Raw genomic sequence first — 144,179 nt, forward strand, 5'->3', positions numbered from 1 at the left:
TGAGCATTTGGTGAGTCATTAGAGTAGTAAAGAAGGCCATGAGTTGCTGCTGGACTGCTGTTAATTATACATGCATTATTTAATACTCTACTCGCTGGTTCTTTTTTCCACTCTGTCCATATTAATAAGGCAGAAAACAAATAATTTATTTTGTGGTCTGTAATTAAATTAGCAGGAGATTTTGAATTGTGAGACTTTAAAACATCTTCATGTATAAATTGAACTAATTTGAATAGTATTTAAATAGTTATTTTACAGCTTATTAAAAACTGTGAATATTAAAGATGATCTGGATAAAAAAAACTGCACCTTTGAACCTGTAGCAGATCACACACATACAGATGAGGTTTATTAGGACAGAGATCAGACACACAATCCGTGTAATCCACATCTCTGATCCTGTACACAGCTCAGTATCTGGATGCTTAGACGAGGTGTCATGGTCTTCTGAAATACATAACGCATAGTGTCAAAGAAATCAGTACAGAGAGAAACCTGAGGAAAACCCTTACACTGTGTATGAGTTTAAAATCATAACTTTAATCCATTTTCTCTTTCGGTAGTTCACCTTCTGTTAGTTTCAAACACTCCTGTTTCCCGGCACTGCAGCTGATGTGACCTAATGCTAGATCCTCTGCTGAAACTACACGGGCTTGCAGTTTATTCTGATCATGCGGTGAGCGCGTACAGACAACTAAAATTTGCTCTTTTTTTCTAAAATGAGTAAAATCAATATCCCACACTATGATTCTCTAAATGGAATTGTGTGACAAATATAACTTGTTTAAAAGTAATAATATTTAGAATAAAATATTATTTACATAGATTATGTACACTGAATCAAAACCTAGTTTTGTGAGTAATAGTTTTAATCTTGCTCTCAGTTTTTAGGAAAATCACCTTTAATCATATACCATTTCATTAGGTTACCAAAATGAGGGTGCATATATATATATATATATATATATATATATATATATATATATATATATATATATATATATATATATATATATATATAATTCCTTTGTTTTGGAATTCCAACATGAAAATATGCATACTGGGACAGTGGTGTCAGAAAATCCATTCTAGAAAGAAATAGGAAACACAGCAAAAATGATAAAGTTCAGGATCCTCTTCAAGTGTCTCTAGTCTTGGACATCTGCGAAGTTACAGAATTATTCAATTCAAGAAACTACATATTTAAAATGGCATAAATATCACAGTGCAAGCATTGTGAATTTTTGATGCAGGGTACCAATACTTATGGGCTGACTGGTTTTGCAGAAATTCAATCTAATTAAAAATTTTCAGAATCAATTTATTTGTATAGCACTTTTAACAATTCCCATTGTCTCAAAGCAGGAAACAGAATAGAGGAAAAAATATAATAATAATAATAATAATAATAATAATAATAATAATAATAATAATAATAATAATAATAATAATAAGAAGAAGAAGAAGAAGAAGAAGAAGAAGAAGAAGAAGAAGAAGAAATAAAAATAAATTAATTAATACATTCAATAAAAGTTTAAAATTAATTTAAAACTAATAACTTTTAAAATATTATTATCCCAATCTCCTTGAACATTTTACTTTTAGTTGTTTGAATAAAACTGTTTGTCATAAAAGATGAATGCAAGTGTCACATTTTTAGAAAAAGATAAACTAAATCCCAACAATGTGTCACAGCTGTTGCCTTTTTATGGTTCTATTTAAGTACTGGCAAATCTTACACTAACTTTAAAGGTCACTGATATTTTTAAACATTTTTTTTCTGAACAATTACAACATACACGGTTCTGTAAAATCTAGTTTCATTCTAAAATCTTTATAATACTTCTTACAAAGGTTTAATACATTTGAAATGACCCATTAAAACAAAAATGGAAATGTTTTTTAACTATATGTTAAATTGTTAAGCTGAACGAATACACAAATATGCAGTAAGACAATATTAATATTCATAAATGAAGAAAATATTTTCACCAACCTGTAAAACTCAGTCTGATGGGTTTCTCAAACTGAATGTGTGTCTTATCCTTTCGACCTTCACAGTAATAAAATCCCAGGTTTGTCTGTCTAACGTCAATAATCACTAAACTGCATCTTTCTGTTATATCAAATTGACTCTCGTTCACATTATAAGTAGGAAGAAACTTTTTATTCAGCCTCCCCTGTTCAGCAGATATCAGCAGCTTCACCTCCTCAGATCCCAGTTGATACCACAGTATCTGAGTATAGTTAGTTGTAATAGATATGTTACAGTGCAGGGTGATGTTCTCTCCAGGATGGACAGATACGTGATCAGCTGAAGTGATCTGAAGGATACTTGGCCAAAAAACACCTGGAAGACCAACAACATGTTAACAGGATCATCATCACTCTACAAACCATTTAACCTGTAAATCAGTGTGAACATATCGATTATCTAATTCAGCTAACTCGTACATCACATCATTCGATTTTGAACGTTATTTGGCAAACTGTCTTTAGTTACATTTCTTGATTACCAAACATATCCTTATCAGGTCTAATGATTTTTCAAAAAGGTCCTGAATATCATCCAGTCTCTCAGATCTACACTGAAACAGTTCTTTATAATTCACATCGATGTGGTTTAGAACTCACCAAACAGCAGCGGTGGTGTAAACAGACTCAGGATTTGGGACATTTCTCCCTTAGATGTTCGGATGGTCTATAAACAAGTGATGCTTTTGGAGGTATGTAGTTAGGTCAGCATTTCTGTGTTCCTTTCTCTGTGTTTTAAGTTCCTGCTAGCCGATTTAGCCACAAGCCTCTACATCCTGTTTTTCTCAAGGTGTCCAATAAGCTGCTGACTAGTCCCATTTTATTTCTCAGAAAGCATGTACATACCCAGCCCTCTTATTGCACCTTCATTTGTGCTTCACAAGTGTTGGCCTGCATTCTCAGATTGGCCTGCATTTATTCATAAACTCACGCAGTTCAATCACATATACACAATTAATTAACAAGCACCAAGGAGAGACTTGATGTGGACAAATATTGGGCTGATAATCTCAGAGAAATGCAGTGAAATCAGTGTCAGCAGAGTCAGAATTTGTAATGCCTGAAAAAATATATATAAAAGAAATTCAGTAGATTCGTTTATCTGTCATCAGATCCAGATGATTACAGTATGGGTTTTGTACCGTAACCACCAGAGGGTTCATGGAAAGGCTGCTGCTGCTTGTCTGGCTCAGTGACTGTATGTATAAATGGTGCTGTTCTTTCCTGTTATGTGTTTTTGAAGATATTCTGGTAAACATGGTCATGGTGTCTGTTGTCTAGCACAGATGTCTTTATTCTTTTACAGATAATACTGTCATTAATCTGATCTCATTACCCAGATTAAGATAGATTTTCTTTTGTATCTGGTTCCTCTTCAGTCTGATACCTTTCATGTTGGAGCACCACTAATTAAGGCTTCACCACATTTCCATTTCAAACCGCAAAAGAGGGTGAAACTGCACACTGTGGCTGGAAACTATTTACCAAGGCAAGTGTTTCTTAGTAAACAAGGAAAATGTCTGGACTTATGACCTTACAATTTGTATTTATAGCTTTACATAGTTAGGCTTTGAAAAGCCACTGATGAAAGACAGGTTTTAATGAATAAATGAGAATTACTATCTTCTTCTATTAGCGGCTTTTCCCTTTACGGGTCACCACATATAGAAGATGAATATATACATAATAAAAACACATAAGAAAACATGTAAGATAATAGAGAAGAAAATAATACATAAATAGCAGTAAAGAATAATAAAATAAACAAAGTCAATATTTGGTATGACATCCCTTTAAAAAAATAATCAACAACATCTGCAGGTACGGTGGGTGTGAGACAGAAACACACTCTTGATGTGTCGCCTGCCTGCTGAGTGACTATGGCCACGTTCACATCTAGTGTCCGTCCTGAATACTCTGATCACATGTGGACATCCAGGAGTCATAGCCATTTACACCTTGGCGTTATGAACACTTATACCAGAGGATAAAAATATAATTTTTGCCTGTTTTGTTTGAGCCTTTATTGAGCCTTGGATTTATTTTGGATGTCACCCTCCACAGTGGTGGCTAATGGAGCATATTATTTAATTTACCTACATAATAAAATAAGTATTTTTTATATTTTAAATCTAAATCTAAATCCTACTAGATTTAAATATTATATAATGTTATTATGGCAATTTTATAATGTGATAATTAGATTTTCTTTCCATACCAGTGTTATTGTGGAGATATAAATGGTTTCAATTCAATACAATTCAAGTTTATTTGTATAGCGCTTTTTACAATAGACTTTGTCTCAAAGCAGCTTTACAGAACATAAACATAGAGCAGAAGGTAAACACAAGGAATAATAAAAGAAATAAGGAATAATAAAAGAAAAAGAATTAACAGAATAAGAATTCAAGATTACACACACACACACATATATATATATATATATGTATATATATATATATATATATATATATATATATATATATATATATATATATACATATATATATATATACACATACATATATATATATGTATGTGTATATATATATATATGTATATATATATATATATATATATATATATATATATATATATATATATATATATATATATATATATGTATATATACACATACATATATATATATATATTTCCTCAGCAGGGTTCTCCCATCCCTCCCTTTCTCACCATCCTGATCATCAGCACTAAACCGTGGTGTTCAGTCTTATCTGCAAAGGGCTCGTGTGGTTGCAGGTTTTCATTCCAATCAAGCAGAAGTCAAACCTGTTCTGTCTGGTGTGGCTTCTGCTTAATTGGAATGAAAACCTGCAACCACACCTGCTCTTCTGGAAGATCTAGACACCAATTATCTAAATATAGAGTCATGCAACTCTAAACACAGCAACCCAACAGTATCCTGACTAATCTTATAACAGAAAAAAATAATTCATTTATCTATACAGATTACCTGAGAAGTCCATTTACATTCCATGTCTATGCACTGTGAGAAAGTCTAGTTCATTTATACTGGAGGAACCTCATAAAAACCTTTATCACAATGTCTTTAAGGCCATAAAATGTATAATCCAGTGTGTCCAAACGTTTGACTGGTAGTGTATAATAAGTCATTGCAGCTTTGATCTTGTTCTGCAGGAACCCACAGCTGATGGCTTCCCCTCCTCACCTCTGGGTGTGTAACACTTGCTGCACAGTTGTTTGAGGTGTGCCACAGAAGGAGGTTAGCTGCTAGATATCTGAGATTTGAGGGAGACTACAGATGTGGGACTGAAAAATAGTCCAGGACAGAAAAGTTACACAATGGCGCTTGAATATATACAGTTATTGAAAGGTTCTGATTTATATTTACACTCTGGTGTCACCCAGATGAGGATGGGGTCTTGTTTAAATCTGGATCCTCTCAAGGTTTCTTCCTCATATTGTCTCAGGGGATTTTTTTTTTTTCAATGACAGGCAGTTTGAATTCTGGAATGAAAATTTGCACCTAGTCCGAGACCATGAGATTTTCCCTTCAGATGAGAGGAGAGTTTTTATTGTCTTGCGATGTTAAACATACAGTATATGTGGAAAAATATCATGAGCCTTACAAACAGACAGCGTTACAGTCAGTGTAGCGTAGTCATGTGGTCATGAGCTGTGGCTAGTGACTGAAGGAGGAATGAGGTGTCCAAATATCCTTCAAATTATTACCATATTCTCACCTCACTGATGCAACCAACATCAAGCTGGATTTCATTCTGAGATCCTTTTGTCCATTGAACTTTTCTCTATTTAATAGAATTATTACTATAACATCTCAGTCTGGGGTTTCGCTCTCAGCCACCAAAGGGAGGCACAGGACCAATCAGGAGTAACAAGCATCACCTGACTTCCTTTGTAACAGCACCTGCAGATTCTCAGGTGCTCAGTGTTTGTTTCAGAGTTCTGGCAAAACACTTGGCTGCTCGTTTCTGTTATATGAAAACTGGCACTATAGGAATTTTTATGAATCTGTTCCGATCGACACAAGCAGCCTGATTCTCTTAAACCTCACTCTAAACCTGTGAGTTTATAGACAAGACTCATGTAAGCATATATATGATCAAAATAAATAAATATCATTGTGGGAAGGTCAGATGTTACTGTAGAAGCTGATGGCATTAAGTTTACACGTTTAAAATCTATGGAATTTATCCTCTTTTCACTTTAAAATCAATAAAATGTGTTATTATTACCAAACTGAGACAAACTGAAGTATATTTTTAAACAGAACTGATGCATTTTGTCACTCAGAATATGTGACAGGGACGAAATTTACAGTTAATATATTATTTTGTATTTGACCGTGTCAGAGTGGACGTAAAGATGTTTTTGAAAAGTTCTATAGCTTATCGTTATTGTACTGTTTAAAAACTAGAAGATTTTTAGACATTCAGTTGCAAACATATTAGAAAAGGTATTATTTATTTACATTTGGTACTTAATTGTGCACATATATGTATATAAAGAGTGATTGGACATCACTGTCAATTCTGTAATTTAGAGTTTGTGTATTCAATCTTGAGATAAAAGTTTTAAAGGATCCTCACAGCTCCAGGATCTGATTTTCTTGCACCTTCTATTACTGATAATGTTAATTATAGAGATGATGATAACGAATTTAGAGTAAAACTCCATCACATTCAATTTCTTTAGTTACTGAGTGATGTTTGTGGTCACACCATTATGTACATGAACATCCCTTTACAGATTTATTCTCCACTGTTGTCATGATGGAGCAGGGTTTGTATCTCTGAGTTCTGGTCGAGGGACATTAATTCTACACACAGAGACGTTCTCTAGAATTGTTTCCAAACTTAGGGTTACATGATGATGGTCAGGTGTCCACATACTTTTGGCCAGACAGTGTATAAAGTCAGGATATAGTATTGTAGTTTTTGAATATAGTTTCTTTCACAGAAAAAGTATGAATATGTTATTTTATACTATACATTTAATTCCAGGTGGTGTTTAATAAAATCCTGGTCACATACTTGTGCACATTATCCCTTAATAATTGTCCAGAAAAATGCATTTATTATTCAATTTGTTTTTATTTGTAAAAAGCTTTGATCAATGCTCGTTGACTCACATATTAACATTTACATTTACAACATTTACATTACATTTACAACATACAGCAGATGTCCTTATTCAGAGCGACATACTAAAGTGCATTACATATACATGACACATAATATAAAAAAGTCCAATACCATTGCAATAGACACATACTGTATAGATATGTCCATCCTCTTGGTGTACTACACAGATTGTGTTAGAGCCACTGGTAAAATGCAGAAAGCTGTTTAGCATTTGTACAAACAGGACTGGGATCCAGCAGAACCAGGTGAAAATGTCAAAAACATGAAATGATTTTAAACTTTAGCCAGGACTAAATATCATATCTATTCTTTTTTTAAGAATTTAGATATTGTGTGTTATACTATATGTGCATGAAGGTCTGCAATAAGGCTGTTCACTTTTTCAACATTTTCATTTTAACTACATTTTCACGTATAAATTTAAGGTTCCTGACATCTTCATTATAGAAGAGTTTACGCTTTGTATGATTTTGGTATCATATAATGTAAGCCAGAAGTGCTATACAAATCATAACTACACAAAAATGTAGTCTACTCACTCACTCACAGCCTGTGCCTATCTCAGGCGTCATCAGGCATCAAGGCAGGATATAACCCGGGACGGATTGCCAACCCAGCACAGGGCACACACACACACTCTCATGCAATCACACACTACAATTTTCCAGAGATGCCAATCAACCTACCATGCATGTCTTTGGACCGGGGGAGGAAACTGGAGTACCCGGAGGAAACCCCCAAGGCACGGGGAGAACATTGAAACTCCGCACACACAAGGCGGAGGCGGGAATCGAACCCCGACCCTGGCGGTGTGAGGCGAACGTGCTAACCACTAAGCCACCGTGCCCCCCAATGTAGTCTATAAAAACACCAAATCTGTTTGTTACAACAATTTATACAGAGACATCAGCATACTAATATACTAATATAATACAGTATCAGTATACTAATGATTCATGGTTTATAATTTGGTGTTCCATCCGACTCCAAAATGACCCCTGGTGCTGCTTCCAGAAGGAGGTTCTGGGTGATTTACCCCACTCAGAGCACAGTTAGTCTTATTATAAAAGGGTACTGAGGGTACTCCCTGTTGTTGCGTGAACCAGACACGACTCTTCAGCACACAACGAATGTCAATTTTTAACAAATAAATTTTTTTTTTATATATATATATATAAAAAAAAAGTGCACTAAAAGGAATCAAACACGTGCCTTGATTGGTCAGCACCAGTGTTGCACTTTTGGGGCACAGTCACTAGATTTTACACCCCATAGGAGCTTTACTTTAAAAGGTCGAGACAACTCTATTCACTTTTTGACCAGATGGTGACAGCCATGCAGTTTTCTAGATCACATCAGAGCTACTGCTTTTAATGAATTTCCACAGTTCCTCTGGACCCCTCGAGAAATTATAGTGATATTGTGAATACCCTTCAGCATATATTTGCTTTTTAGTGGGCTTTTGAATACCACACACAATCGTGTGCACAAATCTAGCTCACACTCATGTTTCTTCAGACTAGTGGAAGAGAAAACAAAACAGGAGAGACAGGACCAGGACCAGTGAGTGAGGCCAGTTCATTCCTGCATCATCTGGAAAAAACACAATTTAATGGTTAATTCTGGTTTGGATCTTAAAGAGCAAGAACAGAATAAAAACACGACCCTTAACGTATTTAAATAACGGTTCTGTAATAAATTAAAACTGTTTTGAAGAAAGTTAATTATCCAAGTAATTACGTATTGACTGACCTGTGGGAACCAATATTTCAGGGAACGTCTTTTCAGCTGTTTTCTTTTCTGTAGATTGATGGAGTGAAATATTAATTTATTAACATAATCCTTTATCTTTTAACCATATAATAACTTACACAACATTTGAAAAGAAATAACACCATAAAATGTTGAATACCATTTAAACAGAAAGTGAGAAAAAAAAAAGAAATAAAGTAAATACACGTCTGAACAGCTCAGTGCAGGTCTGTGTGATCAGTGCAGTGGTCAAAGCTGGTGTGATATGGTACAATACTCTATCTGGAAGAAAAGGCCTACATAAATGTTTCAGCTTATTCCCATTTGAATTTTATATTCGTCATGTCCAGGATGGCAGCAAACATGGTTCATCTGGTTTTCTCTTTTTTCCATTGCACCATTTTGTTTTCTGAAAACATTGTTTAGTAAAGAACATGAAACATCTGGAGTTTATCTGTTTAGAAGAAGGTGGAGTTTGTATAAGGTTGTGGTTACTGGAAGCTATGTGGTGTTCAGTGCTGAAATACGTCCTTAGGTCTTTATACACTGCCAGGATTCTGTAAATCTCCTCTGTCCTCCATATTTACAGTAGTTCATCACAGTGGTGTATCTTCAGTACTATTGACTGACATGTGCTTAAAGATATTACTGTGGCTTCGTCTTTGTATGTTCTTGTTATGGTCTTCCTACTACAACTTCTGTACAGTTTTTAAATGTACTCCTTATTTTTATGACAGTCAGTTTGGAGGATGTGGTAGTGGGACAACATCTGCTGCAGCAACAACAATGAATCCTCGAACAACAAGAAAGTCTCTACCAACTTACCACAGCAACTTGTCATACAAGATGCTCCCCAGATCTGTAGGTAGTGTCCCTTCATGGAAAGATGTAGGATGGAGGAAGCCAGCCTGTGAGGAGAGTACGTTTGGTCAGGCTTCCTCAACAGAAGATGATCACTTGCGGTGAGAGACTGGAGACTCTGCTACTGAACTGCCTCGAGGACATCACTGCTCTTCCTCATAACCCTGATGTCGTTCCTACCCCTGACCCCACTGAAGGTATTGCTGCTCCACCACTTCTGCTGCCTCCTCCTCCATCTTTGCTGCTCCTTTTGTGCCTCCATTTCCCCCTGCCACATGTGGACATTATGACAAGTCCAGGACTCTCATCATGTCACGAATTACATCTTTCAGCTCACCTCATGGTTTCCAATGCAACAAACACCACTTAAATAGAAGATTTCTTGTATATTATCTAAGCCACATGTTTCTTCTTTAAAACAATTCATGCTCTATTCATATACATGTCTTTCTATCCATCCATCCATCCATCCATCCATGGTCCAGCACTGCTTGCAATAGATACACGTTGCGCTCAGCTGCTCGCACCACCCTCCTGTCCTGCTTGGCGCTGTTCCAAAACCATGCTGTGATGCTTCCCATCATGATGCTCTCAATGGTGCAGAAGCAGACGTTCCTTTGTACATTAGAGATCAGTTTAAAATTCCTTAAGTGTCTAAGGAGGTAAAGATGCTGAACAGTCTTCTTTCTTCACATTTTTTAAGTTCATGTTTCTAGATTCTCATGTAGATATTTTGTAACCTACATTTTGAATTCTGTATCTCACTTCATTTAGATGTTTAACACTTTGTACCCAGTGGGTTGAAACTTCATTGCTTTGAGCCTCGTTCATGCCGAGCACACATTCTGAATTAAACACTGTGCATGTATTTCCTTTAATTGTCTGCATAGTTTAGAACACAACTAAGTTTGTAAAAAACATTAAACTGGCATATACACAGATTTTCTTATACAGAAAGTGTATTAACTCTCCACACTTACTTATGTGTTCTATTGAGACAAACGCACTTACCGTTTACTGAGAGCTCAACGCTGTTGAGCAGCTCCCATTTCTCTTGCACAATAGCAGATCTTTTAAAGCGTCTCACTGCCTGGTAGCTCTTGTACACACCCATATCTGCAAGCGTCAGATTTTTTAACTTCAAGGAACAGTCCCCTTTAAGCAGCTGGTCCTCAGGAACGTCCACGCGACCCTCATATCCTTGACCCTGAAATGACTCCTTACCACTCCGCTCAAACACGTCCTTATCGGTGCTCCACCGTATATACGGTGTTTCACTCGCAACTCTCAGTTTACACGGCAGGATAACTGTAGACTTCTCGAGACCAGATACACTAACCAAAACTTCTGCATCGAGGACACCTAAGAAAGGGAAAAATTCTTATTTTTATTTTTACACCTTCCAGGCAACGCTTGTATGTTAGGAAACTTATTTTTCATTAAAAAATGAATCTGAGGTATTTACCGATACAGATGGCGATCCACACAATGCAAATGTAAAAAAAGGAGCTCATGATGCCTCTCTTATTGTCTTTACAGTGTGTGCAGGACACCTACAACATATAAATGGCAGGTTTTAACAGAGAAATTTATCAAATTAAATATAATAAAGTGTAATACAGTGAAACTTTACAGATTTTTTTTATCTATACATGCTCATAAACATTGACAATACTATGTAATTATATTAAAATTCAAACCACACTGTTTAATATACTAATACTAGATTAAACAACACAAATCCTTGCCTACAAAGAAAGCAACCAAAAAATTAAGCAAATCCAGAAGTTACAGTACCAGTGTTAATGTTTTCAAGTGTCAAATGAGTCCAAACATCCAGCCCTAATGTTTTCTAATCAAGCAGCTCTTTTCTTATCAAGAAAACCTTTAGCCTACGTGTTCGGTATTTAATTACCAGTTACCGTTCCTCCCAGTCTGCATTGTTCGCAATGAGGAACTCATCCGCATTCTTATGGTAATCTTTATCTAAAGTGCAGACTAAAGATAGTTCGATACGAAACATTACACGGTACAGAATCTTTGTTGTCTTATGTATGTTGAAATACAATTAAAATATACAGGCTTTTGGCTGTGACCTGTAATACACATGTATTTTGGTTAAGAAAATAAATAAATCAAAACAGATAAATGTAAACACTTTCTAAATAACTTATTTATTTAGATATTTATTATTTATTTATGTATTATCTACCTTTTTTATGTGGAAAACACAATCATGTCCAGTGTCAGAAAATTTTACAATGCCCTTGTAATTTTTATGTACCACGAGAATGCTGAGGGGCAGGAAAGACAAGACCAGTAGGAGGCGATCATGTTTCACTTGAACAAACCTGGCTTGCTCATAGATACAGAAGTTCTGTTGGGATATGTAATGTATACTGCAGATACCCTTTATCCAATTAAACGATGTCACTGAGTCGAATTCAAGTGTATTGTAAGACGCCCATAATGCGCTCATGGCCATAAAACATGAATGCATGTTGTAGACTATGTGAACAGAACAAACAGCTCGTCCTGACACACGTCCACTATCCCAGACCGGTCCACTACACAAACGTTAACGTGATCCAATGGCGCACAAAGCCGTGTGATATTCATACAGGTTACAACACGTTTGCTATAAGAGTAAACTTTATCCAGGTCTAAAGATCAACAGCAATTAACCGTCAGTACAAAGGAACTTTATTACCCTGTAGTTATTAAACTAAATTACACAACTGTAAGTTCTTCAAAAAGTTATGTTTAAGAAAAAAGATACAGGAAGGTTTAGTGTGTAAATTAGGCCCTAGTTTAGATTTGACTGAACAGAAAGGAGTTTCTTCAGGTCTGAACACTCAGGCCTTTGCTTCCTCTGAACAACACCTACTTCCTGTTTGTACAGTTTTTAGTGTATTATAAAAAACAACATAATTTTTATTTAATTATCTCTTTTCTACTGTGTACGTGTTGTCTTTCCATGCTGGTAGTTTAACTGTATTAGACTGTAGACAGTAGAAACAGGATTTAGGTTTTAAAAATAAACCCCACTGCTTTGTATGATTAAATAAACCACGTGACTCTCTGAAAATTTTCCACTTCAAATGACGCAGCAGTTAAAAACGCGGTTTAGTGATTAAATCTACAGACTTTAATACAGTACAGTCTCAAAAATAAAGGTGAAATTAAACACAGTATAAACTAAATACTTTATTATAGAGACTATAACAACTTTTCCTCAGGGAGGAGCCCAGTGTTTTTTTAAATAATAAAATAATAAAATAAATAAATAAATACACATCCAGAGTGTTAAAAACTATTAAACCACTAATTATTAAAACTAAAAAGATCACATTAACACAGCATATATATATATATATATATATATATATATATATATATATATATATATATATATATATATATATATATATATATATAATTAAAAGTCTAGAATAAAAAGCAGCACATATTTAAAGTGTACTAAATGATGTTGTATTGATATTATTATGATGTAGAAACAGACTCCTACCTCCATTAAGGCGGAATAAAGACCCGACGAAAATCCACGTCTCAGACGAACCGCACATAAAAACACGCAGGAACTGCTAACGTTCATAAGCTGAAACGAAACCTAATTTCTTCCAAACACTGCCACCTAGTGTTAGAATACACGTCCTTCCTGAAGCAATAACAGATCTTTAGTTCTTCCTCTTCCTGAAAAACACATCTACAAAAACACAATAATCAATGACTGGTTCAGTGATGTACCTTATTTATTTTACACTATATTTATATTTCCACATGTAAGATATTTAGTAGAAAGATGAACAGTTGGTGCTAAAATGCATCAAGTTTAATAATTTTATCACTAAAAAGTCTGGAGTTATATGTTGCTCTTTCAGCTGCTTCCTGCAGTGGATAATCCAATCTGGGTATTTGCTTAGACACATGCTTTAAACACATGTTTTAGACCACATGTTTTAGACACATGTTCCTGAAGCATCCTTCCAATGTTTATCCAGGTGTAAAGCTCATGGCTTTTCTGCAGTTGAAGATTACTGTAAATAAAAGACCTAGATTTACATGGATTTGTTTGTCAGATGCTTTTTATAATATAGAAATCACACCAAGGATCTTCTCTGATCTGGTCTGAGTCTTCAAACGATGTCTAAAGACCTTCAACTTCCAGAAGTACTCGTTAAAAATGTGCCATCTTTGTGTTTTTATTACTATATCACCTCCCAGTATTTTATTAGCTAGATGCTACTTTTACTCTGTGGCACAGATACACTATTTAATACTCTATATATACTCTATATAATACATTTACATTTACATTTACAGCATTTGGCAGACGCCCTTATCCAGAGCGACGTACATAAGTGCTTAAATCTCTAACATTGAATACATTAATGCTGGTTCACTAGGTTACATACTTAAGATACCATGAGTTTAAAACATTTGTTCAAAGTTACAATGAGAAAATGTCAAAGTTTTTTTTTTTTTGCAAAAGATAAGGAAATAAGTGCTAGTTGGAGTGTTTCCTGAATAAGTAGGTCTTCAATCGCCGCTTGAAAATAGCCAGTGACTGAGCTGTCCGGATCTCTAGGGGAAGTTCATTCCACCACCTTGGTGCCAGAACAGAGAAGAGTCTTGTAGTATACTTGCCTCTTACCCTGAGAGATGGTGGAACCAGTCGAGCAGTGCTGGTAGATCGAAGGTTACGGGGTGCAGTGCGAGGAATGATGAGGGCTAATACTCTATATACTCTATATACTCTATAATGTATATACTCTACAGTATATAATACTCTATATAACGCTCTATATACTCTATATAATCTATATAATACTCTATAATGTATATACTCTACAGTATATAATACTCTATATACTCTATACAGTATATCAAATCAAATTATATATTATATATTATAACACTCTATACACTCTATATAATATGCTATACACTCTATATAATACTCTATATACTCTATATAATACTCTACATACTCTATATAACACTCTATCACCTAATCGCTGCTTAAAGATCAAGTGAGGAGGGAATTTATGACCACGTTTCTGCATAAACGTTAAAATTAGGTCCACATAGCCACGATGTTCTCTGTCACAGTTTCGTGTCTTCTTCTTCTTCTTCCGCTTATCCGGGGCTGGGTCGCGGGGGCAGCAGTCTAAGCAGAGATGCATCCAGGAGGCATCCGAAACAGATGCCCGAGCCACCTTAGCTGACTCCTCTCGATGTGGAGGAGCAGCGGCTCTACTCTGAGCTCCTCCCGAGTGACCGAGCTCCTCCCGAGTGACCGAGCTCCTCACCCTTTCTCTAAGGGAGCGCCCAGCCACCCTGCGGAGGAAACTCATTTCGGCCGCCTGTATCCGGGATCTTGTCCTTTCGGTCATGACCCAAAGCTCATGACCATAGGTGAGGGTAGGAACGTAGATCGACCGGTAAATAGAGAGCTTCGCCTTGTGGCTCAGCTCTTTCTTCACCACAACAGATCGGTATATCGACCACATCACTGCAGAAGATACACCAATCCGCCTGTCGATCTCCCGCTCCATCCTTCCCTCACTCGTAAACGAGACCCCAAGATACTTAAACTCCTCCACTTGAGGCCGGAGCTCTCCACCAACCTGAAGGGGGCAAGCCACCCTTTTCCGACTGAGAACCATGGCCTCGGACTTGGAGGTGCTGATTCTCATCCCCGCCGCTTCACACTCGGCTGCAAACTGTCCCAGTGCATGCTGAAGGTCCTGGTTTGAGGAAGCCAGCAGGAGAACATCATCTGCAAAAAGCAGAGACGAAATCCTGTGGTCCCCAAACCGGACTCCCTCCGGCCCCATACTGCGCCTAGAAATCCTGTCCATATAAGTAATGAACCGGACCGGTGACAAAGGGCAGCCCTGCCGGAGTCCAACATGCACCGGGAACAAGTCTGACTTACTGCCGGCAATGCGATCCAAACTCCTGCTCCGGTCATATAGGGACCGGACCGCCCTTAACAGAGGGGCCCAGACCCCATACTCCCAGAGCACCCCCCACAGGTCACCACGAGGGACACAGTCGAAAGCCTTCTCCAAATCCACAAAACACATGTGAACTGGTTGGGCAAACTCCCATGAACCCTCCAGCAACCTTGCGAGGGTATAGAAATGGTCCAGTGTTCCACGACCAGGACGAAACCCGCATTGTTCCTCCTGAATCCGAGGTTCGACTATCGGCCAAATTCTCCTCTCCAGTACCCTGGCATAGACTTTTCAGGGGAGGCTGAGGAGTGTGATCCCTCTGTAGTTTGAACACACCCTCCAGTCACCTTTCTTAAACAGAGGGACCACCACCCCAGTCTGCCAGTCCAGAGGCACTGTCCCCAACCTCCATGCGATGTTGCAGAGGCGTGTCAACCAAGACAGCCCCACAACATCCAGAGACTTGAGGTACTCAGGGCGGATCTCATCCACCCCCGGTGCCTTGCCAATGAGGAGCTTCTCAACTACCTCATTGACCTCAGCTTGGGGAATCGACGAGTCCACAACTGAGCCCCCGCCCTCTGCTTCCTCAGTGGAAGACATGTCGGTGGGGTTGAGGAGAACCTCGAAGTATTCCTTCCACCGTCCGAGGATGTCCCCAGTCGAAGACAGCAGATTCCCACTCCCACTGTAAACAGTGTGAGCAGGGCACTGCTTCCCCCTCCTGAGACGCCGGAAGGTTTACCAGAATTTCTTCGAGGCCAACCAATAGTCCTTCTCCATGGCCTCACCGAACTCCTCCCAGACCCGAGTTTTTGCCTCCGTAACCACCCGGGCTGAAGCTCGCTTGGCCCTTCGGTACCTATCAGCTGCCTCCGGAGTCCCCCGAGCCAACCAGGCTCGATAGGACTCCTTCTTCAGCTTGACGGCATCCCTTACTTCCGGGGTCCACCACCGGGTTCGGGGATTGCCACCATGACAGGCACCGGAGACCTTACGGCCACAGCTCCGAGCGGCCGCGTCGACAATGAAGGTGGAGAACATGTTCCACTCTGACTCAATGTCTCCAACCTCCCTCGGGATCTGATTGAAGCTCTGCCGGAGGTGGGAGTTGAAGATTTCTCTGACCGGAGGCTCTGTCAAACGTTCCCAGCAGACCCTCACAGTACGTTTGGGTCTGCCAAGTCTGTCCAACTTCCTCCCCCGCCATCGGATCCAACTCACCACCAGGTGGTGATCAGTTGACAGCTCTGCCTCTCTCTTTACCCGAGTGTCCAAGACATACGGCCGGAGGTCAGATGAAGCAGCCACAAAGTCGATCATCGACTTCCGACCTAGGGTGTCTCGGTGCCATGTGTACTGATGGACACCCTTATGCTTGAACATGGTGTTCGTTATGGACAAACTGTGACTAGCACAGAAGTCCAATAACAGAACACCACTCAGGTTCAGGTCGGGGGGGGCCGTTCCTCCCAATCACGCCCCTCCAGGTGTCACTGTCACTGCCCACGTGAGCGTTGAAGTCCCCCAGTAGAACGACGGAGTCCCCAGCCGGAGCACTTTCCAGCACCCCTTCCAAACACGCCAAGAAGGTCGGGTGCTCTACACTGCCATTTGGCCCATAAGCACAAATAACCACAAATAAGAGACCTATCCCCGACCCGAAGGCGCAGGGAAACGACCCTCTCGTTCACCAGGGTGAACTCCAACACATGGTTGCTGAGCTGGGGGCTATGAGCAAGCCCACACCAGCCCGCCGCCTCTCACCATGGGCAACTCCAGAGTAGTAGAGAGTCCAGCCTCTCTCGAGGAGTTGGGTTCCAGAGCCCAAGCTGTGCGTGGAGGCGAGCCCAACTACCTCTAGTCGGTATCTCTCAACCTCCCGCACCAGCTCAGGCTCCTTCCCCCCCAGCGAGGTGACATTCCATGTCCCTAGTGCCAAATTCCGTGTCTGGGGATTGGGTCGCCGAGGCCCCCGCCTTCGACTGCCACCCAATCCACATTGCATCCTTACGGTTTCTCCTGCAGGTGGTGGGCCCACAGGAGATCAGCCCCATGTCGCTCTTTCGGGCTGAGCCCGGCCGGGCCCCGTGGGGCAAGACCCGGCCACCAGGTGCTCACATGCGAGCCCCAACCCCGGGCCTGGCTCCAGGGCGGGGCCCCGGTTGCGCCTTACCGGGCGACGTCACGGACCTTGATTTTAATTTACTCATAAGGGTTTTTTGAACCGCTCTTTGTCTGGTTGAAGATCAGTTTTGTGTCTTCATTTCTGAAAGTCCCCGTGTACTGGGTTTCTATTTTCATTTCATCTTGTTCAGAAATGTCTAATAATGAACAAGATATGATACATATATCTTGTATAATAATATATGATACAGGATAAAAAACTAATCTAGTTGATGTGCAATCCTGATCAAACACAACGTTGTGGCATAAACACTATAACTGCCAGAACATTAGATAGTGTTTCCTTTAACAATATATGATATATTCAGATATGATGTTATTAGGAACTTAACTGGGTTTGTGACTGATATAAAGGATTAAACATTTGTGAAAAATCCAGAGACAAAATCTTAAGCTAGCAGTTTGTTTGTCAGAGCAGATGAAACTGAAAGTATGATACAGTCCTATGAAAAAGTTTCGGAACCCCTGACAATTTCCATGATTTTCATTTATAAATATTTGGGTGTTTGGATCAGCAATTTCATTTTGATCTATCAAAAAATTGAAGGACTCAGTAATATTTCAGTAGTGAAATGAGGTTTATTGGATTAACAGAAAATGTGCAATTTGCATCAAAATGAAATTAGACAGGTGCATAAATTTGGGTACCCTTGCCATTTTGTTGATTTGAATACCTGTAACTACTTAGCACTGATTAATTGGCTCATTAAGCCTTGAACGTCATAGACAGGTGCATCTAATCATGAGAAAAGGTATTTAAGGTGGTTAATTGCAAGGTGCATTGTTAAGGTGTTGTTCTCTTTGACTCGCCACTGAAGAGTGACAACATGGAGGCTTCAAAACAACTCTCAAAAGACCTCAAAACAAAGATTATGGTTTAGGCGCTATCATAAGGCTACAAAAAGGGGAAGGCTACAAAAAGTTATGGCAGAGATATAAGCTATCAGTGTCCACTGTGAGGAACATAGTGAGGAAATGGAAGACCACGTAAAATATTGGAGAGGTGAAGGATGGTGAGAATGGTCAAAAACAGTCCACAGACCACCTCCTAAGACCTACAACATCAACTTGCTGCAGATGGTGTCACTGTGCATCGTTCAACAATTCAGCACACTTTACACATGGTGAAGCTGTATGGGAGAGCGATGCGGAAGAAGCCTTTTCTGCACACATGCCACAAACTGAGTCGCTTGAGGTCTGCAAACGCACATTTGGTCAAACCAGCTTCATTTTGGAATAAGGTGCTGTGGAGCGATGAAACAAAGATTGAGTTATTTGGTCGTAACAAGGGGCATTATGCATGGCGGCAAAAGAACACAGCATTCCAAGAAAAACACTTGCTACCCACAGTAAAAATATGGTGGAGGTTCCATCATGCTGTGGGGCTGTGTGGCCAGTGCCTGTAATGGAAATCTGGGTAAAGTTGAGGGTCGCATGGATTCCACTGTATATCAGCAGATTCTTGAGAATGTCACAAAGTTGAAGTTACACCAGGGCTGTATATTTCAACAAGACAATGACCCAAAACACTGCTCAAAATCTACTGGGGCATTTATGCAGAGGAACAAGTACAAAGTTCTGGAATGTTCTGCCATCCCAGTCCCCAGACCTGAATATCATTGAACATCCATGGGGTGATTTGAAGCAGGCTGTCCAGCTCTGCAACCATCAAACCTAACTAAACTGGAGATGTTCTGTAAGGAGGAACGGTCCAAAATACATTCATCCAGACTCTCATTACAGGCTATAGGAAGCGTCTAGAGGCTGTTATTTCTGTTAAAGTAGGCTCTAATAAATATTGATGTGATTCTTCTGTTGGGGTGCCCAAATTTATGGACCTGTCTAATTTAGTTTTGATGCATATTGTGCATTCTGTTAATCCAATAAACCTCATTTCACTACTGAAATATTACTTTAGTGTCCTTCAGTTATTTGATAAATCAAAATGAAATTGCTGACACCCAAATATTTGAAATTGTCAGGGGTTCCAAAACTTTTGCATACAACTGTATAAAGTTCCTACACATGACTTCAGCCATTGTACATACTGTGTCCACTGCTGCAATGTAAACACAACAAACAACATCAAAATAAAACAACAAAAAAATATAAATGTAAAAATTCCTGCCCTTCACAGTTCATTATTTAGTGTAACATCACGTGACCAAGACCAAGTCAGGTTAGATAGAAGAGTAACTGATGGTCCATGATGTGTGATCTGAGAGTTCTGCAGTAAATCAGAAGATCCTGACATGGTGATGAAGCTCCAGAGATGAACATCAGCTCAGTAGCTCAGGGATGAAGTTTAAGATGATCTGAAATCCATGATGAGATCAGGGCAGACCATCAGAGAGAGGAAAGTAGACGAGAAGGTGGTGAAATAAACAACTTTATACCATGTAAAAAATGCCAAAGTTCAAGAGAGATAAAAAAGAAAAGAAAAGAAATAAATAATTGGTTATTTATTTATTTATTTTGAATGTTTTTGTACCTGTTCAGTGGAGTTGGTGGCACGTCTGAGACCTGATGATGTGTGATGATTTTCCGTTTTCAGAAACATAAGATAAATATTTCAAAATTATAATTAGACAATAAACTTAGACACATGTTAAACACAATTACCACAAAATGTAAAAATAACAATTTTAACCAGTTTTACCTTTCACCTTGTAGTACACCGACACACAGATGATGATGATGATGATGATGATGATTACGATCATAACATATAAAATAATCCAGTTTTTCCGTCTAGTCTGGTGCGAGTCTGAATCATCTGATGAAGAACAAGTCTCATTAACAATGTCCTCTAAAACACACATTAAACCACACAGAGATATCAGTACAGTGCTGAGGAAAACGTGTCCTCAAAAAAAATCTATCAAACATCAGACTACATTTACTGATATTGTTCAGTGTTTTTCAGCCATACATGCAGATGATGTCATCACTGATCCTTAAATAATAATCAGTGTTGTGCTGCTATAATAATATGAAGTGTTTTATTAAAGTTTATCCAGGAACAATAAGAGATGTTTTGAACTGGAACTCACACCAGATTACGAAAAGCCCTGTACTTTAGACACACCCCCTTGTCATGTCATTAAAATCTAAAATTTTAAACTTTGTGTACTGATATGTGTCGTACTCAGTATCATCTGAGATTAATCCACTTACCAACAACTGACAGTTTAACCTTCTGGACCAAGACAGATTTCTGTGAGTCTGTAATTAACATGGAGCTGCTGTAGATTCCTGTATCACTAACACTGATGTTCTTCATCACCAGGGAACATTTTCCTTTAAGCAGCTCGTTCTCAGGAACGTCCACACGATCCTCATATCCTTCACCCTGATGTGAATTGTTACCCTTTCGCTCAAACACAGTCTTCTTATCGATAAACCACTTAACGTAAGGTGTTTTGATGAACAGATGACTCCAATCACATGGCAAGACAGCTGTGGAACCCACTGGAGCTGATATCTGAAGAGCTTCAGAGACAGAGAAAAACCTTTTAGGAAATGATCTGATGTTAGGAACTTATATAAGGGGTGAGCGATATAGCCTCAAAATTATACAGTACCCCACTTATCGACCGGCTCGGACATCGACCTTTTCGCTTAGTGAACAGTTTTTCGACCAAAATTTGTGAGGGGAAGGATCTTCCCAGTCTCGCCTCAGCCTTCGTGGAGAGAGCATCTATCGTAAATTAAACTTCGGTTTGTGAACAATAGTGTTTTTTATCGGTCAATATACAATTTAGTGTGTGTATATTGTATATACAATACTTTGTTTAAAGTGTAAAGTCCTTTTTTTTAACTAGTGTCACAACCAGAGGAGGAAGGAGGCGGACCCGTACACAGGATAGCTTCAAAGGAGTGGGGTTTAATAAATGATAGACAAATACAGTAAAATACAATGACGAGCACTAAACAATGACTAGACATGACGAAGGGTAAAACATAATTACTGAATCCGCGGTGCCATCGGCAACGCGGCTCACATTTATACACAGGACAATAATGACACAATGAGGAGCAGGGGTGGTGACAGGGAGGAGCAGACGAAGGCGGGGCAGACACGTGACGAGGAATGACAACAAACACATGTGGCCGAAAGTCCGTGCTGAACCCTGACAACGAGTAAGTACAGTACAATATTTTTTTTGTTTTGTTACTTTAATTCATACTTTTTACTGTATTATTGTCACGGTCGGCGCACCTGCTCCGCTCTCCAACCGGCAACATTAGTCGCTTCCGGACTACACCTCCCAGCATCCATCACAGGTGCGCCGACCGTGACAATTATATACAATATTATTTATGTACCTGTACTATTTTATGTATTATTTAGTATTAATACTGCTAAAAACGGGGCAAATATTGTTAATTATTGGGTATCGTTGGAGGTCGGGAAAGGATTAATTGGGTATCCATTATTTCTTATGGGATAATTACATTCGCTCTTCGACCTTTTCGCATTTCGACTGGTTTTAAGGAATGGATTAAAGTCGATAAGCGGGGTACCACTGTATCAGGATATTTCAAGAATATTTTCGATAATGATATTTATGACAGTATAGAAAAAATATGGAACAACATTTTATTGGCAATTGCAGCTGGCAGCATTTATTATTGCAAACAAAATAAAGGGCATATTCCATCCCATGAGCCGTCATTGATGACAGACTACCTCCACTGAAGTTTAAATCTAATAAAATGGCAGCATCAGCATTATAGTGTATTAGTGACAATCACAGAGCACAAATGTATCCTTGGTACGAGTTGGTAGTGTTTTCCCTGTGTAACATAACTCCTTAACACCAGTTTAACCCTAACTAAAGTAATTTATCCTTGTAATTTATCAGGAGCCTGCACAATATTGTCTCCTAATAAAATTGACCTAAAATTTTAAGTACAAATGTAAACAAACAGCAGCAATGCAAACAAACCTTCAAAATGTAAACTTCTTATAAAAAATAAAATAGAAATGCTATAAAAACTTAACTAACAGTTAAATTAAATGAGGTAAAATATCAGTGCTGACAGAATATCGGAATATTCAAGTGGTGAAACAAGTTTGTTGTGTTTCCACCTTTACAGACATCCCAACCTGCAAAATGTCATTTCCGGGGGGTATTCTGAACCCCACAGGAAAAAAAGGACTAGTTAATTAATAAAAATACAGCTATTTATGTGTTTATCATGGTACTTCACAGTGCATTAACTAATGTTAAAAGATTTGAATAATGTATTAGTAAATGTTCAAATTAACATTAACAAAGATAAATAAATGCTTTATAAGTGCAGTTCATTATTAGTTCATGTTAACTAACGTAGTAAACTAATGTTAACTAATGAACCTTATTGTAAAGTGTTACCCAATTATTTGTTAATTATATTAAAATATGTAGATCACTTTTACTATTTATATAAGCTGAAGCTGAAGATGAAATGAAACATGTTGAAGTCACGTCAACACGTTTTTTACAATCATTTACCCCGCCATGGGCAATGCTGAAGTCACTGTTACAAACTTTACAGCGTGCATCACTGTTTAACGCTTGTAAGACACGGTGACACTTTTACGTGCGGGATATGGCACGCTTGCCTGCCTTCAAAACTTGAAAGCCCTGAAAATGTGTCTTATACTATCCAGGCCAATCAGGATGCTCTCTGTCTTACTTGTGTTTAATGACGCTCACATGCGATGTCTCTCGCTCCCCCTCCCTCTCTGTCGCACATGTCGCGATCGCTCTAGATTCCGGGAGATTGTAACTAATTTGCGAGATCAAACAAAATATTGTCTGTGTCTTATTTATGTCTGTATTTGTGTATTTTCTAATGTGTATCTAACACATCATCTGTTAACTCTAAATAAAGTATTGATTCCTCTCTATAATAGATGTTGTTATTGTTCCTTATTTCCAGCTCTGTTATCTGAGACACTGTGACTTCTATAATTAGTCAATATTTTACACTGAACACTTTACTCACCATAGACTGAGAGTGTAACACTGTTAATTTCTTTTGCATCCGTAGTGTTATTAGTGTCCCCATGCACCATTATAAAGGATTTGTAGATTTGGTCATCAGTAAATCTGACGTTCCTCAACACCAGGGAACAGTTTCCTTTACGCAGCTCGTCCACAGGAACATCCACACGTCCTTTATATCCTGAACCTGAATATGTACCATTACTGCTTCTCTCAAACACAGTGTCTTTATTGAACTGCCACCTAATAACTGGTGTTTGTTTGAACTCTTCAGTCAGGTTACATGGCAGGATGACTGTGGAACCCACTTGAGCTGATACAGTAACCAGAGATTCTGCACTGTCTGTGGGAGAAACATTACAATCTACAGGATTTGTAACATTTGACAAAACATTGTTGTGATATTTGATTCAATAGAAGGACACTTCTGTCTTGTTGGTGTTGTAGAACCTGGTCACTCACCCACAAAGGCACAGACCCATAAGATGGAAATATAAAGGAGGGACATGATGTCTGGAAGACTCTTGTGGAGTTTTGGCAGATTTTCTGAAACAAACAAACAGAGACACGTTATAAATAAAAGTGACAGAACAGCTGACTGATTTCACACACAGCTCTTAATAAAACTGCTGAGGGAGAAAATTAAAAACTCAGATTTACCTCAGAGACAGAAGAACATTTCCTGTGATTCAGTGTGAATTAGATAAAGTTTATGAGGTTCTTTTGTCCCCGTCATTAACAGTGAATCTTTTACTTTCTTCTTCTCATTATTTTAGTAAAGACTGTTAGTCACAAACTACACAATAAACACCACAGTATATTTATCTCTCTTTTCTCTTTCTCTTTAAGTAAAGATTATAAAGTTATAATAGATTAAATCTGTTCTTTCGTTTTAAAACTGCATTTAATCCATATGTTCTTTACAGAAACACAGTTAAAGTATCAGGGTTTATATAGAGAGAAACAGGAGACTGTTTGGAGGTGGGGCGTAGGGGAGGCGGGAACCTGCCTCAATTGATGGCCTCATCACTGATTGTAGGAGCCAATGTTGTAAATGCGTTTTGGGCTATCACCAGGTGGGGGCAGTGTGTTACAATCTTTGGTGTGCGTAAAGCGTGCACGTTTTATCCAAGCCATCAGCAGCTATAGGAGCTGCTGGAACACTGATACACTGGGTCGATTCCAGCGTGTGACTGAACCATGTGACAGTCTGGAGGGGTGTATTATTATAAAGAGGGAGCAGTTTTGGAGAAGTGGAGAAAGAGGAAAGAAAAGCTTTCTTCACTTTTCTAATTGTTTTACTAAAACAAATTACTGAAAGATCAACACAGATCTATTACACACTTTATTCAATAATACGTGTTATTTAATACAGATGTTCTTTACAGAAACACAGTTAAAGTATCAGCGTGTTTATTTTAGATATAAAAATTAGGGAATAAAAACTGCATTAATAAATGAATGATACTGAAGTGCAGCTATTAAACATGTAGAAGCAGGTGATTACATTTGAGGGAGTTTTGAAGTTTTGTTTTTATGACTTATCTTAATATCTTAAAATAATTAGGAAGTTAATGGGTTTATGTTGGATGTTTGGTGTATCATTTCAGCATGGTCTTAGTTAAGATAAAGCAATTTTACTGTGGAAATTTATAATAATTCCTCATCAAAGCCACTGTATCTGGCCATATAATTACACTATAAATGCACATTTAATCCATTATAAAATAATCATTTTAAAATGATAATAATTGTACCGACCTGTGTGTCCCTTAGTGACAAATGTTCCTGTCCTGCCTAAACAAAGCTTCGACAGACACACTAAGGAGTGCATCCTACGTTTTGCACGAGTAAGCTGCTATCACAGCAGACAGTGTAGATCAAGCCTGGTTATACCTTAGAGTGGGTTGTCCTTCAAAGCCTCAGCTTCTTCAAAGGATCCACTTCGCACCCTGGACACAACCTCTTTCAGCTCCTCCCTTCTGTCAGGGGCTAAAGAACTTTGTTTACTAAAACTCCCAGACACAGGAACAGTTTCTTTCCCCAGACAATCTCCCTGATTAACAACTCACCATAATTATATTCACTGCTTCATATCTATAAGTGTTGCATTATCAGGACTGTCAGTCATCACATCATCTGTATATATTGCACACACTACTGCTGCTGTATATTGTACAAAAAGCATAATAATACACAATAATGTTATTTGCGCTACCATGTACTTCCCACAGTTTATGTACATAACTGATCAGTCATATATTCTGTATTCATATTTAATACTCATAATATCTATTGTATCAAATCTGCATTGTCTTGTATAGTCTGTATTATCTTGTATAGTATAGTGTTATTTATGTCTGTACTTTTGAGAGTCACAAACAGCTGGAACCGAATCCTTGTGTGTGTCAACACACTTGGCCAATAAACCTGATTCTGATTTAAGTTCTTCTACCTAGTCTATTGTTTAAAATTTAGACAAAGGAATCAGACTTAGACCTTCTTGTCTTTTAAGGGTCCTCACAATGGAGACCTTGTTTTTATTGAAAGCAATATAATGCAAGTGTATGTAATATATGTAAAGAAAATAAAATGAAATTACAAATTATATCTACTTCAAATAATCAAACAATTATAGCATAAGTAAAAGTAATTAAAATGCAAAGATAGTAACCAACCAAGAAACACTATCTAAGTGTTATCCTGCATTTGTTCTCTGATGTAAGTTTGCCTATAGTAGAATGCACACCTTTCCTAAAAGCAGGAAAGCTTATATACTCTTTTTTCAACAATTTCCAAGGCACAGCGCGGTACACACAATATAGTGGTTGACCTTTTTCCAACCGTTCAAGGCACGCTCTGTGATTTGTACCAGGAAGTCATATTCTAATAGTTTCAAAACATTGTGCATCAAGGAGCGTTAAATGAGTCATTTCTAAATTGCCCTTTAATTATACAGGGTGACATAACTATATAATCAAATATAATATAATAACATTCTTACTTCTAAAAATACATTTCATTATAGTAAAAAGATAGATATAAATGAAAATAAAAAAGCAATCAGAGTTCTCTTGAACTCTGATAAACTCGATCTGATAAATAAAACTTATCTTCGCATAAATCTTCTTTAGTCAGTTGGAGTCTTCTTCCAGCTGTGTAGGCGGGCCTTAATGGTTAGAGAGTCTGACTCGTAATCCTAAGGTTGTGGGTTCGAGTTTCGGGCTGGCCACGACTGAGGTGCCCTTGAGCAAGGCACCGAAGAAGAAGAAGAAGAAGAAGAAGAAGAAGAAGAAGAAGAAGAAGAAGAAGTTTTATTTATCTAGCGCCTTTCCATAGCTCAAGGTCGCTTTACATTTCACAAATACAGTACATACAGACACTTACATATACACCACACATAATACATATAATTGCATTATCCGAAATGCTTGTTAAATAGATATGATTTTAACTGGGACTTAAATGCACCCACAGATGTGATGTTTCGTAGTGTAGGAGGCAGCGAATTCCATAATTGAGGAGCATTTATACTAAATGACCTTCCACCAACAGTAGACAGACGGAAAGGAGGGATGGACAACAAACCAAGTTCAGCTGATCTAAGGGACCGGACAGGGCGGTAAGGGGAAAGTAGGTCAGCCAGATATTGGGGAGCAAGACCATTTAATGCTTTGAACGTTAGAAGCAATACCTTAAAGTGTATACGTGATGCTACAGGTAGCCAGTGAAGGTCATGAAGCAGTGGAGTAATGTGAGCAGAGCGCCTAGTTAAGGTGAGAACTCTTGCTGCTGAGTTTGGAACATACTGTAATCTTGCGAGACGTTTTTTTGGAAGACCAAGAAATAAGGCATTGCAATAGTCCAGACGTGAAGTGATTAGTGCATGAATTAAGGTTTCAGTATCAGCTATGGTGAGAGAAGATCGGAGACGAGCAATATTACGAAGATGGAAAAAAGAGTTTTTAACAAGAGAAGAAATGTGAGGGCCAAAAGATAGATTTGAATCGAATAAAACTCCAAGGTTTCGGATCGATGACGAAGGCTTAATGTGAGTTCCATGAACATCAAAAGACTGGTTCATCGTTTTGACTGTGGCAATAGAACCAATCAATAATATCTCAGTTTTTTTATCATTCAATTTAAAAAAATTCCGGGACATCCAATATTTAATGTCCCTGATACATGCTGTGAGTGAGTCAGGCAGAGATGGAGCATTGGAGCTGGTGGTGAGGTAGATTTGAATATCGTCTGCATAGCAGTGGAACTGAAGTCCATGCTTGCGTATGATGTCACCGAGTGGATATATGTAAATGATAAATAATAGTGGGCCAAGAACCGAACCTTGAGGAACACCCTGTGTGAGTGAAGCAGTAGCAGATCTAAACCCTTGTATAGTGATGTAATACTTTCTGTCACTAATGTAGGAAATGAGCCAAGAAAGTGCAGAGCCAGTGATGCCAATGTCAGAAAGCCTAGAGATCATTAAATCATGGCAGACTGTGTCAAAAGCAGCGCTTAAATCAAGAAGCAGTAAGATGTTTATCAGCCCAGCATCCATGGACCGAAGAATGTCATTAACCACCCGGAGAAGAGCCGTTTCAGTGCTGTGTGCTGGACGAAAACCAGACTGAAAAGGTTCAAAAAGGCCATTTTTATCCAAATATGACCGCAATTGCGAAGCAACAACCCTTTCAAGGACTTTGCTTATGAATGGTAAGTTGGATATTGGTCTGTAATTGTCCATGTTTAGGTGGTCTAGGCCTGATTTTTTAAGAATTGGCGTCACCACAGCCATTTTTAGATCTGCTGGAACAACGCCAGACGACAGACTACAGTTAATCATATGTGTTACAAAGGGTGCAACATCAGGGACACACAACTTAAGCAGAACAGTAGGTATAGGATCAAGTTGGCAGGATGTGGAATTTAACTTCGCAATTAAATCGCGTATGGCAATTGGAGTAGTTAAAGTGAAAGCAGAGAGAGAGTTTGTAGGATGAGCTGAATCAGCAAACATTAAATGAACATCTGAATCACGTACATGAGGAGTGTTTTTGGCAATGGATGCAGTGATTAACTGTAATTTGTCAGAGAAGAATTTTGAAAAGCTAATTGCAAGCCCCACAGAACCCGACATAGCAAGTTGTGGTGGATTTGTGAGTCTCACCGAACCCCCCAACTGCAGCATAAATGGGTGCCCACTGCTCCGGGTGTGTGTTCACTGCTGTGTGTGTGCACTTTGGATGGGTCAAATGCAGAGAACGAATTCTGAGTATGGGTCACCTTACTTAGCCGTATGTCACGTCACTTTCACTTTCACTTTCCAGATGTCTAGATGTCCCCGTCTGACCCACTGTTCAAGAGCGAACCTTGTAGCGCTCGCACACGGTTCTAACTGTGAATTTTTGTAAAATTTTTGTAAAATAACAACATAAAATTTTTGTACAGTGAAAAACAATTAAACTGTGTTCAATTTACAGTAATGGTTTGTGAATTTCTCAACCAAACAAAATAATACATTTTACAAAAAGTATGCATTAAAATAATATATATTTTGGGTAAAATTTACAGCTTTTTGTAAATTAAATAGAAAAAACTATTTTCAGTATTTCAGAAAGCGGTAGAATGCAGTTAAAACTACTAAATGACAGTGTTAAAATACTAAAATTATTACAGATAAAATAATGTTATATTTTTTATATGTTATATTTAGAGATAAAATAAGTACAACAAAATTCTAGTAATATAAATGTTTTAAAAAAAACATGTTACATGTCTGAACAATTTAACAATATATCAGTTTAGGCTTGTTTTAAAGTGTAAAAAAAATTATATATTTAAGATATATATATATATATATGAAGTAGTGGTGTAGTGGTGTATTGCATACATTTTATATTTGTCCATTTGTATTTGTCTTCCAAATAGTTATGCGTCATTTGTATCATAGCCTAGGTCTCATAGCATCATCAGTCTGCCATTTGTTATATTAAATTTCAAATAAAAAAAAGTATCTGTTGTTTTTCCATTTAGTAATATTTATAAAGTCTTAAGGCAATTTTATATGTAACGATAATCATTTCTCATATAAAAATTTACATTCCCGCATAAATTCACGTCTTGTGTAGGAATTTAAATTGATGAACTCTGCCTCGTCCAGTCAGCATTAGACCTGATTCCTGATCATGGCGGAAGCAGCCATCTTGAAGCAGTTAACAAGCCGTTAAGCACATGGAGTTCTGTCTGCACTGGCAAGAGAAAAGTTATTTTTCTTAGACCTTGAGAGACTTCACCATACAAACAACTGTTTGTGACAGAGGCCATATTTTGTCATCATAATAAATATGTTGACTTAGATTGTGGGTTTTATATGTAACGATAAAATCGTTCAATTTTTACCTTTAATGCTGAATAGTGGTGCCCCAGAGAAGTGTGGAAACTACTTTATTTTTTGTATGATTAAAAAATTGGATTTTGCAGCAAACTACTAGATACGTTGAGGGGTTATGTGCTGCATTGTAGAGTTCATAGGAACAAACCCCATTGTTTTTTTTAAGTGTGTTAGTGATGACTGTAAGCGGACATTTTGCACTTACGCGACTTTTAAAGCTCATTTCTATCGGCACCACAATGAGTCTGAACCCTCTGTTGCTCCCAGAACCTTTGTTTCAGATTTGAAATGTGCCATGTCGTTGTGTGACCATCAGTTTCACACAGTTTAAGAACTTGTACACCACTTAAAACAGCATATAGTGGAGTTGCGACCTGTGGTGTGTCCTGTAACAGGTTGTAAAAAAATGTAATAAATCATAGTTTCCTGCTAATATGTCCAGGAAACAGAGCATGTTCGAGTGGTAGCATAAGTGACATTTACAGGGAAGCTTTTTTCAGTCTTCCTCTGCCATTGCATGTGAAGATGCTTCCCAGAGCTCGAATGATGCAACACATGAAGCCAGTAAATTGCCACAGAATTTCAGTGAGTCCTTACTTAGGACTCTGTGTTTATTGTACCTAAAATTGCAAGGGTAGCTTCTGCTTCCGGCTTCAACGATACAGACAATTGTTGAAGAGATGCAGAATGTACACGAGTTGGGACAGGATTACATTTTAAGTAAACTACATTCACTTTTGAATGATAAAAATGTCTAACAGATGATATTGTTAGGAAAGTCTGTGAATGTGTAAAGAATTCAGACCTGTTCTCTTTCTGTCATCAGGGACCACTGAGAACAACATATTCAAGGGCTCAAACATTTAAAAAAAATGTTCCAATACATAGAGCCTAAGAAAGTGCCATTAGGTAATGATGAAAATATGACATAAAGGTTTGCATACTACATACCTGTGATACAAACTTTAAGCAATCTATTGAAATCAGAATTATGGAAGTATTCAGTGTCACAAACATCTTGTAAAACAGACTCAGATTATTTTGTGACATAAGTGATGGCAAAAACTTTAAGTGCAACCATTTCTTCCATGAAAATCCAAAATGCCTAAAAGTAATTCTTTACCAGGATGCTTTTGAAATTGTCAATCCACTTGGTTCTGCTAAGAAAAAGCACAAAGTAGTTGCATTGTATTATCTTTCAGTAGTTAATTTACCTCCTCATGTATGGTCCAATACTGATAACATGTCACTTGTCTTGTTATGTGCTGAGAATGATCTTAAACGGTTTGGAAGTGCGAAGGTTTTCTCAGAAAAACGGAATAACTGTATGCAGTGAAACGGTCAAAGGTGCTCTGTATTGTTTCGCTGGTGATAATTTGGGTTCACACAGCATTGGTGGGTTTACTGAAAATTTCAGTCACTCTCAATCCTTTTTCCGATACTGTGAAATCACACGACATGAATTTCAAAGTGATGACCCAAGTGTTTTTGGTCCACATCGCACCCCTGAAAGTTACGATTCTGCTGTATGTGATCAACAAACTATAGACTGTCAAGGAAGCAAAGGAATAAAGGTAAATTCTATTTTTAATACTCTGAAATCTTTTCATGTTTGCCAGCTTGGTCTCCCACCTTGTTTAGGCCATGACATTTTTGAGGGTGTCTTAGCCTATGACATTGCATTGTTCTTGAAGTATTTCATTAAAAATAGGCAGTGGCTTACATATCCAATTTTGAACAGACACATCAAGCAGTTTAAATACAAAGCCATGTGCTGTCAACTCAGAGGTGCCCAAGCTTTCCGGACAAGCTGTTCAGAATTGGAATTTCTTAAGGTTGCTTCCTGTTTTAATTGGTGACAAAGTGCAAAATCCAGATGATAATGTGTGGCTGCAAACTCTCCAGCTTAAAGATATTGTTGATTTGATTTGTGCACAAAAGATTTCATCAGCACAGGTAGCTTATCTTGACATTCTAATCCAAGAATACTTGGAATCAAGAAAGTCTTTATTTCCGGAGAGTCCACTAAAACCAAAACATCACTTTTTGATGCACTATCCAGCACTAATTTTTAAATTTGGCCTTTTGGTTAGATTGTGGACAATGCGATTCGAAAGCAAACACAGCTATTTCAAGAGATGTGCCAGGCATTTGAAAAACTTTAAAAACATCTGCCTATCTGAAAGACATCAGATGTTTCAAGCATATCTTTGAGCTGGGCTAGGATGCAGTCAGCTTCTGCATGTCAAAAACGGTTGCACTTTTTTCCCCCAACCTTTACAGTGAATCAATTAAACATGCAGTGCGAGAGTTTAGCTTTTCAGAAGTTAATACTTGTGTATCCACAGACATAATGTACAGAGGTATGTCATATAAAAAGGGTCTTTTCCTTGTGTTGAAAAATGGTGAGTCCACTGAGTTTGGAGAACTACTTATTATTTTAATTCAAAATGATGCAGCTGTGTATTTTGTGATGGAAATGCATAAAGCTGACTATCATTCTGAATACCACCTGTACTCTCGTATCAGGTAACATGGAGGGGAGTGACATCTGCTTCATGCAGACTCTCCACTGGCGTCCCACTGTGCTCAGTACTTGGTCCTCTTCTTTTCTCCCTGTATACTCACTCTCTTGGTGAAGTTATTTCATCACACGGGTTCTCTTACCACTGCTATGCTGATGATACACAACTTATCTTCTCTTTCCCACCCTCAGATGCCACAGCTTCTGACCGGATTTCAGCATGTCTGGCAGAAATTTCATCATGGATGACTGCTCATCAGTTAAAGCTCAATCCTAGCAAAACCGAACTGCTGTTCATCCCAGGTGATTCATCCCCAGGTCACGATCTTGCTATATCCTTGCACAAAGATCTGATCTCCCCTTCAGCCACAGCTCGCAACCTAGGGGTAACCATGGACAATCAACTGTCTTTTTCCTCTCATGTTGCTAATGTGACTCGCTCATGTCGGTTTCTTCTCTACAACATTAGAAGAATTCAGCCATTTTTGTCCACACAGACTGCTCAGGTAATTGTTCAGTCTCTTGTCATTTCTAGACTGGATTACTGCAATGCACTGCTGGCAGGTCTACCTATGAACGCAATCCATCCTCTGCAAATGATCCAAAATGCAGCTGCCCGGCTTGTTTTCAACCTGCCAAAGTTCTCGCATACCACCCCGTTGCTGCAATCCCTCCACTGGCTTCCGGTAGCTGCACGCATCCGATTCAAAACACTGATGCTGGCCTACAAAGCCAAGAATGGACCAGCTCCCTCTTACCTCAAAGCCCTCATTATTCCTCGCACTGCACCCCGTAACCTCCGATCTACCAGCACTGCTCGACTGGTTCCACCATCTCTCAGGGTAAGAGGCAAGTATACTACAAGACTCTTCTCTGTTCTGGCACCAAGGTGGTGGAATGAACTTCCCCTAGAGGTCCGGACAGCTGAGTCACTGGCTATTTTCAAGCGGCGGTTGAAGACCTACTTATTCAGGAAACACTTCAACTAGCACTTCTTTCCTTATCTTTTGCATTAAAAAAAAAAAACTTTCATTGTAACTTTGAACAAATGTTTTAAAGTCATGGTATCTTAAGTATGTAACCTAGTGAACCAGCATCAATGTATTCAATGTTAGAGATTTAAGCACTTATGTACGTCGCTCTGGATAAGGGCGTCTGCCAAATGCTGTAAATGTAAATGTACTCTGTGACAAAAAGTACCAGGGTGCAATGTCTTAGCAGTAATGACTTGGTGGATTTTTATCCATTATCATCATACATTGTTAATGGGTACCAATTCATTCCACTGAAACACAGTGTGCTGTTGGAATAAAAAATGTTTTGGGCGAAGTGGTAAAAAACAATACTAAAATGCTAATATATGCTTAATAAAATGTGAATGTATGCAGGACTGTGCAAAAGTCTTAGGCACCTTACTACTTTAACCTAACAAAAATGGTAGAACAGAAACAAAGAGTCTGGCATCAGGTGCTCCACAAAAAGATGTGAACTCGCCATCAGCTAGTTCATCTGCAATTATACGAAGAAACGGATAAAAACTGCTAACTGAAATATGCTTTAAGAAACCCACTTGCAAAACTCCCTGAAAATCAAGTGTCTGTGGGAGAACAGCTGTTTTGCTGCAAAAGGTGGACCCAGATATTGATTTTATTTAATTAATAGAAGTTCATTGATAAATAAAATCTATTTATTATATTCATTTTAAAGGCATCCTCACTTTACAGCATTTTTCACAAGTGCCTAAAAGTTCACCTGCTCCTCAGGTGCATTTCTACAAGCATCTTCCTGATTTTTGCCAAAATTTCTTCTGTATTTAGTATGTCTCTTTTTCTGTTTCTTCGTGCAATCGCAGATGGACTCAATTATGTACGATCACATCTCTTTGTGGAGCGTAAGATTCTGTGACTTTTTGTGCATACAAAAATCTTACTGGATTATTAATGTCAAAAGAAATGTTTGTAGTAAGTGTAGTATTACTTATCTCTTACATTCACTTCTAACTTGAATCCATAAATGACTGACTTGGAGAGAACATTTCTACACTCTGCCATCAATGAGGTCTTGCCTGACCTTCCAGAGGTGACTAAAGATATTTTAGAAGAGACTTTTTGCAAGGTAAAGTTTATAGAGGAAGTTGGAGATGTAAGCTGAGATGTAAGTTATGTTTTGCAGAACAGAATACTACTAGTGCCAAAACTTGCTTGCCTAAAACATTTAAAAGGTAATCAATATCGAAACATTTACATTGTGTTATTGATAATTCCTTTTTGTGTGTTTTTTGCGAAGCCAGACTCTTGAAACCAGCAGCTCATCTGTTGGTTCATCACCAGGACATCCCACAACCTTGCAGTCTTTTTCACCCAGTAGTTCACAATCATTCTCTTCTAGCAGCTCCCATAGCCCTGATATTGACTGGGTGGATACCTTTCTAATACCATGGGAGAAGTTCCCAGAGGAACTGATGCAGGTATTGGAGAGAGAAAAACGACCAAGTCCAAGATTGAGAAGAGAAATGGTCCGGATTGTGGTGACTGAGATGATGAGAAAAGGTTCTGCCCAAAGTAGAAGGCATTCTACTGAAGTTGCCAAAAAGATGGTGTCAAAATATCCTAAATCTCTGCAAGATGTAATACAGTAGATGGAGATGTGGTTGGGCCAGGTTACCATTCTTTAGTTAAGCAGTTGCAATATAGGATTGAAAATGTGAAGCGATCTACAACCCCTAAAATAAGAAAACGAAAGCATTGTGTTGATGAGTCATTGTGTTGATGAGATGAAATACCTCCAGAGCAGAGAGCAACAATACAGGATACTTACGGGTGCATTAACTGGGATGCAAAATTCATGCCCCTTGGAGAGACCCAGCAGGAAAAGAAAGAAAACCTGAAGATGATGTCTCAGCAACCTACTGTAAATCTACAAGACGTCAAACGTCTAATGAAACTGACTTTCTACACACAGCGTAAACAAGTCAACCGGGGCAAAATATAAAGTCTTTTGGAAGAGTGGCCGTTTTGGATTATGAACTTGGCATGGCAGTTCACTTCAAGGAACTTACTGGAATTGGTCTTCAAGAAACTTTCACACGGAATCTGGATTTGAAGGTAAAACGACTCTTAAACTACGTAAATACTGTTGGTGTGAAGAAAACCAAAAAGTTCTTACAGGCAGCAACAAAGTTTGAAGTGATGAGGGGAGAGCTAATTGGTTGCTCTGAAGATGTGAAACAAATGTTGCTGCTTTTGCTGTCTTACTTTAACAAGAAAGAAGATGCAATATTCTTCTACATGGAGGACACATGCCTGGCAGGGGAGGTTGAGATGAACCACATTTATCTGACTCCCACCATTGTTGTGTGTGGTACGTTATATTTTTTCACCCTTTCTTTCAGTTTATCTGGTATTTCTTTTTATCTGTCATTTATTTTTATAAGTTCATAAGGTCAGTCCTGCTTTTCTTCAAAGAGGTTTGTTGTGTGTGGATCGGAACATTGTACTTGAAAACATCACCACTTTCATCACTGCCTTCTGTACGATGCTTGGGAGCTATTATTGCTTTAATATTCATTACCCATCAGAACTGGCTCTGGAGTATTTGCAGACGTAGGTCTTTTTGGATAAAATTTTCACCTTATTGATTTGAAATCAATCTAAAGTACAGTAGCTGATGCAGTGGCTTGGAGGCTAGGGACCTTGTCAGTTTGACTTTTTTCCAATACAAACTTTCCTTTTTTTCACTAATTTCACTTTACAATACGATTTCGTTGGTAACATTAGTTAACTATGTTAGCATGAACTAACAATAATCCTTTTATAACATCTTAATACTTATTTCTAAATGTACTTATATTTCATAATGTTGTATCTGTTAACATTAGTCAATGCACTGTGAACTAAATTGAACAATGATCAATTGCATTTCTAATTCAATTGTAATAGAATTAATATTCATAACTTGTTTAGGTTAATGCATTAACAACTAATGTGTCATTAGTTAACATTAATTCATTAACATAAACAAACTATGAGTAGTAAATTTTACATAATTTATTGACCTTTGTTAAATGATTAATCAGCAAATAAATTAAAGATTTTGAAATTGTTTTTGATCATATTGAAGCTTTATGATTATTAATAGTCACCTTTTCTGCTTTACCAAGGTGTTTTTTCTCCATCAACCCGGACAAGGGCACCAAAGTTGAGAACACAAACACCGCCTGTCTTCCCGTCAACCCAAGAGTTCTTACATTGATTCAGGAACTTTCAGATCATGAGTGGCGTGATGTCTGAATATGGACTAATGCCAGTCAGATTTCTGACTTGAGAAACACTCAACTTGAAGGACAGTTTCACCTTTTATGCCCAGTTGTTCCAGATTAAGAGGCAAGTAAATGTTTCAAATAATATTGTTAAAGATGTGTTCAGTTTGTATACAGCTGATACAGAACTTTATTGCTTTTGTGATTTTTGAGTAGCATTCCTGTATCTAAATTATAACCACTTGTTTGTATACCCTGTTCTAGCTCCAATGAGAGAATCATTAATCTGTCGCATTCTCTTTATTGTATTGTGTATAGACAGTAACATTACGAATTTATGTTAAGAAATTAGAGATGTATGTTTGCTGATTTTTGCTTAATAAATCCTTCAAGGCACTTTAATGTTGTTGTTGTTTTTTTGCCTTCATTACCTCTTTTACTACTATCTTTTAAGGGATATCTACTTTGGTGTTTTATTTTTTACATCCCTAATTTGTGTACAATGGGTTACAGTTTTTCACATTTCAATGGTCTAAGGTGGTGCAGTTTAAAAGTGCTTGCAAAATTGAATAATAAAATGTACAGTTTTAAATTGTAATGTATTTTTTACAGAATTATTTTGGCAACCACAGCTGCCAATTTTTTTCTGTGAAAACAACAGGGATTTTTTTTGTTTAAATGCAAAAGGTTTTCCCTATTTCTTACATAATTCACAAGTAAATTTTATGGGACATTTTTGTATTTAGTACATAAATATTCTGGGGAGTTTATAGTTTTAAACTGTAAATAAGTACATTTTTACAGGACATTTTTGTATTTTATACATAAATATTCAGGAGAGTGTACAGTTTTAAATTGTTTTAAAGTTTACATTTTTAGTGTAATTTTAACTGAATTATTCTGGCAACTACAGCTGCCAAATTCTTTTTGTAAAAACAACGGGGTTTTTTTTCAGTGTAACCTTAACAAAAAAGAAGCTGGGTTGAAGGTTACGTTCAAATAAAATGTCTAATTGAGTCCTTCTCGTATTCATGACATCAAAATTTTAACTTGTAGGCTGCAACATATTTTGAGCAACAAACAAATTAAACACGGTTTATTTTAATGTTACAAGAGCATCATAATCTTAGAATTTAATTAAAAAAAAAACTAACTAACTAAAATAAGATAAATTTAAATTACATATTTATTTTCCAAATCTACAGGGAGCCGCAGCAGAGGGATGAAAGAGCCACTTGCGGCTCCGGAGCCCTGCGTTGCTGACTCCTGGTCTAGAAACAGAAGCGTCATCATGGCCCATGGCAGTGGGAGAGAGCCCCAAAAAAACAAAGTATAAAACATTTTTTTACTTCGGACTACATGAAAGTGTACCCCTGTCTCACAAGCATTAAACATAATGACAATGATGCATGCTGTACAGTTTGTAACAGTGACTTCAGCATTGCCCATGGTGGGGTAAATGATAAAACACGAGTTGACGTGACTTCAACACGTTTCTGCCCATGTGCAGATTTTTCAGGCCGGCTAGTTGCCAAGGCTACATGAAAACATCAAACTCCTTAGACCTGTTTAAAGTTGTAATGGAATATAAATAAAAGCAGTTTACATAAATAGTATAAGCAGCTTATATAAATAATAAGTGATTGTAAGAAAGATTCCTCCTCGCACTTGTCCTCGCACTCTTTACCTCTGCAAAACAATAGGAGCGCTCCGGAGCACTGAGAGAACAAACCACACGAGTGAAATCAAATCTCGTTTATTCCAAACAGCTGCTCAAAGAACTGAGCGACAGAACAGAATATATACGCAATGAAATACAGTAAGCTATGGTGTATGAGATAAGGCGGAGGCCAAGTTTTGTCAACATAGATAGGGGTATGCTAGAATGCTGCTTCCTCACAACTCTCATCCAAGCATTGAAGGTCAGAAAGCCTGTACATGAGCAAAGAGAAACTGAGTGTCCTGCGAGTAATCTCACAAGCAGGTCAACCTATATTGTCTTTTCATCCGGTCAAGAGCACTAAAGGAACAGGATAGATTAAAATCAAGAACATTAAATCAGAAGAGGTGAAGATGACATAACATATAACACAGAAATACATTTTTACATGACAGAGAATCCTCGTTTTCTATTCCCTTAAGATTATGGTTACGTTATCAGCAAGCCTTACCATCCTGCTTATGTTTGCAGAAACACAGGGTACAAAAACAAGAAAACACTTATCACAGGTCAGCATGACCAGTGTGGGGGGGGACACATTCATTCCGACATAGAAAGAGAAATGTGGAAAGAAAATTAAATAAGCACAAAAATTAATTACCATAAAGAAAATTCATTTCAACAGTGATCTACATAGTTTAATATAATTAACAAATAATTGGGTAACACTTTACAATAAGGTTCATAAGTTAACATTAGTTTACTATGTTAGTTAACATGAACTAATAATGAACAGCACTTTTAAAGCATTTATTTGTCTTTGTTAATGTTAATTTGAACATTTACTAATATATTATTCAAATCTTGTTAAAATTAGTTAATGCACTGTGAACTAACATGAACAAACCATAAACAGCTGTATTTTTATTAACTAACGTTAACAAAGATGAACAAATACAGTAACACATGTACTGCTTATGGTTAGTTCATGTTAGTTAATACATTAACTAATGTTAACAAATGATACCTTATTGTAAAGTATTACCAATAATTGCATAGGGCTATAGAAATGATATATTATGCTTTTATATCTTTTAGGGACCTCAACATATTAGGGAGGCTAAGTGCAGGGAAGGCTGCTCCAATATATCTCAGTTCGCACTGAGAAGGTGATTACAGCTGAGGTGAATTTCACATCTTTCATTGTGGAACATAACCTGCCATTCCATGTGTGTAGGTACACAGGCAAGTTATTTAGGAAAATGTTTCCAGACTCTGAGATTGCAAAAAATTATGCCTGCTCTTCCACTAAAACGGCAGCTATGATGAACCTGGCACTGGAACCTGAATGTTCAAAGAATTTGTACAAGTTAATCCAGACAGATACTGTAAAAGGCCATAAAGTATTATGGTTGATGAAAGCAATGACATCATGTGTGAGGAGGAGTGTGTTATTTTAGTCAGGAACTACAGTGAAGCACAGGATAAGGTGACAGTTGGATTTGTAGACATTCCAGTCTGCAATGATGCTGTCATGACTCAGCCCGGACTTTGGCCACGTGCATCTGTTTACGTTCTTCGTCACGTGTCTACCCCGCCTTCGTCTGCTCCTCCCTGTCTACACACCTGTTTCCTATTGTGATCACCGTGTCTATTTAACTGTTGCCTTGTGCATCGCGGAATCTACTGTTGTAATGTCCTGTCTTCAGTCCGTGTCCTGTTTCCAGTCCGTGTCCTGTTTCATGTTCCCTTTGTTATTAAATCCTGTTTGTTTGGCTATCCTGCATTTGGGTCCGCTTCCTTACCCCGTGTCATGACAGAAGATTCCGCCGCACCAGGACCCAGCAGGATAGCAGCTTGGACCGGCTTATCGTGGGAGCATTTTTTTTTTTCCCCTGGACTTCGCGGGTTTGGTGACATGGGTCCGCATTTTTTCGGTGAGGGACCGCATCTGGTTTCTCTGCGGGGGGCGCCGCCTCACTTCCGGGTTGCGGGCCATGTTACCAGCCCGAGTTTTGTTTTTTCAGTGTCCTGTGACATCGCCCCGCATTTGTCCGGTGGGGGGCGTCGCTTCACATTTGGTTTCCGTGCCCCGCCTTCGTCTGCTCCTCCCTGTCTACACACCTGTTTCCCATTGTGATCACCTTGTCTATTTAACTGTGCCGCGTTGGCTTGTGCATCACGGAATCTACTGTTGTCCTGTCCTGTCTTCAGTCCGTGTCCTGTTTCGTGTTCCCTTTGTTATTAAATCCTGTTTGTTTGGCTATCCTGCGTTTGGGTCCGCTTCCTTACCCCGCGTCATGACAGATGCCATCAAAGAGTGAAAGCACAGGCATATGTATACAGTGTTGGCTGTCCAAGTCACTGGGGGAAGCTGTCCAAAGTAATCCCGTGGGGGACATGCCCCCCCCCCCCCGAATCCCTTCCTCCTCCTCCCCCCGATTCTCTTCCTCCTATTCTTTCATCCTCTTGCAAATTCATCTAAATTTAAGGCCTTTGCCCTCCTTGACTCAATACTCAGCACACCTAAATTGCTTAATCTGTCATCTGGCATTGTGGACCTGAGAGGTTTTCACCAGCTTTAGTGCAGCAAAACTCTGTTCAAAAGAAGCTGTACTAACAGGGATCGAAACAGCTATCTTGCATAGTTTAAAAAGCTCAAAGAAAACTTCTTTATAAGGTTCAATGAATAATGTTAGCTCTACTACAGTACACTGGAGGGTTTCTGCATGCCACTCTGTAATTTCCTTTCTAAAATTCTTCTGAACTGATGTAGTTCATGCCACAAGTCCTCAATATTTGATTCGTTCATTCTAGCAAATGGAAACAGAGACTTTTCTTTGAGAAACACATCACTTGTAGGGTTTAGAGTTTGGATGCCAGTCATTATTTCACTGTTTTTGCTAGAAAACCTTCTGTTAAGCTTATTGAACATCTGATCTAAAACAGAGTAGAAAAGGGTTGTGCAAAAACTCTCTTTTTCTCGTTCTGAATCTGACCTCTGACCCACTGTACTGAGTACACAGTCTGCATTAAATTGAGAGCTTAGCTTTTTTGGTCGTTTTGCAGGGTGCTGTATTGCAGTATCACATTGCTCAGCTGTGTTCAACGCTTCACTCCATAGGTCATCAAAAAATGACTCATCCCTGTAGTCATTCAAAGTCTGAACTAAGGCTTCAACTAAATAAACAGCCTTTGACAGGTCAAGTGATGAAGACTGTAGCATATCTGATAGACATTTTGCTTCTCCAAACACTTTATGGAGGGTAACAAGGCACACAATGAACTGTAAATCTATCTGTGCAAGCAGACCTCTAGCCTCAACAGATCTGTCACCACTGTGTTCTTGGACTATGTCTTGCAGGACTTGCTTAATGACAGGCAATCTATCCATAATAGTGTGTAGGGCCATATATCATCATGCCCACCGAGTGTCACCTAGCCTCTGAAGCTCTCTAGCCGGTGCACCTGGGTACATCTCTTTCTGTATCCTAAGCCATTTTTGATGCACATATGACCCAGATGTGAATACATACAGTCTTTCTAGTAAGGTGAAGAACTCTCCTACCTCAGGGATAGCTTTGACCGTATCCACTAATACTAAATTCAGACAGTGTGCATTGCAGTGGATGTAAAAGGCCTGCTTTGCTTGTTCTTTATTGCGTGCCTGGACACCTGAATGCTTGCCACTCATAACTGAAGCACCGTCATATGCTTGGCCTACTAGGTTGTTTTTGTATTCAAGACCATGATTTTCTAATATATGTATGATTTTGTCAGTAAGCCCTGCTGCATCTAGTCGATCAGCCGATTCAACGTGGAGAAAGCTCTCATGGACAGCCCCACTGAAATAGTACCTGAGTACTAGAGATATCTGCTCCTTTTTTTTTTTTTTTTTTTTTACATCTTTTGTTTCATCTGCAATTATGCTATAGACCTCACTGTCTTTCACTTCTTTGATCACTTCTTTGTTCGAACCATGTCTGCCAAACAACTCAGAACCTCATTCTGAATCCCTTTGCTAATATATTTTGCATTATGAATGGAAGACAACCTTTTTTGCACAGTTTTGTCATGCTTAGCTATTGTTTCTAAGATTGCCATGAAGTTCCCTTTATTATCTGACTCTGCAGACTCATCGTGTCCTCTTTGTGCGATGTTTTGTGTGGCTGTAAGTAGTAGTATTTCTTCTATTGTTTTAATATAGTCCCGATTTTCTTGAACCTGTTTGTTGTGTTCCTTGTTTAGGGCATTTACCAGTGTTGCATTACTTTTTACAGCTTTCTGATAGTCTCTCCATGTAATCATTGCTTGTTTGTGCCGCTCATACCTTGCATGAATTGCAAATCCCCCCTGTTTGTAAGTTGCCTACTTCCAATTGTTAAAACCCAATTTTGAATCAAATACCGTCTCTGAGACTTTGGAAGGGCTAAAATGCCTGCAGGCATACCAAAACACAGAGTCTGATTGTTTGGAATATTCAAGCCAGGGGTGGATATGGTACCAGGCTGCCTTGAAGCTCCTCCTCCGGTCCCCCATCAGAGTTCTTGGGTATGTATTCATTATTGGCTGCAGAGGTTGTTCTTCCCGGGATTCTTCGGGATTCTTCCCGGGATATCTGCCAAAGGAATATATATAAGTACATATACCCTTTTCATTTCAGTAAATAGTTTTCATTTACATAAATATTGAGAATTAAATTTTAAGTACACTTATTACTTCATCTGTCTATCTTAGTATATGATAAAATAAATCATAAAAAGGTATATATAATTGCCATCAGACTGAAATCCACCTGATATCACAAGCTCATAGCATGTTAAACAAGAATTAATTTCAATCACAAACTGATTAATTTCTATACACCATATAAAGTGACTTATTGCAGAACCTATTACAGATGCATTTAACAGCACAAACCTGATGGTCCACTGCTGGTGGACGCACATAGCTCCTCTGTAGGTGTTTCACTCTCAGCCTCGGTCTCTCCATCTGTCTCACTTTCCTCCTCTACTATTCCTTCACTCTCAGTCTCTCCAATGGACAACTCTTCCTGCTCTCTCTCTGCACTCACTCTTGCTCTCTCCACACCTGAACCATCTGGCTCTGCCTCACTGTCTACCTTATCCTTTTTTTGGAAGAATGACATGATGTCCTTCTTTCTTTTCATTTTGGGGAGAACTACAGAGCAAAAGCAATGGGGACCAAGAAGCTTATGAAATAATTTGCTGAAAATAACTGACTTGCTAGGTAACTAACTCAGAACTATGAGTTTGTTGATCATATATTTGATCCCTTTTCAAACTGCCACAAACTAACAAACAGCCAGGTTGAGATTAGCTGATCTAACGTTATGCATTTACATATGCATTATTCTGTAATGCATTTAATACAAATACAACATATTAACAACTTTACTCACCTCTATATTTCCTTCTTTGCTTGAAGTCTTCAATAATAATATTTGAGCAAAACTTCCACCAACTTCTGAGTAAAAAAAAAACTGCACGTTTTGCGATACTGTTGTATTCCGCTTTAAGCAGTCCCTCTATAAAATGTGTGGGTTACATTTCTGTTCCGCGTTGCCACTGTCTAATATCGGATGTAAAAAACAACGATCGCAAAAAACAATTTTGTAAAAATTTTCATACCACATTTAGGGGGGTCACAGGGAGGTCCAAGCTTGTTGTCACAGGGGCACTGCCCCTCCCCAACAAAAAATAAAAAATTTAAAATATCGCACTCTCCATTATGAAAAATATATGTATGTATACCTAAATAATTGTGTACGTAGAAAAAAAAAAGCAAATGCAAAAACTGCATTTAGAAACAGTAGAATTCCCCCTTCCTCACAGTGGTTTGACCCACAGTTCCCCCTCCCCTTCCTCACAGTGGTTTGACCCACTGCCTGCTTTCCCAGTACATCTCACCTATTCTGCACACACGAGTCAGGTGTGTGGCTGCGGCTTAATTAATGTTCAACTCCATTCCATTAAGTAGGGGATTTTATTCACTTTAAATAAAGCGATTCTCTTAAATGCAGTTGATGCAGATTCATTCATAAATTAGTTGCGACAAAAATGCTGATTACCGATGTAATTTTCCATGAATCTGCTATATTAGCGATTAAAATAGTTAAGGTTAGCTTGTTTACAATAGCTTGTTCCATAGTGCACTGTAACTAACACGCCAAAGCTGTTTCCCATGCATTGTTTTATTTGGGATGACTTGGCATTCCACTACTCCAAATGATTGATTCACTGATCCTGTTTATATGGGGGTTATAGGGTTAGAGGGGGGACTGCATACAGTTCATTTTCCTGGTTGAAATATATTATTAATATGATTGATCATGTAATTAAAAACTTTAATGGAGATGAGCTACTACCAGACATATGGATATGAAAACGAATCTGTGTCAGTTTGTTGTGTTTTGCTGCAGTAGAATCTGATTTCGGATCATTGTCTCCTCTATGTTGAGCGTGGGTGCAGTTATTGACTGAGTTGATGTGTTTAAGTAAGTCTCCTCAGCCTGTGTAGACCTACTGAGGTGTGAGAATGTGTTTGTGTGTAGAATTGCAGTGTTGAGTTCGGTCTGTTAGCTCTGGTGAGTCTAAATGACTAATCCATAGCAGTCGCTGTGGCTCGAATCCAGGTTCTGGCTAAATAACACTTAAACTTAAATATTGCTGTAGGTGTGTTTTTGGTCCCCTTTATAGCTTGGTTTCATGTCACAAATCATTAACACTGATGTGTGAAGATACTGTAGAAGTGTCTGTAGACCTATTCATGAGTATAGAAATATGTAAAGACATTTATGCTAAACTGTAGCCGTTAATTCATGCAAAGAGAGTGCGGAGAATATTTTGAAGATTAAACATTTTTATTCCTAAAGAATTTATTGTATGCCTTATTGGCCGTGTGTGTGTGTGTGTGTGTTTATATGTGTGTGTGTGTGTGAGATTTATTTAAATTGAATTATTATGCCAGGAATATCACAGAAATGAAAAAGTCTTCAACTTATTCTGAAAACTTGTGATGTTTATTCATTTCCCCACAGTGATAATACTGATGACAGACATTCACTGTCCCTTAAAAACTAAAAGTATATTTTAAAAAAAAGAGTCCTACATATACTGTGTATTTCTGTGGCTCTTTAGGATAGATGTCAGCCATCCTTGATCTAAAGTAAAAGTGGGAATTGGCTCATATTGGTTCATATAAAGAGCATTAGCATTTATAGTGAATCAGTTTGGCTTTGAGGTTGACTGTTTCCTCCTGCTACTAAATCCTGCTACTGTGCTGTTAAATATTGTGATACAATGCAAAATAAGTGAAACAAAATGTATGTATAAATGGCTTCTACTCATTTAATATTGTGATTTTTTTAATAATATCTGCTATACATTCGCATTTATTTCTTTAGCTGCCTTCACTTAAACCTTTAAACTTCCTTTCATCTGTTATATGCCAACAAGGGAGCCTTTGGGAGTCTGTGTCTACTTACAGTATGCAGTTCTCAGATCCTGTAAGCTTTATGAGGTTCAAATCTCCAATCCAATGTAATGACCTAACCTTCACCTGGAAGTCATTGAGGACTACTGTGTAACTGATGGACTTATTTATTGGTCACATGACTGATAAACATTGACAAGTGTCCTGACGGGCAGTGAAACTTTTCTTTCTTGTATGTATGCTGAAAAGGTATTTATTTATTTGTGCATTTGGCAGACATCAATGGACAATGGAAGTGGTAGCTCAGTGGTTAAGGTGTTGGACTACTGGTCATGTGTTTGAATCCCAGGTCCACCAAGTTGCTACTCCTGGGTCTCTGAACAAGGCCCTTAACTCTTAATTGCACAGCTATATACAGTAAAGGAGAGAAATGTAAGTCACTTTGTGTAAGGGTGTCTGCCAAATGGCTTTAATGTAATATATATAAACATCATAATCGTGGGCACACAAAATAACTATGAATAGATTGGCAGTGACCTCACTATCTTTAATACAGGGGGAACCTAACCATGAGAAGAAAGATTTTCACTGTGCTGTAATGTATATGTGACAAAAATAAAGTCTTAAACCCATTCTAGTCCATTGCAGGTAGAACCAGAACTTTTGCCAAAATAAATAAATAAATAAAATTAAACCTTATCTCCTTACAAAATTGCAGAAGTGACCACTATAATTCACTTTTTAAAGCAATTATAACATTTTGTTTATTATGCTTAATTTCCTTTAACACATGGCTGGGCCCTCTGGGCTCCAATATTGTGGCATCTGTCAGTGACTGTCTTGACTTTTTTTAAGAAAGTCTCAGGGTTAACGGTAGCTATTTTTCATTGAACTTTACTGTAGGAGAATAAAAAGTAAACAGCCATTAGCAACAGTCTGCTAACTCCAAATATCCTGTACACCACAGGACACTGAATCTAAATGACGTTTTAATCTAAGGGTGTGAAGGTAGACTCATTTAGGACTAGCGATGGAAAATAAATGGGTAAATTATTGCCTTGCGATTTGAAATAACTTCAGCATTTTACAAAAAAATGTGGGCAACCTGGATAAGGGAGTTTGCTAAAGCCTGCACCTGAGCAAACCAAAATTTACTGGAAGGTTCGTCTTTGCATTCTCCAGCTATTTGGTGCAGATGTGTAGCTGGAAGCAGTGATGAACTATTCCTCATTTCCTTCTGATCCTGTTTAACTTGTTTAACACATAGCCTAGTCCTGTCTATTCTATATAAGTCTATGTCCTATAATCTCTATATTTCTTTTACTTAATTCAATTTTGTAATGAATACATAATCTATATTATTGTACAAACCTTTACCCATTTTAGCTCTTTATCCCTTTAACCATTTAATCTTTGTGTCTAGCTCCTGCATGCTGGCAATAGGCTCATGTGATGGGCTTTGAGAAGATCGTAAATGTTTCCCCTGCATTTTTATTTTTATTTTTTTGGATGAGGCCTGGATCAGTGATGTTATTGTGGTCAGGGTTCAGTATAAATATACAAATATGAAGTCTTAGTGTTATAAATCAGCCTGCATGCACACAGAAGCATCTTCTGATGTTGGAGGAAGATTCATGGCTTGTAGGAGTGGTTCATTCTTTAAAGATTTTGGCCCTAGCTCCTAAAAAAATAGTGTGTGTGTGTTTGTGTGTGTGTGTGTGTGTATCTTTTCCTTCTGAGGAATTTTTCAAACAAGGGAAGAGAGTGTTTAAATTTTAACTGTCATAACAGTGTCAAAAATGTACAATACAAGTATTCAAACTCAAAAACATACATACAATACTAATCTCTTCTACCAAATAAACCTTCAGATAAGCAAGTTATAACGATCTAAATAGATTCAATATACTATACATAGTAGATAAGTCTTAATTTCAGAGAAGAGATCTATAAATATACATTGTTTATAATGTTAAATATGAGTCAGTGTCCGTGTTTTAAATTAATAAATTGACTGATTTTTTAAGTGCATTTATTGGCAAAATGTGTCTGAATTTCTAGAGAATGTTAAAAGTCTGGCTTGCAACATTAGCCTGTCATCAGTAATAAAACAAACAAAAAGATTCATAAAAACCATATAGTGACATCAGAAGCAGTTCAGTTCTGTAGGGAAATGTACAGAAGCGGATCTTAAATATAAGGTTTATTAAAAAAGTAAACAAAAAAGTGGAGTCTCCATGTATCCATGTCTCGTATGTTAAGGGATTCAGGATGAGTCAGGAAAAGTTGTGATACAAGGATTTATCTTGGTGGGTAATCACCTGGCGGAAAAAAAGATGCACATACAGTAAACACTCTGTATTAAAGCTAAAGCTCTCTTAGAAAAGTGTATGAAGGTTAGTAGGGAGTCTGCAGTACAAAAGACTCTTATTATGGATGTAGGTGCTGATGAGTGACAGCATGTACTGTAGGAGGCAAAGTTTCACTGTTTAACCTGTAGGCGAGCATCATGGACAAGCGCAGCGAGATGAACAATAAGGTTTCCACTGCTGAATTCTGCTCTGAGGTCTGGGCATAAACTCTCCCACCTTTTCATTGTGATCAAACAATTATTTTAATTGCTGTGTGTTGGAAAATGTCAAGTGGCTTACCTCAAATAAGAGAAACAGGCGGTCAAGGACATTAAAGCAGTGTTTTGTGGTAACAGAAATGCAGTTTCATATAAATGTTTACTGTGAATGCTTTTCTCTCAGAGACATCCAGAGTTTCTCTTCTTACTTCATACTGAAAAATAGTCTAAAATATTATTGAGTTTGCACAGAAACTGAAGTATGAAATAACTTTAGTTCCATGTGTGTAATACAGGACTTGCAGTGGCCAAATGCGGATCCATTAGCAGTTCTCCATCAGAGGTTGTTTATTAACAAAATCACAATCCAAAAAAACAGTCCAATTGGTTATCAAAAGGCAAATCGATCCAAACCAGAATCGATATCATGAAAAGGTGCAATGCAAAGGCCGAGTCAGGATAAAGCTGGTGAATACATAAGCTTTTTTTTTCCAAACAAAAGAGCTCAGAACTCGGAAGAAAATGATTGATACAGAAAATGAAGACTTCACACTGAGGCTAGAGTCCATGTGTGTCAGTTAACCAGGAAATTATCTTTTTACATAAAAATACACAGTTTACTGCTATTCATATATCTCCTTGTTACGTTCGGAAGACGCAGCTTTATTCAGGGATCGAACCCGGATTTCCACGGGATCACCCAAATACAGCAGATCAGACATGCATGCAGGATAAAGTGGAGGTACATATCATAGTTGCCCCAGTGCTCTGACCACAACCCCCTCAGCTGAGATATGCAAAGGAAAGAATTCCACTGTGCTGTAATGTATATGTGGCGATAATAAAAGCTTCCATGCCCCAATTCATCATCAACATCAACAATAACAAAGCAGGCAATGATGAAACGCCTGCCAGCACCCCCTCTGGTGGTCTGGCAAGGAACTGTCTCAGTAGCTCCTAAAACTCCTGTTATACATTTACATTTACAAATTTACATTTATACCGGGTGGTAGTCACCTTTTCCAGAGCGACATTAAAGTTCACGTTGTCACTTTGGTTGTTTTTATGTTTTTATGTGATGTGCAATATGTTTTCAATGTTGGATATATAAATCTCAATAAACAGTTCAGTAACTAAGCCAATACACAATGTGCCATCTTGTACATATTTTAGAGTGTAATTCTTAATTTTTTAACTTGTTAATAAAAATTCATGAGTGGTATGTTTAATTGTCCTCATTGCTGTCTGAGTAGCCACACTAAATTTCACCAATTTGTGTTGTATACAATGACAATAAAGTATTTGACCTTACGTATAACGTCCTGATAACGGTTCATGAATAATTAACCATCAGCCTAAATATTATGTACTATAAATCTGACATAGTGGTGACTTAGTTACTGACATTGTGGTGTATCTGTAGTCTTCTCAGATAAATGTTCATAGGGATGCAATTGACCTGTTAGTCAAAAAAACAAAACATTCATTTGTGAAGTGAAAACTAATGCAAGGAATATGTGCTTATGTGTAACTATATAATTATGAATTACTTATCAAAATTTTCTACTAACAATTAAAAACTTTCCATTTAAGCAATTAAAGGTTTCTACATTTCTGAACATATTTCCTAATGTGAATTGTTAGAATAGTAGCATAGTGCCCTGGAAAAAGTGCTTTCTAAATGTATTATATTTATTTGTTTGTTTATTTATTTATTTAACAGTTAAAAGTTTCCACTGGTTGATTGTCTTACAGTTCCAGCACATCCCTTACTAACATTTATCATATTACATATCTAAAATGTATGTTTATGAATTACATTTGATCTTTTATCTTTTTAGCAATAATTTTTAAATGTTTATCTTTTTAGCAATATTTTTTAAATGTTTAGTGATATTAACAAGTAACAAATGCAATCCAGTCTGTTGCCAACATGAACTGTTAAATATGATCATACCATATATGGCAGTATATGGCATATGGGATCATATACAGTATATATAATATTTGTGTAATTTCTGGAACATCTGGAGATATTTTTCGGGGGGGAAATGGTGTAATAATAATAAATCGTACAAATCCGGTGTATAACAGACTCCTAGCTCCTGAAACATCTGAACCAGTGTGTGGGTGCTGGCCATCTTTGTCCGATAAAAGATAAATGTGAGAACAGTGGAGTTTGTATTCTCCCTCCTGTTTATTTTGCCTCTCAGGCATATTTGTGGTGAGTGAGGTCAGATCTGTGGTAACACAAAAGGAATGATGTTTGCGGGGATGCAGGGTTCAGTGTCTCTGTTGTCTTATCAGTCTGAATACTGATATAGAATTATAGAAGTGGGTTAATATAGAAGTGGGTTAGATTTTAGTTATATTTCATTTTTATTATTTCTTACCAAATCTCTGAACAGTGTTTGTCTTTTGGAATTAATGAATAAAAAAACAAGAATTAGATCAGATCCTAGGGACTTTTGCAAAAGATTTTTTGTTTATTCTTGCCTTAATTGTTTCAATTTGGTCAATCTGGTTGATCCAGAGCCAATCCCAGGAACACTGGGCGAATATTCCCTGGCTTCGATGCAAATCCATTTCAAGATATTATGCACACGCCTTTATACAGTCATTCATTCATAGGGGAATTAAAATTCATCCTTCTACCAGCATGTTTATCTCATAAAGAATTGCAGACATGTTGATACACAGAGAACACAGAAAAGTCCACAAAGACAGGAACCTGAGTTCAGAATCAAACCATGGATTCTGTAGATGTGTGACCACAACCGATGTGATGCTACCAGTTATATCACTGTCTTGCTCTGCAGTTTTTGGAATTTTATAAAAATAAAAAGGTCAAAATTTCATCAAAGGTTTTCACAACCCACCACACATGGAGCCATGAAAAAAAAAAAAAAACCAGCAGCAGCAGCTTTTGTGGTTTCTTTAAAGCACTGTGAGAGGTTTTTGCAGCTTGTTGCATTGGTCTCTTTCAATAAACAGCAATAATTTAAAACCAGTAATCACAAAGGCATGACAGCATTGTCATTTAAAATACTGAGGTTTTAGTGCATCTGCAAGTTCACAGAAGCTCTACTGTAGTACAAACTGCTGACTCCAGAAGATCTGCATTCAGATGTAGTGGCTCAAAATTGTCCTTTTCCTGCACCTGACAGCCGCTAGTCAGGCATTCATCACACGTTTATCAGGCGATTGTCATGAGCCCCCCTCTCTACAGGCAATTAAGGACGTGTGAATATTCTAATGTAGCCACCCCCATTTTTAGCTGTTGTAATGCAATTCCAGGGCACAACCAGAAGATGGGGTTTTGCTCACAAACACTTTCTGACCCTGACTTTACAGGTCAGAGACAACATTTTTTAAAGAGTATAGAAGCAGTTTTCTATTTCACCTTGTACCTGATAGTAGGAAGGACCTGAAACTTTAATGTCATTATCACACACTGGAGAGAGACAGACAGACAGATGGATGTTGTATTTGGTGACACTGTGGGTTTTGAACTTGTGCATGTTAAATTAAATTCAGTTTTTAATTATATATATAGATATATATATATATATATATATATATATATATATATATATATATATATATATATAACATAAACATGCATCACCAAGTGTCATCAGTTTTAATAGGAATCATGCATCACCAAGTGTCAAGAGACATCAGTTTTAATAATCCTCAGATTTGCAGGAGGTGAATACCAGAGTTTGCAGATTGACCTACAGTATCTGTCTGTGAGACGTGAGGGAGAGCAGAGCTGGGTGTTATCAGCAACTAGGGGAGCAGAGCTGGGTGTTATCAGCAATGGGAGAACATATCCCATCCTCCTTCTACTGTTCTGTCTTCTGGGAGAATGATGTGCCTTGAGAACAACTTTCAGAAAACTTCACCTGGATGACTGAGAATATTCACAGACATATTATGCTTAAATTAAAAAAAAAAAAAAATCATTTATTACCATCAAGCATTCTTAAACATTTTAATGCGTTTTTACTTACCAAAAGGAAAACTAAGACAAGTATACTGTATGCCAAGAGCGTGATTTTAACAAGATATTTTCAGGACATGCATCTAGGACCTGTTTAGACTTTAACCCTCTTATTACAGTATGTTGCAGGTCAAATTGACATACAAGTTTTTAAAAAATTAAACAAATAGTTAAAAGTATTTTTTCCACTTAAAACTTCCTCAACATATAAAATAAAATTGGTGAACATCACATATTTGCAACCCTCCCTACAGTCGTAGGGTTAGAGTACTGTAGGGTTAAATGTCATATACTGTAGGACTTTTTTGTTTGCAGCTGTGAGACATATTTACGTCTCACACTCTCCTGTATTGTCTTGACATCATCTATAAGGTGCAAAAATGCAGTTTTGTTATGACTTTTGATTGGAACAACATAACCTGTAACAATTTGTTCACAAACTACAATGTCTTACTGCCCCAACAAGGGAAAAACTTTATTCTCATGAGCACTTTGCACAAAAATGCGGAAAGCAGCACATGAGACAACCAGAAACTGAGGTTTGTTGGACGGAGAGGGCTGTTTCACCATGTACATAAAAGAGAGAAAACAAATATGATTTGAATCTGAAAACACAACATCTGTGAGTGTGTGTATGTGTTTCGGTAGGTCATATTTTGCCCTCTGCTAGGCAAAGGCATTTCAAAAGTGTGAAATATTTACAAATGTGTAGCTTTTTTTTTTCTGGAGGCCTAATGAGATGCAATGCCCAATTTGTGTGTGTGTGTGTGTGTGTGTGTGTGTGTGTGCATGCATGTGGGTGCTTGTGTGGTGTGTGAGTGTGTGTTTTGGGTGCGTGTGTTAGTGGACATTTTATGTGTGCATCTTTGTGTCTGTGTGTATGTTCATTGCTGTGAAAAGGGCAAAAGTGTGACCTATTGCCCCACTAAATGTGGCCAGGTCAAATTGACTCGGAGGACTTGAGGAGGAAAGTATTTATTTTATGAACACATAGTTCAACGAAAATAGACAAAATTTATTTTACTTGCAAAGTTTATAATTTGGATCAATCCTAGTAAATTTCAGGCAAATATGTGGAAGGAAACCCAATTTATGACACATTAAACTTTCCAGATTGAGTCAAATAGACCCCAGGTCTGCACAAGGGTTATATAAATATGATATGTATTTTAATAACTTTACCACAGAAAGTTATTGTAGAAGCTTAATTTACCACAGAAAGTTACTGTTAAAGCTAAATTTACCACAGAAAGTACTGTAGAAGCTTAATTTACCACAGAAGGTTACTGTTAAAGCTGAATTTACCACAGAAAGTTACTGTTAAAGCTAAATTTACAACAGAAAATTATTGCTAAATTTAAATTTACCACAGAAAGTTACTGTTAAAGCTAATTTACCACAGAAAGTAATTGTAGAAGCTTAATTTACCACAGAAAGTTACTGTTAAAGCTAAATTTACCACAGAAAGTAATTGTAGAAGCTTAATTTACCACAGAAAGTAATTGTAGAAGCTTAATTTACAACAGAAAGTTACTGTTAAAGCTAAATTTACCACATAAAGTTACTGTTAAAGCTAAATTTACCACAGGAAGTTACTGTTAAAGCTAAATTTACCACAGAAAGTTATTGTAGAAGCTTAATTTACCACAGAAAGTTACTGTTAAAGCTAAATTTACCACAGAAAGTTACTGTTAAAGCTAAATTTACCACAGAAAGTAATTACTAAAGCTAAATGTACCACAGTTTATTGCTAAAGCTAAATGTACCACAGGCGGTTATTGTTAAAGCTAAATTTACCACAGAAAGTTACTGTTAAAGCTAAATTTACCACAGAAAGTTACTGTAGAAGCTAAATTTACCACAGAAAGTTATTGTATAAGCTAAATTTACCACAGAAAGTTACTGTAGAAGCTAAATTTACCACAGAAAGTTACTGTTAAAGCTGAAATTACCACAGAAAGTTACTGTTAAAGCTGAAATTACCACAGAAAGTTACTGTTAAAGCTAAATTTACCACAGAAAATTATTGCTAAATTTAAATTTACCACAGAAAGTTACTGTTAAAGCTAAATTTACCACAGAAAGTAATTGTAGAAGCTTAATGTACCACAGAAAGTTACTGTTAAAGCTTAATTTACCACAGAAATTTACTGTTAAAGCTAAATTTACCATAGAAAGTTATTGTAGAAGCTTAATTTACCACAGAAAGTTACTGTTAAAGCTTAATTTACCACAGAAATTTACTGTTAAAGCTAAATTTACCACAGAAAGTTATTGTAGAAGCTTAATTTACCACAGAAAGTTACTGTTAAAGCTAAATTTACCACAGAAAGTTACTGTTAAAGCTAAATTTACCACAGACAGTTATTGTAGAAGCTTAATTTACCACAGAAAGTTAACATTAAAGCTAAATTTACCACAGAAAGTTAACATTAAAGCTAAATTTACCACAGAAAGTAATTACTAAAGCTAAATGTACCACAGTTTATTGCTAAAGCTAAATGTACCACAGGCGGTTATTGTTAAAGCTAAATTTACCACAGAAAGTTACTGTTAAAGCTAAATTTACCACAGAAAGTTACTGTAGAAGCTAAATTTACCACAGAAAGTTATTGTATAAGCTAAATTTACCACAGAAAGTTACTGTAGAAGCTAAATTTACCACAGAAAGTTACTGTAGAAGCTAAATTTACCACAGAAAGTTACTGTTAAAGCTGAAATTACCACAGAAAGTTACTGTTAAAGCTAACTTTACCACAGAAAATTATTGCTAAATTTAAATTTACCACAGAAAGTTACTGTTAAAGCTAAATTTACCACAGAAAGTAATTGTAGAAGCTTAATGTACCACAGAAAGTTACTGTTAAAGCTTAATTTACCACAGAAATTTACTGTTAAAGCTAAATTTACCATAGAAAGTTATTGTAGAAGCTTAATTTACCACAGAAAGTTACTGTTAAAGCTAAATTTACCACAGAAAGTAATTGCTAAAGCTAAATGTACCACAGTTTATTACTCAAGCAAAATGTACCATGGGCGGTTATTGTTAAAGCTAAATTTACCACAGAAAGTTACTGTTAAAGCTAAATTTACCACAGAAATTTACTGTTAAAGCTAAATTTACCATAGAAAGTTATTGTAAAAGCTTAATTTACCACAGAAAGTTACTGTTAAAGCTTAATTTACCACAGAAAGTTGCTGTCAAAGCTAAATTTACAACAGAAAGTTACTGTTAAAGCTAAATTTACCACAGAAAGTTACTGTAAAGCTAAATTTACCACAGAAAGTTATTGTAGAAGCTTAATTTACCACAGAAAGTAATTGTAGAAGCTTAATTTACCACATAAAGTTACTGTTAAAGCTAAATGTACCACAGGAAGTTACTGTTAAAGCTAAATTTACCACAGAAAGTTATTGTAGAAGCTTAATTTACCACAGAAAGTTAACGTTAAAGCTAAATTTACAACAGAAAGTAATTGCTAAAGCTAAATGTACCACAGTTTATTAAAGCTAAATTTACCACAGAAAGTTACTGTTAAAGCTAAATTTACCACAGAAAGTTATTGTAGAAGCCCAATTTCACCACAGAAAGTTATTGTAGAAGCCCAATTTCACAAGGTATTATGCAAGTTGCTAAATTTGCATGGATTTACAATTATAACCAAGTGTTGATACTTTGTTTGGGTGAAAACCTTTTACAAGGTTAAATTTTATAGCTAATATGAATTTACTTTACTGAAATTACTTAAATTAATACATCCCAAAAAGTAAAATTAGAATTATTTTTATTATAAAAAATTCATTTAATTAAAATAAATGATTCTCTACTGAATCCACTGCAAGATGCTCTGATTGCCTCTACATTTAAAATCTAATATATTTACAAAAATTTTTACATTACTGTCAAATTTGAAAGAATTAATTTTATTAGAAAAGGAAATTCTCATCATTGCGTTGGCTGTTTTATCACCTGAGATAAAAACACTGACATCATTGGTTTGTTATCTGACAGTGTCCACCTGTTTTGTGTTACTCCTTATTTGTTTTTTGCTGTGAAATTCTATCATGCATTCAATCTGTGCATGAAGTCCTTAAGTGCATTGTCCTCCGATCTCTGTTTCATGGTTTCATTCCTGAATATGGTTATCATCAATTTTCTTATATTTTGTATGGATTATCTCTGTTTGATTTCACCTGCACAGGTTTTGAAGTTCATGCACTTGTATCCTGTATCTCACTGCAATGTACAATATTACATAATTCAGAATCAAATTTAATGCAGTATTAACATTCAGTAAAACTCTAATCTCAATGAATTATACATCTTTCTATTTGTTCTTGCCTGCAAGACCACATAATTGTTGCTATTTTATCAGTCCTTGCAGCAGAAATGTCTTTCATTGCAGATTTACACTAAACTTTATTTATTGATGATACCATTTCGTTTGACATCATTTATACCCGTAATTATTCACCCATTTATATAAAGATTAATTCGCTTTTAATTTCATCTTGGTCTATGAAGAATCTCTACTGTTGTGTACATGTTTCCCTTAGCCTCCATAATCTATTGCCTTTGTGGACTCAACCCAGCTGAGCAACCTCTAGAACAGGAAACACCTGCCTGAGCTTTGCTAATCTTCCGTGATTGTTAATCCCAAGATGCAGACACCCATTTGATTTTACATGGTCTTATTTACAGACTCAAACCAGACTAGCCTAGAACTTCACTGGACTCCAGCTGTCTTAAGGTTTGAAAACACATCTGGCTTTGATGTGGTTCTTCTAAGAAAATGGAATCTGTTTGGTTGGCAAAATTCTTCTGTACAAAATAAACATATGACGAGAAAAACACTGTCCAGTCTTTGGAATTGCTCTCATATTTGTACTAATGTGTAATCTACATATATGAGTCAACTCTAAGAGATGACTCTTTTCTGAGAACTTTGTAAGCATTTTGTAAAGAGATGTTTTTGGGAAATGAGGATAAAATTGTTTGTGATGCTTTTGGTGTGAATTGTGCAGTATTTTTTGTCTGGTGCCATTTTATGATAAATAAAATGAACTTTATCAATACTGTGAACAAAGCTTTAATGATTTCCAGCTCAGCCAGTTCTAGAGACAGTATTTAGCTTTAGTGACTTGGGAAAGTTAGTGGCTTGGGACATCATGAGGTCTGAATGTAATGCTGCTTTCAGTGGTATAAGTAAGTTGAGTCAAATACTCAGATTAACTCAATACAGCTAGCATTCTTATTCCTACTTCTATGTCAGTAAATAAGTATTTGACCAAACAGCACTGCTGTTTTTAATTTACAAGACTTGAAGCCAGTTGTACCACATCCTGCTGGGCCTCTCCTGCAGCGAATACCATGAACTCATAAGATGGCACATGGATAACAGAAGTCTCTAGAGCAAAGAACTTCACAAAGCTTTATAGACAAAATCAATTCAATTTAATTCCCATTTTATTTTTATAGCTCTTCTAACAACAGACATTGTCACAAAGAAGCTTTGCAGAAGTCTAGGATTAGATTTATATTTAGAACCCTAATAAGCAAGTCATACAGTAATTAGCTAGGAAAAACTCCTTTAGGGAACATGAGGAAGAAACCTTGATAGGATCCAGACTTAAAAGATAACTCATCCTCTTAGTGACAATAGATAGTAAGATTATAAAGCAGTGCATTGTAGTGATGGTAAATGTTCTAGGTATTTAATAAAAAAATTCAGGTAGAAAAAAAATTGATTTATGAAATTGTTCAACACATAAATGGGATGGGGTATAGGAAAATAAACTTTGTATTCACTTCACTTTACTTCACTTGTATGATCAAGTAAACCCACATGGCATAAAAGCAAGAAATTATATCTAGTCTAAGCTGCCTTTAGCTCTTACTGTACAACACTGATTAGTAAGTTTCAGTTATCTAATTGTTGCTCTCTCTCTCTCTCTCTCTCTCTCTCTCTCTCTCTCTCTCTCTCTCTCTCTCTCTCTCACTGTGGGTGGGTGCATGGCTGGGAACATTCAGATACAGCCATGGTGAATCCATTAACAACAGACTGGGTGAGCTTATGTAACGCTGTGTGAGTTATTTCTCTTTTCAAAAACAGTGTGTGTGTTTGTAGTAGGAGGAAAGAGAAGAAGGAGGAGTTTTGGAGTTGTGGGGAAAGAAAAAAAAGGAAATAAATGTTTTCTTCACTTCCCTAATTGTTTTACTAAAACAAATTACTAAAAGATTAACACACAGCTCTATTACACACTTTATTCACTAATACATGTTCTTTAATAACATGCCAGATGGTAGGGAAAGACCCATTGGATTTATGTCACGGACATTGAATCAAGCTGAGCGGAATTATTCACAGTTGGACAATGAAGCTTTATGTTCGGCTTACAACGCTTTCATAAGTATCTGTATGGTCGGAAGTTTACCATCGTTACAGATCATAAACCCTTGTTGTCTTTGTTTAACGAGTTAAAGTCTGTTCCTCAGATGTCATCTCCTAGGATCCAGCGATGGGCTGTGACATTAAGAGCATATGAATACAACATAATCTACAAACCTGGCAAAGATCATGCAAATGCAGATGCTCTAAGTCGGTTACCCTTGCCAACAGAATCTGTTCCTGAACAGGAAGACACTTTTTCTCTTCCGATCCGATTCCGATACCGGCATTTGCTGGATGAAAAATGAAAACACAGCTGCATCAGTGTCACCCTGGAGTGGCTAGGATGAAAGCGTTAGTCCAAAGTCATGTGTTGTGGCCTAAGTTGGACCAGGATGTGGAAAGGTTAGTTAAAACCTGTCATATCTGTCAAGAACATAGAAACGTTCCCGCTGGAGCTCCACTGCATCCCTGGAATTGGCCCGAAAAACCATGGCAAAGATTGCAATTGGATTATGCCGGACCCTTCATGGGAAAAATGTTCTTGGTCTTGATTGATGCACATTCAAAATGGATGGATGTGTATCCTGTGAACTCCGCTACATCTGCTGTAACTATTGAATGTTTGCGTACTAGCTTCAGTAACCATGGACTACCTGAACTGTTGGTATCAGATAATGCCACTTGTTTTGTGAGTGCGGAATTCAAAGAGTTCCTGAAAAAAAATGGAGTACAACATGTTACTTCTGCACCCTATCATGCTTCCAGTAATGGGTTAGTAGAAAGGGCCGTGCAAATTGTTAAAGGCATGTTAAAAAATTGTGTTGAAGGAACAATGGCAACTAAATTGGCTCGAGTTTTATTCAGTTACAGGAATACTCCTCAGACCACCACAGGACTTTCTCCATCTGAACTGTTGCATGGACGGATATTGCGATGTTCTTTGGATTTTATACATCCTGATTTAACGGGTAAGATCCAGGAACAACAACAAAAGCAAAAAGTTCATCATGACAAAAAGGCCCATGAACGTAGCTTTGGTGTTGGAGATCCAGTACTTGTTCGGAATTTTACTTATGGACCAAAATGGATTCCGGGGCACATTGAGGCTGTGACTGGACCACTGTCTTATAAAGTGATGCTGGGTGATGGGAGAGTGGTACGGAGACACGTAGATCAAATTCTTGGCCGCCAGAAGTTGCTTGTGAACCTTTCAGAGGAAGTTATGGACTGTAAATATCCTGATTTGGACTTCTCTGATAACTCAGCTCCTGTAGTGGATAAAGAGACTGATGGAACAGAGACTGGGGACATTTCTAGTGAGACTAATCCCCTTGAATTAATTGGGGATACTGCTCAACCTGGTGAGATAACCACTGAATCACTGACAAAATCCTTTAGCCCTGTTATGAGACGGTCACGAGAACCAGGAAATTGCCTGGTCATTTAAAAGATTATGAACTGAAGCAATAAACAAACAAACAAACAAACAAACAAACAAACAAACAAATAAATAAATAAATGTAAAAAAAGAAATTATATTGTAAGATGATTGTTGAATGAAGTTTAGTGTATTGTGATTTATGAAGAAGTATTTTAAACTTGGGGGTGGGGGCGGGGGTGTTATGTTCTGAGCTATGGTTGATTGACCTGTAGGGGGCAATCTATTGCCGTTTGACCTGGGTTAAATACAGCAAAGATGTTAATTGTAGATATAATCCACCTGTGATTCTGTGAAATGTGTGTGTATGGTTTGCTGCTGGTTACCCCGAGTAAATTTTCCTCTTGACCAGATCTGTCTCTCACAAGTTATTACGCACATTTACATTTACAGCATGTGACAGACTCTTATCCAGAGCGACGTACATAAGTGCTTAAATCTCTAACATTGGATACATTAATGCTGGTTCACTAGGATACATACTTAAGATACCATGAGTTTAAAACATTGTTCAAAGTTACAATGAAAAAGTTTCAAAGGTTTTTTTTCTCCTTTTCTTTTATATAAGGAAAAGATGGACAAAGAAGTGCTAGTTGAATTGTTTCTTGAATAAGCAGGTCTTTAACGTCACCTAGTATCAGATAACAAACTGTTCATTACTTCGGGCCTTGTCTGACAAAAACCAACAAATAAACCTTTTAAAACAGTATCACATTACACGGAACATTAACATTACACTACTGAATGAAAATTAAATAATGCACTGGTGTTAATGGAACAGCTCTGTGGAGGCGCTTTTTGAGCCTTACACTTTACCGTTAAAAAACAAGACAGTTTCAAGCAGTCCTCAATAAACATGTTATTCAAACGATATGCTTGTAGTTATTATAATTAAATAAAAAGACAGATTATAAAACATGCACTTACCCCATTTAAGTTTCCCCACGTGAATCCAGTCCAGTATGAGGGTTAATGCTATGAAGCAAGGGCAAAAATGGACTTCCTAATGGTGTAAGAAGAAAATACAAAAAGTTTTGGAAAAACGAACAAAAAAATAAAGTTTTGGACCGAGAGCGAGAGAAAGCGAGCGAGAGAGGGAGAGGGAGGGAGCGAGAGAGAGAGAGAGAGCAAGCGAGCGAGGGAGGGAGAGAGAGAGAGAGGGAGGGAGAGTCTTATGGTCTGTGAATGGGATTAAGTGTGGGTGAAATTCCAGGATCCGGTGTGGGGCTGTTACATCCCTTCATGCTTTGATTATCAACCGAGTGTTTTGTCTCTATCTGATGGGACTGCTCCCTAAAATGTGTATATTTACAATGTATTACAACTTTAAGTCAGACTTGATGACTGCAGCACCCGTGCCGGTACGCGCTGACTTGCGGACTCGTTTCATCGTGTATCTACAATAAAGACTACTGCACAAGGATATCCAAGTCTCCTGGTCTTCTCTGGGAAAAGTTTACAACATCATGATGGAGCAGGGTTTGTATCTCTGAGTTCTGGTCGAGTGACATTAATTCTACACACAGAGACGTTCTCTAGAAGTGTTTCCAAACTTAGGGTTACATGATGATGGTCAGGTGTCCACATACTTTTGGCCAGACAGTGTATAAAGTCAGGATATAGTATTGTAGTTTTTGAATATAGTTTCTTTCACAGAAGAAGCATAAACATGTTATTTTATACTATACATTTAATTCCAGGTGGTGTTTAATAAAATCCTGGTCACATGCTTGTGCACATTATCCCTTAATAATTGTCCAGAAAATGCTTTTATTATTCAATTTGTTTTTATTTGAAAAAAGCTTTGATCAACGCTCGTTGACTCACATATTAACATTTACAACATTTACATAGACGTCCTTATTCAGAGCGACATACTAAAGTGCATTACATATACATGACACATAACTATTTGTATCTATTGCAATTGTATTGGACATTTTTTATGTTATGTCCATCCTCTTGGTGTACTACACAGATTGTGTTAGAGCCACTGGTAAAATGCAGAAAGCTGTTTAGCATTTGTACAAACAGGACTGGGATCCAGCAGAACCAGGTGAAAATGTCAAAAACATGAAATGATTTTAAACTTTTACCAGAACTAAATATCATATCTATTCTTTTTAAGAATTTAGATATTGTGTGTTATACTATATGTGCATGAAGGTCTGCAATAAGGCTGTTCACTTTTTCAACATTTTCATTTTAACTACATTTTTACGTATAAATTTAAGGTTCCTGACATCTTCATGATAGAAGAGTTTACGCTTTGTATGATTTTGGTCATATAATGTAAGCCAGAAGTTCTATACAAATCATAACTACACAAAAATGTAGTCTATAAAAACAGCAAATCTGTTTGTTACAACAATTTACACAGAGACATCAGTATACTAATATAATAATGCAGTACATAGTATCAGTATACTACTTAGGGCTGGGTGATATTGCCTAAAATAAAAATCCCTGATTTTTTCACACACGAAAAAAAAAAAAAAAAAAAATCGATTTACGATTTAAATCGATTTTTCCTGTATATTTATATACATTCACCTGAGACAGATTCCAAGGGACCGTCTGCAAAGTGCAAAACCTGAAAAGCGGATACTATAAAAACAGTCAATAACTTCACTGTACTACACTGTACTGTCACCAGCTCACACACCACTGATGTCCTGATAGTTATACTACAACACATATTTGGGGGAAATGTCTTTTTGTATAATACTTATGATTTTTCATATGAAAAAAAAAAAAAACAGTACAGTATTACAGTGAAGTTATTGACTGTTTCTTGTATTCGCTTTTCGGGTTTTGCTCTTTGCAGACGGTCCCTTGGAATCTGTCTCAGGTGTTCGCACATACAGACTTGTATTTTGTCCAATGCGGAAATTTAGGTTGTAGCTGCCTCTCTACATTACCACGATAAAAAAAGAGGTGTTATTTGTGTACTAACAGCGTTTAGCTCAGGAGTTATTGACTCGGGAATCTCAAATCTGTGAATATGCGGCCAACTTTACTTAAGTCGCAATAAACAACATAGAGTATAATGTTTGTTGATGCATATAACAGGAATTCACTGGATCCATGATCGCTTTCCAACAATGTTTCTAAGACGGTAGGTTGTTTTTTGGTGGTGTGTTTGTGCTGCCGCGGTCTTTTTCATAACATCTCTCCCACTCGACAGCATGCCTCTGTTTAAGGTGCTGCAGTAAATTAGTCGTACTGCTACCTTTGCTAGCAATAGACTTTAAACACACTTTGCAGCGGGGTGTTCTGTGTCCAATTCCATATGACAGATGACACTGTGCCTTTCTTGGGAACGAGTTCTTCCCTGCTCGCTGCCATGTTGTTTGTGTATCTCTATGGCAAACGCGCGGGGGAGGGCTGAGCCCATTCGAAACTACGGGAACCCAGAGGGGAGCGTCAGAGGATGTTAAAGAGAAAACCGATTTTCATTCAAACAAATCAATGTAAACTACACATTCGAGTTAATCGATTTATCGCCCAGCTCTAATACTAATGATTCTTGGTTTATAATTTGGTGTTCTATACGACTTCTATAATTTCTCCTGCTACTTAAGTGGGTGGTCCAGTCACCAGAGGCTCGACTGTGGTAATGACCCCTTGCTCCGCTTCCAGAAGGAGGTCCTGGGTGATTTACCCCACTCAGAGCACAGTTAGCCTTTTTATGTAAGGGTACTGAGAGCATTAGCTGTGACAGAAACATGCGTGAACCAGACACGACTCTTCAGCACACAAAGTATGATGTCAATTTTTAACAAATTAATTTTTCTTTATAAAAAAAAAAAGTGCGCTAATCAAACACGTGCCTTTTGGGGACACAGTCACTAGATTTTACACCCCATTGGAGCTTTACTTTAAAAGGTCATGACAAATCTATTCACTTTTTGACCAGATGGTGACAGCCATGCAGTTTTCTAGATCACATCAGAGCTACTGCTTTTAATGAATTTCCACAGTTCCTTTGGACCCCTCGAGAAATTCTAGTGTATATTGTGAATACCCTTCAGCATATATTAGCTTTTTAGTGGGCTTTTGAATACCACACACAATTGTGTGCACAAATCTAGCTCACACTCATGTTTCTTCAGACTAGTGGAAGAGAAAACAAAACAGGAGAGACAGGACCAGGACCAGTGAGTGAGGCCAGTTCATTCCGGCATCATCTGGAAAAAACACAATTTAATGGTTAATTCTGGTTTGGATCTTAAAGAGCAAGAACAGAATAAAAACACGATCCTTAACGTATTTAAATAATGGTTCTGTAATAAATTAAAACTGTTTTGCAGAAAGTTAATTATCCAAGTAATTACGTATTGACTGACCTGTGGGAACCAATATTTCGGGGGACATCTTTTCAGCTGTTTTCTTTTCTGTAGATTGATGGAGTGAAAGATTAATTTATTAACATAATCCTTTATCTTTTAACCATATAATAACTTACACAACATTTGAAAAGAAATTACACCATAAAATGTTGAATACCATTTAAACAGAAAGTGAGAAAAAAAAAAGAAATAAAGGAAATACACGTCTGAACAGCTCAGTGCAGGTCTGTGTGATCAGTGCAGTGGTCAAAGCTGGTGTGATATGGTACAATACTCTATCTGGAAGAAAAGGCCTACATAAATGTTTCAGCTTATTCCCATTTGAATTTTATATTCGTCATGTCCAGGAAAATGATCAAAATATATAAATCTTCATGACGATGCTCAGTAGAATGTGTGTGTTCCATAAGCTGTGGAAGTTCTGGATGTACACTAGATGGCAGCAAACATGGTTCATCTGGTTTTCTCTTTTTTCCATTGCACCATTTTGTTTTCTGAAAACATTGTTTAGTAAAGAACATGAAACATCTGGAGTTTATCTGTTTAGAAGAAGGTGGAGTTTGTATAAGGTTGTGGTTACTGGAAGCTAGGTGGTGTTCAGTGCTGAAATACGTCCTTAGGTCTTTATACACTGCCAGGATTCTGTAAATCTCCTCTGTCCTCCATATTTACAGTAGTTCATCACAGTGGTGTATCTTCAGTGGTATTGACTGACATGTGCTTAAAGATGTTACTGTGGCTTCGTCTTTGTATGTTCTTGTTATGGTCTTCCTACTACAACTTCTGTACAGTTTTTAAATGTACTCCTTATTTTTATGACAGTCAGTTTGGAGGATGTGGTAGTGGGACAACATCTGCTGCAGCAACAACAATGAATCCTCGAACAACAAGAAAGTCTCTACCAACTTACCACAGCAACTTGTCACACAAGATGCTCCCCAGATCTGTAGGTAGTGTCCCTTCATGGAAAGATGTAGGATGGAGGAAGCCAGCCTGTGAGGAGAGTATGTTTGGTCAGGCTTCCTCAACAGGAAGATGATCACTTGCGGTGAGAGACTGGAGACTCTGCTACTGAACTGCCTCGAGGACATCACTGCTCTTCCTCATAACCCTGATGTCGTTCCTACCCCTGACCCCACTGAAGGTATTGCTGCTCCACCACTTCTGCTGCCTCCTCCTCCATCTTTGCTGCTCCTTCTGTGCCTCCATTTCCCCCTGCCACATGTGGACATTATGACAAGTCCAGGACTCTCATCCTGTCACGAATTACATCTTTCAGCTCACCTCATGGTTTCCAATGCAACAAACACCACTTAAATAGAAGATTTCTTGTATATTATCTAAGCCACATGTTTCTTCTTTAAAACAATTCATGCTCTATTCATATACATGTCTTTCCATCCATCCATCCATCCATCCATCCATCCATCCATCCATGGTCCAGCACTGCTTGCAATAGATACACGTTGCACTCAGCTGCTCGCACCACCCTCCTGTCCTGCTTGGCGCTGTTCCAAAACCATGCTGTGATGCTTCCCATCATGATGCTCTCAATGGTGCAGAAGCAGACGTTCCTTTGTACATTAGAGATCAGTCTAAAATTCCTTAAGTGTCTAAGGAGGTAAAGATGCTGAACAGTCTTCTTTCTTCACATTTTTTAATTTCATGTTTCTAGATTCTCATGTAGATATTTTGTAACCTACATTTTGAATTCTGTATCTCACTTCATTTAGATGTTTAACACTTTGTACCCAGTGGGTTGAAACTTCATTGCTTTGAGCCTCGTTCATGCCGAGCACACATTCTGAATTAAACACTGTGCATGTATTTCCTTTAATTGTCTGCATAGTTTAGAACACAACTAAGTTCGTAAAAAACATTAAACTGGCATATACACAGATTTTCTTATACAGCAAGTGTATTAACTCTCCACACTTACTTATGTGTTCTATTGAGACAAACGCACTTACCGTTTACTGAGAGCTCAACGCTGTTGAGCAGCTCCCATTTCTCTTGCACAATAGCAGATCTTTTAAAGCGTCTCACTGCCTGGTAGCTCTTGTACACACCCATATCTGCAAGCGTCAGATTTTTTAACTTCAAGGAACAGTCCCCTTTAAGCAGCTGGTCTTCAGGAACATCCACGCGACCCTCATATCCTTGACCCTGAAATGACTCCTTACCACTCCGCTCAAACACGTCCTTATCGGTGCTCCACCGTATATACGGTGTTTCACTCGCAACTCTCAGTTTACACGGCAGGATAACTGTAGACTTCTCGATACCAGATACACTAACCAAAACTTCTGCATCGAGGACACCTAAGAAAGGGAAAAATTCTTATTTTTATTTTTACACCTTCCAGGCAACGCTTGTATGTTAGGAAACTTATTTTTCATCTGTTTGATTAAAATCTGAGGTATTTACCGATACAGATGGCGATCCACACAATGCAAATGTAAAAAAAGGAGCTCATGATGCCTCTCTTATTGTCTTTACAGTGTGTGCAGGACACCTACAACATATAAATGGCAGGTTTTAACAGAGAAATTTATCAAATTAAATATAATAAAGTGTAATACAGTGAAACTTTACAGATTTTTTTATCTATACATGCTCATAAACATTGACAATACTATTTAATTATATTAAAATTCAAACCACACTGTTTAATATACTAATACTAGATTAAACAACACAAATCCTTGCCTACAAAGAAATGTATGTTGTCTTATGTATGTTGAAATATAATTAAAATATACAGGCTTTTGGCTGTGACCTGTAATACACATGTATTTTGGTTAAGAAAATAAATAAATCAAAACAGATAAATGTAAACACTTTCCAAATAACTTATTTATTTAGATATTTATTATTTATTTATGTATTATCTACCTTTTTTATGTGGAAAACACAATCATGTCCAGTGTCAGAAAATTTTACAACGCCCTTGTAATTTTTATGTACCACGAGAATGCTGAGGGGCAGGAAAGACAAGACCAGTAGGAGGCGATCATGTTTCACTTGAACAAACCTGGCTTGCTCATAGATACAGAAGTTCTGTTGGGATATGTAATGTATACTGCAGATACCCTTTATCCAATTAAACGATGTCACTGAGTCGAATTCAAGTGTATTGTAAGACGCCCATAATGCGCTCATGGCCATAAAACATGAATGCATGTTGTAGACTATGTTAACAGAACAAACAGCTCGTCCTGACACACGTCCACTATCCCAGACCGGTCCACTACACAAACGTTAACGTGATCCACAGGCGCACGAAGCCGTGTGATATTCAGACAGGTTACAACACGTTTGCTATAAGAGTAAACTTTATCCAGGTCTAAAGATCAACAGCAATTAACCGTCAGTACAGAGGAACTTTATTACCCTGTAGTTATTAAACTAAATTACACAACTGTAAGTTCTTCAAAAAGTTATGTTTAAGAAAAAAGATACAGGAAGGTTTAGTGTGTAAATTAGGCCCTAGTTTAGATTTGACTGAACAGAAAGGAGTTTCTTCAGGTCTGAACACTCAGGCCTTTGCTTCCTCTGAACAACACCTACTTCCTGTTTGTACAGTTTTTAGTGTATTATAAGGAACAACACTATTTCTTTTTTAATTATCTCTTTTCTACTGTGTACGTGTTGTCTTTCCATGCTGGTAGTTTAACTGTATTAGACTATAGACAGTAGAAACAGGATTTAGGTTTTAAAAATAAACCCCACTGCCGTATGAGGAAATAAACCACGTGACTATCTGAAAATTTTCCACTTCAAATGACGCAGCAGTTAAAAACGCGGTTTAGTGATTAAATCTATAGACTTTATTACAGTACAGTCTCAAAAATAAAGGTGAAATTAAACACAGTATAAACTAAATACTTTACTATAGAGACTATAACAACTTTACTTCAGTTTTTTTTAAATAATACAATAAATAAATAAATAAATAAATAAATAAATAAATAAATACACATCCAGAGTGTTAAAAACTATTAAATCACTAATTATTAAAACTAAAAAGATCACATTAACACAGCATATATATATATATATATATATATATATATATATATATATATATATATATATATATATATAATTAAAAGTCTAGAATAAAAAGCAGCACATATTTAAAGTGTACTAAATGATGTTGTATTGATATTATTATGATGTAGAAACAGACTCCTACCTCCATTAAGGCGGAATAAAGACCCGACTAAAATCCACGTCTCAGACGAACCGCACATAAAAACACGCAGAAACTGCTAACGTTCAGGAACTGAAACGAAACCTAACTTCTTCCAAACACTGCCACCTAGTGTTAGAATACACGTCCTTCCTGAAGCAATAACAGATCTTTAGTTCTTCCTCTTCCTAAAAAACACGTCTACAAAAACACAATAATAATAATGACTGGTTCATTGATGAACCTTATTTTTTGTACACTATATTTATATTTCCACATGTAAGATATTTAGTAGAAAGATGAACAGTTGGTGCTAAAATGCATCAAGTTTAATAATTTTATCACTAAAAAGTCTGGCGTTATATGTTGATCTTTCAGCTGCTTCCTGTCTGGGGACACAGCAGTGGATAATTTCCAATGCAACCACATGTTTTAGACACTTTTTAGACACGTTTTAGACCACATGTTTTAGACACTTTTTAGACGCATGTTTTAGACCACATGTTTTAGACACTTTTTAGACGCATGTTTTAGACCACATGTTTTAGACACTTTTTAGACACATGTTTTAGACCACATGTTTTAGACCCATGTTATAGACACATGTTTTAGACACATGTTATAGACACATGTTTTAGACCTCATGTTTTAGACACATGTTATAGACACATGTTTTAGACACATGTTATAGACACAAGTTTTAGACACATGTTTTAGACACATGTTATAGACACATGTTTTAGACACATGTTATAGACACATGTTTTAGACACATGTTAAAGTCACATGTTTTAGACACATGTTTTAGACCACATGTTTTAGACACATGTTATAGACACATGTTTTAGACACGTTTTAGACCCATGTTATAGACACATGTTTTAGACACATGTTATAGACACATGTTTTAGACACATGTTTTAGACACATGTTATAGACACGTTTTAGACACATGTTATAGACACATGTTTTAGGCACATGTTTTAGACACATGTTTTAGGCACATGTTTTAGACACATGTTTTAGGCACATGTTTTAGACCACATGTTTTAAGCACATGTTTTAGACACATGTTCCTGAAGCATCCTTCCAATGTTTATCCAGGTGTAAAGCTCATGGCTTTTCTGCAGTTGAAGATTACTGTAATTAAAAGACCTAGATTTACATGGATTTGTTTGTCAGATGCTTTTTATAATATAAAAATCACACCAAGGATCTTCTCTGATCTGGTCTGAGTCTTCAAACGATGTCTAAAGACCTTCCACTTCCAGAAGTACTTAAATTAGCACGTTAAAAATGTGCCATCTTTGTGTTTTTCTTACTATATCACCTCCCAGTATTTTATTAGCTAGATGCTACTTTTACTCTGTGGCACAGATACTCTATATAATACTCTATATATATACTCTATATAACACTCTATATACTCTATATAATACTCTATATACTCTATATAATACTCTATATAATACTCTATATACTCTATATATCAAATAAAATTATATATTATATAACACTTTATATACTGTATATAATACTCTATACTCTATACACATATAATTCTCTACATACTCTATATAACTCTATCACCTAATCGCTGCTTAAAGATCAAGTGAGGAGGGTATTTATGACCACGTTTCTGCATAAACGTTAAAATTAGCTCCACATAGCCACGATGTTCTCTGCCACAGTTTCGTCTCTTCATTTCTGAATGTCACCGTGTACTGGGTTTCTATTTTCATTTCATCTTGTTCAGAAATGTCTAATAATGAATAAGATATGATACATATATCTTATATAATAATATGTGATACAGGATAAAAAAACTAATCTAGTTGATGTGCAATCTTGATCGAACACAACGTTACACTACACAAACGTTAACGTGATCCAAAGGTGCATGAAGCCGTGTGATATTCAGACAGGTCACAACACGTTTGCTATAAGAGTAAACTTTATCCAGGTCTAAAGATCAACAGCAATTAACCGTCAGTACAAAGGAACTGTATTACCCTGTAGTTATTAAACTAAATTACACAACTGTAAGTTCTTCAAAAAGTTAAGATACAGGTTTAGTGTGTAAATTAGGCCCTAGTTTAGATTTGACTGAACAGAAAGGAGTTTCTTCAGGTCTCAACACTCAGGCCTTTGTTTCCTCTGAACAACACCTACTTCCTGTGTGTACAGTTTTTAGTGTATTATAAGGAACAACACTATTTCTTTTTTAATTATCTCTTTTCTACTGTGTACGTGTTGTCTTTCCATGCTGGTAGTTTAACTGTATTAGACTTAAGACAGTAGAAACAATAGAAACAGGATTTAGGTTTTAAAAATAAACCCCACTGCCGTATGAGGAAATAAACCACGTGACTCTCTGAAAAATTTCCACTTCAAATGACGCATCAGTTAAAAACACGGTTTAGTGATTAAATCTATAGACTTTAATACAGTATAGTCTTTAGACACATGTTTTAGACCACATGTTTTAGAGACATGTTTTAGACCACATGTTATAGACACATGTTTTAGCCCACATGTTTTTGACCCATGTTATAGACACATGTTTTAGACCAAATGTTTTAGACCACATGTTTTAAGCACATGTTTTAGATACATGTTCCTGAAGCATCCTTCCAATGTTTATCCAGGTGCAAAGCTCATGGCTTTTCTGCAGTTGAAGATTACTGTAATTAAAAACCTAGATTTACATGGATTTGTTTGTCAGATGCTTTTTATAATATAAAAATCACACCAAGGATCTTCTCTGATCTGGTCTGAGTCTTCAAACGATGTCTAAAGACCTTCCACTTCCTGAAGTACTTAAATTAGCATGTTAAAAATGTGCCATCTTTGTGTTTTTCTTACTATATCACTCTGTGGCACAGATACTCTATATAATACTCTATATAACACTCTATAAACTCTATATAATACTCGATATACTCTATATATCAAATCAAATTATATATTATATATTATAACACTTTATATACTGTATATAATACTCTATATACTCTATACACTATATATAATACTCTATACACTCTATATAATACTCTACATACACTATATAACACTAATCACCTAATCGCTGCTTAAAGATCAAGTGAGGAGGGTATTTATGACCACGTTTCTGCATAAACGTTAAAATTAGCTCCACATAGCCACAATGTTCTCTGCCACAGTTTCGTGTCTTCATTTCTGAAAGTCCCCGTGTACTGGGTTTCTATTTTCATTTCATCTTGTTCAGAAATGTCTAATAATGAATAAGATATGATACATATATCTTATATAATAATATATGATACAGGATAAAAAACTAATCTAGTTGATGTGCAATCTTGATCGAACACAACGTTGTGACATAAACAGTATAACTGCCAGGGCATTAGATAGTGTTTCCTTTAACAATATATGATATATTCAGATATGATGTTCAAGTTCCAGTTTCTTTATTTGTTATTTCGCTACATGTTGAGACATGCAGTGGAACAAGATTAAACAAGACATTTATAATTTAAATACACAAAAGAATATACACTCAAGCAGTAAATATAGGTATGAAGACTCTACAATGCTTCCTTGATATTGTACACGTGCAACAGGAGGCATTCAAGGTCAGCAGCTGGTAGCAGACTAGTGCAAGATGTGGTGTGCAACATGAGCATGTAAACATTTAAACATTACTGATGGGTCCGGAAACGGGGGGGACAAGACTAACAGACATACACACACCGTTTTTGGGACCTGGAGTTTTTAGGAACTTAACTGGGTTTGTGACTTCAGTGACTGTATCATACTTTTAATTTGGAAATCTAGTGTGACTGATATAAAGGATTAAAAATTTGTGAAAAATCCAGGGACAAAATCTTAAACTAGCAGTTCATTTGTCAGAGCAGAAGGAACTGAAAGTATGATAGCTGTGGTTTTGTTTTCCTGTAAAGGCTGTGAGCTGTTCTTGTTCCTCTAAGTCACATGGTTCTCTGTTTGTTCTTTGGTGTTGGGTGGTTGACTTTGTAGGCAGCTGCTCTGCAGCATTTTTGTCATGCATGCTCAGAAACAAAAGTGCACTTGTATTTATGTATGTCAAGAGGAAGAAGCCTTTGTTTGTCACATATACATTACAGCACAATAAAATTCTTTTTTTTTTTAATATCCCAGCTTTGGAAGCTGTGGTCAGGGCACAGGGCCAGCCATGATACAGGGCCCTTGGAGCAGGTAAGGTTAAGGGCCTTGCTCAGGAATCAGACATTTACATTTACTGTACATTAACATTTATTTGGCAGACGCCCTTATCCAGAGCGACGTATATAAGTGCTTAAATCTCTATGATTGGATACATTAATTCTGGCTCACTAGGTTACATACTTAAGATACCATGAGTTTAAAACATTCTTCAGAGTTACAATGAAAAAGTTTCAAAAAGTTTTTTTTTTTTTTCTTCAGACCTTCTGAACAGTGACACAGCATTTTAACCACTAAGCCATTTTCTTCCCGAGACATCAGACATGGTCTTTCCCAGGGTATATCCCAGATGGCTGTTCAGCTCTAGTTAGGAATTCCATGCTCAAAATGAACAAACATGTTTAAAGTTTAAACAGGCTCAGGGCACTTTTCTGGGCATTAATCTGGTGCCGCACACATGAGGACGAGGTCCCCTTTTGAGTCTTGCTCCTCCCAAACTTTATTCTACTAGTTACTATTTATATTTAAATTTCATATCTGATTCATGCAAAACTGCATTATGACAATATCCGTTGTTAAAAGGGCTATGGAAATAAAACTGAATTGAAATGAATATGTGTTTTCTGTATAATGAGACCACTGGGCAGTTATTCTGATACAGCAAGTAGCCTCACTTTCTGCGAACCTGTTGGTAAGCCTACCTGTGAAGGCTACATGTACAACAAAGAACATCCTGTATCTATATTAAGCACCACAGTGTCAATGTGTCAGTGTTAATGCTTTGGACTGAACATAGAGCTTTACACAGTCGCAAGTGATCAGCTCGGTTTTTAATAGACTATATACAGCCAGGTCAAGCTGTTTGTAAGAGTGTACAGCAAGCTCAGGTGTAAGGCACTTCAGCTGGTAAATCACAAGGTCAGCTAGTCCCACAGTAGCTATGAGTATCAACCATCAACTATTTGCTCAGTTCAGCAGTGCTGCACGATAATGAAGCCTTGTGATCCTGCAACTGAGAAACGTTCATGAAGTTACTGTGTGAATATGAAGTTACTGTGAGACCAGCAACAGATTTGGAGCACAAAGTCACCTGCAGCTCTGACCCTGGTCTCATGCTGCTACTGTATACAGATGAACCTGAAATACTTGTTATGTGATTAAAGCAAGAGTCAGTTAATACTGATGAGGTGTTATAGTGTGATATGTTCACCATTTATACACTGTTTTGAAACAATTTAATTTACTGCAGTTTAAACAATCACTGTTTATTTTATCCTAAACAGATGAAAATTCAAAACCAACCAGATACAGTCGAAAAAAGCTTTAGTTAAAGATGACAATAGGAAAAGTATCACATCAGTAACTTTAACTATAAAATGGTTCTTAGTGCCACTGTTTCAGTATATTTTTTATAAACTGATAATATCTTTTTAAAAAGGTTGTTTTATGACTAATTTTCTGTATATCCTCTCATATCTCATCATTGCTCTGCACTTAATGTTGAAGTTTGAAGTTTAATTTCTAGTCCTGTTCAGGCTTTCCCACTGCGTAAAGGAAAGAACAATTCTAGTCATAACTGTTAGACGGAGCTGTTTTTTCAAAACTGTAAAGCCAGAACATGTCAGTTCACTGTACAGGTATTAAACTGTTATGGAATGATGACAAGTAAAGACCAGTCATTTAACACTTAGTTCATTTTATTTATATAAAATAATTTTAAGTCATATATTTAGAGGTAGCATTAAGCAGAACTTGATTTTGGTAGATTTCTATAATCTACAGAATTTTGTGACAGACAGACAGACAGACAGACAGACAGACAGACATCAGGAGCTTGTTTACCACAACACTACCGAATGTTCCTGATTTTGAAGCCATGTGATTTAGATCTTGCTTTGTATCCAGTGCACAAAGGATTACGTGTCTTTACTATCTTTAGAGTTCATTGTATGTCTGAGTGCAGAGGACAAGGCACTAAACTTCCTCATTTCCCCAAAGCTTAATGTTTAATAAACTGTGTATTGTGTTGTTATAGCAAATAAATGGTATTATTGCAGCTCTATTCATTTTAGCTGAAAGGTCAGTTCTTCAGTTGTTGCTAAATGCCGTAAATGTAAATGATTAATAAATGCCGTAAATGTAAATGATTAATACCACATTATGGTCAAACATGACATATGGTCAGCTAACCTTCAGACCTGATTACACTGGAACTATGAGGTAATGTCAATAATATTAGATAGTTATAATGTGTGTGTATACAGAATGTGGAGCTAATCGATATTTTCTCCTCCAGACACTTATTTCTTTGAGGCTGTAAATTAAAAAAGGCTGTTGGACCTTGGGATCTTATAAAACCAGCTTTAACCCTGAGTTTGGAAATCAAACCTTTTGTTTATAAAAATATTTACACCAACATCTGTTATATTTCAAATATATTTCAATTGTTTGTTTTCAGTACAATATTAACACTCACATGGTGACATTTGTAAGAAATTAACAAGCGCAACTAAACACGATGACATCTGCTGGTAAATTTGTGTTACTGCATCTGGAGAACACAAAAAAATATAATTTTGTTTGAATGACTGAAAGGTGAAAGTGTGGAGCAGGAAATGAACATATGAGCTCATCTGTGAAACATGGGGGTGGTAGTTGTGGCTTAGATCATTTTTATATATATGTATTTATGTAATTGTAAAAGATGAGGTAATATTGTGAGTTATTTTGAGCAACATTTCTGTCATTGGTTTAATGGAGGAAGGATTAACATGGCAATAAGGATGAATTGTTTAGACTCATCTGTTAAGCTTGAATAGGCTTTGTGTAGCTTATGAACTAACACTAACATCAATGTTTTAAAAATGTGGATAATATGGCTAAAAAAAAACAAAACAAAACAAAAAAAATAACCCATAATAATATGGATAAGAAATGTCCATTTTATATATGTTTTATATTAAAGTTTTAATAAGAAGTGTAACATTTAAAAGTAGAATGAAATTGTATCTGCAGAAATGTCCCAAACATTCCAAGAAAGAAAGATGGTGGAAGGTTTTGACTCTGAGATATCAATAAGTCATTAGTTACATTAGAAATCTTTAGTCCCCACAGTAATTTGTGTCGCTAATCCTTAGTGATGATGGAGCTTATGATGGAAGCAGCAGAATGAATTTACAAGTCTACAAGAACATTTGTGTGATCATTAAAGAAAAATTTGTCCAGACTAATTTGGAGGAACTTCATCATGCAGACAGACAATGATCCAAAACACACAGAAACTCAACACATGTCTTTATCAGGGGGAAATGTGGAAGGTTTTAGATCTGACAGGTCAGAGTCTGAGCAGCATTTCACCTTCCACTGGACCATAAACTGTAGAAATGACATTAATTACATTGACATTATTTCCTGTCCAGTGTCACCTAAATGAGGATGAAGTTCTCTTCTGAGTCTGGTTCCTCTTAAGGTTTCTTCCTCATATCATCTTAGGGAGATTTTCTCACCACCATCACCTCATACTTGATCATTAGGAATAAAAATTGTTTATTTATTTTATCTTTTCGCTGTTCACTGTTCAGGGTCACCACAGTGGACCACATGGTCCACATATTAGGTTTGGCACAGGTTTAACACCGGAAACCTTCTTGACGCAACCCACCTATATTTATCTGGGCTCATTACCGACACTGAGAGTTAACTGTACAGTGGTTGGGTTAGATCACTGCCCAGGAATCGAACCCAGGCCATGACAATGAGATCCTGCTGCTGGACAACCTTGGGGCATCATTAGGGATAGATGTTAGAGATAAATAGTAAACAATTTTCTTCTCTATCTATACTTCTGTAACTATTCTGCTGCTTTGAAACAATGTCAAAGTCGGGGTTTTAATAACTCCACCTAACACATCCAGACGTTCTCTTACAGACATTACATTGTTCTCACTGTTGCTAATCCTCTTTAGTGTCTGAATACGCAGCTCTAAAGTTAAAATCTTATCCATCAGAGAGACATATACTAAACATTTTTCACAAATAAAAGTACAACATATGATAACAGAAGAATTAAAATATGAGCTCAACACAGTGAACATGCTGAATGTTTACCACCTAAAGTGTTTAACTGAGACTGCTGGAGGTGTAAAAAAGTCAACACACTGTCTGTTCATCTGTTTGTTTAAAACTTAAATCAACTCAGTCAACTGTCTGTGAAACATTTACTGTAGGAAGTAGAAGACAATGAACTTAAGTCAGGTTTTAGAGATGAAGTGAGTGTAGTGGAACATTTTAAGCTGTTATTTTAGAGCATAAAAGAACTCTGTGTGTGACCAAGATTAGGAGAAGATCATTGTAGATCAGACACAGGAAATTTTCTTAATCACAAGATAAAGTGAGTTCATAAGAAAGGTTTCCACACATCTGACTGCTGATTGCTGGGAATTGTGTTTGAACAAGGAGACTTTAGTGAAGTAATCAGAAGAGATCATCACTTTCATGTACAGTATGTGACTAATGTTTTAGTGCTATTCTAAAATATTGGGTGCCCCTGTGGCTTGTTGAGGTGTTGCATCAGAAATCACTACTTAAAGCTTCTGGCACTCAGACATTGTTGTAATATGACACTAAACAGATGGCAGTAGGACATTTAATTCATACTGAATCACAGGAAATGTTCTTCTGTCTCTGAGTAAAGCTGAGATTTGAATTCTTGTCTTTGTTTATCTAAATCTGTGGTCTGTTCTGTCAGTAGTTTAATGTTCTGCTCTGTGTGATAAACACCATCACTGGTGTATATAATTATTCAATTCAATTCAATTCAATTCAAGTTTATTTGTATAGCGCTTTTTACAATAGACATTGTCTCAAAGCAGCTTTACAGAACATAAACATAGAGCAGAAGGTAAACATAATTAATGATAAAGGAATTAACGAATAATAAAAGAAATAAGAATTAACAGAATAAAAATTCTAGATTATTATTAGTTGTTTATAGTTCACAGTGTGTATGTATTTATTCCCCTATGAGCAAGTCTGAGGTGACTCAGGCAGCAGTGGCAAGGAAAAACTCCCTTAAATTGGTAAAGGAAGAAACCTTGATCGGAACCGGACTCAAGGGGGAACCCATCCTCATATGGGTGACACTGGGGTTGTGATTGTAATATACAGTCAGTTAAATGTTGTATTGGTGTAAGGATCATGGACTTCGGATCTCCTTAGTATCACAGAGTCTAACTGGAGATGTCTCAGGATTCTTAGAGTCGGCCTCGGCTCAGTGGACGTCCAAAGGCTTCGTCCCACAGAGGATGTTGGGAGCTGGTACAGTGTCTGGATGCCTCGGGATAGGTACAAAGAGAAAAGCAGTGGAAAGGGATTAACATATCTGCTGTTCATAAAATGTGCTGGTCTGATGTACTGGTGCATGATATTATGGGATGTATTATGTGTACGCCTGACTAAAGAGATGAGTTTTTAATCTACGTTTAAACTGGGAAAGTGTGTCTGTGCCCCGAACACTATCAGGAAGACTATTCCAAAGTTTGGGAGCTAAATAAGAAAACGCTCTACCACCTTTAGTAGACTTAGATATTCTGGGAACTACCAGAAGTCCTGAGTTTTGTGATCTCAGAGAGCGTGAAGGATTGTAACGTGTTAGAAGACTAGTTAGATACATGGGAGCTAAACCATTAAGAGCCTTGTACGTAAGTAGCAGCAGTTTGTAGTCAATTCTAAACTTAAAAGGTAGCCAGTGTAGAGATGATAAAATTGGGGTTATATGGTCATACTTTCTTGTCCTAGTGAGAACTCTGGCAGCTGCATTTTGGACTAACTGTAACCTATTTATTAAAGATGCAGGACAACCACCTAGTAATGCATTACAATAGTCCAGTCTAGAGGTCATGAACGCATGAACTAGCTTCTCAGCATCAGATACAGACAGGATGTTTCTCAGCTTGGCAATGTTTCTAAGGTGGAAGAAGGCTGTTTTATTAGTATGGGTGATATGATTTTTAAAAGACAAGTTACTGTCTAATATAACACCGAGGTCTTTCACTGTCGAGCTACAAGTAACAGTACATCCCTCTAAATGGGAGTTAAGTTGTGAGAGTTTCTGTGCACTGGTTTTTGGACCTATGAGTAGTATTTCTGTCTTATCGGAGTTTAACAATAGAAAGTTGCAGCTCATCCAGTCTTTTATCTCTCTAAGGCACTGAGATAATTTGGACACTGTGGCTATTTCATCTGGTTTTGATGAGATATATAACTGTGTGTCATCAGCATAACAATGGAAACTAATCCCATAGAATCCATAGTCCTAGAACTGATCCTTGAGGGACCCCATAATTAACTGGTAGTAAACTGGAGGATTCACCATTTAATTCTACAAAATGGTATCGGTCAGACAGGTAGGATCTAAACCAGCTTAAAGCCTGACCATGAATACCTGTGTAATATTGTAAGCGATCTAGAAGAATGTTGTGGTCTATAGTGTCAAATGCAGCACTAAGGTCAAGTAGAACTAATAGTGACATACAGTCTTGGTCCGAAGCTAAGAACAAGTTGTTTGTAACTTTAACAAGTGCAGTTTCTGTGCTATGATGGGGCCTGAAACCTGACTGAAACTCTTCAAGGATATTGCTCTCCTGTAAGAAGGAGCTCAGTTGAACAGACACAACCTTTTCAAGTATTTTAGACATAAACGGAAGGTGTGAGATAGGTCTGTAATTTGATAGTTTATTAGGATCTAAGTTAGGTTTTTTGATGAGTGGCCTAATGACTGCCAACTTAAAAGACTTCGGGACGTAACCTAAAGATAACGAGGAGTTAATGATATTAAGAAGAGGCTCACCAGCTTTATGTAACACTTCTTTCAGTAGTTTAGTTGGGATGGGGTCTAGTGAACATGTTGTTGATTTACCTGTAGTAATAAGTTTATCTAACTCTTCCTGTCCTGTACTTGTAAAGCTGTTTAAAGCTTTAGGTGAGATTGTGTCACTGGTTGCTCTCATATGTTGAGTGTCACCTATTTTATTCCTGTTACTTTCAATTTTATCAGTGAAGAATCTCATAAAGTCCTCACTACTGAAATGTGATGGAATAGTGTGTTCAGATTTCTGTTTTTTGTTAAACTAGCCACTGTGCTAAATAAAAACCTGGAATTGTTCTGGTTATTTTCTATGAGTTTTCTATGAGTTGCACTAGTGATGTTTTGTTTGAGCCCAAGTGAGTTTAGTAAGTCCATAAATGTGAGTCCTAGTCATTTAATACACAGGTAGTTATTAAAACACACACAATTCTCTGCTTAAGGCAATATAATGTACATAATACATGTATATATACAGACAAGCTAACACTGTTGGGCCCCTGAATAAGTCCCTTAACCCTCTCTGCTCCAGGGGCTCTGTATCATGACTGACACTGAGCTCTGATCTTAACCTCCAAAGTGATATATGAAGAAATTATTTAATTGTGGTGTAATGTAGATGTGACAAAAATAAAGGCTTTGTCTTAGAAATCTGTTAGCTACTAGCACATACTGTATCTCCAATGCAACACACACACACACACACACACACACACACACACACACCTCCCCTGTAATAAAACGTCAGTAGCAGTGCATTATATTAATTTATATTGCTGAGAGAAGCTGAACCCAGGTTCCTCCTCAACTATAAAGTTCCTACACATGACTTCAGCCATTGTACATACTGTGTCCACTGCTGCAATGTAAACACAACAAACTACATCAAAATAAAACAACAAATAAAAATATAAATGTAAAATTTCCTGCTGTTCTCAGTTCATTATTTAGTGTAACATCACATGACCAAGACCAAGTCAGGTTAGATAGAAGAGTAATGAGATCAGAGCAGACCATCTGAGAGAGGAGAGGAGAGGAGAATGTGGTGAAAAAAACAACTTTATACCATGTAAAAAATGCTAAAGTTCATCTCTAAAGAAAAGAGATATAAAAAAGAAAAGAAAAGAAATAAATAATTGGTGCCACCTTGTGTTGGTCATTAACTCTGTGGTTGTGTGGCGACTGCTGTGTACATCACACTGTCCAGATCTTATTCTTTGTTTTTCATAGGGGATTTTCTGGCCCTTATGTTATGCAGCTCAGTGTCACGATGAACATTTTCATTCTGTAGAGAGATTCAGATTCAGATGATGAAGCAGCAAGTGCCTCCAGAAAGTTAAATAAAAGTACAACAGAATGACCAGAAGTATAAAAAAAATAAAAAAGCTTCTTCAGACCAAAGTTTCTGATCTTGTCTAATGCACCTTTAAAATAACAGTAACACAAAGTAGGCAGGAAGCGTGCCATGTTTCTGTAAACTCCCCACTTGAACTACAACCAAAACCCAAATGTATTTTTTTGTTTAACAACAAAAAAGTAGTCACAATTTTATTTATTTATTTATTTTTTACTGTTTTCGTACCTGTTCGGTGGAGTCGGTGGCACGTCTGTGACCTGATGATAGTTGATGATTTTCTGTTTTCAGAAATATAAGATAAATATTTAAAAATATAATATTACACAATAAATTTAGACACATGTTAAACACAATTATCACTAAAATTCTCTCTGATTCTTTCAGACATTAAACCTACAGTTTTAACCGGTTTTACCTTTCACCCTGCTGTAGTACACAGACACACAGATGATGATGATGATGATTACGATCACAACACATATAATAATCCAGTTGTTCCCTTCAGTCTGGTGTGAGTCTGAATCCTCAGATGAAGATCCTCTCTCATTAACACTGTCCTCTAAAACACACATTAAACCACACAGAGATATCAGTACAGTGCTGAGGAAAACATGTCCTGAAAGAAAATCTATCAAACATCAGACTACATTTACTGATGTTGTTCAGTGTTTTTCAGCCATACATGCAGATGATGTCATCACTGATCCTTAAATAATAATCAGTGTTGTGCAGCTATAATAATATGAAGTGTTTTATTAAAGTTTATGCAGGAACAATAAAAGATGTTTTGAACTGGAGCTCACACCAGATTAAGAAAAGCCCTGTACTTTAGACACACCCCCTTGTCATGTCATTAAAATCTAACCAGGTTCCTTTTTCCATCCTAATGTACTGCTTTTTCCATGAAACCCTGTTCAGAGTGAAAGGATCACAAACACTGGATCACTTTCATTTCATTATTAATGATCTGATGTTAGGAACTTTATATTTTTATTTCTTTTATAGAAACTAAATGTTTTTGTTGTCCTGTGAGCTTCATATCTGATCACTTGTTCTTGTCCACATGAAAGTAAAAGTTTTTTAATTGTTGCCGCAGGATCTCAGTCCTGATGAACATCTCTAATCTCACCCAGATGACCTCTGAACCTTTCTGACAAACTTTCTACAAATAAAATATTGTCTGTGTCTTATTTATGTCTGTATTTGTGTATTTTTTTGTGTATCATCTGTTAACTCTAAATAAAGTATTGATTCATCTCTATAATAGATGTTGTTATTGTTCCTTATTTCCAGCTCTGTTATCTGAGACACTGTGACTTCTATAATTAGTCAATATTTTACACTGAACAGTTTACTCACCATCAACTGAGAGTGTAACACTGTTAATTTCTTTTGCATCCGTAGTGTTATTAGTGTCCCCATGTACCATTGTAAAGGATTTGTAGATTTGGTCATCAGTTAATCTGACGTTCTTCAACACCAGGGAACAGTTTCCTTCACGCAGCTCGTCCACAGGAACATCCACGCGTCCTTCATATCCTGAACCTGAATATGTAACATCACTGCTTCTCTCAAACACAATGACTTTATTGATCTGCCACCTAATAAATGATGTTGGTTTTAACTCTTCATTCAGGTTACATGGCAGGATGACTGTGGAACCCACTGCAGCTGATACAGTAACCAGAGATTCTGCACTGTCTGTGGGAGAAACATTACAATCTACAGGATTTGTAACATTTGACAAAACATTGTTGTGATATTTGATTCAATAGAAGGACACTTCTGTCTTGTTGGTGTTGTAGAACCTGGTCACTCACCCACACAGGCACAGACCCATAAGATGGAAATATAAAGGAGGGACATGATGTCTGGAAGACTCTTGTGGAGTGTTGGCAGATTTTCTGAAACAAACAAACAGAGACACGTTATAAATAAAAGTGACAGAACAGCTGACTGATTTCACACACAGCTCTTAATAAAACTGCTGAGGGAGAAAATTAAAAACTCAGATTTACCTCAGAGACAGAAGAACATTTCCTGTCATTCAGTGTGAATTAGATAAAGTTTATGAGGTTCTTTTGTCCCCGTCATTAACAGTGAATCTTTTACTTTCTCCTTCTCATTATTTTAGTAAAGACTGTTAGTCACAAACTACACAATAAACACCACAGTATATTTATCTCTCTTTTCTCTTTCTCTTTAAGTAATGATTATAAAGTTATAATAGAATAAATCTGTTCTTTCGTTTGAATCCAGATGTTCTTTACAGAAATACAGTTAATACCATCAGTTTATTGAGTGAGAAACATGAGACTGGAAACGAGGAAGAAAAAAGGGGAGGGAGGGAGATAGTGTGTGTGTGTGTGTGTGTGTGTGTGTGTGTGTGTGTGTGTGTGTGTGTGTGTGTGTGTGTGTGTGTTTGAGAGAGAGAGAGAGAGAGAGAGAGAGAGAGAGAGAGAGAGAGAGAGAGAGAGAGAGAGAGAGCACAATGAGACTGGCTTTTGGGGGATGGTGATTGTGCTCTCTCTCTCTCTCTCTCTCTCCCCTTTTTTCTCACCTCCTTTATCCTACAAGGAGGAGTTTTTGGAGCAGTTTTGGAGACGTGGGGAAAGAGAAAAAGAAAAGAAAAGTTTTCACTAAAATAAATTACCGAAAGATCAACACAGATTTATTACACCCTATTTTCTCAAAAATAACAATCATATTCAGTTCTTTACAAGATTATCTTTTCACTTAATGTTAAATTATTTGTACACTTTGATAAAACTAAAAGATTAACACACGTGACATTTATTCCTATAAACACATTTTATTTACTAATATATTTTATTTAATCCAGATGTTCTTTCCAGAAACATAGTTAAAGTATCAGCAGTTTATAGAGACTGAACCATATACAATTTATTGTCGTTCAATAATTATTAAACAACACCAGTTTATCAGTGTGCTTTACATCCATGCAAAAGACAATAAAATATCATTAATAGATAAAAAAAACATACTGTAGAAACCACAAACACACAATACAGTAAATATGTTTAATCCTGGACCATATGCTAATTCAAAGAGGTATGTTTCTAACCTAACTTTAAAATCTGATATGTAAGGAGAGAAGCTACCGAAAAGGCAAGATCACCCCTACTTTACAGCTTTGATTTCGGAATGCAGTCTCTGATTACTGTAGATGACCGGAGAGGCACAACTGGACGATGTTCTGTCAGTAAATGGGAAAGATAAGGAGGGGCCAAACCATTTAAAGATTTAAATACTAATAGAAGAATTTTAAAATCAACACGATATCGTACCGGCAACCAGTGCAGAGAACGTAGTACAGGAATAACGTGGTCTCGTTTTTTAGTACATGTTAGAAGTCTTGCCGCCACATTTTGTACCATCTGTAATCAGGATAAGGCTGTTTGACTAATCCCGTAGTACAGTGAGTTACAATAGTCCAGCCTAGATGTTAAAAATGCATGAATTATTCTTTCAAAGGCATTTATCAACGTAATAAACTCTTTGGTTAAAGAGTCTACAGTGCAACACACACTTATGTTAAAATCTGCAAGAATTAAGAGTTTATCATACTTTGGTACCAGTTCACCCAACACATCTGCAAACTCATTTAAGAAGTCTGCATTGTATTTAGGAGGGCGATATAACAGGGCAATCAACAGTGGACTTTTCCATTCAAGTGTAAATAGCTGCAGCTCAAAACTTCTATAATCATATTCTACTATTTTCCGATGAGAAAATTTGTCTGTAAAAATAGAAAGTAATCCGCCAAGCCTGCCGGTTAAGCGAGGCGAATTTACAAACAGTTTGAAGGTAAAAGTTCAGCAAGAGGGCTTAAATCCCTGACAGTAAGCCAGGTTTCAGTAATAAATAAGCAATCCAACTCACGCACAGTAAAAAAGTCATTTAAAATAAAAGTCTTGTTTACTACCGATCTTGAATTAAACAGACCCATCCTTAATTGAAGCAGATAATCCATCTGCTCCTCTGACTGCTGCGCCCGAGGAAAAGTGCGAAGATGATTGAAGCACACTCCTCGATGGTGGATCCGGGGAGAACCATATACACCAGAGGTCACCGTAGCTGGGACCAGGGGAGCACTCAGCTCATATGATAGATCCAGGGAATGCCAGCGAACAGAATAGTCCTTGGCTGAAGACCTTTTCCACATTTCTTCCTCTGTCTCTTCACCGGTAATGAACAAGGAGATCGCCGTAGGAAACCAGGTATCGACGGAGGAGGGGGATAATATGAGCCATATGAGGCATAGTCCAGCAAATTGTTTAAACTCATCCGCAGACTTAAGTTAGTTGACCTGTCATAGACCAATATTGCGGACCGCGTTTCTTTCAAGATAAAACAAAATAAAACAAACAGTATAACTAGCCTCCAAGACCTACGGCATGCCACGTATACACCGCGCCATCTTTCATTTCTTTCATTTCATTTCATTTCATTTCAGAGACAGGATTACCTATTCAGAGGGAGGATTAATGTTAAGGTGATAAACATCCACCTAATAGTGAATAAATATCACAAACTTCACAACTAACTCTGTACAATTTCATGTGTTTGTATAAAAGCTGATGATTTCCTTCTTTCTACATGAATGATTGTGTACACGTGTTATACTCAGTCACGTGTTCATATGTGAACTGAAAGGTAGATTTCTGTGTATAAAGTAAATCAGCAGAAATGGTTTAATGTAGTGATAGAGCAGGATTTTTAGCTCCTAGCATTGTTTAGTGAAGGCTGATTGGATTTGTTTCTCAGCAGTGAGTTCAGGTTGAGTTTATGATGTAACGAGTTATTAATCTGATGCTCAGTAAAAACACTAAAACTCGTATCCTGATCCCTGTACAGCGTTTAGCAGACGCTCTGATCCAGAACAACTAACATTTATCTCATCATACAAATCAGCAGGTGAGGGTTAAGTGTCATGATCAAACATAAAGCAAAGGCAGCTTGACATTGCCGGATTTAAACCGTCTTACCCACTGAGGGCACACTATACAGTTTAATTCGGCCTAAAAAAAATTTGAAAACCAGTTTGAAAATATTTGAAAGATAAAATATGAATAAAAATAAATTAATTAATGAATAGATACAATTAAAGATTAAAAAATGTAAATTAAAAAAATGTAAATACTATATCTATCTCTAGATATATCTCTGTCATTGTAAACTCTGAGTTCAGTTCAGACCCAACACTAATTCCTTCCTGGTGAAGTCTTGAAATGATCACTGATGTAGACCAGAACATACAACTGACACACAACATGAACATGTACATGAAGATTGAAGTAATTATACTGACGTACTTGTCCCTTAGCGACACATGTTTTCAGATTGCGTAGGAAACCCTAAGGAATGTGTCTTAATTTGCACGGGGTTGTGTTGGAAACACAAGATCAACTATTAAAAGTTGGTCTTACCTTGAACGCAGGTGTCCTTCAAAGTCCCCTCGGTCTTCTAACAAAGGCTCCTCTCCAAGGTCTTCTACTTAATCTATTGTTTGAATCTTTAAATGAAGGAGGCAGACTTAGACCTTTTTGTCTTTTCAGGATCCTCACAATGGGAGGCCTTGTTTTTATTAAAAGTAGTGTAATACAAATAGGTGTGTGTAATATATGTAAAATAAAAATAAAAATTACAAATAAAAACTTCCTTCAAATAATTAAACAGTACTAGAATAAGTAAAAGGTATTAAGATGCAAAGATTATAACAAACCAAGAAACACTCTCCAAGTGTAAACTTGCGTTTGTTCCATGGTGCACCTAAAGTATAACATGCACTAAGGCTGATTACAATAGAATGCACACTCACTGTGATTCAAGGCAGGCTTTTATACCTTTTTACTGTGGCCAGATAGATTTGGCTGGCAGGTTTAGTTGGCTTTGTGCCTTTTAGATGGCTACCATCTGATTTCATAAACACTACACGGTTCCCCAAACATATCTCGCCGCCCGACTCTGTGTGCGCTGGTAATGTCTTTTTTTTTCTAACGTCACAGTTAACACTTCTATATGTGGTCATACTTCCTGCAACTTCTCAGGCCGTGATTATATAGAACTGAAGCTTTCTCTTGCCGTGGAATTTGACAGCGAGCTATAAAACACTGTGCGTGCAGGTTACTCCCCGTGAATACACAGAAGGCTTTACTCTTAACAGCAGGCCTTGAAACACTTGTGTGCAGATACTCTCAGTAATACACAGTAGGCTTTATAAGCATTCACTACAAGAAAATTTACAGTAAAATAAACAATATTAATCTAATCAACTCTATTACTTGATAATACATGATTACAGTATAAGAAAAGCATTTCAGCATTTTCTTTAACATTCTGAAAATAAAACATAACACATAATGCATTATAGTCTTCTTTTTTTTGGAATCTTCTTCCAGCTGTCTAGTTACAGTGTCTGATCCCTCGATGTCTTCTTTTAAACACTCATATTCAAATCTTTCAACTCTTCAACCAATTCTTCAGCCTTTTGGATTTTTACATAAATTTTTCTTTATTTATTCACCTTATGTTTCGCTTTTCTTTCCCTATTTCTCCTTCTCTTTGTATTATGTATGTCCGTCTGTCTACTGACGGATAAGTTAATAATTGGTCGTGGTGTACCTTTATATTTATTATTATTTATTTGCTGAGAACAAGTATTAAGAAAACCAGTATCAGATATGTAGAGTCCTGTAACTCCATCCCGTACATGCCAGTGTCTGATAACATCTCGTGCATGCCGCTGGCTCTCAACGAGATCCTCAGCCCATAATTACACCTGATACTAAAATGTGTTATTCCTCAAACTGTGCCATTAAAGCTGGAAACACACAATTACATATGATGTGTTTTATGCTGTATGTAGAAGGGATGACTCTGAAATGTTCAGTCCTTTACATCTGTTTTAATGTTGTTTAATGAACAATTTGATACATTATGAATTATTTATATAAATCAATCAAAACGTCTGAGTTATCTATATTGAGGTAAAACTCTAAAGGTAATGCCATTGATTTCACTTTACACATTCTTCGAATTTTAGAACAGTTTTAATATAAAAGGTTTATTTTTTCTCTAAGGGTTCAATATAGATCCCCTTTTGTGTTTCAGAAAAGAATTAACTGTCCCAGTTCAGAACCTCAGGGTTCTGTATAGATCCCAATAGAAGCTCTTTATTAACATCGTTCACTTGGAAATGCAGAATAAAGTATCGTTAGAATGATTTAAGACACATAATTAGACCATAAGTAATTAAACTTTGTGCATCTCAACATCTCATGTGTGATATCAACAAGAAAAGCTAAGTCCATTTGGGATCAATTAGCACAGAAACAGCCACTCCACCCATCTCCATGAAGGCTTTCACTTCTGCTTTCAGCTCAAAAAATGTCTTCAGTACGTTTCCCCTGCTAAGCCAGCGTACCTTTTTGAAAATGTGTCTTTATCATATGGGTTCAGAATTGTTTCGTTATTCTGAATGAATACACTATGATCCACAAATAAATATAAAGAGTTTCACAAATATTTTTACAAATTTCACAAAAAGAAATGAAATTCACAAATAAATAAAATGGGATTTGCAAATAAAAAAATATTTATAAATTGTATTTATTTGCGAATTGCTTCCTGCTCATTTGTGAATCGCGTTCTGTGCATTTGTGGATTTGAAACATTTCTAACGTCAAGACGTGCACAAGAATCCACAAATAGGTGACTCCGCCCACCGTCTACTCCAGCCAATCACGTTCTGATTTACTCGCTCTTCACACTACCCCTGGACACATTGATGATGCTGAAATCGTTTCCAAAGAAAGCAGAATTGAACTAACCCTTAGTGCTGGCTACAATCCATACAGGGTTACCAGATTGGGCTCGAATCTGCGACAAATGTTTTTTATTTGTTTTTTTTAAATCGTATTTTTCAGTACATATTACACTGTGATAGTGCGAGTAAATCACAACGTGATTGGTTTGAGGTAGACCGTGCCACGATTGGTCAGCGCCACGAGACCGTTGTCCGATTGGCTGGAGTAGGCGGTGGGCGGAGTCACCTATTTGTGGATTCTTGTGCACGTCTTGACGTTAGAAATGTTTCAAATCCACAAATGCACAGAACGCGATTCACTAATGAGGAGGAAGCAATTCGCAAATAAATACAATTCATAAATATTTTTTTTATTTGCAAATCCCATTTTATTTATTTGTGAATTTCATTTCTTTTTGTGAAATTTGTAAAAATATTTGTGAAACTCTTTATATTTATTTGTGGACCATAGTGTATTTATTCAGAATAACGAAACAATTCTGACCCCATATTATCATAGCTGAAGGGAAGAACAATACGATTGTAGATAAACAAACAAGCAAAAATGCCACACAAGCATAATCATGTAAAGGACAAAGGCATATATTAGTTCTGTGTAACAAAGCAAAACCAACGTTACTCACCTATCGAGAAGGAAAAAAGCGCCTCGGCGTCTTAAGTAAAGTCGGCCACATATTCACAGGTCGGAGTTTCCCGAGTCAATAACTCCTGAGCTAAACGCTGTTACTACACAAAACGCGGTTGTAGCTGCCTCTCTACATCACTACGATAGAAAAGAGGTGTTATTTGTGTAGTAACAGCGTTTAGCTCAGGAGTTATTGACTCGGGAAACTCCAACCTGTGAATATGTGGCCGACTTCCTGCTCCTTCAGTTCTCTCCAGCGCTGGAAAGCTGATCCTATATTAACACGTCCTACTTCTTGTCTTATCGTAAATCTTTCTTCGCTTTATTTCTTTGTTTTTATCCTCCATGTCGATGTTAAAACCGCTTTCTTCTAATGTCACACATGCGCACTGAACACTCTCTGCCCATATAGACAAGACACGCCCCTTTCTGCTCATTTTGTTTGGCGCCCAACGCAGTTTTCTGAAGCATTTCTCAAACAACGGAGACCCCACCTTTTAAGAAGCTTTTACAATTCTAAACTTTTTTAAGTGAAAAAGCACAACAGCATTCATTAAAGACTTCACTGCTGCAGGGGTGTGTGCTGGCAGAGAGTCTGGTGTACTGAAGGTCACGTGTTCGTACCCCTCCCTGTGTGTCTGTCTTTGTTCATCATTGTTTGTGTCGTGTTCTTGTCATGCGTTGTATGTGGCATTACTTTCTATTACACAATATATTTACACAACATCTCACTCAATGATTAGTGAGTTAATAAATGGTAATAAATCTGGTAGTGAAACACATTTCCAGCTGATTAATACCACATTATGGTCATACATGACATGTCAGCTAACCTTCAGACCTGATTACACTGGAACTATTGGGTAATTTCAATAATATTAGATAGTTACAATATGTGTGTATACAGAGTGTGGAGCTAATAGATATTTTCAGTGTTGTAATGTAACAGAGTACAAATACTTCGTTACTGTATTTAAGTAGAAATTTCACGTATCTGTACTTTACTTCGCTATTTAAATTTATGTCAACTTTCACTTTTACTCTACTACATTTCCTAGATAAAATGTATACTTTTACTCCGTTATATTTCCACTAAACACCTTCTTTACTCGTTACTACAAAATAAACTCAAGAAATGTGTGTGACTGTAATTAGGGAGGTTTGGCGAATCACTGCTCCTAGATTGTCACTGCACGTCCGCGCGCTCTACGGAGAAGCTCAGGCACGCGCCTCTTGCACTCGCAGTCAGAGCTGGAGGCGTTTATCTATAACGGTGGCAACCAAAAGCAACCAAAAGCAGTGGAATGTCACTTTTCTTATTACCAGAGTTGATAGCACAAACAAAATTTTAATGCAATATCAATACTAAATAAAAATAACATTTATTGATTTGGTCTTTGTCTTGTGAATATAAGTTTATTAATGACTGCATACATTGGACACACTGTTTGTAGAGAATGCACACATACATGAACTGATCTGATTCAAGACTGGCATCATTACATCATGCATAAAATTTTGGTGTCCACTTTTGCCATTTAATAATACCAGTGTTGTAATGTAACGAAGTAAAAATACTTCGTTACTGTACTTAAATAGAAATGTCACGTATCTGTACTTTACTTCGCTATTTAAATTTATGTCAACTTTCACTTTTACTCCACTACATTTCCGAGATAAAATGTAAACTTTTACTCCGTTATATTCCCACTAAGCATCTTCGTTACTCGTTACTACAAAATAAAATCAGAAGAAATGTGTGCGACTGTAATAAGGGAGGTTTGGGCGAATCACTGCTCCTAGATTGCATTACACACGTCCGCGCGCGCTACGGAGAAGTACAGGCACGCACAGCGTGCACGCGCAGTCAGAGCTGGAGGCGTTTATTCGGCTGAAAGCCGCAAATACGGCAATCAAAAGCAGTGAAATTTCACTATTCTTATTACCAGAGTTGTAGCACAAACTAAATATTAATGCAAACAATCCATTCAATACTAAATAAAAATAACATTTATTGATTTGGTCTTTGTCTTGTGAATATTAGTTTATTAATGACTGCATACATTGGACACACTGTTTGTAGAGAATACACACATACATGAACTGATTTGATTCAAGACTGGCATCATTACATCATGCATAAAATTTTGGTGCCCACTTTTGCCATTAAATAATACCATAACTTTTGTCTTACTATGTAGTCATATAATATATAATATAAAACTCTTCTTGTTTTAAATTCTCACTGAGGGCTAAACCTAAACTAAACCTAAACCTAACTAAACCCCTAAAGATGAAACCCTAGAACTGCCCCTGGTCTTATGCCTACCGAAAATCACTGAAATTTTACTTTACTTTTTTCTTAAGTACATTAAATATCAGAAAATTACTTTTGATACTTAAGTACAGTAAATATCAGATACTGTAAGACTTTTACTTGAGTAATATTCTAAAAGGTGACTTTAACTTCTACCAAAGTCATTTTCTAGTACGATACTTGTACTTTTACTCGAGTATTGCCTTCTAGTACTTTATACAACACTGAATAATACCATAACTTTTGGCTTACTATGTAGTCATATAATATATAATATAAAACTCTTCTTGTTTTAATTCTCACTAAGGGATAAAAACCCTAAAGATGAAATCCTAGAACTGCCCCTGATCTTTTGCCCACAAACACTGGATCACTTTCATTTATTCTACATTTATAATGTTTTAATCAACTGGAAATGGAAAGTGAAGATATTTTATCAATGTCAGATCAGAGTTATTGGTTAAGAACCATTTCAGTACTTTATCAGATCACAAGGCTCTTAGATGAGGATTGAGTGTTGATTATTGAGAGGAAGTGACTGAGTGTGTCCTGAAACAGTAGTGAAATACAGGACAGGAGGTGTGTGTTCTCCTCACTCAGTCTAACACAGCCATGAAAAGCTTCAGAATGATCTGTGGGAACATTAAACTGTGTAGTTCTCTCTCAACCAGGGCTGAAAAACACTGACATCTACAGGAAACATGCTGCTTAAGTCACTCAGTAACTTTCCAGACATTTTAAACTTTGTGTACTGATATGTGTCGTACTCAGTATCGTCTGAGATTAATCCACTTACCAACAACTGACGGTTTAACTTTCTGGACCAAGACCTGTGTGTCATTCATCATGGAGCTGCTGTAGATTCCTGTATCACTAACACTGATGTTCTTCATCACTAGGGAACATTTTCCTCAGCAGCTCGTCCTCAGGAACGTCCACACGACCCTCATATCCTTCACCCTGATGTGAATCTTTACCCTTTTGCTCAAACACAGTCTTCTTATCGATAAACCACTTAACATGAGGTGTTTTGATGGACAGATGACTCCAATCACACGGCAGGACAACTGTGGAACCCACATTGAGTGTGCATTCTATTGTAAGCAGCCTAGTGCATGTTATACTTTAGTTGCATCATAGAACAAACGCAAGTTTACACTTGGAGAGTTCTTGGTTTGTTATAATCTTTGCATCTTAATACCTTTTACTTATTCTAATACTGTTTCATTATTTGAAGGAAGTTTGTATTTAGGTGTATACACACACCTATTTGTATTACACTACTTTTAATAAAAACCAGGCCTCCCATTGTGAGGATCCTGAAAAGACAAAAAGGTCTAAGTCTGCCTCCTTCATTTAAAGATTCAAACAATAGTTTAAGTAGAAGACCTTGGAGAGGAGCCTTTGTTAGAAGACAGAGGGGACTTCGAAGGACACCTGCGTTCAAGGTAAGACCAACTTTTAATAGTTGATCTTGTGTTTCCAACACAACCCCGTGCCAGTTAAGATACACTCCTTAGTGGGGGCGCTGAAGGTTTCCTACGCAATCCGAAAACATGTGTCGCTAAGGGACAAGTATATCAGTATAATTACTTCAAAAGTCATCTATTTGTTTCATTTACGTTATTAAACGTTGTATATCCATCTATAAAAAAAAAACAAGCATGTATTTGAATGTCATTTGACTGATCTGTGTGTGTGCTCTACTAAATTTGTAAGTGTGAGCACTAGTCAGAATTTTCCAAATGTAAACATTACAATCTTGAGTTAGAAATGTTTCATTTGTAAGTCAATACTCAATTACTTCAGTTTGCAAAGAATAAGCAAACTAGTGAATGGAATGATGAACTACTGTATATGATTAACTAAAATTAATTTGGGTAGACTTTGATAACTGAAAGCACTGCTGCAGGGGAGCCTAACAAGGTAAAACATTTATAAAATACTTTATATAACCGTCTTTGCGGCTCTCCGCCGATTAACATTATAGACAAACGCCTCCAGCTCTGTCTGTGCGTGCACACTGCACACTTTTGAAGGACTACAATGCACGCGCGTAAAAGCAAAGTAAAAAAAATCGCTCTTGAATCACACTCCTAACCCGCCCTCCAAAAATAAAAATTGGGTGACAGAACAGTTCGGATACTCAGACGGTTTCCGATCTACATCTGTTGGAGGTTTTGCAGATAGTTGAAAACATGCAAACGAAAACTCTGATTCGTATACAAACTCTAGAGGCAAAAGCAGTGCTGTCAAGTGTCACGCATTTAGACTGACAGTCCCTTTGTCTTTTCTCACGCTCTGTCGCCACACATCGTATTTCTCACGCAGAAAAACCTTTTGACTATTTATCATATATTTAATAAGCCGCAGCGCCCAAAATGTATCAGTCCGCACCGCTGTCTCTATGGAACCGGGGAGGAATCAAACGCATCTCCCCTGGAGCTCTTAGTCTAGCCGGACACTTATCAGCCGATCACAAAAAGAGGCTACACATTAGGCTGACGCAACAACCAATGAAAAAAAAACATTCATTAGCGATGGTCGGTTTGAACAAAACCTCAAAACGAAACAATCATGACCCTAAAAATGTCTGGGATTGTGCTGATCTGTTTTATATGGGAGCAACATTACAAATGTTAAAGGAGTCCAAAAAGGTAACAAAAACTTACAATAATCACCACCAGTCATAATCTCTCTCTCTCACACACACAGACACACACACGCACAAATTAATAAATGAAAACTAAACTAATATTTTGTATTAATATTGTATTGTATTACACACCAGAGATACAAAATGTTTTACACCACTTCACAAGGCATAATTTTGTAAATTAATTACAAATGATATTACATATGCGTAAGTATTCATACCCAGGGCCGTATCTACAGGATTTGGGGCCCCCTGAAAAAATTTTGGGCCCCCACACTCCTCCACTAATATAGTTTATTGTACAATATATGAGCATGGAGGCCCACATGTAATCTAAGGGGTTCCTTGAAATATAACAAAACAGATAACAAATAAATGTAAATAGAAGTTTTACTGAACATCAGTTAAAGCAAAATATTCAAATATAACATTATAGATAAAAACAAATGGAGAGCAAATAAACAAATTTCAATCAGTAATGAACTTTGAAACATGAAAATTATATGAATGATTATTATAAGTATATCGGTTTGAACATTAACCCTTTATGACCTTTTACGTCACTTCACCTTGGATGAACCAAAATCCCAGTGTCTGACCTTTCTGTTGGCAAAGTCACCTGTCGACTGTCTTCTTAGTTGGCTTTCAATTGAGAGTCGGGCAAGGCTATTAAACCTTTCTTGAGTTTGCGTAGACCTGAGCTTTTGACAAGCTTAAACTTGCTGAAAGCTCTTTCTTCACCAGAAACAGAGACAGGTAGAGTGCAGAAGATGCGCACTGCAGCACAAACCTCTCCAAAAATGCTCTGGAGCTGCATTCTGTAGATTGAATTCAGCAGGTCAAGAGGAGACTGACAGTCTTCAAATGTAGACTCGAAATGTATACACAGATTTAAGATGCCTCACTTTGTTCATAAAGCCTGTTTCAAAGCCAAATTCCTCTTCCTCGAAGCCTCTTTTAATTCATTTTAAAGCTCACATCACATTCTTATGCAATTATATAATATACAAATATATATATAATGAACTTTGATACAGTACAGTATATACTGTATATGCTTAAAGCACTCTGTGTGAAACCATGCATGGTCTCTAGGTCCAAGCTCTGTGTGAAACCATGCATGGTCTCTAGGTCCAAGTTCCTGTCCATGTTTTTTGCCTCTTAAATATCAAAAGATTTCCAAGAAGACAGTAAAGACTTATGTTACTGTATGCCTGAGCTGTAGATTTAGAATCTTTTAGTTCTGAAAGTTAAGTTGCATGACTTAAAAGGCAGTATTTTTGTATTATTACCCCACTAGCGATGGCCTTTTGTGTGTGTGTGTGTGTGTGTGTGTGTGTGTGTGTGTGTGTGTGTGTGTGTGTGTGTGTGTGTGTGTGTGTGTGTGTGTGTGTATGTGTCTGTGTTTCAGATTAAAGTAAAGAACTTAACGATGGCTGCTGAATTTCCCTCCAGACAAGATCAGCACATCTTCTATATCTAAAATATTGCCTTTTCTTTAGAAAATAATTTTGTTTAATAATTGCAGTATATATGGTTTAGATTGTTATACCACTAACTGTTAAAAGTACTGTTTGGTACTGCATTAATACGTTTTTTGTGTTTTCATTTTTCATCCAGTAATAAGGGCATATTTGTATTTTTTTGCCAGAAACAAATAAATCTTAATAACTAAGCGAGTTGTATACATTCTTTAGTTTTAAAGGTGGAAAAGAACACAGATATTGGATCGGTACTGGCAAACGCTGGTATCGGAATCGGATCGGAAGAGAAAAATTAGTATCGGTACATCCCTAGTAGAGACACGATGAACGTAAGTCTTCTAGTCAGAGCATACTGGCACGGGTGCTGCAGTCATCAAGTCTGACTTAAAGTTGTAATACATTGTAATTCTACACATTTTAGGGGGCAGTCCCATCAGATAGAGAAAAAACACTTGGGTGACACTCAAAACATGAAAGGATGTAACAGCTCCATACCAGATCCTGGAATTTCACCCACCCTTAATCCCATTTACATAACAGTCTTCCTCAGACCCCTTCATTATTATAGGAATGAGTTCGCCTCTAATGCTTGTGTAGCCAGGCAGGTGCCTACCAGTAGGGGGTGTGGTTGGCTAATTATTCCAAGACTTTTTAAGCAGGCACTGGAGAAGTGGAAATATTATTTGATCTGTTTATTTATGGGGATTTATTTTGATGTTATGGGAAAATTGCCAAGTTTTCCTGAAGTGGGTATGAGTGAAGGTTTATGTTTTGAGTTGTGGTGTTTTTTCTTTTCAGTGTGTATTATCAGGGGGATGTCTCCCTACGCTTTAAGGGTCTGCCACACACCAGGAAACTAGTTAATATAGTAAGAGTGTGAGCTGGCCATTAATATCTTGGAGAGCTGGGACCAATATTTGATGAGTTATTTACATAAATCATTTCATGTCTATATGTGTTTGATTGTTGTGTATATAATTTGCTGTCTCATTTTTGTAATATAATATATTACAAATGTAGTATAGTATAGGAAGTAGGTAGTGTTTTTTGTTGTTGTTGTTGTTTGGTTATTTTTATCTTTCTGCAATGAGAAACAGCAATTGGCTTTGAGGGACCTTGATATTGTCACTGGACAGGAGGTGCTGTGGCATAAGCTGATAGTCTGCTGTAGTTATGGAAGTGGGGCTGCAACACTTACAGGAACAGTTGGAGGAACTGCATGTAGAAAATGAGAGACTGACACAGCAGACTCAAAATGGAGCTTCAAGCTTTCAAGTTCAACACTTGAAGGTAATGGACAAAGGAGGGAACAAGCTTTATACTTGCCCAGAGAGAGAAAATGTCCCAAATTGTCTGGTAAAGTGTCATTGGGATCTCTGCCTATTAAAAATTGGATTGAAGAAGTGGAGAGCTGCATTAGGGGGAGACATATGTCAGAGTGGGACAAAGCTGTCTTTGTTTATGATCATTTAGAGGGGGAGGCTCGGACTGAAATTAAATTCAGGTCCAGGGAAGTAAGAGAAAATTCAACTCAGATTTTTACTGTTTTGCATGAGTCGTATTATTCTTCCTTTTCTTATGTTGCCTTACAACAGCATTTTTTAAATAGAAAGCAAAAAGAAGGGGAATCTTTTCAAGAGTTTTCTCATGCTTTGAATGGATAGTGTACGAAAAGCTAACCCTAATGCTATGTCTGACCATCAGGTGGTTATGACCATACTCTCCGTAGGGAACTTAAAAGACTGGTAAGGCAAAATCCTTTATGGACACTTCTTGATCTACTTAAAGATGCAATGCAGTGGGCAGAGGAGGGGTAACTTCTCTGAAATAGATCTAGTAGAGTAGCTCCTCACTCACTGGAAACACAAGCTATTGTTACATTTGAACAGAGTAGAATGGACTTCGCAGAGCTAAAAGATATGGTTGTATGCCAACAAGCATAACTGGATTTGATTTTGAAAACCCTAAGTACTACAGAGGGGACCTCTAATAATATAACAAGGCCCCCTAGAAGTATGGGATCAGCGCAGACTTTTGCCATGTGCGTTTGTTGTTGTTTTTGTCACGTGATTGCCCCGTCTTCATCTGCTCCTCCCGGTCATCACACCTGTTCCCCATTGTGTTCCCCATGCTCAGTTTAAAAGGCCTAAAACAAGCAGAGCCTCTCTGTCTACAAGTCTGCTGTGAAAACAGGCCTGTAACTTGACACCCTGAGCTGTGAGAGTGAGAAAAGGTCGAGGATTACGCAAGAATTCTTCTGCGCAGCTTTTTCACGCAGATCCAGGCAGCGGAGACGTGGCATGTTGCATATCGTTGGAATCGTCTGTTTATTGGCTAAAGAGCTATAGAGAAGGAGTAATTGTCAGTCAAAGGAGGGTTCCCAAAAATGATGTCATGACATCATTGGCTTCTCAGCCGTCTATCTCTGCAATACAAGCACCGATTGGCTTAAGTGAGGGCTTGTTTGATCCATTAGGCCCTGGGCTATAAATATGACATAGAATTTTTGAATACCCCAGTGAGAAGTTAGAGCGGAAAAACAAGATGATGGCGCAGTACTGTTTCCAGTTTTCGGAACACAAACGGAATATTTGCGGGGCGACCAAAGCGTTTTGGATTAAAAGGCTTACATTTGGTATATATATATATATATATATATATATAGTCATAACATGTAAGAGTAAAAGAGTAAAAAAAAGTTTAAATATTTAGGATTATGGTTCGATGAGAAATGTTTATGGAGATTGCATATTAAACAGGACGAAAGTGAATGTAATAAAGCATTAAATATTATAAGAGCAGTTATGACTGGTTACTTGTGGAATCTGGTGAATTACCTTTAAATCTAAGAAGAGTAAAACTTTCCTTGACATACTGGGTTAAGCTCAAAGGTTCTGGGAAAGAACAACCTACTATAGAAGTACTATCTGATTGTTGGGAGTACTCACAAAAACGAAAAGGTAAAGGGTTTGGGTGGAATATTAATACGATAGCAGAAGAGTATGCCCTAAACAAAATTGAGTATGGGCCAAATATATTATGGGGAAATGTTCCACCATGGATATTCCCAGTTCCCAATGTTGACTTAAAACTTCTAGAGTAAAAGAGAGTCTGAAAGTTAAACTAATAATATTGGAAAATTGACTCAAGAATATGTTAAGGTATTTGTTAATATTTACTGATGTTCCTGTTTTCTGTGTTTTTTCCTGCCCTGCATTGTGCTGACTTCCTGTGTACCAGACTTTTATCATCGGCGTTGTGAGTATAATTGTATAAAATACTTAATTTTTTCTGATAATGTTGCAGACTTTCTGTACAGAGCACATTGTCATCGTCCCCCCCCCCCCCCACACACACACACATTCCTTCTCTCTCTTACACACAGATGCCTTGACCTTAGTGACAGTGACGTGACACACGGCTAAGTGACCCATACTCAGAATTTGTTCTCTGCGTTTAACCCATCCAAAGTGCACACACACAGCAGTGAACACACACACCACTGTGGCAGCAACTTTTTACCTACATTTAAAGAAACACAGAAACAGGTTGTGGTAAATTGTGGTACACAGTGAAGAGGCAAATATTAGTGATTCAGCTCTCCCTGTTTTTTTTTTTGTGGTAAGAATGGCCATTGGGCCAAGGAATGTATGAGGAGACTTAGAGAGATGGGAGATGTTCCCGCAGGTCCCCTTCCAGCACTGCCTTCCCAACCACACCAGGCTGCACCCCGCCCTTTCACCGGGATGCAGTTAAATCCCTACCACACATAGGGATGCCTACAGAGCATGACCCCGACCATGCTACATTGTACATATGAATCACATCAGGTAAATGAAATGCCTTTTCTTGAGTTATGTGTAAGTGCCACAGTATATCCCTTCCTCTTTGATACAGGAGCTACAATGTCAGTAATGGTGAAGCAATATGAGGGTCCTCTCTCAGGGGGATCCCTTGGCTCTGTGGGAATAGAAGGGGTCACAAAAGAAACCCCATCTACTCCATCTCTCCTAGTCACATGTCATTCTGATCCTAACATTTTCTTACATCGCTGATTTATTTATATGTCAGAGTGTCCTTTTAATATTTTGGAGAGGGATCTCATGAGCAGGCTACATGTTTCTATTAGCTTCTCTGGCTCTAAACTTGTTGTTTCTGTTCCTGAGTCTGCTCCACTGTCAAATTTATCTGATATGGCGTTTAATGACTGTTTTCTCTCTACCACACAGAAATCACCATCCTCATCTTTTGCCTTGCTAGACATTTTACCGCCCTCATTGTGGGCTGATCATAAGAATGATGTGGGTCTTGTGCAGTATACACCCTATGCAGCTAAGTTAAATCCTTTGTCTAAAGCTAAATTGCAGGGCATGGATGGGATTTTACAATCTCTTCCACAACAGGGAGTAGTCAAACCATGTGTAAGTTCACTCCTGTCAATCTGGTCTGTTAATGACTTATGTTCTGCCTTTTTCAGTGTTCCTGTTGAAGCGCAGATGCTGCCTCTGTTTGTCTTCACACACAGGGGGAAGCAGTATACATGGACACACCTACCACAAGGGTATATTGATTCTCTGGCAGTGTTTTCTGCTGTTGTAAGGGATGCATTATGTGATCTTGTTCTCCCCAATGGTTCTGTTGTCTTACAGTATGCAGATGACTTCTTAGTCTCTGCAGCCTCTGAAAAGCTCTGTGAACAAGCCTCCCTCCACCTCCTGCGCCTTCTAGCTTCAAACGGCTTCAAGGTTTCAAAACCTAAATTGCAGTTTTGTCTGCCCACAGTGAAGTATTTGGGGTTTGAACTCTCTCAAGGAAACAAAAAAACTCTCTCAAGACAAGTATACAGGTAATCCTCAACACACAATGTCCTGACACAAAACACGCTCTAATGGCTTTCCTGGGGCTGATAAACTACTGCCGTCAATGGATACCTGACTGTTCTTACTACGACAAATGCCTCCGGTCCGCAATCTCCCACAAGGACCCAATGCAACGTCCACTAACATGGACTCCTGAAACGCTTGAAGTTTATGAGGCTCTGCGGATGGCTCTATGTTCAGCTCCTGCTCTGGGGCTCCTGAACTATGCGAAGGAGTTCCATCTCTATGTCTGCAAGCATGAGGGCACTGCCTCTGCTGTCTTGGCCCAGGAGCATGGGGGGGGGGGGGGGATGTTGATACCATGTGCATTCTTGTCTAAAACACTTGATATTGTTGCCCAGGGCTTACCTGCGTGTCTCCGGGCTGTGGCCGCCTGTGCTGTGATGGTACAAGATGCTGAGAAAATGTTCCTGTCTCATCCCCTGATCTTATATAGGGTTGCAAAATTCCAGGAATTTTCAAGGCTGGAAAAACTTTCCATGGGAATTAATGGGAATATATGGAAATAAACTGCGAATTAAAAAAAAATTCAGAGTTGCCTATAACAAGGAACTTAAATGTAGTTAAAAAAAAATCTTGCAGCATAATTTTGTTTAAAACCTCCGTTCCTCAGTCACTTGCACACAGCACACTGATTACTGGAGGGCCATTGAGGCCACACCCTCTGCATGTACTTGCATTCTTCCATAACATGCACAGTAACACTTCATTTTAGGGTCATTTATCTAGTTGCTTATTAGCATGAATATTAATAGAATATTGGCTATTTATTAGAACTTATTAAGCACATATTAATGCCTTATTCTGCATGACCTAATTCTACATTCTTAATTGTACCCAATACCTAAACTTAATAACTATCTTGCTAACTCTTAATAAGCAGTAAATTAGGAGTGTTACCACATGCACAGATAATCTCATGACAACCCCCCCCCCCCCCCCAACACAGACACACACACTCACTTGAGAAAAAATGCTTCATTTTACATTATGATCGGGACTTTTTAGAAGGGCAAGGGTGGGGAATGCTTTCATTTTACAGCAATCATAGGGAATTATGTTTATTAAAATTATTATTAATACAAGAATAACAATGTTTATTATGCTTTTGTGTTACTCAATGAAAGAATCAATTAAAGTTCTACTTACAATTATATCAGTCAAGATATAATTTTTAAAACTTGTATTACCTTGCATGCATGTCTGCTTATGACCAAACAAAATGTTTATTTATGTTTGTATATCATATAGTTTATATACATTTCCCTATATTTCCAAATAATTTCCACAAATCCCCATAAATTCCTGTAAATTTCCATAAATTTCTATAAAGTTTCCTGAAATATGTATGATGTCCCTGGAAAAGATGTCTTCTTGAAGGCAGCATATTGTGCTCCAAAATCTCTATGTACTTTTCAGCATTAATGGTGCCATTGCAGAAGTTACCTTTGCCAAAGGCACTGACACAACCCCATACCATGACAGACCCTGGCCTTTGGACTTGTTGCTGGTAACAGTCTTGATGATGCTTTTCTTCTTTGGTCTGGAGCACACGGCGTCCATTTTTCTCCAAAAATACCTGAAATACTGATTCATCTAACCACAGTACATGTTTCCACTGTGTGATGGGCCATCCCAGATGCCTCAGAGCCCAGAGAAGTTGACGGCGCTTCTGGACACTGTTAACTGTTAGGGCTTCCTTTTGACACAGTACAGTTTTAACTGGCATTTGTGGATGTAACTACGTATTGTGGTACCTGACAAAGGTTTGCCAAAGTAGTCCTGAGCCCAGGTGGTGATATCGCTTATAGATGAATGATGATTCTTGATGCAGTGCAGCCTGAGGGATTGGAGATCACGGTTGTTCAGCTTAGGCTTGTGCCCTTGTCCTTTACGCATTCCTCCACATTCCTTGAATCTTTTAATTATGTTATGCACTGTTGAAGGTGAAATAAGCAAATTTCTTCCTATCTTTCTATGAATAACATTGTTTTTAAACATTGCAATAATTTTCTCACGAATTTGTTGGCAAACTGGCGATCCTCGGCCCATCTTTGGTCCTAAAGGACTAAACCTTTCTTGGATGCTGCTTTTGTACCAAATCATAATTACAATCACCTGTTGACATCACCTGTTTGAAATCACATCATTATTTAACCAATTTACCTGATTACTAGCCTTCAATTGCTCCCGTCTGAATTACAGGAAAGGATGTATACTTACAAATAAAATTAAGCTGACCAGACAAGACATGAAATATTTTGTGTTCACATTTTGTGTTCTGCAATGAAACACAAGTCAAAGTAAATTTAGAAATAACTACTTTCTTTTTTATTTGTGCTTTCCATACTGTCCCAACTTTTTCTGATATGGGGTTGTATATGTGAGTTTGCCTTTTCTTTTACTGACATTTTATTCCAGTTAAACAACTAATTATAACTTATTTTATGTTATTTATCTTCATTTCTTTACATTAGACCTACACATTTACATTACACCTAGCTGTTTAATACCTAGAGTTTTACAAGCATAGTTTAGTCCAACACCAAGCATTTTACTGTGATACATGCTATAAAACTTTGTTTATTGGAAGGAAATCATAAAAAATTCACTTTTAATTCCTTTTCTTATGCTAATATAGTCATTAATCTGAATGTTTTCATACCTTTTCAGTGGAGTCAGTAGAGTGACTGCAGCATGATAAATTTAATTTTCCTGAAAGAAAATTCCATTTTCATAAACACACAATTAATATAACACAATTACCACAAAAATTCAGTTCATTCACATTTTCAACCTTAAAGTTCAACTAGTTTTACCTTGTATCCTGCAGCAAAACACACACATGCAGATGGTCATTAGAAGAATTACAATCATAGTACATAACACGATAATCCAGCAGTTCCCATTTCCCCCAACCTGGTGTGAATCTGGTGAAGGGATGGGGGGCTGTGTCCGATTTTGGACCTCTGGGCTCTGGACTGTACTCTGAAGACTTACAGGTTCAAGACGCTTACGCTCAAGGTTGTGATGATCGACCTTGAGGACACTTATTTTCATATAGGCATTCTGCCGGAGCACAGGAAGTTCCTCAGGTTCACTTTTGGGGGTGAAGTGTACCGGTATTGTGTTCTTCCTTTTGGCCTAGCCCTTTCACCATGCAGGATTACAAAGTGCGTGGACACTGCCCTAGCACCATTGTGTCTCCAGGGCATACGTGTACTGAATTACCTGGATGACTGGCTCATTCTGGCCCAGTCGACTATGGTGGCCAGTCATCGAGATGCTGTGCTTGCCAATATGAGGTCTCTAGGCCTCAGGTTTGACCCAGTAAAGTGTGCTTTCTCCTTTTTAGAGAACCACCTTTCTGGGGCTAGTTTGGAACCCCACCACGATGCGGGCACATCTGTCTTGGGTGGCTTCCATCTTGTCAGCGGTGAAAGCTATTCGGCTAGGCCGAGGCCTCTCTGTCGCCGAGGCACAGAGGGTGATCAGCCTCATGTCGGCAGCTGCCGACGTTATTCCTTTGGTTCTGCTCCACATGAGGCCATTCCAGCTCTGGCTCAGGAGTGCGGGCTTTCATCCTCGCTGACATTATAACCCTCTCAGGGTTATAAGGGTTATGCGCTGTGGGCTTCGTACCCTTCTTATGTGGTAACTAGGATTGCCGTCCTGCCCAGGGTCTATGGGAGGGCCCTTATCTCTCCTGGCACATAAACTGCCTGGAGATGAGGGCTGTGTTTCTAACACTTTCTTCCACACCTCAGGGGCTGCCATGTCAGTACAGACTGACAGCACTGCGGTGGTTCCCCATATCAATCCTCAGGGCGGTCTGCGCCCCCATTTCAGGTTGGCACAGCAGATTCTGTTCTGGGCAGAGACCAGGTTATTGTCACTGAGAGCGATTTCCATCCCAGGGCTTGTAAATAGGGAGCCAGACTTCCTAGCAGGTGCTGAGGCCCGGGGAGTGACGTCTCCACCCCATGTGGTGGGTCGGATTTGGTATGGACGAGGCAATTAGAGAGGCAACAGGCACTGCTTGAAGTCCTAGCTGTAATGTCAATTGACTGGGATAAAATATCTGATGTGCACATGAGGAAAGGGGAGCACCCCATGGCATTTTCAGAGCGATTATTAGAGGCATTTAAAACGTTCAGTGGCAATTCTGACATCACTCCGAATGATGTCAGTTTTAAATCTGCTTTGATTAACACATGTGAATCTCTCACCCTTTCTGCTGTGCCGATATTTTTAACCCATCTCCCTGATTATAATGACATCATTGAAAAAATTTGTTTTTCAACAGCAATGCTAACTCAATTAAGATCCCAACCTGTGTCAGCAGTAGGTGTTAAAACCCTCAATAAGAATAGAGCCAGCCAGGTTTCCTGGAAATAAGAGAACTATAATACTGGAGAGAAAAAGGAACGGCTACCCCCTCAAAACTCTGATAACCTCCTGGTGTGTTATTCATGTGGCAAAGAGGGACATATTTCAAGGGAATGTAAAACTTCCCTTAAGAGAACAGGCCCCAAAATGGATTTAAACCAGTTACATGCTACAGTAAACAGACAGAAAGGAGCTCGAGAATCTGGGTAGCAACTTGACTGTTATTTTTCAGCAAGTCACTCAGCAAATATGGCAAAGTCAGAAAAACAAAATGCATTCTGATCAGAATGTGCACCATCACAAATTTGAAATTATTCATGATGTTATGGTAAAGAATTACCAACAAAAATGACCCATTGCCCATTGCTGTCCCAAAGTGCTTATCTACAATGGAACCATGTTCCAGTCTTGGTGAACCTTACAGCATGGTCTCCAGACCCAGATGAACAGTGTAACAGAGAGTGTGACAGGAATGTATAAGGTCATCTTGACAACAGCGTTCCTGAGGTTTAACAGTGCTGTTGCAACCAGTTCATCCACCTCCTTAGACAACATCTTCAAGTAAATAATCCCAAGGAACAAGTGTTTGAAAGGATTCTAAGCATGGATAATTTTGGAATATTACAGAAGAATGTATTAAAGTAAAGAAGGGACCTACCAAGGTTTATCACACAGTTAACATCAGGAGAATGTCAAGGATTGGACACAGAAAGGTGTGACAAAACTACATTGGTTTTATTTGCATGTGATGCCTTGGAAAAAGAAGCACCCCACACTATGAGGCTTGTGAAATCAACCTAGTGCATGTCTGTAGAACATGGTCAGGATGGGGGCAGATGTGCCTTTCTTAGCCTTTGTAGGAAATAGAGACTCTGCTGGGCTTTCTTGGTGATGGAGCTGGTGTTGAGTGACCCGGTGAGGTTCTCCGCTAGATGAACACCAAGAAATTTTGTGCTCTTGATGATCTCTACGGATGATCCGTTGATGTTCTGAAGTCAACAACCATCTCTTCAGTTTTACCAACATTCAGAGACAGGTTGTTGGCTCTGCACCAGGTAGTTAGATGTTGCACCTTCTTCCTGTATGCTGACTCGTTGTTCTTGTTGATGAGACCCACCACAGTCGTGTCATCGGCAAACTTCATGATACAGTTCGATCTGTGCATTGCTGCACAGTCATGAGTAAGCAAGGTGAACAGCAGAGGGCTGAGCATGCTCATTGTTCAGTGTGGTGCTGAAGATGCTGTTCCCGATCCAGACTGACTGAGGTCTCCCAGTCAGGAAGTCCAGGATCCAGTTGCAGAATGAGGTGTTTTGTCCCAGCAGGCTCAGCTTCCCAATCAGGTGCTGAGGGATGATTGTATTGAAAGCTGAACTAAAGTCTATGAACAGCATTCGTACATAAGTGTCTTTATTGTCCACGTGGGTTAGGGCTATATTGAGGGCTGTGGAGCAATGGCATCATCTCTGGAGGATTTGGACGATACGTGAACTGTCGGGGGTCCAGTAACGGAGGTAGCTGAGTCTTGATGTGCCTCATGACGAGCTACTCGAAGCACTTCATAATGATGGGTGTGAGTGCAACGGGACAATAGTCTTTGAGGCAGGACACTGTAGGTTTCTTTGGGACAGGGACAATGGTGGTAGTCTTGAGGCACATAGGAACAATGGCACTACTCAGGGAAATGTTGAAGATGTCATTAAATACACCCATTAGCTGTTCTGCACATTCCCTGAGCACCCTGCCAGGAATGTTGTCTGGTCCAGCAGCCTACCGTGGGTTAACTCTGCATAGAGTTCTCCTCACGTCGGCCGTGAATAGACAGAGTACCTGGTTGTCGGGGGGAGGTTTGGTCTTCTTTGCCATTAGGTTGTTCTGCACCTCAAACCGAGTGTAAAAGTTGTTCAGTGCATCTGGGAGGGAGGCATCACTATCACAAGCAGGTGAAGCTGTCTTGTAGTTTGTGATTGCCTATATGACCTGTCCTGGAAGTGGATGTGGATTGTCTGGGTGTCCCTGTCCCCTTTTCTGAAGGTTAGGTCTCTAGTCCTCAGCAGCGCATGCACGGTTGGCGGTTGAAGACCTACTTATTCAGGAAACACCTCAGCTAGCACTTCTTTCCCTATCTTTTGTAAAATAAACAATCAATAAAACAAACAAACAAACAACTAACTAAATAAATAAATAAATAAATAAATAAATAAATAAATAAATAAATAAATAAAACTTTTTTCATTGTCACTTGAACAATGTTTTAAACTCATGGTATCTTAAGTATGTAACCTACTAATCCAGCAGTAATATATCCAATGTTAGAGATTTAAGCACTTATGTACATCGCTCTGGATAAGGGAGTCTGCCAAATGCTGTAAATGTAAAATGTAAATGCATGTCACATCCATCGCTTCTGGTTGGAGCATGTAGTGATGGTCTTGGAGTACGGTCACGTCATCAATGCACTTGCCGATGAAACTGGTCACTGTTGACGTGTACTCCTCCAAGTTGACGGAGTCGCCGTTGGTTGCAGCCTCCCTGAAGATGTTCCAGTCAGTGGTCTGTATGCTGGAATTAGCATACCAGAGATGTGGTCTGAGTAGCCGAGGTGGGGGTGGGGCTCCGCACGGTACGCACCGGGAATGTTTGTGTATACAAGATCCAGCGAGTTTTCACCTCTCGTAGCAAAGTCCACATGTTGATGGATTTTAGGGAGCACTGACTTGAGATTTGCATGGTTGAAATCTCTGGCAATGATAAACAGTCCGTCGGGGTGAACATTCTGCAGGTAGCTAATAGCTCTGTATAGCTCACTTAGCGCCTCTTTAGCATTCGCGCTAGGAGGAATGTAACCTCTGACAATGTAAACAGTAATAAATTCCCATAGTAAATAAAAAGGCCTGCATCTAACAGTCACAAACAAGCACAGAGTTCTTGCACCATTCTGTACTTTCTACTCCTTACATTTTAAAAATAGCCTCATTATTCCTATTTAATTGTGGCTTGTTTTCATTCCGGCATTGTCATCATTCCAAAAAACCTTATCAAGATAAATCGCACCATCCGGATAGAGTGAATTTGATTGTGGTTGGATAAGAAGTATAAACATATGCCATTCCGACACCCTACTGGTTTGTACGTGACCCATTGCACCTGCACATGACACAAATCATGTCACACTTCAGTTACCCAACGCTGGACATAGCAGATGGAGCCAAAAACGAAGATGTCCATGGCAGAGGCTCAAAACTCAAACCAAATGTCTCAACAACCAAGCACCACCACCACCGAGGAAGTTGGTAGCTATGAAGACCAACCAACCCCAACCCTTATACATTCCTTGCCATACCTGGAAGAATTGTTTGAAATGGTTGGATGGAAAAATAAGTCATTGTGCATGCGCTGTAAGCTATGCGCACCAAAAACCACAAGCTAATGGCTTACAAAAACTCGCCGTCTAATTTGAAAAACCATATTGAGGTGAGCTGAATTTTTTTATTATCAGTCAATTATTAACAAATTTGAAATTTGACTTTAGCCAAATGTTATCTGAGCTTAAATTATTGCTATATTTGTAAGTTAATTGTGCAACGCTATAGTTTTTTGTTATTATCAGTCAAATATTGACAATATTGTAGTGACCTCATAACATACTAATAATAGATAGATACAACTTTATTGTCATTGCATAGTACAGGTACACAGCAATGAAATGCAGTTTGGCATCTACCAGAAGTGCAAAATATAGCAGAAGTGCAAAAGTGCAGATAAATATATAGCATATTTACAGCAGGTGGTATATATGAAAGCATATACAGTAAATAAATATTACAGAATTACAGAAATGGTTCTAAGGTGCGTAGGTTCCTGTATCTCCTTCCTGGTGGAAGGAGGTTAAACAGCTTATGAACATTATATTGTATTAACATCAGTTACCCTTCGATTACTGATCTGTGTATGTAATGTACCGCTGCCTTTATACCGTCATTACCCTTCATGTTTAGTGTCCAAATGACCACAAAATTATCGGATACTCGTTTTTCAAACAATGGTGTATTTTATTTGAGCACGAAAGGTGCCATACCGTCTTAATACACCTTGGATAAAACTTTATCCAAGGTGTATTAAGACGGTATGGCACCTTTCGTGCTCAAATAAAATACACCATTGTTTCAGAAGTTCCAGCAAGCTTCACTTCCAAGAACGACAACTATTCTGATCTTCAGGAGAACTTGGAAGAACGTCTGACCCCACCCTAACTGACTATTCAGAGTTTTCTCTGCTGCATCCGGACTCTTGTGCAGTAAGCCAATGCAAGTAACCGTTTCCTTTACCAACCAATTTAGATGCGTATTTTAAGTATGAACCTTGTATTGAGTCTTAAGGTAAATTTAAGTTTCCGGTGACGATTTCCCAGTTAGGGTGTGATTAATTTTGAAGTTTAAGCTTGCCATTCCTTTCCTTCCTTTCTCTAATTTCTTCTTTCCAGTCTCTTCCTCCCTTTCTCCAATTTTAATTTATTTTGTTTTATTTTTTTTCATCTTTGTTTTCCCTATTTCTTTTGTTTGTTTGTGTAGTTAGTTTTATGTTGTGTTTGTCTCATTCATTAAATGTCATATTTTTGTGCCACAAGTGATTGTCTCTGAGTATCGCTCACAAACGTAAGGTACCTGCAACATTTGGTCTGAACTACATGCTCTATTAAGTTAATTTAATTCAAATTACGGTGTAAAGTAAAAGATGAGTGAACCTTCCTGGGCCGGGAAGATACCTCCTTCATAGAATTAATAAAGGTTACACGACCTGTTTGGCAGACGAACAGACCAAATAAGTGTAACGTTAATTCCATTACAGTCACTATAACACATTACAATTACTTATAAATATTTACCTTGCTTCGCGAGCCAAAATCGCTACATATAATGGTGGAGAATGCGGGCATGTTGTTCAAACTTTGCTTTGTGAGCTAACTCAGCGTCAATTTACTTGTGTTGATTTACTGTGCACTTGTGGTGAGATAGGTTGCAACATAGACTCCGCTTCAGTGATCGCAATTTGATTTGATTTGATTTGATTTTTTTTTCTTGTTATTTATGAGTCACGATTAATCGAAGAAAAAAAAGAATAGAGAAGAATTAAACTGCAGTCATAATATTAAGAATCCCTCGTAAAGACGAAGAAATCTCTTTACTGCACATTTTACTATTATCAAGATCAGCTGTGGGGACGAAGAAATCTCCCCATAGTTCGATTAAAGATTGATTTGAGCGTGTTCCTCTTATCATCTTCTTGTAATTGTATCACTGTTGAAGTCATTGCGTGTTCCAATTTCGTTCAACTAGACGATAGCACTCCTTTAGGTTTAACCATCAGAGTAGCTAACTGATGCGTGCCTAATGCAGATCCAATCATAAAGATACTACTGTCCAGTTGTTGATTGGTATGTAAAAGGAGTCCCAAACCTTGATCAAGTAACGAATAAAAACAGCGAAAAACCCTGTTCTTTTGTTTGTTTATTTATTTGGGGGGCAGCGAAGAAAACCTGACCCACACACTGTGTGCCGTTGAGTGGCGCAAACTGTAGAATTTGTGGAAAGGAGAAACCTTTCCTCAGTTGTTAAACTGTGATTTCAAGAGTCAAGTCAAGAAGCTTTTTATTGTCATTTCAACCATATATAGCTGTTGCAGTACACAGTGAAATGAGACAACGTTTCTCCAGGATCAAGGTGCTACATAAAACAAAGACAGGGCTAAGGACATGTAAGTAGTCTTAGCCACATAAAGTGCAACTGTGCAACCTGGTGCAAACAGTGCAGGACAAGACAAGCAAGACAGTGCAGGACAAAAGACAGTGCAGGACAAAAAACAGTGCAGACATTAAGTTACAAGACAATACAAAAAGTACAAAAAATGCAATACACAAAAGACAATAAACAGTAACAGAAACAGCGCCGACCGACCGGTGTAAATACTGAATGTTCAAACAGTATTTTGTGCAGTAAAAGAATGAACAGCAGCAGGTTCTTAGCAGCAGGTCCTTTGGATTATATATGGAGTTGTGCAAAAAACAGCAGATGACTGAGATGTTGTCCAATATGTGCAAAAACAGCAGAAAAGTGTGCAAAACAGTGTGTGTGTTTTGTGAGGGTCTGTGCAGTCCATACAGATGATGTGTGTGTATGTTGTGCTCAGTATAGTACAGTTCGGTTATTGAGAAGTCTGATGGCTTGTGGGAAGAAACTGTTACGCAGTCTGGTCGTGAGGGCCCGAATGCTTCGGTACCTTTTTCCAGACGGCAGGAGGGTGAAGAGTGTGTGTGAGGGGTGTGTGGGGTCATCCACAATGCTGTTGCCTTTGCGGACGCAGCGTGTGGTGTAAGTGTCCATGATAGAGGGAAGAGAGACCCCAATGATCTTCTCCGCTGTCCTCACTATCCGCTGCAGGGTTTTGCGATCCGAGATCGTACAGTTCCCAAACCAGACAGTGATGCAGCTGCTCAGGATGCTCTCAATGGTCCCTCTGTAGAACATGGTCAGGGTTGGGGGAGGGAGATGTGCCTTTCTCAGCCTTCGGAGGAAGTAGAGACGCTGCTGGGCTTTCTTGGTGATGGCGCTGGTGTTGAGTGACCAGGTGAGGTTCTCCACTAGATGAACACCCAGAAATTTGGTGCTCTTGACGATCTCTACAGATGATTTGAGTAGTGTAACTCTTATCAGCTAAACTGTTAAGACCTGATCTTATATATCAACAGCGAAGGAAACCCTGTTGACTATATATACTCATATTTTATCTTTACTATTAAGTTTCATCCTCTCAGTCTTACAATTTTATAGAGGTAGAGAATAAAGCCTGCTTCCTTAATTTGAACCGGTCGATATAAGGTCGCATGACACGTAGGGTCGAGACTAATCTTACCCCAAACGTTATCAATCACACCCACTAGTGAAATGATTTAGGGCACCACACTTCCAGATAAACACCAGTAACTAGTACTTAACAACCTATCCCCCACAGAAGTGGGGCACCCCCACTTCTAACCCCTATATTCAGTGTGTGTGAACTAACTCTCTCTCTCTCTGCCACCTGTTTTTTGTTTTTTGCCCCTTCAGTTTTATTTAATTTTTATTTTTGTATCTTCATTTATTATTGTTTTGATATTCTTATTCTTAATTTTGTTTTATTGTTTCCCTTTTTATTATTATCAATTTTGGTTGTTTTTGTTTGCACATGTTTTGTTTTACTACTATTAGTAGTATTTTTCGATTTTGACGTTTTGTTATCTGCTTTTATTGGTTTTTTATTATCATAATCATTATTTGCATCTCTCTCTTTTCTCACTTCTCATTTATTTTCTTCCTACTTCCCCTCCCTTATTTTAAATTAAACTTTTAAACAGAGGGTGAAGCTAAATTTAAAATTCAGTTTCAGCTATTTAGTTTCAACTTTATAACTCTTCCCCTTCCAGGCCTCGTCCTGCTCTATCACCTTTGTGTTGTGAGTTGATCTGTCTATGTTCATTCTATTTAGTTGAGGTATAAGGTAAAGACCTAACTGGGAAATCATTACAGAAAAACAGCAAATTAAAGTAGCCAAATTTTTAGATTACCGATTTTAGATTAGCGATTTGATGTTTCGCGAGCATCATAGCTCTTTAGCCAATAAGGAGACGATTCCAACGAGATGCAACATGATACATCTGGTGAGGGCGGGCTGTGCAATGAGCATGCGCATATTAATTTTTTTCAACTTTATTGCGCAATTCTCAAACTTTTCACAGGGTGTCAGTTTACAGGCCTTTTTTCACGGCAGGCTTCTATGCAGAGGGGTTGTCCTTGTTATAGGACTTTTGAACTAAGCATGCAGTCTTTTTATACAAAGTTATACAGTAAACAAATAAACAAGAAAAACATAGACGGACAGACATGTCCATAGAAAAATATTAATATAAAATCCATTTTTGAGTCACTTTTGACTTCATTTTTTTGGTGAAAGCCAAGACATGTGGCTATGGCCCTCAGTTATTGTTTACCTCCCATCATTAAATACAGCAATGTATGTAATCAGTTTATCAGGTAAATAACTCAGATGGAAATAAAAACCCTCCATTTTAGCCTCTGTAACTCTGTGTCAGTAAGGCCTAGCCTAATCACCATGACACTTGTATCAGAAACTAGAGACTCTCTTCTTTCCAATGAGACCAGGCTCACCTCTGTGTGTCAAAGTATATGGGAGCTGTACCACCTTTTAGGTGGGTATGTCATCTAGGCGAAAATCATGAGGGGGGGGGGGGGGGCTTAATTTCAACTTAGGTTAAAATATTTAGAAGTCACTATAACGCATTACAATTACTTATAAATATTTACCTTCTGGAGCCAAAATCGCTACAAAAGGTTATTGATGACATGCCTCTCAAGTTTGACTTTTTGCACCATTACAATACTTATAGCCAACTAGTCATATCTTCCGCTTCATGAAACACAGCTCAGTTGCATTGTACTAAAATGTATTCTTCTTCAGTGGGCATATGCAGTATGTGGCTGAAACAGGTAGCCTAGTGCATCCCAAATTTTTCAACATTATCATTTTAATATAACATTATAGTCATTATTTCCTTTAGAAATATGTTTTTGAGGACATGGGGTAGTGCACAATAGGCCCCTGTGGCACAGCCTAAGTTTTTGTCCTTAATGGCATTTTTTCCTTGCATTAGTTTTACTTTTATACTTTAAGTAGTTTTGAAACCAGTACTTTTACACTTTTACTTGAGTAAAAAGCTTGAGTTGATACTTCTTCTACAGAATACTTTTGACACCGCTGAGTGTGGTAACAGTATTTATACAGAATATACACACAGTATTATACACACAGGTACACAGGAGAAGAGAAATAATTGGCAGGTCAAGAGATGGGACTATTGATTGTGCTGAACATACAGAGGATCAGAAACAGGACTGGATTTAATAAATTTATGTCTGAATAAGGTCAGAAAAATATCAGAAGTTCATCATCTGACTGTTCATTACACAGACTAATGACTAAAACATCAATAATCAGATAATAACAACAGGAAACACATCCAATTGGTAAAAACTCCAAAATTGTAATTTTCAGTGATGTGATATGACAGAATTCATCTCTTAACTGATCATCATACCTCATGCTGAGAGACACGTAAAGTTTAATGATTAAAAAGTACTCAGATTTATTTGTGTATTACTTTTAGATTTAATGTGAACAACTACAAACTACTACAATTGCTAACTGCTACTAACACAACCTTTGAGGTTAAAAACTGCCCAGTGTGTGTTTTTAACCAACTGTGTGCTGTTTCCTCTGCTGTGTGTGTGGTTTTAACACCGCCAGCATAAATAGAAAATGAAAAAGGAGTCACTGTGGTTTTGGTGCTTGAACAAACCCCATCAGACCCTTTTACTGGACTTATGGTGTTTAAACATAAAGCTTTTCTTAATCTTACTCTCTCTGTAACACTGGACATGAGTACTAACTAACGAGTACAGTCTCATATCTGCAGATATAAACTTCTGATTTATTTATTGGACTAAATGAGTGATGAAATTCTGCCTGAATGCAGCAGAGATGTGTGTGTTGTTTACACTGTAATGTGCTGAATCTGTCCATCATTTACTGATCATAAGCATCGTAACTTACCATGAAGCTGAAATGCTCCTAAACACCAGACTTTATTCATTACTGCTGTTTAAACTAATATGTTAGTGTGCAGGTGTCTTAGTTCATGAAAACAGGAAGTCTGAGAATTGTATAAAATAGATTACTTTCTTTTGCAGTTACACAACACTGAATTTAGATATTCAGATGTTTTATATTAAGAGCACTGAGCTGAACATTATTACAAGTTTACACTCTTTTACACACTTTAACATGTGTTCAGTTGTGTTTTGTTAATGCTGGTCACTTGTGTGTTGCATGTTCTTTCTCAGAGAGATCTGTTTGTTTGATTTAAGTAATTTTTGTAATTGCTGTTGTTCTGTTGGTTTTATTAAATTGGTTTGTACTTCACAGCTTCCATATCTTACAGACAAATGATTAAATCCAGATCTGGTGACTCGAACAGGAAGATGCAGTTATGATGGAATACTGAAATAATGTCCTTCATCATCACAAGAACTTTATCCGGACCATCATTCTGCTGGATGAGGAGTCTTTTATCTTAGGAACACTGAGGGACACAATGCGCGTGCACACACACACACACACACACACACACACACACACACACACACACACACACACACACACACACACACACACACACACACACACACACACACACACACACACACACACACACACAATGCTGCACCAATACAGGCTATAATTACACATATAATAACACAAGAATCTCCTGACAGCCGAGAAAACAGATCCACAATGATGGATTTCCTCGTTTTAACTCTGTTCTGACTGGTAACTTCTCTATATTCATCCTTTATCTATTCATTTCAGCTCTAACAGTCAGGACAGTAGATTAAAGTAACTAATAAACTAATGAGTTATAAGAATAAATGTGAGAATTTAAAATGAGATTTCAGAAGCTTATTGGACACCAGAACAGAACAGGAGACAGGATGTAGAGTCTCGTGGCTGAAGAAGTTAAACCGGAACACAGCAGAAACACAAGACTTTTTATTCCACTAAGTGTCTGTTCACATGTTCAGTGGAGGATGTGTGTTAGACATGGCAGAGTTCCTGAGTGGGTTTAATCTACAGCTGATGATTGGTGAGTTCATTAATTATTATTATGTATTTTTTTACATTTCAGACTGACCACATTAGCTGAAAAACAGATCAATGCATTCAGTTATATAACAGGAAGCTGAATTGAAATGAAGTTAAATAAATAAAATATTAAAATATAAATATAACAGTATTGTCTATATGTTAAGTGCGGCTCCATGGATGTAATGTACTGTGATCTGTGTGTTAGGTTTACAGAGTGCTGATGAATCTTCTCTCTTCATGTGGTGTTGATCTTTCAGGTGTCATCAGTCTGAGTCTCCTTCAGAACATTTCAGCTGATCTGTTATCTGTTGATCCTGGAGAAAACGTCACTCTGTTCTGTAACATCACTGATTATTCAGAGATATCGTGGTATCACATAAACTCAGCAGGCGTGAGGCAGATTATATCGACCTCAAAAGGGAATCTGGACAATCTATTTCAAATTGTTCATAATGATGATAAGAGTCACTTTGCTATAACAGAAATCAGCAGTTCAGTCAGTTTAGTGATTATTGGAGTTAGAGACACAGATCTGGGATTTTATTACTGTGGAGGTCGAAAAAAGGAACACAATCAGTTTGGGAAAGTCATCAGTCTGAACTTTACAGGTCAGTAACAACACTTTATTTACATTGGTTATTAATACTGTACTTTGATTTTTATATTTATTTATAGACTTTTTAAGATTTATTTAATGTTATTATTATTATTATCTTAAGAATTTACTGATACTTAAATTTAAGACACCTCACAGTACCACCAGCATAGTCACACAGTCATCAGATTTATTATGTATTAACAAATTTGACATCTTTGTCAAATAAATTAACAATTTGAAAATATCTATCAAATTTCTGTGTGTATTTTAGGTGGCAGCAATAAGATTGCTCCTTCACCAGATTCACAGCAGGTTGGGGGAAATGGGAACTGCTGGATTATCGTGTTATGTACTATGATTGTAATTCTTGTAATGACCATCTGCATGTGTGTGTTTTGCTGCAGGATACAAGGTAAAACTAGCTGAACTTCAAGGTTGAAAATCTGAATGAACCGAATTTTTGTGGTAATCGTGTTATATTAATTGTGTATTTATGAAAATGGAATTTTCTTTCAGGAAAATTAAATTTATCATGCTGCAGTCACTCTACTGACTCCACTGAAAAGGTATGAAACCATTCAGATTAATGACTATATTAGCATAAAAAAGGAATCAAAACTGAAATTTTTATGATTTCCTTCCAATAAACAAAGTTTTATAGCATGTATCACAATAAAATGCTTGGTGTTGGACTAAACTATGCTTGTAAAACTCTAGGTATTAAACAGCAAGGTGTAATGTAAATGTGTAGGTCTAATGTAAATTTCAAAGAAATGAAGAACTATTTCAGACACATAAAATAAGTTATAATTACAGTAGTTGTTTAACTGGAATAAAATGTCAGTAAATGAAAAGGCAAACTCACATATAGATTCCACAATATACAATATTACAATGTAATTAATTATTTGAAAAAATAGTGTAATTAATCAAATGAAATAAAAATAGTGGAACTAGGTATAAAAAGCAGAACAAGATTTATGTCATTATGTTACTATTAATATAAAAAATATTGTATTATTATTACTTTAATAATTATATTTATTTTTTGGTGTTCGTTGCAGAGTATTACTGTAATTGTAAATGTAATACCCGTACAGATGTATGTAGTCATAAATGAGCAGTCATAAAAATAAAATAAAATAAAATAAAATGTAATGCTTTTTCAATGCCCTTCAGCAAATTAGTCAACTTTAGTTATATTTTAGTTTTTCCAGTTAATTTTTCACTTGGGTGAAAATACACTGTAATTTATAAAATATTGAAATAAATACAAAAATCTTGGTTATACAGAGTCTTATACCTCTTATTCTTACACTTCTTCTTCTTCTTCTTGTTATTATTATTATTATTATTATTATTATTATTATTTGTAACATTTTTCTGAATAACTTACAGTTAATTATTTTTCTGATTTTCCTGTGTTTAATTATTATGTTTAAAAAATATTTTATGTAATGTAATAATTGCCAAATAAATCATATCATATGATGTACTATGTTACGTTCTACTTGTATACTATACAGTAGATCAGAAAGTTGTATGCTGTAGTTGTTGTTTTAAATCATGTTCTGTCCTTTTTCATCTTTGAGCATCTGCATCTCAAAGGGTCTCTGCTTGGTCCTGCTGTTGGTTGTTTGTATCTGATTCTTGCTGACATGATCACAGATAACAATGATTGCGGAACAAGAAAAACAACACAGAGTCTGTAAATGAACTGTTCACTTGATGCTAGATGTAACTGAGTAAGCAACTAACTTTAATTTGGTTTAGCTCAGGGGAAATCTGGCAACACTGTCCATATATTTAAAGCAATTGTCATTTAAAGCTGCATTAAACAAGTGTTGAAACTTGAAATTCAGAACAGGTCTAAGGTATGGAGAATTATTTGGCTGTGCTCAGGCAATTTCACAATATAGTGGAGAAAAGGGGCATTAGGTCATTTTGGATGGAAAAGTAATCCACCTACTGCACACTGTTGTGGAAGTTTTCAGAAAATAGCACACTGGTAGGCATGGGAAAGAGTAAAAAGGTTCATTATTTATTATTTCATAATTATCCTCATGTTGCATGAGAGAGGAAGGGCCCTGATCATTCATTACATTGAGATTTTATAAGCATAATTCAAACACAGAAAACTGATGGAAGATCATAGGCTAGATACACATCGTCCTCTGATCAGTATAATCTTACTCGTACCAAGGTCTGCCCTTACCAAGAGTTGCTTATGAGCCGAATCCTCCCCGGCTCATTCTGAACCTCTAATATTTTATACAATAATCTCTGGTTATAACAATTTCTAGTCACAACCAACATCTACTCCTGCACATAGATGGTCAGAACTTCACAAGCAGCTTCTTAGTAAAAATTCCATCACAACTCTTTCTCAAATACTCACTCACTCTCACTCACTCATTTCCTACCGCTTATCCGAACTACCTCGGGTCCTGGGGAGCTCAATTACTATGATGTTGTATATTATTTATCCAATAAAAGTGCTTAAGGGGTTCAAATGAGATCAAGTGGTTATGATGTTTAAATAAATATGAAATAACACAACAAATGTTCAGCTAATGCTAATGTTTTTACAATAAACACTGGTTTATCATCTGAATCTCTCTACAGGAAGAAAACATTCATTATGCCAGTGTTCAGTACAAAAGAAAATTCAGATCTGCAAACAACAACTCAAGACCTGATCTGGACAGTGTGACCTACGCAACAGTCGCCTCACAGCCACAGAGACACTGAACAACACAATGTGTTTTTATTTGTTTATTTTCTTATATGTACAATTATTTAACATAACTTTATGTAAACATAATTTTACATTACCAATAAAGATAAATGCTTATTAATAACTTTATGAATGTTTTCAGTTTGAATATTTTAATGTCCCTTCAGCAGAACTCACACTGTAGTTGGTCTTTGTAGTTGTTATCCCGTGTGTGTGTGTGTGTGTGTGTGTGTGTGTGTGTGTGTGTGTGCGCGCGCGCGCTTTATTTGAATATATTGTCTTCTTGTAAGGTACTGTAGTGATCTGCTTTGTCTGCTTGCTTTGTTCTAGAGTTGTGTGAATTGAATTTTGTTATATTCTATAATCATTGTTGGTCTTATAGTGTTGGTATTTGCTTAGTTTTGCTCTCAGCTGATTAATCAGGAGTAGTTTCAGTCTCCTTAAAATTTTACTTGTGGGCAGGGCTTAGTCATTTAAATTAAAGGTTCTCTTTGTATCCCCAAAACTTCTAACACCTTGTAAATAAGTCTCTAGTACTAATTTGTCCTTATATACCAACCCATATTTTAAGTCTCACTTTTGGTTGACTGCAGATATTTGCCTAAATTCCTACTTATCCAATTCCTACTGTCTCAGACGCTCTCGTCCACAGAGCAGAGGTCACAATCCAGTAACAGTAACCTCATCTACCCTCCTCTGTTGTGTAAGTCTCAAACAGTGGTGGTAGGTGGGCTCTGGAATTGCTAGTCTGCTGTAAGGAAAGCTGATTTTATCTCAGCTTTAGCTTCCAATTACTCCTTTGAGTTTATTGTGCTAACAGAGACCTGGATGTCCACACAGAACATTGCTACACCAGCTGATCCATCCTCTGCCTGTCAGGGTGGGCTGGAATGGAGGACTCAAATGCATTGTAAATAAGTCTGATGTAAATAATAAAAGTCTTTAATGAGCTTTACAAAATAATCAGGCAAACACTCCGCGTAAAGACCGGTCTGCAGTCCAATACACAGGCAGGCAAAGAAAACAGTGCAGGCAAAAATACAGAGTGAAAAACAGTCTAATAATCCGGTACACAGGAAGTCAGCACAATGCAGGGCAGGAAAAAACACAGAAACCGGAAACAGAGTCAAACCAGGCAGGGCAGGCCAGGAACAAGGTGTGATGAATCACAGTGCAAAGGGAAAGCTGAGAAGACCACCTAGCAAGGAACCTTGTTTTCTTTCTTTCTGTTATCCGTTTACTGTATAAACACACTGTATAACTGTATAACTTATTTAGGTGCAGACCGCCACCTACTGTACCAGGATATGCAACCTCAAGGCTTCATGAACCTACAAAAAAATTAAATAAATTATATATATATATATATATATATATATATATATATATATATATATATATATATATATATATATATATATATATATATATCATAAATAACTATATACTTTTATTATAGCATTCTGAATTTTCTTAATCACTTGTCTAGTATTTTTCCTCCTTTCCAAATGGCCCCATCATCTGCATAAAGTGAATATCCAATATCATTGCCAACCTTCTCAAAGATATTGTTTATCATTATATTGAACAGTATTGGGCTAACAACACTCCCTTTAGGCATACCATTTATTATATCACTGATTCTTGAGATAAGGGACAAAACATGCCCCCCATCAAAATGTTACAATTTGCCTTAAAAAACTATAAATTGTTTCATTTGAAAAGGCTTTAAAAGTTGGATATGAAAAACTTGTGTATGTTAAGACCCTTAGTTTTGCATATATTTATGTTATTTCATAGTAATTTTATAAAATACTGGCACTGTTCCATGAAAGCCCATGCAAATGAACTTGTCCACTGTAGAGGTCACAGTATCAAACTGCAAAAAAAAAGTGTTTTAAAATGCCCAAAAATGAATATGAGGTTAATTGCATGGCTTAATAAAATATCACAAAATACTTAAAGTGAACATTACATTATTTTATACATTAACAACAGCCTTTCAAAATCTGTCATCAATTCATGTCAACTCCGTCAATATTTTTCAAATTTGAAATAAATCAGGCATATTTTGGTCAGCTTTAACCCTGAGAACCCCCTTTGAATGTTAACACATGGCCCCATAAGTTTTACATTTTTTTTTTAAATATTCAGCAAACAATTCTATCTAGAATTTTGAAATAAAAGTTGGTATTTTGGTTTAGTTTAGTGGCAGCTGACCACTGAGGAAAATCAAAATGGCTACCAATTATTAGACATGATTAAGTTGAAAAAACATGTTTTGTCAACTCCGTCAGTCGTCAACTCTGTCAGATATTTTAAAGTAAAAGTGTATACTTAATATACTCAGTATACTTAAGGTACATTATCAAATGCGCTAACAGTAGCCCCGCCCACAGCCCCTGACACAAGCGGTTCTTAAGTGTAGAACAGCAACATTTTGGTGCTACTTAGTGATGGGAAGTTCGGTTCTTTTCCGCGAACCGGTTCTTTCGGACAGTTCGATTTAATGAACCAGTTCAAAAATCCAGTTCACCAGTTCTTTTACGTCCTGCCGTAATGACGTCATTCACAATGACGTAATGACGCAAATTCCATTATCCCGCTGCCGGCAGATATTAATACAATCAATTTAACACATTCGAAAAGTTCTTTGTAATCATAACTTTAGTTGAATACGTTTCTTACATTTAAGTTTTGCAACTAAAACACGCAGTACAGTCATTTATGTGCAAACGTGGATGTTTTACTTGTCTTAAAGATATAAAGTTAATAAACTAATCTTCATCAATTTACAAAAAGCGGCATATAAAAATACAGACTAACCTGCACAATAGTCAATAGTAAAATTAACTGACATATATCGAGTGACATATATTGATTTTTTTTTTTATAAAAATGTTTAATAGCTCATGACTAGTTACTATGCATATCCCAATATGTATAATTTGCTCTGAAGGTTTACGCATGCGCAGCATCAACAGTATGTCGGACGCGTCCGAAACAATTCTCAGTTCAGTGTATTGATGATTCGCTGTATCGGTTCAGTAATTCATGCATGCGCAGTATCAACAGCTCGCGCTCACAGTTCTCTCAGCACAACATGTCAGTTCAGTGTACAGGAGTTACATATAACTCCGGGATATTAGTTTATTTAGAGTCGGACAGACTGTCAGACATGACTGAAAGTGAGTAACTTTAGTAACTTGTGGATCAGCGCTGACTCAAGTCGCGAACTGTTTAGAACGAATCAGTCCGATTTGGTGAACCGGTTCATCCAGTTCACTAAAAAGAACTGGTTCAAAAGAACGATTCGTTCACGAACTGGCCATCACTAGTGCTACTTAAAAACCACTTTTCCTGGTGCAGAGCCGGTGCTTTGGTGGTCGAAAAAGAAAGAACTGGTTCTAACTTAGGCTCCGAACCAGCACTCAAAAAATGCCCCTTTTCCACCGGAAAGAACCGGGTGCTGGTTCAGAGCTAGCGCTGGTGCTGGTTCAAAGTTGGTTCCACTGGCGAACCTTCTAAGAACCGGTTTGCCTTTCCACCGGCTAGTGAGCATCACAGCGCCGAGTGTGACGTCACTCTATACGTGTCACGTGTCCCAGCAACGTTAGCGCAGCAGCGGCAAACACAAACACAACAACAATGGCGGATGTTGCTTTACTGTTAATGCTCATGGCTTTGTGAACCTACATCGGCATCCAAACGCGGCGAATAAAACGTGTACGTGCGGCTCCGTGTAATCTGTATAAACGGAGGTTGCAATCGATAAAGTACATAACGTTATTTTATCGTTAACACAGAAAAAAAATTAGCCTTAGCATGTAGCTACCTACTATCATGTGTGCTGATAATGTATCATATCGCGGTAAAGTAAAAGTGTATTAAACATTAGTATACTTAAGGTGCATTATCAAATGCGCTAACAGTAGCCCCGCCCACAGCCCCGCCCACAGCTCCTGACACGCAAGCGGTTCTTAAGTCTAGACCAGCAACGTTTTGGTGCTACTTAAGAACCACTTTTCCTGGTTCGGAGACGGTGCTTTGGCGGTCGAAACAGAAAGAACTGGTTCTAAATTAGGCTCTGGCTCCGAACCAGCACTCAAACTGCCTCTGTGGAAAAGGGAAGATATTTTGAACAAAATACCTGCTGAGTTCCTTCAAAAACTGCATGCAAGTGTAGGTAGTGTTCCTATTAGTACAAAGACCACTTTTGTAGCATGGTCTTTTATCCCTTATCCCTCAATTGCTCAGTTGTATAAAATGAGATGACGCTCTGGACAAGGGCGTCTGTTAAATGCTGTAAATATAAGTTGATGAGCCACACAATGAAGCTATGTGAAAGAGTAGTGGAAGTTAGGCTTAGAAAGGATATTTGTGAGCAGCAGTATGGCTTCATGCCCAGAATGAGTACTATTCTGCTCTGACAATGTTAATGGAGAAGTATAGAGATGGTCAGAAGGATCTGCAATTTCATACCATTATTTTGTCATGATTAAAATGTGTTTAAGACCTGATACATTTTTAAACATACATTTAAATCTGTAACTGCAGCGAGGTTTCTCAATAATCTCTCAGAATATTATGCATGAATGGATCACCGACTGATCCCAAGAAACTTCAGGCGACTTGAATTTCAAGTCAGGTCAAGAAGCTTTTATTTTCATTTCAACCATATAGCTGATGTGGTAAATAGAGAAAGGAAACAATGTTCCTCCAGGACCATGGTGCTACAAAGAACAACACAGACGACTTGGTGACAATGTTTCTTTGAGCAATGGTTTCCTTGAGCATAAATGGCTGCCCACTGCTCCGGGTGTGTGTTCACAGTGTGTATGTGTGTTCAATGCTGTGTGTGTGCACTATGGATGGGTTAAATGCAGAGAACGAATTCTGAGTCTGGGTCACCATACTTAGCTGTATGTCACGTCACTAGCTCTACTTAGAGGGAAAAAAATATTAGAGAGAAAAAATGCACCCTGGTAGAAAAGCACCCAACTAGGAAATTAGAAAATAAGTACATTGGTGTCTAAACTAAGTGATTGTATCTCATTTAACATGGAAGAAAAGCCTCCTGAGTGATAAAAAAACACACAAAGATGATTATATATAATATACAAGGGACAAATCGTCAAACTAATTTTGACAGTTTTATTACCCCTAAAGGTCATTTTTTAAGTACATTTTAAGGTCATAAAAAGTTTTTGTTCATTATTTATTTGTTCAGGAGTATGTGTAGCAGGTGTGCTTTTAGAACAGTATTTTGTGATTCCACTTGCTTCCTGTGTGCATCTGGCAACCATGCTGATTTGAGTTCACAACTGTAGGTCATGAAAGTTTCTGTGGTAATTTAATTAGACCTACATTTAACATAACAGATGACTTCAAAATATATGCTTGTATAATTGTGATAAGTCCCTCTGTGATTTTTTCTTCTTTAACAGCGTGAATGTAATCTTATCATTCTCAGCCTCGTGCATTGCTGCCATGCGAAGCTTTATTTGCTGCACAAGTCCTAAAATGTGTCTGCTTATGTGTTGCTCAGATTCAATAAATGAGGACGTGATGGCAAGGAATTTGGTGTAGTGAGTCTATTAAACAACACAACGCAACACAGAGAACACACAGCTAAATATGTTAAAAGCTGTATTTCTTTCTGTCATAAAAAAGTAATTTGTTTACACAAGTGTAGCTTAAAAGTTCTTCAGGAAAAATATTCTAGATGTTTAAAAGTCTTATGTGACACAAACACACTGTCATGTAATAAATGGCAATAATACTATACGTTAATAAACCCCCCCACACACAAACACACGCCAACAGTGGATCATTAAGAGCAGTGTTCTTTTTATTCTCTTTTTTTTTGTACAGGTTAAGGTTAAGTTGCATACAGAAGGGTTATTAAGAGTTTGAAGGGGGGATGCAGGAAGTTGGTTTTAGTTAGTATAGGGAGAGTGATGGACAAATTTTCTCTTACTGGACCTCTTTAAATTTTAGTTGAATGCCTCTGTCCTAGACCTTAGAGGCATTCAACTAAAATTGAAAGAGGTCCAGTAAGAGAAAATTTCTTGAAGCAAAGGACCAGAAGTTCATAATGTCTCATTAGTTAGTGTGATATATATTTAAGTAGCCTAGTAGTTGTATCAACATCTGCAAGCAATCAATACCTGACTGTCAAATCAAATAAATTCAGTACAATTCAAAAACCTTGACAATATTTATTGTCACGTAACGTTTAATTGTAGATACTTACGTTCTCTCATTAAATAAATAAAAGTATTTCAATATAAGAGAAAATAAATAAAATGTGAAAATTGTGTATGTTTAAATAAAGTGCTTAACTTTCCCTTTTATATCTCAGTGAGAGAACTGAGCTCTAGCTTGTCTGGCAGGATGTTAAACCTGGGCTTGAATGGAGTCAGGGCCGTTCTCATACAGACGTGGTGGTGCTCATTAGTGAGTCTGGAACCATATTTAGATTTGATTATGTTCATTGTAGAGAAAGCTGCCTCGCAGTTGTATGTAGAGCCAAACATGGTCAGGATGTTTAGGGCTACTTTCCTCAGACCTGGGAAAGCTGTCTCAGGGACGCTGTCTTCAGATTTGAGTGGATATGTTTGTTCAAAACCTTTGTTTTGTCTCAAATTGGCGTTTCACATTGCCATATTTGCCACTTTTAATATGAGACACACAGGTTTAGTGGAAAGTGTGAACAGAAATGAGTCTCCATTTCACTCGTCAGCAGGGCTGTCAAGTGTCACACATTGAGAGTGACAGTCCCTCATGTCGGTCTTTTGGTCGCTCTCCTGCCACACATCATATTTCTCACGCAGAAAAACTTTTTGACTAATTAATACTTTTTTAAAGACGTAATTTTGACTGAATTTTGTCTGACTCCTCCCGTCAGGACTGTTAATTCCCCTAACAGGAACATTCGGTTCCTGATGACATAGCCCTGAGGTTCACTGAAGTACACAAGCCCCATCTCCACGTCAAGGTCCCAGTCTACAAAAGGGTAACAGACTGCAAGACAGGTAGGTGGTTGTTCAAGTAGGTAAACAGAACAACAAAAAACATACACAACTTAGTAGAAAAGTAAATACAGGTCTCTAAAAATCAGGTCTCTTCATGAAGAAATGAAAGACTAACTGATAGAAGAAACAGGACCATGAACTGTGGGTGCAGACACTTCATTCCTGAAGCACCTGGAAAAAATACAAAAATGAATTATTTTATCTACTTTAGCTAAAACATTTTCAAAATAAAATCTAAAACAATGAAGTTTACAACAAAACAATACACTCGCCCCGCACAGGGAAGTGATGCTGCAACTAAAGTCAGAACTACATAACAGTGTAATAGGCAGGTGTCATAAAATTATGTTTGAAAATATCATGGGCAATTAAAAAAATCTTTTGGGGCAAAAAAATAAACAGAACATCCAGAAAAACTGAAAATATTGTTTGTGTAAGAAATTTAATCTAAAATATTTGAGTGTGTATCTCACCTCCAGACAGTTGTTGTTCATATGATTTCTCTTCAAGTTTTTCTGCAGTGGAAAAAAAAATTCTATTACCTTGGTACAATAATGGCTCTTTTATGTTTAACTTTTCTGGATGATGCTACAGTGATTTACTGTAGATCAGGAACATGTGACTCACTTATAATGTAGCTCAATGTTAACATTCCCAGTCCTTCACTCCATTATTAACTGTTTTAACAAACTCTTATTAACTTACACTCTCCACTAAAATAAACACGATGGTCTACTCCAGTTTTTCTCAACCTTTTTAGAGTACTTAACCCCATCACATCACATCAACACTGTCCATTTCAGAACAATATTCTCTTTCAGCATGTGGAACAGTTTTTACACTGCCATCTGTCCTATTTAGCTTTTGTAAATTCAACCTTGATTTTTCGGGTTGTAATAATAATAATAATAATAATAATAATAATTTTACAGACCCACTGTATTTACGCCACGGAACACTAGGTGTTACCCACAAAATGATAACATTAAGCTGGATATTGTTTGTTGTGTTTTCTTTTATTTATGTATTCCTCTAGTGCAGAACTCACAATGTACACATTCGTTGTTGCTGTAGTTTAATTCTCAGAATTTGTTGTTTTGGGTGTTGTTGGTTTTTTACATTTATGTGTGTATACATGTGTACATGCGTGTGTGTGTGTGGTCAAACTGCAAAACACAAACAACTCAAAATTACTAAAGCAGTATTGCCCACATAACCAAATGCAATTTAGAACTAAATGCAATTTAGTACTAAATACAACATATATTGCTTGAACATCCCGACAAACAATACAAACCGGCAAACGTCTAAACAACATATATATGCATTAGCATTAGCCGTTTAGGCGCTTCGGCGCTAATTGCAAATAGCGAACTAAATAACAACTCAAAAAATATCAATTCACTTAACATAAATCACTCACCACGCTGGGGAATATATAGTTTTGTTATTATTATTTTTTAAACTAGAATTTTACTATTGGTCTAGCAAGGTTTAACATAACAACATATCTTTTCTCTCAGTGTCCTTTTTTCTCTCTAACTAACTTTTTTTTTCTAATCAATCCCCTGAGCACACTGTACTAGCGTCCTTAAAGGGGCAGCACCCGACACTAGGGGTCCTCGTACCCCGGGTTGAAAAACACTGGTCTAATCTCTGCAATCTTTTACACTAATAAGAACACCACCAGTGTGTGTGTGAAAGACACAATTGCATATTACATATCATTAATTCTTAATACTCTTTAATTATTTTTAACCTTTTTATATTCTTATTCTATTTTTATATTCTGATGTTCTATCTTTATTCTGTTTAGTAGAGTAGCTGATTCTGATGATGTTCACTACGGAGTCTGGTTCCTCTCATATAATCTCAGGGAGTTTATTTTCACCACCGACACCTCAGGCTTGATCATTATGGACAGATGTTATTAACTCTTATAGTTATATAGTATTTCTTAAATAATAACTTCATTTTACGTTTTTTTATTCTTCTTTTTCTACAGTAATGTAAAGTTTATTTTTGTTAATTGTTAAAAGTGCTATTGTGTGTAATAAAGAGAAATCTAAGATGATCAAGTGCTCTGTGTTCTCCTACTCAGTCTACCACACATAAAGAGCTTTGTTTAGCTGAAAACACTGACATGATCATTGTACTGGCTTGAATCAAGCTCTAGGCTGTTCTACAATAAGCCCAGTGTCTTTCCAGTCATTGTGTGTAATGATCAGTGTGTGTTCTACTGACAATAACTCACTCACCAATGACTGAGAGATGAACTTTGCTGATCAGGTTTAGTTCTGGTGTTTCAGATCTCTTAAATCTGTTAGATCCCCTGTTGCCTTTCACTACCTTGTAGCTCATGTAGTCAGCTGTATCAGTAAGTTTTAGGTGTTTAAACACCAAGGAACAGTTCCCTTTACTCAGCTCTTCCTCAGGAACGTCCACACGGTTCTTATATCCCTCACCCTCATATGTATCCTTCCCCTGTCGCTCAAACACAGTCTCAGTACCGATGAGCCACCTAATATACTGTGTTTCAGTGTCTACACTCTGCAGTTCACATGGCAGGACAGCTGTAGAACCCACATGACCAGACACAGGGATATCAGCTGCAGAGATGAGACCTGAGAGGGGAAATTAATTTAAAACTGATGTTATCACCACCTTTTAAAACAATGCTCTTATGTTAGAGTTGTTTATATTCTCTGTAATAATAAACAGATACTCACTCAAACACACGGTTCCCAGTATCATGCAAATGGAAAAGTAGTTCATGATGCCTTGCTCTGGAGGAGTACAACATTTATAATATTAATTAGTTATTTTCTCTACAAGGTAAAATTCAAAAATAATCTTAAAATTATAACTCTCCTACTTAATACTGGCCCAAAACAAATTAGGGAGCAGTGTGAAGGCAAACTATGGTAATTATTCAGTAAAAAAGGCATTACATTCTGTCAAGATAGTAAATAAAGCCTATTTTGGTCAAAACTTCAAATCTACACCAGTTTGAACAGTTACATCATGCTGACTCTTAATACATGCACGACATACACACACACACTTTGAAACTTTCCAGAGAAGTCATTTCCTTTTCCTTATTAAACAGAGGTTCAGTCAGGACCACTACGTAAATGAAGGTTAGCGAGCATACAGTTAGTGTTGGCGGGATGGTTCTGTTCTAGGAGAATTTTCCCACGCGCCTGTCCGTGCGCATGCATGGACGGGGCGGGGAGGCAGCGCTGGGAATGAATAGACCCCCAAAACAAAACCATATGCCAAAGGAGTGGCAGCTTCGCACCGGAGGCTCCCCAGCCAAGCACACGCGTCAGACGGCTTGTTAATTCATCTTTCGACGGGGTTAGTGTCCACTACCTGGTGAAGACGGCGAGGAGGCGTCGCCCTGGGCTGGCTTGCGGTGTAGTCGCAACAAAGCTTGTTGCTGAGCCACACGCCCCTGCCGGACGATATGACAACGAGCATGTTGTATATCACTAAGCGGAGACGGCAGGGGAAGCATCACCCAGGGCGAGCGCGGCGACGAGCATGTTGCGGAGCGTTTGCCAAGGCGGATCGTGAGAGGAACTGCGCATCCAGGCCGCAGCGGCCAATAGACCTACCCGGCATGTATTTGGACCGGGGGAGGAAACCGGAGTACCCGGAGGAAACCCCCGAGGCACGGGGAGAACATGCTAACTCTGCACACACAGGGCGGAGCCCGGAGAACCCCCAACCCTGGAAGTGTGAGGCAAACGTGCAAACCACTAAGCCACCGTGCCCCCCGTTGGATCGCAGCAGCGGCGATGCGTAGGAGCGCTCGAAGGTGAGGATTTAAAGGAGGGAAATTACGGAAGTTGTGCTGGATTGGTGCGCCTTGTGGACAGCTGATTAGCAGCTGATGCAGCTTACTGCGTGGCCTGCCTGAAATAACGCGATGCTTGATTCTCCACCTTACTGATGCACTCTGCTGATGTTTAGCTGGTTTTACTTTCCCATAAAAGCTCAGATTTCACAAATGACTCTGACTTCCACTATTACTGTGTGTGCATGATTATAGTAATACAAAAATCTTAGTTGTGTTTTATTGCATGTTCATTAACCTTAGTTTATGTTACACTACAGTTCATGTCTTCCTAATCAAATCTCATGTTAATGGTGCAGACTTTTGCACCATTAATAATAAATTCTCACTCTTAATAAATATTAACTGACCTGCACATGAGTACACCAGTTCAAGATTAAAATGGTGAACTACAAACATTTACTTATTTTAATCTCTGTGAACTGAACCTTTAGCTATTTCTTGCACAACACGGTTTATATATACGTTCACACACTCATTCTGGTTGGTTAATGCTGTTAAATGTGGCAAACAAAGACACATCTTTCAAAAGTATATAAAAAAATAAACTAGATAAGAATTTAATAATAAAAGACAGTTCAAAGGGCATTCAATGCAGAAACCAAAGATTTCTTCGGACTGCAAATGGCGTCATTTAATAGTGGAAGTCATTTGTGAAATCTGAGCTTTTATGGGAAAGTAAAACCAGCTAAACATCAGCAGAGCGCAGCAGTAAGGTGGAGACTTCAGTTTAATAAGGCAAAGGAAATGACCTCTCTGGGCGTTGGCTTAATATTACACACACAAACTCATGCGCACAGACACACGCACACACGTGTAAATGTTTATAACCGAATTTGGCTACAACACGCTACACGTTAGATAAATCGTGTGTTAACAGTGGATGGAGAGGAAGCAGATTACAGCAGCAGGTTAAACTAAATGATCTAAACGTGTTTCTATTATATATAGTTTAATATTTACAACACGTCGTTACTATTGGCAATATGTAACAACTCATCAACAAAACGAGCTGTTTATTTATCGCAGTAGAATGATATAATAATAATAATAATAATAATAATAATAATAATAATAATAATAATAATAATAATAACGAATAAAAGTATATGTTCTACGATCAAACATAGACAAAACATAATAAATTCATAATAAAACGGGTTTTACCTGCGTTCACTCATCGACAGTGAAAATGCTGAATGTGATGCAGTACGAGGGAGGGCGCTTTATTTCAGTGTTGACGCACCTCCCACTCTGCACCACATTTATAGCATTTGGCAGACGCCCTTATCCAGAGTGACGTAATGCTGGATCACTAGGTTACATACTTAAGATACCATGAGTTTAAAACATTGTTCAAAGTTACAATGAAAAAGTTTCAAAGGTTTTTTTTTACCCCTTCACACACACACACACACACACACACACACACACACACACACACACATACACATACACACACACACACACACACACACACACACACATACACACACACACACACACACACACACACACACACACACACACACATTATATATATATATATATAAAGATTAAGTGTGTTATCATATGTGGTTGTGTTTGTGTTGTTTTCTTGGTAACTATGGTCCCTGCTGCCTTGAAATCATTGACAAGATCCTCCTGTGTAGTTCTGGGCTGATTCCTCACCATTCTCATGATCATTGAAACTCCATGAGGTGAGATCTTGCATGGAGCCCCAGGATAAGGGCGTCTGCCAGATGCTGTAAATGTAAATGTGCGTGTGTCTGTCTGTGTGTGATTTTCTTTGCATTAATTTTAATTTTATGCCTAGTCAGTGCAGTCATGCAGTATAGATATATTAGCTCTGAAATACACGTGATCATAAAGGACACAATATGCACGTTTTTTTCTTTTTAAATTGAAAAAGGCAAAAGTAGATTCATTTTGTGTCTAAAAATTTTACTGTTTTTACCCCAACGCTTTTGTATTGTGTATGTAACACTATGCCACTGCTTCAAAATTAGTTTGAAAGAGAAACACTTCTAGAGAGCACGGGCCCAAAAACGAAACACTTCAAATCACAGTGTACAAAGATTTATTGCAAAAATAGGACAGCAAATTATATACACAACAATCAAACACATATAGACATGAAATGATGCTCCCCAAGATGTTAACAGCCAGCTCACACTCTTAATATATTAGCTAGTTTCCTGGGGTATGGCAGACCCTTAATGCGTAGGGAGACATCTCCCTGATATTACACACTGAAAAGGAAAAACACACCACAATTCAAATAAAACTAACAACTCAAAACATAAACCTTCACTCATACCATGGATCCGACAGACAGACAGACAGACAGACACAGACACACACAGACACAGACACACACACACACACACACACACACACACACACACACACACACACACACACACACACACACACACGGAATCAAGCTGGTGACACAAGGCTTGGAAGTTGTTATAAAAAAGAAATACGAAAACAAAGCCCCAGCCAACCGGACTCAAAATACACGTGCTGTCACCAAGCAGCACACACCTGAGACCGGCCAGCCAGGGAACCATACAAACACACAACACAGGAGAAACAGGAATCGACTTAAATCTAAAACAGAAGAAAACAAAATGAACAATACATCATATGTTTTATTAAAACACTAAACATTTTCATGAATACAATTACCACCTGTCCTATTTTATTTTTTTTTTATTAGATTAACAATAGTAAAACAAACCCCCATTAAAAAAAATAAAAGTCGTATATCCATCTATTAAAAAACAATCATGTCTTTGGATGTCATTTGCCTGATTTGTAGTGATGTTACCAGTGACACCGAAGCTCCGAGGCGTGTGTCCGATTTTCCTTGAAGCTTTGTATCGAAGCTTGATTCATTCTGGCAAAATCACGTGACCAATGAAATCCGAAGCTTCGTTTCACACACACCCACGTGACTGCTTCGTTATCTGATTCAAAGGTTTAAAATCGTGCGCAACACGCGGCGGCGCGCCCTCGTGTGTTGTATTGGAGTATTACATGGAATCTATTACTGTATAGCGAGTTTAGGAGAGTTTATTGTTGTGAGTTGTAAATGGAGCCTGTTACAAAAAAATCGCGTTCTGAAATGTGGGATCACTTTCATTTCGCCCAATAAGGTGGATATATATGGTTTTGTTGTGAAGCCTATATTTATAACTTCACTCATCGTTGGGCAATTATACGATTCAGTGTAACATTTAATGTCGTATATTTTGTCATATATATTTATTGGATAGTAGTAATAAGTTGAAAAATGAAAAGGAATGCAAGAAAAGTGAGCACCGCTTAATAGCATGATCTTTTTTTAAATGGTTCACACTTTATACTTTTGAGACAAGGTCTATCCTTAATCTGTTTTTCGATCCAGTGTTTGATTTAATAATACATCATCCAGGTTGAGGCATTTTTAAGCCTACTTTTAATTTTATTCACCTGTTTCAGTTTTAATTATCAAAATAATTAAGTAGTTAAAGTGCTGCTGTTATTTTATTATTATCAAAATAGGAACAAAGTCTCTCTCTCTCTCTCTCTCTCTCTCTCTCTCTCTCTCTCTCTCTCTCTCTCTCTCTCTCTCTCTCTCTCTCGCTAAATTTCAATTTAAGTGTGCTTTATTGGCATAACAAAAACTGTACATTTGTATTACCAAAGCATTTGCAGCTGTGCTGCATACAAATTGTACAAAAAAGTTACATTTAAACAAAGTACATACAATAAGAACGTACATTATTGTATTTAATATATTGATTCATTTATTTATTAATCTATCCTTAATTTGTCAATCCATTAATTTTTGCTTCTAAAATGAATACGTTGTTTAGTTGTGGAACATTCTGTGATAGCGCTTTCACCAGCAGAGGTCCTCATCGAGCTGTGATTTGAAAACCTTTTTCCGATACAATTGGGTTGAAAGCTTCACTTCGCCATCCCCACTGATTTGTGTGGGCAGGCACTTATTTTCTAGGGATTTCAGGACAGCGTAACAGATATTGCGTCATCAGGGAGACGTGGCCTATTTCATAAACTGCATAGGTCAACGATCATGCGCAGATTGGGAGGAAATCCGTTTGCATAAATAGCTTCAGATAACGTTACTTGTCCGATATGGTGGGTGTTTTTTTTTTAATTATATTCATACTGTTACAACTTAAGATAATCTTTCCGCAGTCGCGAGTGTTTCGTGACATTCATACTTAAAATAAAATACCTGTCCTGATCTCAGGTGTTTCGTGTCAGATTACATTAACACAGTTATAACTTCAGATACCTGTCCTGATCTCAGGTGTTTCGTGTCAAATTACATTAACATTTATAACTTCAGATACCTGTCCTGATCTCAGGTGTTTCGTGTCAAATTACATTAACATTTATAACTTCAGATACCTGTCCTGATCTCAGGTGTTTCGTGTCAAATTACATTAACACAGTTATAACTTCAGATACCTGTCCTGATCTCAGGTGTTTCGTGTCAAATTACATTAACATTTATAACTTCAGATACCTGTCCTGATCTCAGGTGTTTCGTGTCAAATTATATTAACACACTTATAACTTCAGATACCTGTCCTGATCTCTCCATGTTCACAATATACTATTCAGTTATGGTATGCCCATTTCACTTCAATAAGCTTACTGACCTCACATCAATTCTATCATGAGTTCTATCACACAAGACAAATCTGCAGTTTAACCTCAGATTTGATTCATCTCCATACTTTTCCACAGCCCACTGCTTGTAAAGAAAACCCTTGCAATTATTCATACTAAATTTATTAAATTTTCACAAAAAGAACATAAGATGTTTCATTATGTTTGAATGACTGGTTGCTTCAGGGCTTACAGGATGTTCTGATGTACTATCTCCCAAACCATCACTTTTCTGAAGAGTGGAATGTCAGATGACAGATGAATCTGTCTCCATAATAATATGTTTGAGGATTATATGTGTGAACAGGAGCACCGTTGTACCTGTCTGAATGTGAGTGGCTTTCCTTGAGTGAAAGTGACGTGACATACGGCTAAGTACGGTGACCCATACTCAGAATTCGTTCTCTGCATTTGACCTATCCAAAGTGCACACACACAGCAGTGAACACACACCCCCGGAGCAGTGGGCAGCCATTTTTATGCTGCAGCGCCCAAGGAGCAGTTGGGGGCCGGCCCGAGACTCGAACCCACAACCTTAGGATTACAAGTCAGAATCTCTAACCATTAGGCCACGACTTGCCCTGACTTGCCTTGAGAAAGGAAGTCTGCATATTTACAGACAAAAACCCACAGTCATCACCATTCAACTGTTTAGGAATTGCCTAGACACAATAGCAGAACATTTAGTCTTAAAATGACACTTAATTCAGAAAAGACCCATATAATTCATTATATGGTGTTATACAAAAGTTCTCATTCGGCCGATGGTCCATCTGGAAGCCTCCAAGATGCATCCTTTCTTGACCCTGTGCTCCTCTGTCAGGTACTTTCTGTTAAATAAAATAGAAGATGCAGATATTCAAAGATGAATGATTAAACCACAGAATAACAGTTCAATTCAATTCAAGTTTATTTGTATAGCATTTTTACTATTGACATTGTCTCAAAGCAGCTTTACAGAACATAAACATAGAACAAAAGGTTAATATAACAGCAAAAATAAGGAAAAAAATAAGCAAAAACATAAATATTAAAACAATGCATCCCAACTTATATATGATTTCCAGCCAAATCCCAGGGCATGCCTAGGTGCAAAAGAACAAAACAAGATCACAGAGGAAAGGTCCTGAGTTTTTGTCCAGTTCTTCACTGCTGCATGACCTTCATCACTCTGAAGCTTTGGGTAGAAAAAAAGTGCTGTAAGAGAAGACTTTAATTCAATTTATAATGTTTGATACAAATTTGGATAAAATATTGAGGACAAACCTTTATTCCCCCCATTTTCTTTACAACAATATAGTGATGCATTATTCCCAATAAACCAAGTAAATAGTCAATTTATTTTTCTAACTTTTACCTTGTCATTAAGCCAGCAACCCTCCTTCAGTGTGGCCAAGTCACCCTGTGTAATACACAGTTTGAAGGCTTTGCTGATCACCAGGTTTGGGTCTTGTAATGCCAAAATATCCTTCACCTCTGATGCCATGTCCTACACATAAGCAGGACAGAAAAAGCAAAAATAATCTTGATCTTGATCTGTGGACAAACTTTATTTACAAACACATTGTTAACATTTCACCATCATACGTGTGTATGTATGTATGTGTGTGCGTGCATATTATATATATATATATATACGCACACATACACAAACGCACACACGCACACACACACACACACACACACACACACACACACACACACACACACACACACACACACACACACACACACACAAATATTAAGTACAATTTAAAAAAAGAGAAATTGCTTTTTATTTCAAACTTTTTTTGGATATCGATCACTTTTAAAAATGTATTCCTGTCTACATATTATGTAAACTGTATTTAAAGCCATGCTAATGTAATGCTTACCTTTCTACATATCAGTAAAAAAAATTCACAAATTCACATGGAACCTTTTTCTTCTTGTGTATTCATGTTCAGTATGCTGCAGAACAAAAGAAAATAAAATTTAAATAAAATATTTTTTGGGCCAGGCACTAACATTTATTTGTGAGTGAACAAACAATTTCATATAGCATACAGTGACCTCCATAAGTATTGGAGCAGTAAAGACAAAATAACTCTGTTAGCTGTGGTGTCAAGACATTTTTAAATATGATTAAAATATTAATATGAGGAAGAAGTACAGAATGTCACATTTTTATTATTGACTGTTTCAACACAAAATGTTTTACCAACTTTTAAAAGTGTCAACCGCCTGCCTAATGTGAGCATAAGTATTTGAACAGTTTAACAAAGTAAAAGCTAATATTTTATTGTGAATCCCTTGCAATCATTTACAGGAGTGAGTCTTTGACCCATAGACATCACCAGACTCTTGGTTTCACACTTTGAAATGCTTCGCCAGGCCTTTAATACAGCTATTTTCAATTGTGCTTGTCTGCGGAGTTTCTGCGTTAAGTCTCCTCTTCAACTGGTGAAATGCTTGTTTAATAGGATTTAAATCTGGACATTGACTTGGAATGTCCTGAAAAAGATAGAAACCACTGGCAAGCTTCAGCAACCAACAACGACCAGGTCAGCCGAGAAGATCAACAGCACTTGATGACAGACAAATGAAAAAAAATTCTAAAATAACTGTCAGTAAAATCACATAAAACAAGCAACTGTTAAATTGGCTGTATTAAAGCTATGGAAAAGTGTGAAACCAAGAGTCTGGTGATGTCTATGGGTCACAAACTCGCTCCTGTGATTGCTTGCAAGGGATTTCCAATTAAATATTAGTTTTTACATTTACTTAATTCGTCCCAATACTTATGCTCACATTAGGCAGAGGGATGAAATTCTGATGAAAAGTGCTGAAAGTGCTGTACTACTTAGTTGGTAAAGCATTTTGTGTTAAAACAGTCAATAATAAAATGTGACATTCTGTACTTCTGCCTCATATTAATATATGTCTTGACACCACAGGTAACAGAACAATTTTGTCTTTACTGTTCCAATACTTATGAAGGGCACTGTATATATTTGTTGAATAACTGCAGAAACCCTGTTTCCCTGCATTAAAAAAAAGATTGAATCTTTTATGCTCAAATGGTACAAATTAGTTATGTAGACAAATATAAACTGTTCACATATATAATTTATTATATTTTAAAGGCACACTATATATCTTTTTTTACAACATTCATATAATGGTTTGGAAGAGGTGTTCATGGTGTTGATGTAATTTGACATGAAACACCTGAGATCAGGACAGGTATCTGAAGTTATAACACTATTAATGTAATTTGACACGAAACACCTGAGATCAGGACAGGTATCTGAAGTTATAACTGTTAATGTAATTTGACATGAAACACCTGAGATACATATTTTTACATTTGTTGGGATCCAGTCTGATAGAAACAAAGTATATTAATAAAGTATTAAAGTATAAAGAGGTTTATTACTTTGGTCTCCATGATCTTATTTATATTCATTCAGTATAACTTAACTGTGGAGAGATACACAGGCTATACAAAAACTTTTTTGGTTGTTTATTTGTTATCGAAAATAGCTTAACTGTAAGATAATAAAGCAAAATAGATATAAAATATAAAATCTACCTGTTTGACTGTTTTGTCCTTCATTATCCATTGTAGCTTTGCTTTTATTTCAGGAAATGAACATATGAGCTACTGTGAAACATGGGGGTGGTAGTTGTGGGTTAGATCATTTTTATATATGTATTTGTGTAATTGTAAAAGATGAGGTAACATTGTGAGTTATTTTGAGCAACATTTCTGTCATTGGTTTAATGAAGGAAGGTTTAACATGACAATAAGGATGAATTGTTTAGACTCATCTGTTAATCTTGAATAGGCTTTGTGTAGCTTATGAACTAACACTAACATCAATGTTTTTAAAAATGTTTGTAAAAACAAAAAAAAAAACAAAAAAAAACAAAATAACAATGATAGGGATAAGAGATGTCCATTTTATATATGCTTTATATTAAAGTTGAGTTTTAATGAGAAATGTTACATTTAACAGTAGGATGTAATTGTATCTGGGGAAATGGCCTAAACTTTCCAAGATAGAAAGATGGTAGAAGGTTTTGACTCTGGGATTTCAACAAGTCATTAGTTACATTAGAAGTCTTTAGTCCACACAGTAGTTTGTGGGGTTGACAGAATATTTTAAACTTCGTCTCTGTGCTCATCCGGTCTAAAGAATTGCCTTTTTCTTTATTTTACTTGTTCATTAGTCTGAGCTAATCTGGTCAATGTGGTGATCGGAGATCATCTCCACATGGTGTCATGGCTTGTGCCTCCTGGCTGCTTCTGGAACATTCACGCTAATCTTTAGTGATGATGGAGCTCATGATGGAAGCAGCAGAATGAATTTACAAGTCTACAAGAACATTTGTGTGATCATTAAAGAGGAATTTGTGCAGACTAATTGGGAGGAACTTCATCATGCAGACAGACAATGATCCAAAACACACAGAAACTCAACACACGACTTCATCAAGGGGGAAAATGTGGAAGGTTTTAGACCTGACAGGTCAGACAACAGACCTGAAACCAACTGAGCAGCATTTCACCTTCCACTGGACCCTAAACTGTTGTAGAAATGACATTAATTACATTGACATTATTTCCTGTCCAGTGTCACCTAAATGAGGATGAAGTTCTCTTCTGAGTTTGGTTCCTTTTAAGGTTTCTTCCTAATATCATCTTAGGGAGTTTTTCTCATCACCATCACCTCAGACTTGATCATTAGGAATAAAATTTGTTTATTTATTTTATCTTTTGGCTGTTCACTGTTCAGGGTCACCACAGTGGACCACATGGTTCACATATTAGGTTTGGCACAGGTTTAACACCGGAAACCTTCTTGACGCAACCCACCTATATTTATCTGGGCTCAGGACCGACACTGAGAGTAAACTGTACAGTGGCTGGGTTAGATCACTGCCCAGGAATCGAACCCAGGCCATGACAATGAGATCCTGCTGCTGGACAACCTTGGGGCATCATTAGGGATAGATGTTAGAGATAAATAGTAAATAATTTTAAACTTTACAATTTTCTTCTCTATCTATACTTCTGTAACTATTCTGCTGCTTTGAGACAATGTCAAAGTCGGGGTTTTAATAACTCCACCTAACACATCCAGACGTTCTCTTACAGACATTACATTGTTCTCACTGTCGCTAATCCTCTTTAGTGTCTGAATACGCAGCTCTAAAGTTAAAGTCTTATCCATCAGAGAGACATATACTAAACATTTTTCACAAATAAAACTACAACTTATGATAACAGAAGAATTAAAATATGAGCTCAACACAGAGAACATGCTGAATGTTTACCACCTAAAGTGTTTAACTGAGACTGCTGGAGGTGTAAAGAAGTCAACACACTGTCTGTTCATCTGTTGGTTTAAAACTTAAATCAACTCAGTCAACTGTCTGTGAAACATTTTACTGTAGGAAGAAGACAATGAACTTAAGTCAGGTTTTAGAGATGAAGTGAGTGTAGTGGAGACTTTACTGAACTAATCAGAAGAGATCGTCACTTTCATATACAGTATGTGACTAATGTTTTTGTGCAATTCTAAAATATTGGGTGCCCCTGTGGCTTGTTGAGGTGCTGAAATCACTACTTAAAGCTTCTGGCAGTCAGACATTGTTGTAATATGACACTAAACAGATGGCAGCAGGACATTTAATTCATCTTGAATCACAGGAAATGTTCTTCTGTCTCTGAGTAAAGCTGAGATTTGAATTCTTCTCTTTGTTTCTCTAAATCTGTGGTCTGTTCTGTCAGTAGTTTAATGTTCTGCTCTTTGATAAACACCATCACTGGTCCTATTTAAACTTATTTAAGGTGATAATTAAACCTTAATACAGAATTAAGCCAAATAAGAAAAGACACTGCAGATAGAAACATTTCTTTAGTCTTTAGTCTAAAGTAAACTGTATTTTAATTATATACAAACAATTTGATTATTTAAATAATATTAAACAAAGTTCAGAAGTAATATGTAATTGTGTGTTTCCAGCTATAAAGGCACAGTTTGAGAAAGAAATACATTTTATTATCAGGTGTAATTATGTGCTGAGGATCTTCATTTACATTTGTCTCTGTGTAGTGAATGACTAAGTCAGGTTAGATAGAAGAGTAACTGATGGTCCATGATGTGTGATCTGAGAGTTCTGCAGTAAATCAGAAGATCCTGACATGGTGATGAAGCTCCAGAGATGAACATCAGCTCAGTGGCTCAGGGATGAAGTTTAAGATGATCTGAAATCCATGATGAGATCAGAGCAGACCATCTGAGAGAGGAGAGGAGAGGAGAAGGTGGTGAAAAAAAAAATCTTTATATCATGTAAAAAATGCCAAAGTTCATCTCTAAAGAAAAGAGATATAAAAAAAGAAAAGAAAAGAAATAAATAATTGGTGCCACCTTGTGTTGGTCATTAACTCTGTGTTTGTGTGTTGACTGTTGTGTATGTCACACTGTTGGACGTTGTGTTGTACTGAACACTGTGATGATGTCCGTTTCCATTCTGTAGAGAGATTCAGATTCAGATGATGAAGAAACACTGAACAGTTTTTTTTCCTGTTTATTGTCTAAACTTTGACATTAACTGCACTGTTCTGTTTACTGAATTCTGTTCACTTACATTTATTACAATATTTCACACTTTTCTTGTCACATTACTAATTTAATCCCCTTAATCACTTGGCTTATTATTGTGGCTTCATATTAGATTAATAACTGATAATAAATCCTATAAATAAATAATATTAGTGTAAGAGTCAGAACTCTTGTGTGTGATGGTGACTGAAAAAAACAGGACAATGTTTTTACTTTAATGTAAAAGTCCAGTATTTTCTCTTTGTTCCTAACACATAGAACCTGGAAAATAGTGAATAAATAATACTGATGTAAGTCATGACCTCAACACGAGTGTATTATGTGACTGAAACAGGTTTGTTTGTGTTTGAACCTCGTCTCCGTCATTCATAGAAATCCCACAGAGCCCCAACCCTCCATCTCAGTCTGAACTTTCACCTGCACATCAAGATCATTCTCTGTGCTCAAAAAACTGCTCCATGAAAAGGAAATAAAAATAACACAGAAAATAAAGTACCACAGAATGTCCAGAAATATAAAGTTAAAGAAAAACTTTGAGGCTTCTTCTCACCAAAGTTTCTGATCTTGTCTAATGTACCTTTAAAATGACAGTGACCCAAAGTAGGCAGGGAGGGTTGCCATGTTTCTGTAAACTCCCCACCTAAACTACAACCAAAATCCAATTATGTTTTTGAAAAAAAAAAAGTGGTTAAATTTTATTCATTCATTTTTATTTGAATGTTTTCGTACCTGTTCAGTGGAGTAAGTGGCACATCTGAGACCTGATGATAGATGATGATTTTCCGTTTTCAAAAACAGAAATATTGAAAAATTATAATATTATAAATTTAGACACATAAACACAATTACCACAAAAATTCTCTCTGATTCTTTCAGACTTTACAATTTTAACCAGTTTTACCTTTCACCCTGCTGTCGTACACAGACACACAGATGATGATGATGATTAGGATCACAACACATATAATAATCTCACTCACTCATTTTCTACCGCTTTATCCGAACTACCTCGGGTCACAGGGAGCCTGTGCCTATCTCAGGCGTCATCAGGCATCAAGGCAGGATACACCCTGGACAGAGTGCCAACCCATCGCAGGGCACACACACTCATTCACTCACTACGGACAATTTTTCCCAGAGATGCCAATCAACCTACCATGCATGTCTTTGGACTGAGGGAGGAAACCGGAGTACCCGGAGGAAGGCGGGAATTGAACCCCGACCCTGGAGGTGTGAGGCGAACGTGCTACCCACTAAGCCACCGTGCCCCCCCATATAATAATCCAGTTGTTCCATCCAGTCTCATGTGAGTCTGAATCCTCTGATGAAGATTCTCTCTCATTAACACTGTGGTTTAAAACACACATTAAACCACACAGAGATGTCAGTACAGCGCTGAGGAAAACGTGTCCTCAAAGAAAATCTATCAAACATCAGACTACATTTACTGATATTGTTCAGTGTTTTTCAGCCATACATGCAGATGATGTCATCACTGATCCTTAAATAATAATCAGTGTTGTGCTGCTATAATAATATGAAGTGTTTTATTAAAGTTTATCCAGGAACAATAAGAGATGTTTTGAATTGGTGCTCACACCAGATTACGAAAAGCCCTGTACTTTAGACACACCCCCTTGTCATGTCATTAAAATCTAACCAGGTTCCTTTTTCCATCCTAATGTACTGCTTTTTCCAGATCATGTCAGATCAGAGTTATTGGTTAAGAACCATTTCAGTACTTTATCAGATCACAAGGCTCTTAGATGAGGATTAAGTGTTGATTATTGAGAGGAAGTGACTGAGTGTGTGCTGAAACAGTAGTGAAATACAGGACAGGAGGTGTGTGTTCTCCTCACTCAGTCTAACACAGCCATGAAAAGCTTTAGAATGATCTGTGGGAACATTAAACTGTGTAGTTCTCTCTCAACCAGGACTGAAAAACACTGACATCTACAGGAAACATGCTGCTCAAGTCACTCAGTAACTTTCCAGACATTTTAAACTTTGTGTACTGTGTGTCGTACTCAGTATCGTCTGAGATTAATCCACTTACCAACAACTGACAGTTTAACCTTC

At 37.3% G+C, this 144,179-nt stretch overlaps 5 protein-coding genes and 3 long non-coding RNA genes across 13 annotated transcripts in view; 3 read left to right on the plus strand and 5 right to left on the minus strand.

The window, feature by feature from the left end:
* Window positions 1-2,774, minus strand: part of LOC113638168 — a 3,805-nt gene extending 1,031 nt beyond the window's left edge. For 2 of the 3 annotated variants that reach the window (XM_027139204.2, XM_027139203.2), the window contains exons 1-3: window positions 2,635-2,774; window positions 1,997-2,350; window positions 310-447 (exon numbers count right to left, since the gene is read on the minus strand). In XM_027139204.2, coding sequence (XP_026995005.2) covers window positions 310-447; window positions 1,997-2,350; window positions 2,635-2,677 — 535 coding nt within the window. In that variant the 5' untranslated portion in view covers window positions 2,678-2,774. Of the gene's footprint in view, window positions 1-309; window positions 448-568; window positions 856-1,996; window positions 2,351-2,634 lie in introns of those variants that run through there. The other variant, XR_003439516.2, reaches the window with a different exon arrangement.
* Window positions 1-3,560, plus strand: part of LOC113638170 — a 7,810-nt gene extending 4,250 nt beyond the window's left edge. The window contains exons 2-4 of the long non-coding RNA XR_007144214.1: window positions 1-676; window positions 3,147-3,232; window positions 3,414-3,560. The exon at window positions 1-676 is cut by the window's left edge and continues 2,621 nt beyond it. This is a non-coding gene — a long non-coding RNA (uncharacterized LOC113638170). The remainder of the gene's footprint in view (window positions 677-3,146; window positions 3,233-3,413) is intronic.
* Window positions 3,561-7,316: 3,756 nt separating this feature from the next.
* LOC113638192 lies at window positions 7,317-13,469 on the minus strand. Of its 3 annotated transcripts, XM_047820010.1 has the most exons (6): window positions 13,321-13,469; window positions 11,257-11,344; window positions 10,803-11,153; window positions 8,931-8,978; window positions 8,667-8,771; window positions 7,317-8,605 (listed from the first exon to the last, which is right to left on the minus strand). In XM_047820010.1, the coding sequence occupies exons 1-5, from the start codon at window positions 13,405-13,407 to the stop codon at window positions 8,698-8,700; spliced, it is 648 nt and encodes a 215-aa protein (XP_047675966.1). In that variant the 5' UTR covers window positions 13,408-13,469; the 3' UTR covers window positions 7,317-8,605; window positions 8,667-8,697. The 3 variants fall into 3 exon arrangements, with proteins under 3 accessions (XP_047675966.1, XP_026995024.1, XP_026995026.1); XM_027139223.2 differs by having other exon boundaries at window positions 7,317-8,771; window positions 13,321-13,468; XM_027139225.2 differs by lacking the exons at window positions 7,317-8,605; window positions 8,667-8,771; window positions 8,931-8,978 and adding an exon at window positions 9,756-9,838.
* Window positions 13,470-19,876: 6,407 nt separating this feature from the next.
* LOC113638173 lies at window positions 19,877-87,075 on the minus strand. The gene is made up of 7 exons (XM_047819976.1): window positions 87,056-87,075; window positions 83,426-83,509; window positions 23,960-24,301; window positions 21,140-21,454; window positions 20,622-20,738; window positions 20,454-20,485; window positions 19,877-20,277 (listed from the first exon to the last, which is right to left on the minus strand). The coding sequence occupies exons 2-7, from the start codon at window positions 83,469-83,471 to the stop codon at window positions 20,242-20,244; spliced, it is 888 nt and encodes a 295-aa protein (XP_047675932.1). The 5' UTR covers window positions 83,472-83,509; window positions 87,056-87,075; the 3' UTR covers window positions 19,877-20,241.
* On the minus strand, window positions 59,076-63,314 carry LOC125145778. Its single transcript, XR_007144210.1, has 2 exons — window positions 61,582-63,314; window positions 59,076-59,506 (listed from the first exon to the last, which is right to left on the minus strand). It is a non-coding gene; the product is annotated as an uncharacterized LOC125145778 (long non-coding RNA).
* LOC125145783 lies at window positions 68,418-71,660 on the plus strand. Its single transcript, XR_007144218.1, has 2 exons — window positions 68,418-68,474; window positions 71,272-71,660. It is a non-coding gene; the product is annotated as an uncharacterized LOC125145783 (long non-coding RNA).
* A 28,068-nt stretch (window positions 87,076-115,143) lies between the features above and the next one.
* LOC125145769 lies at window positions 115,144-120,024 on the plus strand. Of its 2 annotated transcripts, none has more exons than XM_047819993.1 (5): window positions 115,144-116,558; window positions 116,766-117,168; window positions 117,430-117,570; window positions 117,675-117,724; window positions 119,784-120,024. In XM_047819993.1, the coding sequence occupies exons 2-5, from the start codon at window positions 116,781-116,783 to the stop codon at window positions 119,907-119,909; spliced, it is 705 nt and encodes a 234-aa protein (XP_047675949.1). In that variant the 5' UTR covers window positions 115,144-116,558; window positions 116,766-116,780; the 3' UTR covers window positions 119,910-120,024. The 2 variants fall into 2 exon arrangements, with proteins under 2 accessions (XP_047675949.1, XP_047675948.1); XM_047819992.1 differs by having other exon boundaries at window positions 115,185-116,558; window positions 116,818-117,168.
* Window positions 120,025-125,725: 5,701 nt separating this feature from the next.
* On the minus strand, window positions 125,726-130,452 carry LOC125145714. Its single transcript, XM_047819787.1, has 5 exons — window positions 130,308-130,452; window positions 129,662-129,718; window positions 129,191-129,556; window positions 127,406-127,447; window positions 125,726-127,103 (listed from the first exon to the last, which is right to left on the minus strand). Exons 1-5 carry the CDS (start codon window positions 130,450-130,452, stop codon window positions 127,015-127,017), a joined length of 699 nt encoding a protein of 232 aa, XP_047675743.1. The 3' UTR covers window positions 125,726-127,014.
* Window positions 130,453-144,179: the final 13,727 nt, after the last annotated feature.

The sequence above is a fragment of the Tachysurus fulvidraco genome, chromosome 10 (genome assembly GCF_022655615.1).
Source record: "Tachysurus fulvidraco isolate hzauxx_2018 chromosome 10, HZAU_PFXX_2.0, whole genome shotgun sequence".
In the NCBI taxonomy this organism is placed as follows: Eukaryota; Metazoa; Chordata; class Actinopteri; order Siluriformes; family Bagridae; genus Tachysurus; species Tachysurus fulvidraco.

Bases quoted from the DNA above. Each gene is read 5' to 3' on its own strand.
- LOC113638192 (XM_047820010.1), bottom strand. From the start codon at position 13,407: ATGAACGTTAGCAGTTCCTGCGTGTTTTTATGTGCGGTTCGTCTGAGA. The intron at 11,345-13,320 runs GTAGGAGTCTGT...TATATGTTGTAG, and splicing joins TTTATTCCGCCTTAATGGAG to GTGTCCTGCACACACTGTAA. The intron at 8,772-8,930 runs GTCAGTCAATAC...TGTTTTTTCCAG, and splicing joins TGAAATATTGGTTCCCACAG to ATGATGCAGGAATGAACTGG.
- LOC113638173 (XM_047819976.1), bottom strand. From the start codon at position 83,471: ATGTCCCTCCTTTATATTTCCATCTTATGGGTCTGTGCCTGTGTGG. The intron at 20,486-20,621 runs GTAAAACTGGTT...ACACATCATCAG, and splicing joins GGTGTACTACAAGGTGAAAG to GTCTCAGACGTGCCACCAAC. The intron at 20,278-20,453 runs GTACAAAAACAT...CATGGATTTCAG, and splicing joins CCACCAACTCCACTGAACAG to ATCATCTTAAACTTCATCCC.
- LOC125145769 (XM_047819992.1), top strand. From the start codon at position 116,489: ATGTTCAGTGGAGGATGTGTGTTAGACATGGCAGAGTTCCTGAGTGGG. The intron at 116,559-116,817 runs GTGAGTTCATTA...TTGATCTTTCAG, and splicing joins TAATCTACAGCTGATGATTG to GTGTCATCAGTCTGAGTCTC. The intron at 117,571-117,674 runs GTAAAACTAGCT...ATTTTCTTTCAG, and splicing joins GTTTTGCTGCAGGATACAAG to GAAAATTAAATTTATCATGC.
- LOC125145714 (XM_047819787.1), bottom strand. From the start codon at position 130,452: ATGCTTCCCCTGCCGTCTCCGCTTAGTGATATACAACATGCTCGTTGT. The intron at 129,719-130,307 runs GTAGTGGACACT...GTACTCCTCCAG, and splicing joins CTCCTCGCCGTCTTCACCAG to AGCAAGGCATCATGAACTAC. The intron at 129,557-129,661 runs GTGAGTATCTGT...TTCCCCTCTCAG, and splicing joins ACTGGGAACCGTGTGTTTGA to GTCTCATCTCTGCAGCTGAT.